This window comes from Molossus molossus, unplaced genomic scaffold (genome assembly GCF_014108415.1).
Source record: "Molossus molossus isolate mMolMol1 unplaced genomic scaffold, mMolMol1.p scaffold_m16_p_3, whole genome shotgun sequence".
NCBI lineage: Eukaryota > Metazoa > Chordata > Mammalia > Chiroptera > Molossidae > Molossus > Molossus molossus.
In genome coordinates, this window is record NW_023425366.1 from 38,284,705 (window position 1) to 38,404,116 (window position 119,412).

General features: G+C 50.2%; 2 protein-coding genes across 2 annotated transcripts; one reads left to right on the top strand and one right to left on the bottom strand.

The window, feature by feature from the left end:
• Positions 1-26,095: 26,095 nt before the first annotated feature.
• Positions 26,096-75,374, top strand: SLC9A3 (solute carrier family 9 member A3). Its single transcript, XM_036280591.1, has 16 exons — positions 26,096-26,333; positions 58,804-59,106; positions 62,956-63,116; positions 64,987-65,065; positions 65,745-65,922; positions 66,588-66,808; positions 67,855-68,057; positions 68,599-68,688; positions 68,811-68,881; positions 70,032-70,161; positions 72,347-72,462; positions 73,161-73,290; positions 73,596-73,772; positions 74,048-74,120; positions 74,372-74,485; positions 74,823-75,374. The coding sequence occupies exons 1-16, from the start codon at positions 26,096-26,098 to the stop codon at positions 75,068-75,070; spliced, it is 2,532 nt and encodes an 843-aa protein (XP_036136484.1). The 3' UTR covers positions 75,071-75,374.
• A 7,561-nt stretch (positions 75,375-82,935) lies between these two features.
• On the bottom strand, positions 82,936-106,835 carry EXOC3 (exocyst complex component 3). Its single transcript, XM_036279904.1, has 13 exons — positions 106,782-106,835; positions 105,008-105,202; positions 102,735-102,954; positions 93,937-94,618; positions 91,971-92,088; positions 91,031-91,156; positions 89,882-89,982; positions 87,643-87,753; positions 87,414-87,564; positions 85,677-85,799; positions 84,647-84,808; positions 84,043-84,170; positions 82,936-83,352 (listed from the first exon to the last, which is right to left on the bottom strand). Exons 2-13 carry the CDS (start codon positions 105,149-105,151, stop codon positions 83,181-83,183), a joined length of 2,238 nt encoding a protein of 745 aa, XP_036135797.1. The 5' UTR covers positions 105,152-105,202; positions 106,782-106,835; the 3' UTR covers positions 82,936-83,180.
• Between the last annotated feature and the right edge of the window lie 12,577 nt (positions 106,836-119,412).

Genomic DNA, 119,412 nt, shown 5'->3' on the forward strand with positions numbered 1-119,412 from the left:
GTAGTTGACCATTTTACCTGGCAGAATTTCAGGAGAGTGGGTACCAGACTGATTCGAAACAGACGAAAAGAGGGAAGTAACGGATTCGTCCACTGAGATTGTGTGAACTCCCTCTAGGCATTTGGAAGCACACGGCTGGGACCATAGCCGTGCCTTCTGCCAGTCGATTGGCGTGGAAAATGAATGAATGGTTTACAACCAAGAGATTGCCAGGTCAACCTTTTCTCTGTCTTCACCTACAAGCCCACCCTCAGGTCTTATCCTAATGTTACCTGCTCCAGAAATTGTCCTATCCCCTGGCTAGGTGCCTTCCCTTTGGGGCTCCCAGGGGCTCCCGCGTTCCTAGCAGATCCTGCACAGAGCTGAAATGTCTCTGGAGCACCTTGAGAGCGGGAACCTAGTTCATCCATCTCACAAGCAGGAGCCTGGCCCTTGCTGACACTCGGCCAGCCCCCTCTCAGGGTCTCGCTCTCTCCAGGGCACACAGTGCACAGGCTTTTGCACAGAGAGCTGCCCATGGGTAATTGTCTCCCTAATACAGATAACAGATGTACCCCTTATAGATAAAGTGACAGGTCTCCTGGCCCCAAAGCTGTTCAAGTTGGCATTCATGATTTTAGGGTCTGTTTGCTGGTTCACTGTAGTCAGACCTGAACTTACTAGGACCATCAGAGTCCTAATTGTAGCAAGGTATCTTGTATAAACTGTACCCAATCCAAAGACAAGATTAAAGTTATCTATCATAATATGGATTATTATTCTTTGGAATAAGTGGAAAACTATTCATAGTTGACTTACCACTAATGAACACAGGTGAGTTGGTGCCTACAGGTTATTTGGTTGGGAGAGTCCCTGTGGTTCTGGTCTTGGTAGGAGGCTGGACACCATGAAGGCTGAAGGAGAAGGCACTTGGCTCCTCATGCAGGTGTGGGCAGAACCGTCTTTCTCCACCTAGTGCCTGAACTTCAGGTGAGTTTGGATTCACCTGGGCTGGCAGCGCCTTGCATGTCAGGCTCCATCCACTGGAAGCCAGCAGCAGGAGCATCGTCCAGACCTGACCACTCGTGGGCCAGGTTGCCCTGAGCCAAGTCCCCTGGGGGCCAGTGGAAGTAATGCTGCTGGCCCCCCCTACTCTGCACATGTCCCACACCCCACCCCAAAGCTGTACCCAGCTGGTACACCAAGACATCATGCCAGTGAGAGTCCTGGATCACTGCCTGCCTTGTCAGCCCCATCCGCAGCTGGGTTCCTCCCCAAGCCACTGACCACCGTACAGCCAGAGTGTCTGAATTCAGACCCTGTGGACTGTACTTGACCTCTGGGCCTCAGACGCCCAGTGGCTGGACCCCAAACTTGCCCTCTTCTCTATGTCGGATTTGAGCAGCCTTGATCTTGGACCCCTTGACACACCCCGAGTAAGAGCGTGGCCCCTCCTGGCCCCTGGGGCTGTGTGAGCTGCTGAACTGAACTGTTGAGCCAGTGCCCCGTGGTATTGTGGCTGAGCCTGGGGACACCGAGGCCACTGAGCGGTGGAGACAACACAGAGGGGCTTCTGCTTCCGTCATTTCAGTGATTCTAATGAAATACTCAAACTCCATTTGAGGGCACAGCTTCCCTACTCTACTGTGTGGGTACAGGGGACTGAGACGAGTGGGTCCTGGGGAGCAGTGGGCCATGGCCGACCTCGCTCTCTCCCAGGCTGCTTGCTCCTCCGGGGCCAGGCCAGGTCAGGGGGAGACCCTTATATGCTCAGGCCCCCCTAGCTCCTTGGAGGCCCCTGGAGTATTTGTTCTACCTCTGGGCCCCACACTTGGTCCTCCCTTCTGCTTGGGGGCTCCAAGTGGATCCTTGGGGGGCCCTCTGCCCCTCCAGAATGATCCTATGAATTTTAAACTCCAAGAGGCAGGAGGCAGCAGCGGATGGGCACCATATTCCTGACCATCCGGGAGGCTCCAGGGCCAACGCTGAGCTATGGAGACAGGATTCCTGCCTCGTTATCAGGAAGCAGGAAGTCAGCACAGCAGGTCTGAGTGGCAGGAGTCATCCAATGGCACAAAGTCCAAGCCTGTATCTCTGTGAACTTTATTGGCGGGAGGGGCCATCTTCCAGGCCCTCTTAGCCCCGTTCTAAAAACAGTTTTGGCACCAAGTATGTGTGTCCCAGTCCACAGCAAGTCCTTTCGGGGCAGAGGACATCTGTGCTCGACCTCCAGCAAAGGGCAGAGGACGTGGGAAACCAGGAGAGCACAAGCTGGGCCCCCGGGGCGGGGCTGGCACTGGGATCGCTGCCGGGCAGGCTAGCTCATCGCCTGACCCCGGCCACACACATGTGGGCAAAGCTCTCGGCTTGGACAAAGGCTCTGGTGGGACCACAAAGTGATAGGCATGCGCAGGTAGACTTTCCTCCTCCTGATAAGTCCCTGGCAACCGCTCCAGACCTTTGTTGGGACAAAGTGACTTTCCTCCACCTCCTTTCCGGAACCTTCCCAAAGCTGCTGGAGGCAGCAGAGGCTGAGGCTGCTGAGGTCTGGAGGAGCACACTGTGGGGTTGTGGAAACATTCTCCTCCTGTGCCCCTCAGGGCCCAGGGCCTGTTCCCAGAAAGGGACCAGCCCGGAGCGGGTCTGCCTCGGGCTGGCCTGAAGTTTGTGGGTTCTTGACTTCATCCCGGAAAGATTGCACCAGACGAGCTCAGGTGATTTTGAGAGTACGTTTATTAAAGCTGGGGACAGTGAAACAAGGAAGAGGTTAGGGTAGAAGAAGCAATAGGAGAGAGCCTAGGTGTGGCTGCTTTGGCTCCACAGAAATGTTTAGGAAAGAAATGAGCCTAGGTGGGGCTGCTCTGGCTCACTGAGAACTAAGTCACAGTCATAGAAGTGAGCCAAGGGGGCCCTGCTGTCAGCTCACTGGACAGTCAGAGAAGAGGGAACCTTGGAGACAGGTTCAAGGGGTCAGCCTGGGACAAGCTGCTGCTGCTGCTGCCCATTGCTCCCCTGGTTGCAAGTCTCCTGGGGTCCCTTAGAGTTTAGGAGATGCACGCCTGTGAGGGAAGAGGAGGGGGAAGGGAAAGGCATGGGGTTGCTCCCAGGAAGAAGGGCGTGCACACTGGGTCCTTGTCTTGAGGGTTTTAAAGGCTGGGGGTGTAGAGGAGATCTTAGGGAGAAGATCTCAAGAGAAGAGGCATCAGCTTTGCGCTGATGTGCTAACATGAGATTATCCCCTTAACTCCATCTGTCCCTGGGTGTGGTTGGCACCGGTGCTATCTGTCTCCCTGAGTAGGTGATTGAAGCTGTTTGCCCTCTGGTTGGGGAGAAGTGCAAGGACGCTCTTAAGCGTCCTTGGTGGGAAGATAGGCTTTTGTGATTTACTAGATGGCTGTAAACTGCTTGGCATTTAACTATCTGTCTTGTTTCCTTATCTCACTGTCCTGGCTTACTAACCTGTCTCAGGCCAATTCTGCAGACTCTGCCACATGGGGTCCTCATGGCCTTGAGAAGCAGTCCCCAAAGCCCCCATCCCCTGTGCCGTCAGCTGCCGGGCTCTGCAGGACCCTGACAGGTGAGGGGTGGGCAGGTCAAAGGCTGCTGTGCTGGGAAAACGGCTGGTGAAAGAAGAGCCTATGCTGGGCAAAGGGAACATGAGAGACTGATCAACAACGTACTTCATACAGGGCCCCCCCCAGCACATCCTGGGTTTTCGAGGAACATCCTGGGACCAACATGCTTGCACATAGAGGCAAGTGCTCCCCTGGGAGCACCCTCCCAACTTGAGAGGAGAGGAAGAGGTGCTCCGGCCCAACCCTCCATGCTGCCTCAACAGAACCCAGCCTTCCCTCCTGCCGGGCTCCAGTGCACACTCAGGTGTGGGGCCCATGGAAGTCGTTAGGTGCCTGATGCCAGCATCTGGCATGTTCTGGACCACCCCGGCGATTACACCCCCAGGGACAGTTCTGGCCAGCAGGGAAGATGACGTTATTTGGCTGATGACCCAGAGGTCACACGCCACCCTGAGATCACCCCACCCACAGCAGGACAGGTCATTAGTGACGTCAGACCTCCAGTCTCTGTCTGCTCACGTGTCCAGCCAAACACTGGATCAGCAATGTCCAGTAGGAAGGAGTTTCTTAATGGCCAAGTGGAAGTGGAAGAGTCTACATGTTGTGAGAACTCCGCAGCTCACCTACTCACGCTCAGGATCAAGTGAGACCTCTTTGGTCATGACTGACTAAGGGTGCACAGCTGACAGTCATACACAGATGGCTCTGGGGGCCGGCCTCTGGGAGATGGGGCTACTCTGAGAAAGATAAGCCCTGTTTATGCCCCTCTAATGGGTTTGGGGAGTTTAAGCACCAGAGAACCTCCAGGGCATATGTCAATACTCTGCCTGAAAGCAGATGGCAGGAGAAGGACACAGTGACCTGACTGGTGAGCACAGGGCAGTGAGGTCCCCATCCAGCTCTGCCCCCAGCATCAGGCCCGTTGGTGAGAGGTGACTTCTCTGGGTGGTCCAAGGAGGCCTAATCTGCCGTTTGGGTTTTGTTCTTCATCAGGCTCATGTGAAACCTCATACCTTGCTGGACAAGCCTAGAGAACAGGAAGTGGTATGGAATGGGTGACGGGCCCGTGGGTGGCGTGGGCCACCTTTAGTCTTGCTGAGAAACAGCCCTGACTCTGCTCAGAGGCCCCTGCAGCAGCTCTTCATCAGTAATAATGAGGAAGCAAGTCGGTGTCACCCGTCCCTAGGGAGAGGGCCACTGTGAATGGCCACTCTGTGCTCACTCTCCAGGGGGCGGATCTGCCAGGCCGAAAACCCCCAGTATCTGATTGTTACAGCTGCAGCACTACCCACCCTCCCTACTCTAATCCCATAATTATAAAGCATGTAAAAATGAAACAAGGTGAGGAAGTAGAAGGCACAGGGACCTGGTTCCTCCCACAGCTCAAGGGCTAGAGCCTTGAGCCTGCACTTGGCAGCATGTTTACTTCCCTGCACTGACCCTTCACCTTCAGAAGAGTGAGGTTGGCTAAAGGTGACTTGATCATAAAACTATTTTTGGATTCTCAGTGCCCACGGCAGGAGCCCTGCCCATCAGAAGCCATCAAAGTGAGACAATCCTATTCTTTGACCAGCTCCTGCCATAGCTGCTTTTTCTTTCTGTTCAAATGACAGACGGCGTCCAGTTTCACTATTTGCTCCTAGCAGTTAATCTTTTCTCTTTTGCTGACTAGGGTGTCATAACTCACACGAAGCTTATGACTGTGCAGAGAAAAGAGACTCCTCTAAGGATCTCCTCTAAGCCTGACCATGACTCAGGCCCAGGTGGGCAATGTTCTTGGGAGTGGTCTTTATCAGCCACCAGTTAGACCCTCCATCCAACCCTCTCTTCTCTCCCCAGGGGCCCCACAAGATCGGTGTTTCCTGCTCAGGGTCCACAGCATGGCATTCATGAGGTCATTGGCCCACCCCATCCCCTGACCACACTCGCTCTGGTGTCTGAAGGTGACAAGGACTAAAAGAGCATCCACAGGGAAGGACACAAGCCCAGGAGCAAAGTCTTCCACCAGGACCCAGAGTCTGTGTGTGTCCAGCTGAGATGCTCACTCAGGCTGCTTTCTGCCTGCAGCCCGAGGCCCCTGCCTCCCCACTGTTGTCCAGCGCCCCATGGGGACTGCCTTGCAGAAATGGCAAAGGTGTGATCTGCCCTGGGCTATCTGAGCAGTCGGCACTGAGTGTCTTACTAACAAACAGTGAAGCAGCCCAGAGGATGTACCCTCAACAACTTTAAGGCAAGAGAAACTGAGCAAAGCCTGCTTTCAACATTGCGCAGGTGACCAGCAGTGTGCCACCCACTTTTGGCCATTTGGGAGGGGAGGGCATCTTGCCTTCCTAGTGCATCCGAGGCACAGGGTGACCCTGATTTGGAGTGAAGCATGGTCGTTCCTGCCGATCTCTGAGAAACCCTATCCCACGGAGCTACGAGTCAGGGGGACAGACTGTACACCAATGAAAGGGAGAACACTTGCTGTGTCCGGAAGTGGGCGTTGGTGCATTGGTGGGGAGAGGGTGCCAAACTGTCACCTGGCCGGTGTGGCTCAGTGGTTGAGCATCAACCCATGCACCAAGGGGTCGCTGATTTGATTCCAGGACAGGGCACATGCCCAGGTTGTGGGCCAAATCCCCAGTGGGGGGCATGCAGGAGGCAGCCAATTGATGTTCTCTCTCATGGATGTTTCTATCCCTCTCTCCTTCTCCCTTCCTCTCTAAAATCAATAAAGAAAAAAAAATTTTTTTTAAAGAGCAACTGCCAAACTGTCTTCCTTTGTGGCTGCACCATGTTGCATTCCCGTCAGTAGTCAGTAGGGTTCTTGTTGGTCCACATCCTCACCGGCACTTGGTGTTGTCAGTGCCCTGGGTTTTGCCCATTCTGATCGGTGTGTAGCTGTATTTCACTGTGGTTCTACTTTTCATTTCCCTGATGACATATGATGTGGACCATCTTTTTCACAAGCTTACTTCCCATCTGTGTATCTTCTTTGGTGGGATGGCTGTGAAGGTCCTTGGCCAATTGTTAAATTGGGCTGTTTGTTTTCTTATAGTTGAGTTTTAAGAATTTATTGTCTCTTTATCAGATTTGTCTTTTGCAAATATTTTCTCCCTGTCTGTGGCTTGTCTTCTAATTCTCTTCAAACTGTCTTTTGAACAGCAGAAGTTTTTAATTTTAATGAATTCCAGCATATCAAGTATGTCTTTTGTGGATCATATCTTTGGTGTTGTGTCTAAAAAGTCATTTTCAGACCCAAGGACATCTAGGTGTTCTCCTGTGCTATCTTGTAGGAGTTTTATAGTTTCGTGTTTTAAAGTTATGTCTGTGATCCATTTTGAGTTAATTTGGTGAAGAATGAATGGTCTGTGTCTAGATTCATTTTTCTGCATTGATTGGAGAGACTTTCTTCTCTCCATTGTCTTGCCTTTGCTCCTTTATCAAAGATCAGTGACTTGATTTATGGGGTCAATTCTGTATCATTGATCTATTTTTCTGCTACTTCACCAACACCACACTATGTTGATTACTGCACCTTTTTTTTCTTTATCTTCATCTGAGGACATTTTTACATTTATCTTCCGATAGAGCAGGAGGGAGAGAGGGAGGAAGAGGGAGAGAGAGACATCAACATGAAAGAGACACATCGACTGGCTGCCACCCACACAACCCCAACCGGGCGGGGACAAACTGCAACCAGGGTACATGCCCTTAGTGGGAACTGAACTCGAGACTCTCTGGTCCGCAGGCCGATGCTCTAACCGCTGAGCAAAACTGCCCACGGCATTACTGCAGCTTTATACCAAGTCTTAAAGTCAGGTTGTATCAGCCTCTAACTTTGTTCTTCTCTTCCAAAATTGTGTTGGCTGTCCTGGGCCTTTTGCTTCCATATAAACTTTAGATCAGTTTGCCCCAATCTGTGGATTGCACCCTGGGTGGTGTTAATGCCCACCTGCCCCAGCCCCGGGCTACACATGCTGCCACCCCTCAGAGTATGATCTCAGAAGGCTGATTCCATCTGAACAGTCCCTGCCAAATTAGTGATTAGCAATGATTTCTCTAGGAGTGAATACAAATTTTTCTTTGAAGCCGAACGTGACTGTTGGATCTCCCTGCCCTAGGCCTCTTGTCCCAAGTAGGGTCACCGGACAAGTCTGCTGCTGCAGAAGGGGGTCTGTGGGGCTGGAGTCCAAGGCCACCAGGGTCTACAAAGGAGGCTGGCTCTTGGGTAGAGCCACACCCTCCTCTTATTCTGGGGTCCTTGAGCTTCAACTTGAAGGCTTGAATGTGACTTGGGGTTTGGTGACGCCTCAAGCTTAGGCTGGAGGGAACAGGGGAGCAGGGAGCTGAGGCCTGGAGAGGTGGCACAAAAGGGTGAGGAGACAAAGGGCCAAAAGGCAGTGCGTGCCCTGGGGGTAAAACTCTAGACAGGCATGCAAGCCAGATCCTGGGGCAGTTTGAGGGCATCAGTGGATCCCCAGTCCTCCCCCACCCCATTCATCCCTACTGATTCTTACCCCTACCTCGCTATTCCCCCATCTGGTCCTATCCACCAGCCCCTCCAGACCCCACTACACATGGGCTCCTGCTGATACAGGGAGGCAGGCCAGGCTCCAGGGTACCACTGAGCACCTTCAACCACCTTTGAATGCCCTAGAAAATGCCCCTCACTTCTTTTTTTTTTTTTTTTTTTTTTTTATCCTCACCCGAGGACATTTTTCCATTTTTTGTTCAGATAGAGCAGGAGGGAGAGAGAGAGAGAGAGAAACATCGACGTGAAGGGACACATCGAGTGGCTGCCACCCGCACGACCAACCAGGGCCGGGGACAAACTGCAACCGAGGTATGCGCCCTTAGCGGAAACCGAACCCGGGTCTCTCTGTACCACAGAATGCCCCTCACTTCTCACTTGTCCCAGGTCCAGTGTGGATGTCACCCTGCCCTGCAGCTCCCCCTCCTCCCCGCACCTGCTCCCTGATGGGCACGTTGCCTGCACACACATGGCTCAGGACAGAGCACTCCTCTGACCAGGTGCTCCTCAAAGCAGCCAGGCACAGCCCTGCAGAGCTGGAGGGTCAATCCTTCCCAAGAGAAAGACCTCCAACAGCCCAACACCACTCCCAGAAGGCTTGTCTCCTACTCACCATGCCCCATGTGGTTACAGATGTTATTGTTCTTGATTATTATTATCATTATCATTACTATCATTACTGTAGATGAAGTGATAGTGTATCTGGGATGTCTCTAAACCACCTAAGGGAAGCCGGAGAGGAGGTAACTCTGGCAGAGCCCATTCGGGGGCAGCAGGTCAAGGAGAAAGGAAGATGTGCCCATGGAGGGGGAAGGGCTTGCAACGGGAGCTGCAGGAGAGAAGACTAAGGACCCAGGGAAAGGATCAGGGCCCAGGCCTCAGCTGGGCTTCAGAGATGGGCAGGGGCTTCTTCTGCTGTCACCGAAGGGGAGACAGTTCTTTGAGGTTGAGACCATGGACAGGCTCAGAGGGGGACAGTCACCCCAGTTGCTCCTGTTGCTCTCAGAGGGGAGGCTCAGGAGGTGTTTTAGACAGCTCCCCAAGTCAGGACAGGGAACACAACAGCGGGCCTGGCCAGCCTGGGGAGCCGGGGCAAGCAGTTGACTAGCCCTGAGGCCTGAGACCAGATTGTCAGGCAACCACTCTCTGTGGAAGCTGCTGTTGTGGATGGTGGTCCAAGGCACCATCTACCACAAGCGGCTACATAAACATTAATTAGCACAAGTTAATATATAATTCTGCTCGGGAACGTGCGCGCGCGTGCACACACACATACACATACGCACACGCACACACACTGGTATCTCGCCAGTGCCAGTACTATTGTCTGATAAGGATTTAATGAGAAGTAGGAAGGGAAGGCGCCTGATAAGAGCCTTCTCTCATTGTGAACAGCACCAAGGTCACAGGGTGGGGGGGCAGATGTCCCAGGGGAGGGCCCAGACCCTGCACCTTTGCCACCCACTTAGGACCCTGCCACAGGGAGCCCCCCACTCACATCGTCCAGGCCCTGGTGCCCCACTGATGTCAGCACTCATCCTGGGAGGGCTTTGGGGTGACGCCTGAGCACATGCCGTCACTGAAAGTTTTAGGAGGGTATTTTACTATTGTTTTGTGTTAATGTTCACCACAGGCTGCAGCTTTGCTGGGAGGCTTGTCCGCACAGGTCACCCACGGGCACCCAAGCCACCCTGTCTCCGTGTGCTTTTCCTCTTGGCGCACAGACAGCGATCCTGGGAGGACAAGGTCGGAGCGGGTGATTTGCAGAGTCACGCGTTCTCGGACAGGCAGTTCCCTTCCTGCGAGCAGGTTGAGGTGGCAGGCAGGGCAGAGCACAAGCATTTGGGGTTTAAGGCAAGAATATGGCATGTCATAAACTGGGCTCACCTCCCAGCCCATCCTGCGTCTGGGGGGTGCCAGGACACTGCCCCATTATGGGCCAGCTGCCAGCGGCCAATAGGAATGGTGACTAAGTGCTGACACTTGCTGTTCCCCAGAATATTCTGCGAGGGCACACACACACACACACACACACACACACACACACACACCCCTTGGTTTCAAACATCTGGCCCTGGTCTCAAGGACAGCTTTCTGTACAAATGCGGCTGGTGAGTCAGTCCCCTTTGTCCCTTTGTCTCTGCACTGTGGGTAGGTGGACAGTGCCAGCATAGGAGACATATTTGGGGCTGGGCAGGTGGGAAAGAATGTCTGCACCTAATTCCTGCTCTGGTCCTGGCCTCCTTGTCTCTGCCAGCTGACCGGAGCCAGTCCTGTGGGCTGTGGGCTAGGCTCTGGAAAATGCTGGACAAAACCCCAGGAGAAAACCTTCAAGTGCTTGTGCATTCTCTCTCTCTCTCTCTTTTTTTTATCCTCACCCAAGAACGTTCCTCCATTTTTGTTCAGATAGAGTAGGAGGGAGAGCGAGAGAAACATTGACATGAAAGGAATATATCGAGTGGCTGTCTCCTGCATGACCCCAACCAGGGCTGGGGACAAATTGCAACCCAGGTACGTGCCCTTGACCAGAACCGAAGCCACAGCTCATTGGTCTGCAGGCTGACGCTCTAACCACTGAGAAAACCAGCCAGGGCACTGGTGCATTCTCTAGCTTGCCAAAACCATGGCTGTCACACATGCTGACACATCAGACCACACCTCTGGAGCATTTGTGGCATTAATAAAAAGTCAGCTGTGATCTTCAGCAAATATTTAAGTGGTCACTCAGCCAGCCCGATGCTGGAACAGAGTCAGGAGAGGCATTTCCCCAACAGAGCCACTCTGGTGCCTGTGGGCATCTGGGCATCCTGAGGTGACCTCATCCACAGACATGGGGAACATGAACAAGGCTGAGTGCGGTCCCAGATGCTGTTCTCTGCATGTCTCTCACCTGCCATGTGATGAGCTTTAGCTGTTGGGCAAGGACTCATTGGGCTTTTCCCTCCCTGACCCCCTGCTGCTCGCCAAGTCCCTGCCCACCTCACCATCCAAGCCTTCCCTTTCAGTCCTCTTGCTCCTCCAGCTGGGGATTCCAGGCTTTGGAGAGAAACCCGGGTGCCCCTTTTGCAATGGTGCCATGAAGAGAGAGGGAGCTCACACTGGGCCTGCAAGTGCCTTGTGCCTGGGATGGGATACGGGCACGACACCTGCTACAGAACACCTGTTGCCCAGGGCTGCCTGGACAAGATAGTAAATAGTTCATTATTAGTACCATTTCTTTTGCTGTTAATCCTCACCTGAGGATATTTTTTGCATTGATTTTTAGAGAGTGGAAGGGAGAGAGAAACATCAATGTGAGAGAGACATATCAATTGGTTGCCTCCCATGGGGCCCTGTCTGGGGCTGGGGACAACCCAGATACTTGCCCTTGACTGAAATCGAGCCTGCAACCCTTCAGTCCTCGGGCCAACGCTCTAACCACTGAGCAAAACCAGCCAGGGCAGCACCATCATTCTTAAAATAAACCAGCCAGCCCCCAATGGGGGTATATTCATTCTGGCTAATCTTTGTGCTATCCCCATGCCTGGGCCATGGCTTCACTGGGACCGTCACGAGTGGCCTTCAGCACACACAGAGTTCCCTTCTTCTGCACCAGATGGACACAAGCTCACACCTGCACTTAATGACCCCAGGTGCCGGACCCTTATGTGGAGCTGGCGAGCAGGGTGCTGTTGCCATCAGTCTGACAAATGAGGTAGTTAGGCACAGAGAGGTTAAGTAATTCCCCAAAGACAACACTGCTGGCCCGCAACGGGGCCAGCATTCCCCCAGGCCCTCGGGCTGGTACAGGCCCACCCATCACATGTGCCGCCTCTCAGAGAGAAAGTCCATGGTCAGGGCCATCGAGGGACAGGGGCCTGGTGCTGTGACCTCGTGATCTTGGACAAATCACTGAGATTTTTCTGCTTCCTTGCTTTAAAATGGGATCCGGAGGTGTGGGCAGAGAGTGTCAGTTGGACCTGCTGTGTGGGGTTCCCAGGGGTATCAGATGAAACTTGGGGTGGGGACCGGTGCGGGGTAAGCAGCCACTTACTGTTGTTATTTTTCTGTGTAGCTCATACCCGATCTCTAAATAGGGAAGTTCAGAGACAGAACAAAGGATATATTCATTTGCAGATGAGCGTGAAAGATGGTTCCCATACTGAGTTGAGAACCCATGGCAGCCAGTGCGGCCTGAACATGGTGGGCGCAGGGTCTCTGCCACACCGTGGAACATATTCTTTCTTGGTACCTTTTCATAAATGCCAAAGGCTATGTTAAATAAAGGAGACCTTGTTCCCAACCCACATACAGAAATCAGCGGGATTAATGAATTCCTGTGGCAATAACCTGTCCAGGTGAGCGGGTGCCAGTCATGAGCAGAGCATTATACCTTCGATACCATGGCAGAATGGCAGAATGACTGAAATAAAACACACAGGCGTTTTTACGTGAGGGAAATGGTGAGCAAGCTACCACTCATCTTATTTATTAGGTTAGTGACATCTGTCCTCCTGGGCAGGTGAGCCGGCAGGGACAGGCCAGCAAGGGGTGGGGGGGTCTGATGATGGTGGCTGTTCGGCAGGAGGACCCTGTCCACATCCAAGGAAAACACCCTTGTTTTCACAAGCTGAGTCAGCAGATGCAGGAGAGGTTGATTTTTGAAAATATTATTCCTGAAATCTAAACTTGCCGCTACTGTTTCTTGGCAGCTTGGCTCTTTGGGCATCTTGGTCTCAGGACACCAGTGTCCACCCTGGGGTTTGGCTGAAGCTGGACAATGAAGTATATTGGAACTGGGGAGGAAACACTTGAATTTACATATTGTCCCCCCCGGGGGGTTGGAGGCAGGGGAGTGGCTCTCACACCTCCCTCACCTTGCACACCCTGTCCTGGGCCACTAAACAGTGACTCAGATTGTGATGGCTTTCCATTTTTTCCTCAGAATTACACTCAATAAACTCAGTGACTCCTGTTTCTGGAGAGAAGTCCTGGTTTATGTTCAGCACAATGACATCTCCTTAACAGCCCAGTTGACCTCGGCCCAGCCTGTGCTCGGGTGCCACGCTGCCAGGCCCAGGGCAGATGCTCAGGGCCAGCTGAGAGTCCGTCCCGTAAGACCCAAGGATGGGGCTGCAGGACAAATCCAGTATGTAAGAAGTCCTCTCTGGCAGGGATGGAGGCAAAGGGGGCCTTAGCTGGACTCAGAAGGGGCTCCCTGGGCTCCAGTAGGAGCTGCCTGAACCCAGGGGGGCCAGGAGGGCCACACCCTAATGCCTCAAGCTGCAGAGAGGAGGCCAGTGGTCCCCCAGGACTACCTCTTGGGATGATGGGCGCAGGGTCCCTCTCTCTTCCCTTTTTGAGCTGGGTGGACTTGGCATGGGAAAGTCCCAACCCACATGGTGTTGGTTACCACCCCCAGGGTCCCCACTGAACCTGGGGACAGCATGGTTCACCACACACAGGTCAGGGTAAGGAAGGGCAGTGTGGGGCTGCAAGGATGGGCTCTTGTGGACAGGCCACCATTAGTGCCCTGGCCTGGGGCAAAATCTGCCTTCTCTGTGCCTCAGTTTCCCCATCTACTCAAAGGGAGATGCAGTCTCTGGTTCTGCTCCCCTTCAATCCTTTCACACTCATTTTACAGATGGGAAAACTGAGGCACAGAATGGCTGAGTGCTCAGCCAAGTTCCATGACCTAAATGAAGGCCCCTTGTCTGATGAGCTCGGTGTGCAGTGAACACCCAGCAGGCCTCAGTGCCGCCGCAGATAACCGGGAGTGCAGGCCAAATCCACCAGGTGGAGCAGATGCTGCAGAGCACCCATCACAGGCCCGTGACAACACCCACGGCCAGAGGGTGGACACTCGGACTCACTGCCCTTAGAGACAGTCTCGGTCACAGTGGCTCTGAGGCCCAGTCCTGGTGTCCCCTGACTGTGGGGCTCAGCTGGGAAGAAGTGTCCTGGAGAGGCCCTGGTCAGGGTGCCATGCGAATCAGGGTGTGGAAATCAGATGCCTGGCTCCACGGGGTCTCAGGGCCCTGAGGGGGTGGAGCAGAGAAGGGGCTGGAGGCAGGTGGGGAGTGTCTGTGCACACAGCCCCCGCTGGGTCCCCCTGGTCTGTGCAGGCCCCGTCCTCCCGCCTGCTGCCCTGGTCAGAACAGCTGGGTGTTGCACTGCAAGGACCAGGGCATATCCACTGGGCTGCCCTCGCAACCTGGCTGATGCCCATCCTTGGTCTCCTCATGCCCTGGAATCCAACACACCCCAGAGGGCAGGGTCCCTGCCAGGCCAAGGCTGAGGTTCTTCAGGGACCAGGAGGCCTTTCTTGAATCCTCTTCTTCCAGTGAGGACAGCTTCCTCGAGAGCCCTTATTTCTGTTTTCGTGGTGTTACTCATGGAAATCTGAACAGACAGGTGTGCTTGGCAAGTCTGAGTCAGCACAGGGTGGCCCCTGGATGGGTGTGCTGCACATGTCGTGAGACTGGGTTACAGAGACCAGGCCAGAAGAGACCTCCCAGCCCCGCATCCCATAGCATGTAGACAGCTGGCCTCCCTCTCCCAGCCACTCAGGCGGCCCAGGGCCGAGAGGGTCTACAGGGCCCAGGCACCTTCCCAGGGAGTAGCGGTGAAAGGAACAGCATAGGACAGTGGTGTGCTGGGCTGGAGTCTGTCTCCTGCCTGGACATCCATGAGTCCCCCGCTGGGCCAGCCCCACCTACAAGACTATAAAGGATTGTGTGGGGGGCTCCGGGGGCAGCGCTCCATGTTCTCGCTGAGCTAAGAGTGAGCCCCTCTACTCTAAAAGCACCAGCAGAAGGGTCGAGCCAGAGAGTAAAGGCAGGCACAGTCAGCTCCCATCCTAACAGCCTCAACGTCAACGTGAGCAGGTGACCCGAGGTCTTTTGTCTTCCCTGTGGTCCTCCTGAAGAAGGCAGTCAGCTATGCCCAGCGGCGTGGAGGGAAGAGGCCATGTGGGGGCAGGGGAAGCCAGCCCCATGCAGGGACCTTGACTCTGCGCCCAGGACGCAGAGTCCCCCCCAGAGCTGTTCTGTGCCGGTCAGGTCTTGCATGAGCAACATTCCCATCTAAAAGGCTAATTTGTGCAAATGAGTGTTCTGCTCACCTCTACCTAGGAATTCCCGTCCCCACCACGCAAGCCGCAGACATTCCTCTCTCTGAAAACTTTCCACTGTCAGGTGAGCCCAGCTGGTCCCACAGGAGGGACCACATGCTTGTTGTCTGGGGAGGCCAGCTCCCATGTGTCTGCTCCCGCTTCCAGCGCTGTCTTTGGGTTTAGGCAATACTTTAGGAGGCCAGAGCCTTTGATAGAGCTGTCCTGACCACAGGGCCTGGGGTCACCAGCTGGGGCCCTTGGTCCTCTGCTCTCAGGCTCAGCAAAGCAGGGGAGGAGGGGGCTGTATCTTCTCAATCAGTGGGTTTGGGGCCTTAGACATCAGTCACTAATTCTGCCTGTGAGTCCCACCAGAGCACCTATGGGGCCTGACTCTGGTGGGATGCCCGCAAACAGGACCCCAAAGCAGGGGTGTATGGCATTCATGGCATGCTTCCAAAGGGGGAGGGTCCCTCTGGTGACAGTGACAGGCCCCCAGAGGCAACTGTGGCAAACCAGCCGACCCATCCTCTCACTTGCTGACCACGGTGAGGGCTCTTTGGGCGCTGCTGCTGGGTGATCATGTTCTGATTTTGCCAGCATGGTTCTTGGCAATCCACGGTGGAACCCAAACAGGTGGAGGTAGAGATGAAACTTGAAAGGGCCCGCGGGACCCCCTGCAGCTCACCCCACTCCTCTGTGCACAGTCCCCACTTGAGCCACGACAGAGGGGCTGGGGTTCATCCCTGCTCCCCACTGGCCTGTCTCCCCGACCAAAGCAGGTCCTCCAGCAGCCGAAGGCGGGGGTCCAGAGGAGTGGGCTGCGACCCTCTCCTACTGCAGGAGCAAATGTCCCACCACGGTCCCTCCGCCTCTGTGCACACCCTGCAACCTCAACACTTTTGGGGATGATTGAACCCAACACTTACTCTGAGGCCTCCAATTCTCTGGAAATCTGGAGGTGGCCAATCAGACTTTGGCCTTTTCTTACACTTAAAAATATAAATAGAAGGACAAATGCACAAAAAAGTTAATAGTTTTCATAGCACATTAGTAGGAGTTCTAAAGGTATTCCCATCAACAAAATTGCCATTTCTTGGAGAAATACCTCTGGATTCTTTTCAGAAGAAATGCTATCAGGAGCAGATATGATAACAAAGCTTATCTACCTCTGTGAACAGGGCCACCGGTCTCTTCGGGAGCACTGTATGTCCCCGGGATGGCAGCCTCAGAGGCTCCTAAATCCTCTGGCACATACTTTGCAGCCTCAGACAAAGCCCAGCTGCCCCACTCTCCCTGTCAAGCTATTGTCACCAGTGTTTCGGGAGTGTTTGTTCTGTACCTGGTCTGATACTATTGATCAACAGGCCAGACAAGGCCCATGGCAGTTTTCAGGCTCAAGGGGACCAGGCCCACCTCCAGCAGCCTCTGCGAGGGCTCGAGGGCTCTGCAGGCTTCTCACGCTGACGTGTTAGCTGTGTGTCTCTCCCCACCTGGGAGGTCCAGGAAGCAAGGGCCAGGCTGGCACTCCTGCCCCGGGTCATACCCAGTTTCCCTTTCTTCCTTTTCTTTCTTCCTCTTCTTTCTTCCTTTTCTTTCTTCCTGTTCTTTCTTCCTCTTCTTTCTTTCTTCCTCTTCTTTCTTCCTCTTCTTTCTTTCTTTCTTTCTTTCTTTCTTTCTTTCTTTCTTTCTTTCTTTCTTTCCTTCCTTCCTTCCTTCCTTCCTTCCTTCCTTCCTTCCTTCCTTCCTTCCTCTCTCTCTCTCTCTTTCTTTCTTTCTTTCTTTCTTTCATTCTTTCTTTCTTTATCAACAGTGCCTAAATCTTTATTTTTCATAGCCTACATTTTTTTCAAATTAAATGTTTTACACTGAATGACACAAAAGGAAACTTAAATGACCAATAGTTACATGTAAGCTTGATTCCAGTCTTAATGAAAAGAATAGAACAAAAACAAAAACTGTCCAGACAGCTTCCCCATTACACTCCTATTTTGTGACTGGGCAGCTGTTGGAAGCTGCTGGGCATCTCCATCAGCCTTCGATGTCTGCTGCTTTCTGTGTAACCCCTACCGAGAGCTCGTCCTCCACCTCTGACCTCGTGGGAAACATGACTGCACTATTCCTGACTACAGCTAGTGATGCTGGTGATGAGGCTACAGGAGGGCCTGAGCAGGAACATCATGACACTAACTCTTTAAGAAGCAACCACAATACTTGAAATTCATGTCTGGAGAAACGGGGCCAGATTATCATTTTTCTAAAGTATCATCATCACACAACTGTACAAGTTAAAATGTCATTTGTGATCACTGTATCTCTGATTCTACACCTCAAAATATTGCTGGGGAAAACGAAGAGTTACAGTTTTTAAAAATGTACAAGCCAGTTCCTGGCCGGTTTGGCTCAGTGGTTGGAGCATTGGAACTGCGGACCAGAGAGTCCTGGGTTCGGTTCCCGCTAGGGGCACGTACCAAAAAACAAAAGTACAAGCCATGTACTACTAGCTGTGTGACAGCTGCCACCTGCATCACAGCTTCCTGCTGTGACAAATTCCCGTTCTTCTCTGTGAGTAGGGAATCTCAAGGAGAGTATCGGAGAGGTGGTTTGGGGCATTATACATACAGCTATTTGACGTATCACCTTCGTGTAATTAAAAAGGATGTTCCAGGTCATACCCAGTTTCAGGATGGGAAGCCACCATGGTGCACCACAGTGGGTGGCCACTCGGGGGAAACTGAGGCTCTTTAATATAAACAAGATATCCCAAGGCAGGTGGGAGTTTGGGCCCAGGGTCTCCAGAGCTTCTGTCTCCGATATCAGGTTCTGGTCAGAAATGCCTGGTTGCTTCCTGGCACTTTCAGCTCAAAAGAAAACCATGGGAAACAGAGGAGTGGGGAGATCGGAGCTCTCCTGGGGAGGAGGAAGTTTCCCCATCGAGGGGTGAGTTAGGATCAAGTGAACGAACGCTGATTAATCAATTCCTTCCTTCTTCAGTAATGTTCATTGAGCCAGAGTGCAAGGGCCCCAGAGGGCAGATGCAGCCCCTGCCTCCGTGGTGACAGACGGGTTCCACCCGCAGACAGCGCACGTGAGTGTCACTGCACGCGGCCCACCACATGCTCGCTCTGAGTGCAGGTTAGCATTCTGAATGACACTTTGCTCCTAGTGGGCACAGCCGAGTGGTCCAGACTCCCAGCCTACCGAGGGGGATAGGAACACAGGCTGCTCACAGTGACAGGTGGGCCAGCACTGGGCCACTCCCTCCTGAGTATCTGCTCCCCGCTGCTTCACAAGACTCCAGATGATTCTAGGGGTCGAAGGACCTGAGTGGGCACCAGGGTCCTCAGCCAGCATGAAGCCTAGGGTCAGCTGAGATGGCTGCTATATTGTCTCTGTGGGTGACGGTGGGCCTTGCAGGACTGGGGAGGGTGCTAACAGCAAGTCTCCAGAAAATGGGAAAACCCACAGGTGAGCCAGATCAAGAAGCTCAGTCCAGCAAACCTGAATGTATTCAGCTAGGAACACACCCTGGAGCCTTTGGGCCTGGGAGGAAGCCGAGGAGGAGACCTGGATGACCACTCAAGTATGAGAAGCCTCTGGGATACCAACAAAAGCTGAATTCTGCATGAGCAAGGACTGGGAATGCAGCTGTGCAAAGCGGCGGGCAGGCCTGGCTCTCCGGGATGTGGGTGAGATGCCAGTTGTGGTGTTGCCTCCTGGATCTCTCCCCCTCTGTGTCTCCAGGCTCACAACCCTTTGTGCTGTCTTCCAACTTTTACACGCAAGGGTCCCCTTTCAGTAAGTTGACTGAGGCCATGTCTGTGCTATGCGCAGAACCTAGCAGTCCAAACCAAGCTGGCTGAACGGAAGTGAATATAACAAGAGAGCTTAGGGAAACTAACAAGGCTCAAAGGAAGAAGAAAACATCTGAGGACAGACATGCAGAGCAAACTCACTTTTCTTTAAGCTGAGTCTGAGTGAATGATGGACCAAACAGAGCTGAGTCTAAATTAGTGATAAACCAAAAGGAGCTGAGTCTCAGTGAGCGGTGAACCAAAAAGAGCTGATTCTGAGTGAGTAATGGAACAGATGGAGCTATGTCTCTGGCAGAGAAGTGTAAGTGATAAGAAAGACAAATGTCTGCCACTCATGTAAAGAGCAAGAGGTTAATAGCAACATCCAGACCTTAAATATACAGATCAGCCAGTTATGGGTTATTAGTTAAGAACAGATGCATGAAGATGAATCTTGTCAGGCTTGATGAGAAAACTAAAAACTCACTTTAAATATAAGAACACCAGTAGGTTGCAAGCAAAAGAGTGAAAAGAAAATGGTGTTTCTGTAAGAACATCCCAATAGGCGTTAGGTAAGAAGTATTAGGAAAGAAACAGAGGGCCCTCATGATGATAAGGAGCCAATTCAATCTGAAAACATAGCAACGCTATTTCTTAGCTTAAATTATAGAAGGCAGAAACTAATAGAACTAAAATGACTAACAAAGCCACCATCGTAGGTGACAATTTTAACATGTCTCTCTCAGTTACCAAAATTAGTAAGAATACAGAGAATTTGAATAATTTAATTGACCCATTTTACCAAATGGACAAACATAGCACCCTATCTCCAACAAGCGCAGAATACACACTTTTGCAGGAGTACGTGGGATACTTACCAAAGTTGCCCAGATTCTAAATCACAAAGAATTGAAATATTTTATTTTTTATTTTTTATCCTCACCCGAGGATAAGTTCATTGACCTTTTTTTTTTTTTTTTTTTGAGAGAGAAACAAAACACATCGATGTGAGAGAGAAACCTCTGTTGGCTGCCCTCCACACGTGCCCTGACTGAGGATTGAACTCACAACCTCGGTATGTGGCCTGACTGGGAATCAAACTTGTGACTTTTTTGTTATTGTTGTTGGTGTATGAGACAACTGCTTCAATCAACTGAGCCACCCAGCTGGGGCAGGATTGAAATCATACAGTGCGTGTTCTCTGGCCACGGTGGGATTATATTATATCTCAGTGACAGAAAGACAGAAAACACTCCAAATGTTCTAACTAACTGCCATCTGAGTAACCTATGTCAAGGAAAAGCCACAACAGAACCTAGATGATATTTTGAACTGAGTAGGAAAATACAACATATTATAACTGCTGGAATGCACAAAAGCAGTTATCAGAGGGAATTTCATAGCTTACTGAAAATGTCACATACTAAAAAAAGAGAAACACTGAAAATCAAAGACCTAGGCTTCCAGCTAAAGAAGCTAGGAAAAGAACATCAAAATAAAAGCCAAGAAAGTAGAAAGAAATAAGCATTTAAAAGTCAGTGAAAGAGAAGACAAAAACACAGTGGAGAAAATCAACAAGACCAGAATCTGATTCTGTGAAAAGATGAATCAAATTGGTAAACTTCTAGAAATAGTGATCATTAAAAAGAGAGAATACAAAAATAACCAACATGAGCAATAAAAAGGAAACCATAACAGCATAGTTTTATAGACATAAAAAGGTAATAATGGACTCTATATCAATAAACATGATTTAAAATTTTTTTTTCCTTCATTGATTTTTAGAGAGAGAGAGAAGAAAGGAGAGGGAGAGAAAGGGGGAAATATCAATGACAGAGAACATCGATGGGCTGCCTCCTGCATGCCCCCCCACTGGGGATCGGGCCCACAACCTGGGCATGTGCCCTGACCAGGAATCGAACTAGCGACCTCTTGGTGCATGGGTCGACGCTAAACCACTGAGCCACACCAGTTGAGCTAAACATGACATTTTTGATGAAATGGGCAAATTCTTTGAAAATACAATTTACCAAAATGAACCCAAAAAGAAACAGAAAATCTGAGTGTCTTATATTTATTAAATAAATTAAGTCCCTACTTTAAAACTTTTCCACCTAGAAAACTGCCGAGCCAGCTGGAGGATTAGAGAGAATCCTCCCATAAGCATCTTGCACATTTTTTGTTAGACTTTTTCTCCAGGTGTTTTATAGTTTTTGATGCTACATAGATAACATGGTCAAATTAACTTATATTTTCTAAAACTTCTGTTGCAGTGTATAGAAATTAATTTTGTAGCCAGCAACCTTGCTGACCTAACTCTCCTTAATTCTAATAATTGGTAAGTCTTTTGGGGGTATGACATATAGACGACATCTCACATGCTAAGAACAACTTTGTTCCTTCTAATCCCGTTCTTACAGCTTCTCCTTCTGCTCGTGTGTGTGGAGAACAGCAGTGAGGGAGGCATCTAGACGGCTCCTTACTTCCAGGTGTCAGGTCCCAGTTTCATCAGCACTGTGCTCACTGTGGGGTTTGTAGACCCAATTTGTCAGGTTAAGGAAACTTGCTTCTCTTCTAAGTTTGCTGAGAGTTTTCCTTCTTGCATGTTTTGTCATGAGTGGATTTATAATTCTCCCAAAGGTTCTTTCTGCTTCTGTTGACACATCATTGAGCTTTCTCCTTTAATCTGTGGAGGTGATGACTCATAAGCATCTCCTCTAATATTAAGCCAGCTTCTTGGCCTGGCACCTTCTCTGCACTTTGCAGGATCCAGCTGCTCCCTCATGTTTAGGATGCTTCCAGTGGTTGATGACTGGGCTGGTTTCTGGGCCAGGTGGCAGGCAGGGGGTGGGGGGGTAGAGGGAAGTGGTTGGTCACCAGCCCCGGGGCTTTTGTGGGGCCTCGGTAAGGAACTGGGTTCAGGGATCCTTGCTGACCATGTACAGGGGTGGGGAACACTGTGCAGGCAGGTTGAAGGGTGTTTCTGGGGAAGGGGTCCCAGCCAGAGAATGTCAGGGGACATGGCCTATGGTAGGGGTTCCCTCTCAGGATGAGGTCTTGCCTCCAGAATGGAGGGGGATGTCAACATTCCTTAGAGGAGAGGGCGAGGCCCGGAGAGCAGGGCTTCCACCAAGGGGTGTGGTGGGGTTGACAGAACATCACAAGAGACATGAGGTGGGAGCAGGGAGTGATCAAAGTGGTTGAAGGAGGGGCTTCCTTGGGAGTTCAGTGGAGCCAGGAAGTCCCTGTTTTGAATGAGTCCCCCCTGTCCCCACGGGTGGATGGCGTGCCAAGCCCGGGGTGCAGGTGTCAAGACAGACCCAAGATCCTCAGAACCTCAACCCCACCCCAGACTGCCATACCCACCTGCTGCCAAGCCGCCCACCAGCAGGGTAGTGGGAGGATATGGAGTATGACTACAATCCCAGGCCTGAGACCACAACCTGGGGACCCCAGGGCCTCGGGACACTGTGGCCAAGGTGGCAATGTTGGAGCTGCTGCTTGGCTCAAGACCCTGCTGCCCTGGATGCCCCTCACCTGTGTGCTGGTCACTGGCCATGAGCTGGAAAGACTCCAGGCTCACCTGGGGCCCCAGGGCCACCACAGGCTGACCACAGAAGAGCCCCTGCTGGTGGATTAGATTACTGTTCTTTGGGGTCTGGTTATTTGCATTATTTTAACATTTTTGAGTCGGTAATGTGGCGTCTCACATGTGCTATGGTTCAATGTTTGTTTGTCCCTCAATCATTCTGTTGACGCTGGAGCACCCACTGTTGCTGTATTTGGCAATGGGGCCTTTGGGAGATAATTAAAGTTAAATGTGTTCATAAGGTTGGGGCCTTAATCCAATAGGGCCTTTATAAGAAGAGGAAGAAAGCTATCCCTCCTCTCTCCCCTCATGCCTGAGGAAAGGCCATGTGAGGACACAGCGGTTGTCACCAAGGCAGGAAGAGGCTCTTACCAGAACCAAAGCCTGGTCAAAACCTGATCTTGAACTACGACAACATACGTGCAAACAAGCCCACAGGTGATCCTCACCACTGGGGAGGGTGGTGGGGCAGCTCTGCAATGCCGCTCTCGGGGCCTGCCTGATGTTGGTGGTGAGTAGGGCAGTTATCAGATCGTCACACACCAGCAGGGCACTGAGGACACCTCCCAACACACACACACACACACACACACACACAGGCCTCTGGCTACATCTGGCCACATGGCCCTTTGGATTGTGCACTGCACAACTCTGGGGCACCGTTAGCCCTGGAGAGGTGGGCTGCCCACCCACCATGTGGCCCCAGTCCTTGTTGGAGGGGCACTGTGGTCAGTGGGTAGATGTACATCAGGGGGAATGTAGCAGCACACACTCTCCTCCTCCTCTAACCTGACTTCTGCTTGTAAAGGAGGCTGGTATTCTCACCACCACACCATTGTCCTGCAGCCTTCTAGCAACCTGGAGTGCAAATGCATTCATCCTACACTTGCTCATAGATCCTGCAAACAGTCGGCTTCTCCCCGGAGCTTGTTTGCCCTGTGTGGTCACACCACGCTCCCACTGTAATGTTGCAGGGGCTTGCTTTTTATCAACTCTCCTTTGTCCTTGGGCATCCTGTGGCCACCTCTACGGCACACCATCCGATGGCCAATAACTGGCATCAACCTTCACTCTGATCGGAAAGTCTGCACAGTAATGCTGTGCTCCTCTGCCCTTTGAACTGCCTCCGGAGTCTCAGAAGCAGCTGCTCCCAGAAGAAATGCCCTGAGCTCTTGGGACAGGGCCTGGTAAAAAACAAAAACAAAAAAAACCAAGGGTAGCATGACCGGAGGGTCACTGGGCATCATAGTACATGCCGTTCTGGTGGGCATTTGGCCTTCATGTGGAATGCAAGGGCGCCATCTTCAAAGAGGATGTCCTGGTAAAGGCTTCAGCCAGAAACCACGAGAAAGGAACAAGGAGGGTGTCTAGGTTGCAGATAATCTGATCATGTCCAACTGGCTCTACCTCTGGGACAGGAGACCGAGAATAGAGCTGGGAACAGAAGCAGGTACAGCATGCACAGGCTTGAGGTGGGAGTGACCACCACCACCATGGCCCACCAAGCAGCTCGTCACATACTCCCTGTGTTCAGCTCTGTCCAGCCTCCACCCTATGCTCACAATAATCCTTCATTCTGGCCTTCCTTCCCCACCAAGAATCCCTGGGCTACCACAGAGGTCCTTACAGCAGGCAAGTCCTCCCAGGACCCCCAGGGAAGGCTGACGCCCTCTGGAGCATCCTTCCAGTGGTCACCCAGCTTTATTCGCCATTTAGCACCCAGCCACCCAGTCAAGTATGATTTGAACTTACTCTTTCTCCACTACACGACTGATGGCCAACTCTCATCATAAGAAACTAGGGAGATAATTCAAGGAATAAAGTCATCTAGCTCAGCACTGCCCTCCAGATCTGTGACACTGACATATACTCAGATATTAGATGTGTCCACCTGCCCTCTCATCTACTTGTCCATCCATCTGACCAACATCTCCTGATGCTCCTGTGTGTCAGGCTTTCAGGCACTGAGGATGCAGCCGTGAGCCTGGCTGGCTCTATGCAGCCCCTCACTCAGGGAACAGGTGTTCCCATGGAGAGGGCAGACAGTCAACAAGCAAATAGAGCAGACAGCATGTTAGGGGCCCAGAAAGCATGGAGGGACACAAGTGGGGGAGGGGAGGAGGGAGTTGAGAGATCAGCAGATGGGACAAAGAGGTGATATTGGAGCAAAGACCTTACAGAGCCAAGGGAACCTGAGAACAGAGGTCCCCAGAAGGGGGGAGCATCTGGCAGAGGGAGGCTTCAAGATTAGGGAGGGACCTGAGTCTTGAGAGTTCCTCTGAGCTGGAGGATCTAATAGGAGGGCCAGACCAGGCCAATGAAGGGGGAGCCAGAGGTAAGAGCAGTGGCTGGTTCCGTTTGTATTTCACAAGTAGAGCAGACAGGTTTTCTGAGATGGAAACAGCAGGAGCTGAAGGAGAACTCTGGTATGCCTGCTAGGTTTGGGGCTGAGAGGAAGATAGGGCTGCCCCTGCTGAGGCTGCAGGGTGGGTTTAGGGAGGAAATATAAGGTGCATTTGCATTTTGCAGTCAGATGTCCAGATGAGCCCAACTACAGACGCAGTGCAGACCGCAGAGGCTTGAGGGCACAGCCCCATCTCCCCCCAACCACCATATCAATCCGAAGCCCACCCTGCAGTAAAATGGGCATTTCAGTTCTGATGCTAGAGGTCTAAGCAGTGCCCTTGGGCTCTGAGGTTGGGGGAGGGAGGAGAGGGTCCCGCATAGAAGGAACAGCAGCCATGGGGGGGGGGGGCGACTTGGATTCTGCATCACCCGAGGTTGATGAGGAGTACTCCCTGTTTTCTGACAAGTCATTGAATCCTGTAATGTGGAAGAAAGCACGAAGCTGGCGGCCTGGCCACCTCTGGGTCCAGCGGCCTCTAGTGAGGTCTGCATAGCCCCAGGTTCTGCGTTTGTGGAGAAGGAGTGGCTTGGGGCCAGTGTGCCCACGGGCGGCCTCAGGCAACTCAGAAGCTGAGTGAACGCCACTGAAGGGCGCCCACAGCACCAAGTGCCCACCACCCGGCAGCTGAGCCCATAAGGACCCACAGTCCCCCGTGCTGCGCTCCTTCCCAAGGGAGACGGTCCTCGAAGGACCAGCGACCGCTCGGACCTCCCGGCCTGCGCCCTGTAGCCCAGGGCTCCAGGAGAGGGCGGGAGTGGGTAGCGCGCAGAGCCAAGAATGTGCGGGTCAGTGAGGGAGGGGGACAAAGGGGAGCGTGTGCGCAGAGGTGGGAAGGTGAGGTCAAGGGGCCGGTCAGGCCTGGGGTGGGCGTGCCGAGAACGCGCGAGGGTGTTTGCGCTCGCGAGTGCGCAGCGGGGGCAGGAAGGCCCCGCCCCGGGGAGGGAGGGGGCCGCCGGATTAAAGGCCACCCCGGCGGGCGGGGACCAGGACAGGAGCCCGCACCCAGAGCGCTCTCGGCTCTGCGCCGCCCAACACGCGCGTCTCGCCGGCCGGCGCGTACAGTGGCCCCAGCGCAGCGCGTCCTCAGAGCGCAGCTGGACTCGCGCGACATGAGCTTCGGGACAGGGCAGTGAGCGGCGCTGACGATGTCGCGGCGCAGGGCCGTGGGGCCCGGTTGGGGGCTTCTGCTAGCGCTGCTGCTGGCACTGGGAGAGCTGCCCCAGGCGCGAGACATCGAACTTCAGCCTGTCGTCGAGCAGGAGCCTGGCGGCGACGAGCACGACACAAGCCAGGGTTTTCAGGTGGTCACCTTCAAATGGCACCACGTCCAGGACCCGTACATCATTGCCCTCTGGATCCTTGTGGCCAGCGTGGCCAAGATCGGTAAGAGACACTGGGCTCAAAGGGTCTGGGGGTTCTGATCCCGCAGCAACTCTCCCTCCACCGACCCTGCCTGAGCTCCAGGGGACAGAACTAAGCGTCTGCCTTTCTCTGGGTCTGTGCGGGGCCCACGGTCTTTCCTGTGGAAGGGGCGCGTCCAGCCCCGTGGTCGGTCTGAGAGCACCGCACCCAGCCCCGGGGAGTCAGCCCTTGGGTCAGACAGGGCGAGGCTCAGGGGCCGCGAGCCCGGCCGGGCCCGGAGCGGCCGTGCTGGTCCCTGAGAGTCACCGGATCTGGCCAGAGGGCTGCAGTTTGGGAAGCCCGCGCGCTCCGGGCTCCCTGGTCCCACGTTTGGGCTCCAGCATGCCCATCCAGGCCTGCGGTACCGCGCCGCTCCACTCTGGCGCACCTGCGCTGGGTTTTCTGTCTGGTTTGTGGGGCTTTTTAATGCCCTGAGAGAGGGAATGTCCTTGCTGTCAAGCACTGAAGTGATACATTGTTCCCAGAGTAGAAGGGAAACGGTGCCACTTAAAATTAAACCCAGTAAAATCCTATTTATAGGAGCGATTTTCCCACTGAGAGTGTTTCTCTTTCTAAAATCCCTCCTTGTTGGATTTCTCTTCTCTTAACTTGCTCCAGTGAACCCGCAAAGTGGGATTGCCACGACTCTGAGGGAGGTGATGGAAAGGTCAGTTTCTCTAATAGCTAATGAGGACTAAATTTCTAAGTGTTGGTCAACACCAGGGAGGGTCTTATTTGAAGTGGTGGAAGTGTAATGGCATTTGTAGCTAAGTAGGGGGAGCCTGAGAGAGGGCCCACTGAAAGCAAGGTCTGAGGACATCCCCCAGCCCCCCAAGAACTGTAGGTGGCTAGGACAGATCACGGATAGCTTTGTAATGGGGAGGGGTAAGACAAAAAGAAGAGGGGCGGGGGGGGGGCACTGACATCCTCCGCTTGACGTGAAGGACAGGTTTGGGGCAAGACCTTAGAGGGCTTTGGACGTGGAATTGGGGGTACCTGGCAGAAGCTGGTTGCAGCTTGTTTTCCCTTCACTTCCTGCTTCACCAGCGGCCTCCGTTGAAGTCCCTCTTTTATGCTTTCTTTTTCTTAGACGCTCTCTGGATCCCTCTGCCTCCTCCCTTCTTTTTTCTGGTACCTGTGTAGCCCCTTGGCCCTACCTGCCTGATCACCTTGCTCACTTTGTCCCCCACAGGGCTTTCCAGTGGGGGTTGTGATGTCAGGAGTGAACTGTGAGCACCAAGAGGGGTCTCATGTGCTGTGTCTCTGCCAGATGCCTCTGCCATGGGGAGATCACTGACAGGCCACGTCCACTGTGACATTTACTGGGCAGGTCCAGCCTCAACCTGTGGCTCTGGGTGCCCCCCGTGCTGATGTTCACACTACTTACCTAAATACGGACCTGTTTCTGGGATAGAGTTGGGGGGTTGTCTTTCCTCTGCCACCTTCTCTCCTCTATGAAATCACCATGAGGATGATGACGTGTAGGGTAGGCCCAAGACACTCTAGGAGGTGCAGCACCTCTGTTGTGTCATCAAACATGCATTTTCTGTCTAGCCCGGTGTCTATACAGGTGTAGAGCCTGGCGTATGAGAGTCCAGTGACAGCATCAGGCACCAGCTGCTCAGCCTTGGGTGGGTGTGGGGGCACTGACCCAAGTATTTGCCTGGTCCAGATTTTGTTACTGACCCAGGAAGAGCCATGGCCCGCATGTCCCTGAGCACTCTAACTGTCCCCAGAGGGCCTTCTCCAGGGTGGGGCCACCCACTCCAGCAGCTCCAGCTCTGTCTCATGGACAGGGCAGAGTGTGTTTTCCTGCGGGCGCTCACCCTGTATAAAAGGCTCACCTTAACACACCACACCCTGTATGCTGTCATCCTGGGAGACTGGAGGTGGGGGCTCCTGGGACAATATGAAGAGAATCCCAGGGAGAAGACCCGTGGGGCTGCCCAGGCATCCCCTGGAGTATCCTCTTGCTCTGGGTCAGGCCTTGCCCTGTCCCTGCCCATACAGTTCTTCTGTGTTTGGGGCCTCCCACTGTGATGGCATTGGGGCCTTGCCTGTGAGTAGGCAGCACTGAGACACCCAGTCTCCCCATCTTAAGAAGTAAGCTGGGACTCTACCCATACCCAGCCCTCTCCCAGCCGTGCTCCCTCCCTGTGCCCCTCCCCTCCGTAATCCTGTCCTCTGGAATCCTCTGCACTGACCCTGCCCAGGTCCCCAAGACCCTCTTCATGGCTCAGCATGGGCCTCACAGGACCCCACCTCTTTTTCTTGCCCTCTGGAGTCCCCCACCCCTTACTGTCTTGTCCTGTCCCCATTGTCTGTTACTTCTTCATCCACGTTGGGGCCCTGCCCTGGGCCTGGGCCTGAGGCCTCGCCCCAGTCCACTTTCCCTGCACTACCCCACACACAGCACCTCCAGGTACTGGCTTGGTGCCCGGGCCCCCATCTCCAGCTCAGGGTTCCCTGAAAGTGCAGCTGGTCACCAGAGATTCTCACACAGACATCTCACACCTCGGATAGAACCCCACACACCCACTTCTCAGCCTCCAGGCTCAAAACCAAAGCTTAGCAAATAAGTTGGACCCACCGCTCATACTTAGCCCCACAAACCAGGAGTCACCTTGAGCCAGTCACCTCATCTCAGTGGTCCCTACTCATTCCAGACCAGACCTGACTGTGCTCTGTGCACTCCAAGGCTCTGGTCCCACCCTCCACAATCCACAGTGCTCTGCAGTGAAAATCAGAGCTCTGGCCTGGTTTCTGCTGGACTAAGCCAGGCATTTCCTACTGCCCCGCCCTCCTCCCTGCTCAGCTCTCTGCATTTGGGTCCCCCTGCCCCCAGCCTGAGAACTCTGGACTTACACTTAGGTCCTGACTCAGGGACCAGGCCCCCTCAGATATCTCCCTCTCTAGGAAGCCAACCCTAGTGCCCCATCACTCAAACTCCTAAAGACCACTCACGCACACACCTTTACCTGACTGGGCCTGGAGGCCGCGTGGCCGTGGGTCCAGCCTGTGCACAGATGAGGGACGCGTTTGGATCACAGTACACTTCCTCCTGCCCCACAGTCCAGGGTTCACGCTTGTTAAGCTACTTGGCCCCTTTCATCATTTAAAATGGTCAGGGATCATCCAGACTATTTGAGTCTCAAGTTACAGGAACAGAAGAACTGGATTGATAATGATTTTCAAACATTTGTTGAGTGTCTCACACGTGGTTCTAAGTTCTTAGCCACATATGCACCTTGTATTGGCGAGGTCAGATTTTTCCAGCCATTTGTGACTTTGTTGGGGAAACAAGGTACAGGAGACCCAGAGACACAGGCAACAAATTCATGCCCATGTTTCAAGGCAGCTTCTCTGCTCAGCAGCAGGGGTCAGAGAGCTGTGGAGAACAACAGGGTCACAGCGCTGTCTCGGTGGCCCAGGACTGGATTCTGACACTTTGCAAGATGTGGCTGCTGTGCCCACAGATGCCCGAGACCCCGTGTCTGCAAGCTTCCCACATGTATACATTTGGGCCGTTATTGCATCTTTAGGAAATTCAGGGGAGAAGGCGGGTCACTGAGGCCAGAGCCATCCACAGCTCAGGGCCAGGTGGAGAATGAGGTTGAGGACCCTTATGCAGTAGGATGGTGTCTGCCCTTGGTGGGGGGCTTCCTCTTTACCAGCCTGGAGCCCTGGACATGTGCTTCTCTGGGGGGTCCTGAGTCTGCAGCCACCCACACCAGGGTCACTTTGGACCTTGGACCAGGCCAGGCTTTCTCTCCCTGGTAGTGTTCTCAGTCCTGAGGCCTCCCCTGGCTCTGTGACTTCTGTCTAGACCCATTGCCTAATGGTGGATTTCTCTGAGGTACAGCTATTGGGCACTGGTTGTCTGCCCTGAACTAGGCTCTGGGGGAAGCCCTGGGGTGGTGTTTACCTCCTGAGGTTAATTTCACGTTCTCTGGTTATAGACCAGAAGCCCCTGGTGCTGCACTCGACCCTTGTTCCAGTCTTTCCTGTGGGCTCCTCGGTACCCTCTACCGTGCTCTCCTCCCTGCACCCACCGAATGTTCCTTGCTCCCCTGGAGGGAACACATGAGAGAATCTGGAGGACAAGGATGGCTTAGAAGTGCAGAGCGACCAGCGAGAGTTCCCAGTGGACCCTTTCCTCCCAAGAATAGGCAAAGTCAGTGGGCCCTAGTGGACCCCAGTCCTGACAGGACAGATGGAGTCGGTAGGCTTGCAGTGAAGACCCATTATCCAAGTCCTGGAACCAAGGACTCGCCCAGGAGTCTCTATGGGAGGGAGGGTTCCATGCTGAAGGTGTAAAGTCTCCTTTTTCAGGAACTGCCCATGGAAGAATTAGCCCTCAGCTATAAAACAATCCATGGACATTTGGAGCTAAGGTATTTTGCTGGAACAATCTCAGGAAGAGGGCAAAGGTCAGGAAGTGCAATAGCACCCAGTCCTGCCTGCTCCATAGACGGGACTCCCCAGGGCGGCTTCCACCTGGGCCAGCTTCCCATAAGAGTCCAGGAGAGAATCATTACCTATTCCCAGGACTCCAGGCTTTCTTCGGAGTCTGGGCCCCGGTCATCGTTGGCTCGCACAGGCTCTGTGAATGCTGGAGTTTGATGAAACTGATCTCTGAGCTCTCTGATCTGGCCTTTAATCGCCTCACATTTTATTTCTTCAAACATGTCAGCCCCACCCCCACCCCCAGCTCTGCCCCAGTAGGACGGAGGTGGGTTTCCCTGCCACTTGTGCCAGGCCCTTCTCCATGTGCTCCCCAGGAGCGAGGGAGTGTTTAAAGTTGGGGTTTCCAGTCACACATCTTCTTCCCAGCGTCTCCCCACTCCCTTTCTGTAGCGAGTTTTACCAGGAGCTGTGCTCCCAAAGGGGTTGAGGGTGCTCAGTGACTGATGAAGGAGGCCAGCCAGCGTCAGGGCCGGCCAAGGTTAGGACTGGCCAAGGTCAGGGCCAGCTCTCCCCAGCTCTTCCACCTGCCCTGCCCTGGCAGGAGCTCTGTTTCGTTCAGAGAAGGCGTCTCTCTGGCTCTGTCCCTGCTGCGGTGCTGGAACAGGCCTGCTCCCAGGAGCACGGTGCCCACAGCTCGGAGCATGACAGCTCTCTGATCTTGGGTCTCAGACACCAAGCCTTGGGGTGCTGAGTATTGGGGTGCTAGATCTCAAATACCAGGTGTTAGGGTACCTGGCTTCAGGGATCATGTCTTGGGGTACCAGGTGTTTGGGGGGTCTAAGCAGAGCCCACTCCCCACACCTCAGCACTGGAGCCCAGAGTAGGTGGTTTCCTGCCTGAGCCGTGCTGGGCACAGTGGAGTCCCTGTCACCTGCGCCTAGTAAGCTTCAAGGTGGTTGAGTGTTTTCCTATGAGGATCTAAGCTGTCTGAGTTTTGCTCACCTGGGGCAGGTCTCTGCCCCAACCCGTACCTGTACCTTGTTCACATCCTGCCCCCACCCTTTGACCTCCAGCCCTTCTTCTGACCTGACCTCATGTACTTATTTGCAGTCCTTCTCCATTTCTTCAAAACTGTGTCTTCTGTCTCCTCCCGTCTCTGTTCAGGGCTGGGAGAGAGCCGCGAGAGTGAGTGCAGGGCCTGCAGTGCCCCTCTCCACCCAGCCCTGCCTGCAGACCCCATCAGACCAGGGGCTGGTGAGCTCAGGGGGCATGTGGGCTGGGGGTGGGCGAGTTCGGGACAGCCTCTTATTCACCCCTCTGTGGCCCTGCTATGCAGTGATTTTTCTTGGCTTCACATGAAGCCCAGACTAGACACCCACACCTCTCCACACCCTACACACACACACACACACACACCCCAACTCAGGCAGGTCTCCAGGCTGCTGAGCCCCACCTACCCAGCATCTCTCTTGCCTCATCTCTTTTGAGCTCGGAACCCTCCAGTCCCCCAATCTCAGCTCCTGAGTATGCCTCCACAGCCAGCTCACCGCTGCAAAGGCAGGGTCTGTGCCTTTCTGTTCTGCTGTGTCCCCAAAGCCCGGAGCCCTGCCCCTGAAGATCAAGCAGAATGAATGAGTGAAAGAATGAATGTGCTGATGAATGTCAGCTTCTAGCCTGTCTGTAAGCTTCCTGCAAACCGTACAGTTGCTGGGTTTGGGAAGCGGGTCCCTAAGCTCCTGGGCTGCATTTCTCCCCCAAATTGCCACCCAGACTCTGGTGAGCTGAGTGGCACACCCTATGACAACACCCTCCAGGCAGGCAGGCCATTGACAAGCGACATGAGCACTAGCTCAGAGCATGGGCGTGCTGGGTTTCAGATTAGGGAGCACCATCACCCACATAGAGCTAGCCTGGGTGGGCCAGGTTCCCAGGAGACAGCACGCTCACCCATGTGATCTAAAGTGCCCTCCTCCACAAGCTGAAATCTACTGCCCTGTTTGCCACCGTTCAACTTTTTGGAACAAGACAGAATGAATCTGGCCTGGCTGGTTTAGCTCAGCGGTTGGAGCATTGGCCCATGGACCAAAGAGTCGAGGGTTCAATTCCGGTCAAGAGCACGTACCTCGGTTGTGGTTCGTCCCCAGCCCTGGTCAAGGTTGTGCAGGAGGCAGCCAGTTGATGTTTCTCTCTCTCTCTTCCTCTCTTCCTCTCTCTCCCTCCGTCCCACTCTATCTGAACAAAAATGGAAAAGTATCCTTGGGTAAGGATTCAAAAAGAAAAAAAGGCAGAATGAATCTGCCAGGTCCTGACATGCTGGCCTCTGGAGACACAGATACCTGCATAGGTCCTGGCTCATGCACCTTCCTGGTACAGAGCCTGGAACTTGGGTCTCAGGCAGGTCAATACCCTCAGCACCATAATGACTTTTTTTGGGCTTGAAAGGTTTGATTCATCAATGCAGTCCAAAAGACTGATTTTTTTTAGCAGCCACAGTTCTGGGCACTAGATGAGCTCTGACCAGTGTAATATTCATTTAACAAATGTTAGTGCTGCCACATGACTGGCACTGCTGTAGGCCAGGAGGCCGCTTTGAACCAAACAGACCCAGCTTCGGAGGGGAGCGTTTGTGTAGGGACAGACAGATGCAATCGTGCCGTGGGATAATGGCATTAAGTGAAATAGTGAACAATGATGGGAGGAGTGAGCCCTTAGGTGAGAGGGAAAGCATTTTTAGTGGTGAGACAGCCAGTGCAAAGGCCCTGTGGTGGGCATGTGAGGAGCAGCTGGGAGAGCCACCAAGGAGGGGGGAGGTGAGGTCAGAGAGGCCAGGGAAGTGGAGCCATGCGGGCTTCTGAACTGAAGCAAACTTGACCCCACTGGGAGGAACAAGACACCAGGGAGGGACGAGGGCTGCCCAGACCCATCACCCCTGACGCTGAGCTGCCCCAGGGTGACTTGTGATATGGCAAAACCCCTCTGATTTCATAAGATTCTTCCCAATAACATGTTCAGAATAAACAAGTCAGAAAACTGGCGCATATGTGCACTAGGGTCTGATTCGAGATGCAGGCTCTTCCCTCCGCAGCTGCTGACAGCCTTGGTGAGACATGGCCTCTGAGAGTGAAGGGCCCACCAGGCTGTTCTGGCCAACTCTGTGCCTGCAGCATCCCAGGAGGGCACAGGCCTGGGAGGTACGGAGGGTGCGTGGTGCCCAGTTCTATCGGACCTGAACCATGTGCTGAGGTGTCACCCTCACAGGATGACCACGGACAGCATCAGAGCTGTGGGTCCCGGTGGCAAAGACCTGGGTAGCACCTGAGCAGGGTGAGTGCTGATGTGGCCATTCTTCAGGTGAGGCAAGGTGCCTCGGCTGGGCCCGGGGTCCTTCTTTAGAGGTGGCTATGTCTCAAAGCTACATCTATAACCCAGGTGTTCACTGAAGTCTCGAAAGAGGTGAGAGCTTCATGGTTTACTGGGTGAGGGGTCAGAGTCCAGGTAGAGGGGTCAGAAGGAGGCTACATGGAGGCTTCCCATTTGGCGGGTAGTCAAGATGGGCCTCAGAGAAAGAGAGGGGACTTGGGCTGGGTGAGAGAGGCTGAGGGGAGAATGTTCAAGCAGAAGCACCAGCCCAGGGGGCTCCAGTGGGTGGGGGCCAGAGCCATTTGGGCTGCAGTGGTGGGTGGTTAGGTCCTGAGGATGGAGATCGGGGATTGGAAGAGGTTGAACCAAGTTGTCTCCCAGGCACCCTAACCCCCTCCCCCCTTAGAATGCTCTGCTTCAGGCACAGACATGACCCCTGCAGACAGACAAGTGTCAGCCCCAGGAAGGTGTCCTGTGAACCATCCCCAACCTCCAGCCTCTGGGGGCAGAGGTAGATCAGCTCTTTTCAGGGCCAAACCAGTGCTGGGGGAGGGGGGAAGCAGGGCTGCTGGGGGAGAGTCGGACTCTGTTTCTTCCCTTCCGCGAATTTACCACATGCCGAGCTGTCATGCCAAAGTCCAACCGGGTTTGAGTTCTCAGCTGGAAGAGGGTTTCTTGCAAAGGCAGGATAGGAAAGCAGGAAATGCATTTCTAACAGCTTTTGGAAAAATGCAAAGGGTGGAAACCACCAGATCATGGGAGCTCTGTTTCTCCTTGGATTCAGCTAGCCCTAGTTTTGGGGTACGATAAGCATAGTGCTGCAGCCCCCCCCTTTGTGCTTTCCCTGAGAACTTGGCCCCCATGTGCTAGGCACTCGGCACAGTTCCCCCTCACCCCCACTGCTTGCTAGCTGGACATGGATGTGAATAGGGCAGGGCCACCAGGGATGCCCACGTCTGTGCATTTCCATGTGCATGTCCATGTGTGCACATGTATGTGTGTGCACTGGTTCCCGTGGGGTTGAGGGCTTCAGCCTGTGGCACTAAGATCTATTCCCCATGTGGCCACGGATGCTGGGCCTGGGTTTGAATACCGGCTCTGTCATTGCCCCAGGCTCCTCAATTACCTCGGTGGCACCAACACTCTCTATGAGGGGTCAGTAAGGAGTAGATGAAATTCGGGCCAGGACAGATGGTGGCAGGTGCTTAGGAAATATCCAGTTAACTATCAAGTTATTGTCACTCTCATACACATCTGATGGTGTGTTGGCATGAAGGCTGTTGAACCCTGGACCCGGAGTCACCAGGGAGGCTCCCTGGACCCACCCCAATGGGAAAAGCTGGGCTCCCAGGGGAATGGGCTAGGGAGGAGCCTGAAGCCACCCCTTGGCTGTACCCATTGGCAACTTGGCCCAGTGAAAGTGTGTTGGGGTCACAGAGGCCTTTCCAGTTTGAGAGGTCAACAGGCACCCCTAGGGCAAGGCCCAGAGCAGAAAGGTGTCTAAACACCAGTACACCAGAAGAGACTCAGTCTCCTGCTACTTCCCAAAGCCAACTCATAGGCCAGACTCCCTGAAGACAGATGTCATCCCTGTGCGGTGACAGCAGTAACTCAATTACTGAGCAGAATGTGCTACAAAAGTGTACATTATAAAACAAAACCACACCCCCCACGTGTGGAATTGCTGCCCACTTCCATGTCCTGCTCCTTCAGCCAAGAATCTCGATGAGGGACCAGCTGCCTACGTCGCCTGGGGCAGCAGCTGAGCAGCCTGGTGAGCCCTGCGGTGCTCATCCTGTTTGGTTCCCTGGGGGTGGCCTCAGCCATCTCAAATTAGAGCTTCTAGGATGAGGCTGTGGCCAGGACCCCAGCTCATGGATCTCCTGGAGGGAAGGAGGGAAGAGGCTGGTCACGGTCCCCGAGCAGATACCACCCCACCTGCAACTTCATGGAATTTGAGGACTCTACAGAGCCTCCCACACCCTGGCCCCTGCCTGGTCAGTTGCTGCCTCTGAGAGGACACTGAGGACAAGCTGCTGTCCCTCTGAGCCTCGACCTCCACAGCAGGGACATGGCCAGCAGCGACATCTCTCTCAGGTGTGGCTGTGAGGGTGGACTCAAGCAGGTGAATGAGGGCATGGAAAGTAAAAGGTGCCTGGTGGACTTTCTGTGAACATTGTAATTACCCTGCATAGTGCCCCGCACATAATAAGAGATCAACAAACAATAGTTGAATAAAAACGAAAATGCCAAGACAGTTACACAGTGGCTGCAGACACCTATATCTGAGCCACGGAGCTGTGGATCTCACAGCACCCAGTGAGGGCAGGGGCCAGTGTCCTTTGATGATGGTAAGAGGGGTACACACAGTCCCACCCCCACTCACCTGTAACCTGCAGCCTCTTGGTCCTCACTTATCCTTGAGTCAGGAATAATTTTGCGGTCCCATCCTGGTGGGTATTGGCTTCCACCCACTGAGTCCCCAGCCACAGGGTTACTTTATGGAGCTGGCCGGGCTTGTGAGGAGTGGACCACCCTGTGACAGTATCGGCCCCATGCAGGTGTACCTCCCACCACAACCACTAAATTACCTTTTCTTCTTCTGCTGTATAACAGTGCTGGGGTTGGATGGTGATCTCCAGTACAATGTGGCTAAGATTTGGCGGGGGTCATCATAACCGCCATTTAAAAATGCAATTAGTTGTCCGGCCAGAGTGGCTCAGTGGTTGAGCATTGACCCATGCACCAAGAGGTCACCCATTTCATTCCCAGTCAGGGCACGTGCCCAGGTTGTGGGCCCGATCCCCAGTGGGGGGCATGCAACAGGCAGCCAGTCGATGTTCTCTCTCATGGATGTTTCTATCTCTTTCTCACTCTCCCTTCTCTCTCTAAAAATCAATAAAGCAAAAAATATTTTTTAATAAAAAATATAGTTAGTGAACAGAGCAAGGGTCAGGGGTTAGGGTCAGGTGTAGGTTGGGGCCTCTGGACATTGTCACCATATGCAGGTGTTATCAAGTCTAAGCACAGCACCATCCCCCCCCCCCCCAACTAAAGCTTAATTTTCTGGAGATAAACTGGAAAAGGAAGGCAGTGTTAAGTTTCTGAGAAGACCCTGGGGTTGTCAAAAATCCTTTATTGATTAACTCAATAATACTGAGAACATTAGGATGGCCCAGACGCCCTCGGCCTAGGCTGGCATGAGCCTTGCCCCACACCCTGCATTTCGGGGCCTTGGGGCCTGAGAGGAGCATGTCCTGGCCTAGCACCCCCTCTGACTTCTGGTGTGTCCCTCACAGGAGACACTGGCAGGTGCAGGATGGGCACACATGGTCAGCCCCCCAGGGTCAGGATGGGCTGTTTTCTCCAGACCAGAGGAGCCACTCCAACCTCCTGACCACCAGCTCAAGGTCAGGAATCCCCCACCCCCAGCCAGGTGCTCTAGGCCCCTCTCCCCAGCCCTCTGGCATTCTCCAGCTGGTGCAGGGGGAGGAAAACAAGGGGATTTGTCTTTGCACTCATCCTCCCTTGAGACCCCCTCCAGGCTGCCCATGTGAGGGGCACCTCCAGTGGGCTTTCCATTTATGTTCCTGGTTTTCTCATGATCTGAAAATGTGTCTGTGTCAGTGAACTGAATGGGAATCTACTGCCTTGGCTAACACAGAACCGAGTAGAATTTCTCAGGTAGACCTGATGTGGCACAGTTGTGTTTGCTCCCAGGAGGGGAGCAGGAAGGATGCTGCTGCCCTAGAAGCTCTGTCCTTGGTGCGGGCCTGGCCCTGACCCACATCTCTGGTGGCCACCAGCAGGGCGGAGTTGCTGAGGGTAGGCAGCCCTTGAGTTGATGCGTCCATCCTACCAGCCCAGCAGCCTGCAAGAACCTGAGGGGCTGTGTTTAGCTCTTTTCCCCTTAAATCATGTTACCGGGCCTCAGTGCCCGACTGTAGGGAGTTAAACAAGACACTCTCCCCAGGAAGAAGGTTTTCCTGCTTCATACTATACCCCTCAGGGTTGCACCCCATGCCTCCATCAAGGGGACAGGGGAGGGTCTGTGCTCTCTGGGCAGTCTGGCCCTGAACTCACCCCCTGCCATGAGAGCCACTCAGGTAGCCCATGGCTGGGCCCAGGAAGGACGCCTGTGCACACCATGGTGAAGGCGTGTGCATGCCATGTTGAGGGCATGTGGGATCGAAAAGGAAAACGAAAACTAAAGAAAATAAATAATAGCTTTTCCCTTTTGCTTTCATCGGGCTTGGGGAAGAATCACTCAATGCACCTTCCTTGCAGGAATCTGATGTTCATCTTTACAACAGCCTGGAAAAGTCTAAACTATCATTATAACAATAAGAAAACCAGGTTTAAAAGAGATAAAATACTAATAACTTGTAGCAAGTGGCAAGACAGGTCTCTCCTACAGAAAGCTGTCCAATGTGCAGGAATGTGACTCTGACACACACACACACACACACACACACACACACACACACACACACTGTAGTTGTGGCTCCATGAGCTGGGGGCAGGGGCAGCTCCTAGCCAGGCCATTCAGCAGGGCCTGCAGCCCTTGGCCCTTGACTCTGCTGCCTTTGGGGCACACCGTGGGATGTGGGGTACAAAAGTTGTGCCCATGAGAGTGTCTTTGCTCTGTGTTTGCCTTCAGGAGCTTTTGCCTGCATTTGCCTCAGTTGAGATTTCTAGAGACTCTGCACCCCTGCAGGACCTCCGGGCTGGTGGTGTCTCTTGGTCCTCCCCCCTTGGGGAGCCCTTTGCCCTCTCACTGTGCTGCACCGGTACCAACAATCACCGTGCCATCGCTTCCTGCTGCTCTGTGCCCTGTGAGAAAGTCCTGGCCTCTGCAGGTGGTGCTCGGAGCACCCTATAGTGGTACTGTGGGGACACGGTGGCCGTGTGAGCAGGCACAGCCTTGTTTATGATGCCATAGGACGTCGCCCACACTTTGTGCCTGAAGGAAGATGTCCTCGGGGAAGTGGCCTTGCTGAGATTTTTTTACATGAAACTAAAAGCTAATGAGATCCAAACTCACTCCCCTTCAGAGCATTTGCCAAATTCTTTTTTTTTCTTTTAATCCTCACCTTAGGACATCTTTTTGTTTTTTGTTCAGATAGAGTGGAAGGGAGAGAGAGGAAGAGACAGAGAAAGAAACATCGACGTGAAAGGGACACATTGAGTGGTTGCCACCCACATGACCCAACCAGGGCCGGGGACAAACTGCAACCGAGGTACGTGCCCTTAGCGGGAACCAAACCCGGGTCTCTCCAGACCACAGGCCAACACTCCAACTGCTGAGCCAAACCGGCCAGGGCTGTTTGCCAAATTCTTGTAGCCTTTTCGAGGTCCCTCTCGTTCCCCAGCCCCACACCAAAGTGAAGTGTCTGCAACTTCGCCTCAGTGGACTTTAAAATGAATTTGATGGTTAGAGACCATCTCCAGATCTCCAGTCAACATGACCCCAATTGAGGGTGAGATTTTTCTCCTCTTACAATGGTTTCCCATGATATAATGAATCTTTTATGCTCTTGAAACCGAAAGCCTTGATGAAAAACGCCCCTTGCACTTGCCCAGCCAAGCAGGCCTTCGGCTTCCATGAGGGGGGCCGGCGCACGTGCTCTTCCCTGGCCCTTTCTCAGTCTTGTGCAGGGACAGGGAACTCGTGTGGTGCTGGCCCAGATCTGAGCTACTCTGGTGGGACACCCTCACTTCTACCAGATTCTCTGCTTTTTATCTATTTTTTCCTCACCTGAGGATATTTTTCTATTTATCATTAACTAGAGTGAGAGGGCGGGAGAGAGAGAGACAGAGAGAAACATCAATGTGATAGAGCCACATCGACTGGTTGCCTCCTGTGTGACCTGACCAGGGCCAGGTCAAACTGCAACTGAGGTACGTGCCCTTGACTGGAATCGAACCAGTGACTCATTGGTTGGCGGGCCAATGCTCTAAATGCTGAGCCAAACCCGTCAAATCTGTCTTCTCTGCTTTTTTTTTTTTTTATCCTCACCCAAGGACATTTTTGCATTTATCTTCACATAGAGCAGGAGGGAGAGAGGGAGGAAGAGAGAGAGAGAAACATTGACATGAGAGAGACACATTGACTGGTTGCCATCCACACGACCCCAACCAGGGCAGGGGACAAACTGCAACTGAGGTACATGCCCTTAGTGGAAACCGAACCTGGGTCTCTCCGGTCCGCGGGCTGATGCTCTAACCGCTGAGCAAACCAGCCAGGGCGTGTCTTCTCTGCTTTTGCCAGGGCGCCTGCCACCCTGGGGCTCAATGAGTCATTTGTTGAACAAAGTCTCATTGACCCGATCACGGGATACCTATCGAAGTTGTGCCCCATGTGTCATTCAGTCGTCAGCTTGATTGGTGTGTGGGCTCTGCCTTGGCTGATCCAGCCCCCACCGCCACCCAGCTCACCCCCAACACCAAGTGCCGCTTTTAGAACCTATCACCCCCTCCACCCAAATTTAACTGCCCTGGACCTTCAGCTTATCTCACAACTATTCCAGCTTCACTTATAGATAGATCAATAGAAATCATTCCAATCTGAAGAACTTCTATAATCTGTAAATTTGTATATTTCACTAAACTGAGGGCATTTGGCCATTATTTCTTCAGATTTCTTTTCTACCCCATCCTTTCTCTCCTCCCCTTCTGGGACACCAGTTTCTCATAGATAGACCTTCACTATTGTCCCACAGGCCGCGGAGGCTCTTCATTTTGTAATCTTCCTTCTTTTTGTTCTTCAGATTGGATAATTTTTATTGATTGACCTCCAAGTACACCATCTCTTCTGTCATCTCTGCTGTTAAATAAGCCTACTCGTTGGATTTTTCATTTAGATATTGAGTTCTTTAATTCTAGAACTTCTATTTGGTTCTTTTAGATATCTTCTGTTTCAGGGTTTAGTTGACTACAACTACGGGTGGTTGGTCACCTGTTTTTGTAAATACAGTTATATTAGAACACAGTTGTGCCCATTTGTTTGTGGGTGTTATGGCTGTTTTTGTGCTAAATAGTGGAGTTGAGGAGTTGCGAAAAAGGCTGTATAGTGCACAAGCCTAAGTGATTTACCATCTGGTGTTTTTTTGCCTTTTATTTCACCCATGCCCCACTCCTCTACCTTTTGGTAACCATCACCTTATTCTCTATACCAATAGTTCTGTTTCTGTTTTGTTTATTCATTGTTGTTTTTTTAAGAGTCTGCATATAAATGAAACCATATGACATTGGTCTTTCTCTGTCTCATTATTTCATTTAGCACAATACCCTCTAGGTTCACTCAGATTGTTGCAAATGGCAAGAAGATTTCACTTTGTGTACAGCTGATGAACATTTCGTTGTATATGTATATACCACATCTTCTTTATTTACTTATCTATTGATGGACATGTAGGTTGCTTCTATATCTTGGCTATTACTAGTAAAGTTGCAATGAACATAGGGGTGCATATATCTTTTCGAATTAGTATTTCTGTTTTCTTTGGATAAATACCCAGAAGTGGGATTGCTGGGTCAGATGGAAGCCCTATTTTTAATTTTTTTGAGGAGCCTACATACTATTTTCCATAGTGGCTGCACCAATTTACAATCCCACCAATAGTGCCTGAGGGTTCCCTCTTCTTCATATCCTTGATATCACTTGTTTGTTGATATATTGATAGCCATTCTGACAGATGTGAAGTTATTTCACTGTGGTTTTGATTTGCATTTCCCTGATGATTAGTGACTTTGAGTATCTTTTCATATGTCTATTGGTTATCTCTATGTCTTTGGAGAAATGTCTATTCAGGTTCTCTGCCCATTTTCTAATCAGATTTGTGTGTGTGTGTGTGTTGTGTTGTGTTAAGTTGTATGAGTTCTTTATATATTTTGGATAGCAACCCTTTATTGGATATATCATTGGCGAATATCTTCTCCCATTCAGCAGGTTGTCTTTTTATTTTGTTGATGGGTTCCTTCACTGTGCAGAACTCTTTAGTGTGATTAAGTCCCATGTTTAATTTTTTCTTTTGTTTCCCTTGCCTGAGGAGACATATTCAAGAAAATATATATTGCCAAGAGAGATGTCAAAGAGTTTACTGCCTTTGTTTTCTTCTAGGAGTTTTATGATTTTAGGTCTTGCATTTAAATATTTAATCCATTTGAGTTTATTTTTGTGTATGATAAAGAACATGGTTCAATTTCATTTTTTTTGCATGTATTTATCTAGTTTTCCTAACACCACTTATTGAAGAAACTGTCTTTACTTCATTGTATATCCTTGCCTACTTTGTCATAGATTAATTGATCATATAAGTGAGGATTTATTTCTGGGCTCTTTATTCTGTTCCATTGATTTACATATCTGTTTTTATGCCAGTACCACATTGCTTTACTTATTGTAGGCTTGTAATATAGTTTGAAATCTGGGAGCTTGATACCTCCCACTTTGTTCTTTTTCAATGTTTCTTTGACTATGCAGGGTCTTTTGTGATTTCGTATAAATTTTAGGATTACTTGTTCTAGTTCTGAGAGAATGCCATTATGTGTGTGTGTGTGTGTGTGTGTGTGTGTGTGTGCACGCGCATGTGTATTTTTAAATCCTCACCTGAGGATATGTTTATTAATTTTTTTTTTTTTTGAGAGAGAAAGAGAAACATTGATGTGAGAGAAACATGGATTGATTGCTTCCCTTATGCGCTCCAACCAGGGATCGAACCCAAAACCTACGTATGAGCCCTGACTGGGAATCAAACCCACAACCGTTTTGGTGTATAGGACGATGCTCCAACCAACTGAGACATCTAGTCTGGGCACCATTGGTATTTTAACAGAGATTGCATTGAATCTGTATATGCTTTAGGTAGTTAGGACATTTTAACAATATAAATCCTATCTATCAATGAGCAAGGTCTTCCATTAATTTGCATCCCTTCAATTTTTTTCTTCAATGTCTTATAATTTTCAGAGTATAGGTCTTTCACCTATTCAGTTAAATTTATTCCTAGGTAGTCATGCTTTTTGATGCAATTATAAATGGGATTGTTTTCTTGATTTCTCCTTTTGATTCTTTATTATGATACATAGAAATGCAACAAACAGATTTCTATATTTTTATTTTTTATTCTGCAATTTTAATGAATTCATCCATTTGTGCTAATAGTTCTTGGTGGAGTCTTTAGGGTTTTCTATATATATCATGTAATTTGCAAATAATGAGAGTTTTACTTCTTCCTTTCCAATTTGGATGCCTATTACTTCTTTTTCTTGTTTGATTGCTCTGGCTAGGACTTCTAGTACTGTATTGAATTTAAGTGGTGAGAGTGGGTATCCTTGTCGTGTTCCTGAACTAAGAGGAAAACTTTCAGCTTTTCACCATTGAGTATGTTATTAGCTGTGGATTTGTCATATGACCTTTATTATGTTGAAAAGTATTTCTTCTGTATTCAGTTTGTTGAGAGTTTTTATCATAATTTGAATTCTGTCAAATGTCTGCAATTATTGGGATGATAATGTGATTTTTATCATTCACTTTGTTAATGAAGTGTATCATGTTGATTGATTTACTGAATCATCTTTGCATCCCTGGGATAAATTCTGCTTGGTCTTGGTGTATGATTGTTTTAATGTATTATTGAATCAGTTTGCTGATATTTTCTTGAGGACTTTTGTCTCTGTGTTCATCAAGGATATTGGCCTGTTCTTTTCTTTTTTTGTAATTGTCTTTACCTGGTTTTGGTGTCAGGGTAATTCTGTCTTCACAAAATGACTTTGGAAGAATTCCTCTCTCTTTGATGTTTTTGAAATAGTTTAAGAAGGATAGGTATTAAGTCTTCTTTAATTTTGAGTAGAATTCATCTGTGAAGCTGTCTGGTCCTGGACTTTTATTTGTTGGGAGTTTTTATTTTTTATTACTGCTTCAACATTATTACTAGTAATCAGTCTTTTTAGATGTTTAGTTCTTTTTGGTTCAGTTCTTTATCTTCTATAAGTTATTCATTTCTTCTAGATTGTCAGATTTGTTGGCATATAATGGTAATATTCTTTAATTATCTTTTGCATTTCTGTGGTGTCAGTTGTCATTTCTCTTTCACCTATGATTTTATTTATTTGGGCTCTCTCTCTCTCTTTTATTCTTGATGATTTTGGCTATGGGTTTGTCAATTTTGTTTATCTTTTCAAAGAACCAGCTCTTAGTTTCATTGATCTTTTCTTTTTTTAAAAGAAAATTTCCATTTCATTTATTTCTGCTCTGATTTTAATTATTTCCTTCCTTCTAATTACTTTGGGCTTTGTTTGTTCTTCTTTTTCTAGTTCCTTCAGGTGTAATGTTAGATTAAAAAAAAAAAAATTGTCCTGCTTCTTTTTTGTTGTTGTTTTTTGTTAATCCTCACCTGAGGATATTTTTCTCATTGAGTTTTACTCTTTTTTTTGTTGTTGTTGTTAATCCTCACCTGAGGATATTTTTTATTTATCATCAGATAGAATAGGAGGGAGAGAGAGAAACATTGACGTGAGAGAGACATCGATTGGTTGCCTGCCGCATGACCTGACCAGGGCCTAGGATGAACTGCAACTGAGGTACGTGCCCTTGACCGAGGTATGTGCCCTTGACAGGAATCAAACCTGCGACTCATCAGCCCACTGAACCAAACTGGCCAAGGCTTCCCATTGATTTGTAGATAGAGTAGAAGGGAGGGAAGAAGGGACACACACACACACACACACACACACACACACACACACCCCACACACATACCCAGCCAGTGTGGCTTAGTGGTTGAGCGTCAACCCATGCACCAAGAGGTCGCCGGTTTGATTCCAGGACAGGGCACATGCCCAGGTTGTGGGCCAAATCCCCAGTGGGGGGCATTTAGGAGGTGGCCAATTGATGTTCTCTCTCATCGATGTTTCTCTCTCTCTCTCTCCCTCAAATCAATAAAGAAAAAAAAAGTTAAAAAAAGAGAGAGGCACACACACACATTGAGGTGAGAGACACATCAGTTGGTTGCCTCTAACATGACCCTGACTGGGGCCAGGGATTGGACCTGCAACACAGGTATGAGCACTTGACTGGGAATTGAACCAGCCACCCTTTAGTGTGTGATCTAACTCTAACCACTGAGCCAAACCATCCAGGGCTGTCCTGCGTCTTGAGGTAGACCTGTACAGCATTAACTTCCTTCTTGGAACTACTTACACTGCATTTCATAAAATTTGGAAATAGGTGTTTTCATTTTCATTTGTCTGAAAGTAGCTTCAATTTCTCTTTTGCTTTCTTTTTTGATCCACTGATTGTTAGTAGCATGTTGTTTGGCCTTCTTGTATTTGTTTTTTTCTTGTTTTCTTCCTGTAGTTAATTTCCAGTTTCATGCGATTGTGATAAAAAAAAAAAAAAAGATGCTTGATATGATTTCAGTCTTCTTGAATTCATCGAGGCTCATTTGTGGCCTAATATATGATCTGTCCTGGAGAATATTCCATGTGCACTTAAAAAATGTATATTCTGCAGTTTTTGAATGAAATGGTTTATAAATGTCTTTTAAGTTAATGTAGTGTAATATGACATTTTAAGGCCATTATTTTCTTATTAATTTTCTGTCTGGATGATCTGTCCATTGATGTGAGTGGGTTATTAAAATCCCCTACTATTTTTTTATTACTGTGAATTTCTCCCTTTATGTCTATTAGTATTTGCGTTATATATTTATTTATTTATTTATTTATTTTTTTTTTTTTTTTTTTTTTTTATTTTTTTTTATCCTCACCTGAGGATATTTTTCCATTTTTTGTACAGATAGAGTGGGAGGGAGAGAGAGAGAGAGAAACATCGATGTGAAGGGACACATCGAGTGGCTGCCACCCACATGACCAACCAGGGCCAGGGACAAACTGCAACCGAAGTACGCGCCCTTAGCGGGAACCGAACCCGGGTCTCTCCGGACCACAGGCCGACGCTCTAACCGCTGAGCCAAACTGGCCAGGGCTGCGTTATATATTTAGATGCTTCTCTGTTGAGTGCATAGATATCTATGATTGTTATTTCCTCTACTTGGATTGACCCCTTTATAATTAGGTAATGTCCTTCTTTGTCATTTTTTTACATTTTTGTTTTAAAGTCTATTTTGTCCAATATGAGTATTGCTGCTCCAGCTTTCTTTTTGCTTCTATTTGCATGCTATATCTTTTTCCATCCCTTTATTTCAGTGTGTGTGACTTTCCATTCGAAGTGAGTATCTTATAGGCAGCTTGTAGATGGGTCATGATTTTATTTATTTATTTATTTATTTATTTATTTATTTATTTATTATTTTTTATCCTCACTTGAGGACATTTTTGCATTTATCTTCAGATAGAGTGGATGGGAGAGAGGGAGGAAGAGAGAGAGTGAAAAAAATCAATGTAAAAGAGACATCGAGTGGTTGCCACCCATACGACCCCAACCGGGGCCGGAGACAAACTGCAACCAAGGTACGTGCCCTTAGCGGGAACCAAACCCGGTCTCTCTGGTCCGTGGGCCGGCACTCTAACCACTGAGCCAAACCAGCCAGGGCTGGGTCATGATTTTAAATTCATTCAGCCTGTCTATTTCTTTTACTTGGAGCACTTAATCCATCTACATGTAAAGTAATTGTTAAGTAATGTACTTATTGCCATTTTGTTCATTGTTTTGGGCTGTTTTTGTAGTTCTTCTCTGTTCTTTTCCTCTTCTCTTCATCTCTTCCCCATGATCTGCTGGTTTTCTTTAGTGTTTTGTTTGGGTTTCTTTCTTTTTATTCTTTCTAGGTTATTTCTGTGGTTACCATGAGGTTTATGTATATCATCCTATATCTACAGCAGTATATTTTAAGCTGATAGGCATTTAGTTTTGATATATTCTGGCAGGCAGGCCCGGTGCATGTGGTAGTAACCTACTACGTTTTTACTTCCCCATCTATGCTTTATGTTTTTGACATCATATTTTAGATCTTTTGTTTTGTGAATCTCCTAACTACTTATTATAGTTTGAGTTGATTTTGGTACCTTTGTCTTTGGACCTTTATAATAGGTATTTTAATGTCTGATTCACTGTATTTATTAAATATTTGGCTTTACCTGTGAGAATTTTTTCCTTCTCATATATTCTTATTTCTGATTATGGCCTTTCCTTTTCTGCTTAAATTATACCCTTTACCATTTCTTGTAAAGCTGGTTTAGTGGTAAGGAACTCCTTTAGTTTTTGTTTGTCCGGGAAACTCTTTATCTCTCCTTCAGTTCTGAATGATAACCTTGCTGGGTAAATTATTCTAGGTTGTAGGTTCCTTTCATGTCATTCCCTTCAGAGAAATCAGCTGATAGCGTCATGTGGTTTCCTTTGCATATAACTAATTGTTTTTATCTTGCTGCCTTCAAAATGATCTCTTTAACTTTTGCCATTTTTATTACACTATATCTTGGTGTGGGACTGCTGTGCGTTCTGGACCTGGGTTTCTGTTTCTTTCCCCGAGTTATGAAAGTTTTCAGCCATTTATTTCTTCAAACAAAGTTTCTGTTTCTTTCTTCTCCTGGGGTCCCTATAACGCAAATGTTTGTGCACTTGTTGGTATCCCAGAGGTCCCTTAAACTATCCTCATTTTTGAAAATTCTTTTTTCTTGTTGCTGTTCTGATTGGTTGAGTCCACTACTCTGTCTTCCAGATTGTTGATTTTTTTCTTCTGTTAGAGTATTTTTCACTTCAGTTATTGTATTCCTCATCTCTGCTTGGCTCTTCGTTATACTTTCTGACTCTTTGTTGAAGTGTTCCCTAAGTTCCTATATTCCGCTCTCAATTTTGGTGAGAATCCTTATGACCACTTCTTTAAATTCTTTATCTGGCAATTTACTTGTCTCCATTTGCTTAGGATTTTTTCCCTGGGGATTTTCCTTGTTCCTTCATTTGAGAGATATTTTTCTGTATTTTCATTTTGTTTGTTCAATTTCATTATGTTCAATTATATGGATTAGACAAAATAGCTCTCTTCCAGTCTTAAAAAAGTGGTCTTGTGTAGAGTGACCTGTGTAGGCTGTGTGCTGGGTGGTTTTGGCAGGCTGGTTGGAGCCTGACAGGTGCCTGCAGAGCCTGGGGCACTGGCCTGTGGGGCTGGGGCAGCTCTGGGCAGGGAGGCCAGGTGCATGTGGTAACACCTTGTGGTCCTGCTTACTCCCTTTAGTCAGAGCAGGCACGGGCTCTGAGCATGTGGCTGGGAATATGCTGCAGTGATCATGCAGGTAGGCTAACGGACCCAAGGAGAGCTCCCACCCACCTACCAAGGTGGAGAGGGCCAGAAACAACGGTGCTTGTTGTCACCTCTGACAGTGGAGAATTCCTGCAGCTCACAGAGAGCTTCCCCAGTTTCCAAGTCTTTTCTATTTGGTCTCTCTCGCTCTCATTTGTTGTTCAGAATCTGTTCATTCATCCCTCAGAAGGAATTTCCCTCTATATACATGTGTTTTCATTTCCATGTGCTTGTGGGAGGGGGTGAATTCAGTGTCCTCATATGCTGCCATCATCTTGAACCCCACTGTCTAGCCCTTTTAGGAAAAATTTGCCAATCCCTGTTCTATTACACTACTAAGGTTTACTATTTATAATTTAGTATATTTTTCTTAACATCCTTAAGCATAGTTGTAATAGGTGTTTGGAAATCCTTGTCTGATAATTCCAACATCTATGTCATCTTGAGTTCTCCATTGATTTATGGATCCCACTTTCCTGGTTCTTCAGATGTCTAGTGATTTGGGATTGTATTCAGGACATTGTTATCGATACATTGTAGATACCATTGTTCTATTAGGTTCTTCTGAAGAACGCTGAATTTTTTGTGGTAGTTGTTGCTGCATTGTTGTTTTACTAGGACTAGACTGAAATGCCGAATATGTCTCCCCTGTGGTGACAGCAGCTGAAATGTCTGTCCAGTTATTTTCGCTTCCGTTGGTGCTTGGGCCCGCCTCTCTTGTGTGTAATGCAAGGATCAGCCGGAGACCTGGAAAGAATTCATACACAGACTCTGGGGTTTGGCCTCTCCAGTCCTTCCTTTCCTGGGATTCCCCCCTCACTTATCAGCTCCTGTGCTTCCACTGATCTTTGTCCTCTGATTTTTCAATTCAGAAAGACTGCAGGTTGCTCTGCATGGTGCTCTGACTCCTGGGATCTGTTCTCTGGCAAAAAGCCATTTAAAAAAAGAAATAGGGAAATCACTCAGTGCGTGTTCCTTTCTCAAAGTTTACAATCCCCTCCAGTTTTGACTTTTTTTGGTCTCTCTTCAGTGTGTTCAGTAATTTTATATGTGGGTTTTCTTTTTCAGAGTTCACACTTGTTACTTGAGGGAGAGTTGGTACAGTAGGAGCTACTCCACCAATTTCCAGCCATAAAGATGTACAGGTGCCTCCACAGTCCAGAAATAGAACATTTCTGTGAAAACTTTCTTAAGCCAAAATGATATAAAGGAGAGAAGCAGTTACCATTCATTTATATGGAAAAATTTTTGAGTGTTCCCAGACTGAAAAACTACCCTACCAAATCATACCAACCAACACATAAGACCTAGAATGACACCGTAATAAAAGCGCCGCCACTCTCCCTGCTTGGGGTGCCACTGCCTCTCCAACGGCTGCTGCAAAACAAACGCCCAGTGCTTTTTACGCGTTTTGTCTTTTTCCATAACAACAAAAATCCGCTTTGAATTTCTTCCAGTTTGCAAAAGCAGGTTCTAAAGTAGGTCTTTCCTAAAAGTGGAGTGGCATAGCGCCAACTTTGGAAAAGCAGTAGAGACCTGTAATTGTTACTAATCTGCTCTCAAATCTTTAAGTTAAAATGTATAACCTCTCGTATGTGGAGCACTTTGGGAGCACACGGACACAGAGGAGGGCCGAGGAGAAGGCACTCGGCTGTGCAGGTGTGGCTGGTGCTCTGACTCCTGAGGGTCACACCAAGGCCACAGGCCATTCACTCATAGCTTCACCTGACAACACTTCCCATGTATTACTATTAATGTATGTGACCACACGATAATCAGTAACGCCTGGTGGGTGGTTGCTACCTGCCCTACAAGAGACAGCCTTGGGGTGGATTCCTCTGAATACCGGATGAGGGTTATTTTATTTATTTATTTAAATTGCTATGAATATTCTATTTTATTATTATTATTTTTACTCCTCACCTGAGGATATTTTTCCAATGATTTTTTTTTTTAGATAGAGCGAGAGGGAGAAAGAGAGAGAGAAAAACATTAATGTGAGAGAGACACAGCAATTGATTACCTCCCACATGACCCCAACTGGGGCCAGGGATCAAACCCACAACCAAAGTATGTACCTTTGCCCGTGAATCAAACCCATGACTCTTTGGTCTATGGACTGACACTCTAATCACTGAACCAAATTGGCCAGGGCTGAGGGTTATTTTACTTTATTTAAAAAAATTTTAAAAATATTTTTTCTTTATTGATTTTAGAGAGAGAGGAAGGGAGGAGGGGGAGAGAGAGAAACATCGATGAGAGAGAACACCGATTGGCCACCTCCTGCATGCCCCCCACTGAAGATTTGGCCCATAACCTGGGCATGTGCCCTGACTGGGAATCGAACCCGCAACCTCTTGGTGCATGGGTTGATGCTCAACCAGTGAGCCACACTGGCCGAGCGAGGCTTATTTTGAATAAAAATGGTCCTCTAGGTCTCTTTCTAGTGCTCGAAGATGAATCTAAAACCCTGTCCTTTCGTTTCACCACTTCTCCTGAAAGCCCTGCCTGGACCCCAGTCCTCAGGAGCCACAGTGTGAGCACCACCGACCACCAGCCTCCAGCTCCCTGCTGGGCGCCAGGGAAGCAGTCCACAGAGTTCTCCGCACTGTGGCTTCTGAGCCGACCCCACAGGACACGTTTACTAGTGACCTGGGTCCCAGGAAAGCAGTGGGGGCTCTCATCAAAGCTGCACCCAGCCTGTTTGAGGAGCAGCTTCTACAAAGATGTTTATGGGAGATGGTGTCGCAGATAGAGGTAAAGGTCTTCATTTGGCTCAGCAGTTTGGGTCAGTGGTTAGAGCATCGGCCTGTGGACCAAAGTGTCGAGGGTTCAATTTCGGTCAAGGGCACGTGCCTGGGCCACAGGGTGGATCCCTGGCCCCGGATGGGGCTATGCAGGAGGCATCCAATGAATGTGTCTCTCTCACATTGATGTTTCTCTCCCTCCCTCTCTCCCGCTCTCTCAAAAAATCAATGGAAAAATATCCTCGGGTGAAGGTTAACAAAAAAGGTCAATAATGAGGATAATGAAATAACTCAAAGCAGCGATGTCTGTGGTTCAAATGCATTCTCCAAAGAGGACAGTCACAGGGGGGACCTCGGTGCTTCAGGACTCGGGCGTCACCTTAAAATGTAGGCCCGAAGGACTCTGTGAGTGCGTCATTGTTGGCGACCAGGGGATGCAGGGTCTGTCTCCCTGTCCACTGGACATGAGGGACACAAGGTAGACCAAAGATCGTAGCCACCCCAGAGAGGCCAGCCTTCCTTCTGTTCTCATGTCTGTTGCTCACAATGGCTCAGCATTGAAGAATCCACTGCTGTCTTAGGAAGCCACTAACAATTTTCATTTTTCAATTTAAAAGTTGACGAAGTTTGCTTGAGTTTTGTAAACATATGGTGTTTAAACACTTTGTAGACTGTGAGCAGAAAGGCCAGTCCTCCGAGCCCTATGCATGTGGTGCAGGAAGCAGTCACCTCCCTGCCGAGCGGGGTGCACCTACCGGGGCGCGGGGCTCCCTGCACAGCTCTCCCCAGGGACAGGCCAGGGTCTTACTCTGCTTTGTCTGATGGTGGCCTCAGAGCATTCATCTGGAACATCCTTGCAGGCAGGAGGTGTGGGGTCAGTTAGATAATATTTGCGGACACTATAAATATCGTTGCCTCCTGCCCTGGACTTGGCTGACACATTTACTGTAACTCCTCACAGGGTGCCCCGTGAGCTCAGCCAGTGCATGGAGGTCAGAGAGGAGCAAACTAGTGTGGAGTGGGTACACAGAACCGGCCCCTGTCCTGGAGGAGTGCTGGGGGCACCCTGCACCTTGTCTGTAGAGAATGCTGAAGAGTTAATGCTGGGGACTCATGTGCATGTGTGTCTGTGTATATGAGTGTGTCTGTGTATATATCTGTATCTGCGTGTGTCTGTGTATTCATGTGTGTATTTGTGTGTGTGTGTGTGAGTACCTGAATGTGTGACATTTCAGGTCTAACACTTGCCTGCTCCTCCTACAAGCGTCATGGGTCCCAAGTGTTTCCCGTCCCTCCTGGAAAGGTGTTACCATTTGCTCTGGTTATTTTGTCCACAAGGTTAATTTACCAGGCTTGCACATGTTAAAATAAAACCAAAGGATTTACTGTGCTGCTGCATTTGCGTGGACTCAGCTGAATCTTGTGGAAAGATCCTTGGAGGCGGCAACCATGCAGAGCCTGACCCCAGGTCGAGGGCCCGGCTGCATCTTGAAGGGTGTGACACATATCAGCAATGACCTTCCTGAGCCCCTTGGTGCCAGCTTTGTTCAGGGCCTGCTCCAGAAACGGCTGGCTGGCTGGCCAGAGCCTTCCGACCTTTAACATTGGTCAGCGCTGTAATTAAAACTAAAAGTGTGTGTCCCCTGTCGTTACCACCCTATGGCTATGCTGTTTGAGCTTATTAGTGGTAACTCTCCTGTCTCAGTTACCTGTGGGGTTGGAAGTCCCTTAGTGGAAGTTCCTTGCTGGAGGACACCTGCCACAGCAGCGGAGCTTCAGACCCAGCCGGCCTTACTCTGCTGTTCAGTGGTCTCGTATCCTTGGCGCACTTTGATTTTGTCCTGTACAGAGACTCCCATGCCACCTCCCACTGTCATTATCACTCAGTGCTATCGGCCCGGGGAGTGCCTGTCAGTGTTTGCTGAGCTAAAGTTTATACCGGTGTGTTGCTGCTAAGGAAGGGTTTGAGGTGTGCAAAGCCTTGGCGGTGTTCTGGATCTGTCTGCAGCTGCAGTGTCGACACCCAGAGCTGATGGACAGCTGGATGGCGCTCTGCCCATTGCATACCACGAGGCACACAAAGTACAGCTCTTCTGCCCTTCCTACAGGAAGGGTCTGGCTTCTCCCGAGCCAACATGGAATTTTGATGCACAAGGTTACACCATGTGCTCGTGTCCAATCAAGGCCACTCTGGTAGTGCGTGCACGTAGGATACTAGGCCCTTCTTTGTGTTTGTGGCTCAGGCCTTGGAAAGGCCAGACGTGGAGCCCGGAGCTGTGGGTCCAGAGGAGGTGACCAGGTTACTGCTCACACGTGCCTGCTGGTCCCTTGTCTCTTTGGCGGTAAAGAGAATAAAGGCTGGGAGGGAGCTAAGGATCCGCCCACTGCCATGGTGTCCAGGTAGCCAAGCCCACCTGAGCACAAGTTTCCTACAGCGTGGACTGAGGTGCTGGGTCTTCTGGTGACAAGGACAGTGGTGAGGAGCAGGGCAAGAGCCTGGAGCCCCTGTCCTGACCGCTCTGTGTCCTGTTCCCGCCACCCTGGTGCTGTCCTTGCATCCCCCCCACAAGACCAAGCTGCCCCTGGTGGTGACTGTGACGAAGTTGGTAGACGGGAGGTTGCTACACAAGCACTGGGTGGGTGTTCTCCCTACCTCTGCTCCCACGGGCTGCGGGCTGTGCAGGGAACAAGGAAAGGCCCCGTGCGTGGTGCTAGCAGTTGCTTCCACCTCATTAGCTGGGTACATCTTCACAATAACCCTGAGACTTGAGTATTAGCACCCCGGCCTGGGAATGTGCAGGCAAGAAAACGGGTGTGGCCTGCAGTGACTCGGGCCCTGGCCAAGCGCGGAGCTCCTGCCTGTGTCCGCGGGCCGGGCCCCCCGGCGGGCCGGTCCTGGCCGGAGAGCAGCAGGAGCGGTGCCGCAGGCACTTGGAGTCAGAACCTGGCTTTCCGACTCCTGAAATGCCCATTATGTACTTAATTGCTAAACCACTAGCAAATTGCCACTTTAAACTTATCAAGTCTGCAGTTTAATTAACTCATTACAATGCAGCCTGCCGTCCGAGGGTGGTCACGGGAGATGAGGGTGGCTGCCCGTGGGCCTGACTTGTCCCATGCTGGCAGGACACGCTCCAGAAAGCCCATCGACCAGAGACCCCGCGCTGTGGGTGGAACTGGAGAACCCGGACAGTCTCAGACTGCCAGCCTCCTCTCGTTCCCCAGCCGCAAAGACAAACCGGGAACAGGGCCGATCACTGCAGTGGAGGGAGGCCAGAAACTGCAGCTGGGAAGATGTCCCCAGTATTAGGGGAAAGAAGGAAAATCGGCACTGAGAGCTTTCCTTGCTGCAGGGATGTTCTCAAGGATGAGAACATTTCTGATAACCAGTCCAAAAGAAACAGGCCAACGGGGGATTCGCACAGGTGAAGTAAGTCAGTAAAAGCAGCTGGCCTGCCTCCTCCTCACGCCGCTCAGCCTGAAGGTGATGGGCAGCCGTGCAGCCCAGGACACAATCCTGCAACACAGGCATCGGGAAGGTGTCTGCAGACGTGAGCAGGTGGAACCCAGCCACTGGGACACAGCAACAGAGTGTGGTTGAAGGGAGAGACCACGATGTCGCAGCTGGCTGGGCCCCAGCCACAGGGGCAGTGACTTGTCCACGGACACTCAGGCTCCAGGGAAGACTCTCTTTGGGACTGGGCAGGCCCTTCAGTTTCACAACCATTTTTAAATATTTTCTTTGTTAAATCGAATATTAAACATTTAGTAGAAATCAGAGGGGTAGGGATGGCTTTTTGAAGCATAACACAAAACTCAGAAGCCGTGAAACAAAAGATCAACCGACTTACCCAAAGAGAAGACGTCTGTATATAGCAAAACAACACAAACAAAGTAAAAATATAAGTGGCCATACCTTTGACAGTGAAGATATCCCTGGACCAATCAATACACGAAGAGCAACGTGTCGATAAGAAAACGTGAAGTTGTGATAAAATGCTGTGAAGAAACAGGTCACAGAAAAGGAAAAAATGTCCCCCAAATGTGAAGAGAAGTTAGATTAAATCTACGGAGGTAGGGGGTGCTGTTTCTCACCTGCCTGGGATGAGGACAGGGCCCCCACCCCTCACCACGGGCAGGTGTAACAAGCACTTCCACTCAGGAGAAAGCAGGTGAGCCTTCAACTTGAAAATGTGCCCCCTCCCAGGATGCCACCCCCAGAGCGTGCCCAGCGTTGACGGCAGAACTTCAGAAACAGGTGCCCGTGCAATGCACTGTGTGGACATGTGTTTCTTTCTCAGTGAGGGAAAAAAATGCAAATTACTTTTTTCTGTGGATTTTCAGGGCTTACCTCTGAGCAGGAGCATCTGTCCTGAACTTGGCCTGTCCCTCATCCTCTCATTTCCCAAATTAATACGGTTTTGTAGTAACCAGCTGCCATACAGGAATGCAGCCAAGGATTAGCTGATGGTGCCAGCGAGGACTTCCAGTTCCTAAAGTGCAAAGTTTGTTGTTGTTTTTGAGGATAAGCCTGGTCCCTCAGCACCTTCCCACCCCGCTGGCCCTTCAGTTGTCCAAGGTAAATTCACAATGCTCATGGTCCGTGGTGAATCTCTACGTTTGGAGAGATTGTGACTAAACACTAAGTCCTGACCACACACCCTGAGCCAGCTCTGGGGATCCCTTGCTGCCTTCCAGAGTTGCCCCCAAGCCTGACCCTGGGTCCTCGGTGCTGTGTCTTTTGGTCACTGGATTCCATCTTCCAAGAGGCCTACAGACCAGTGGGCACCAAGGACCCTGGCCTCCCAGCTACTGTGGCAGCTTTGCTGGCCCTTCAATGCAGGAGGAACAAGGGAGGAGGTTTACCACAACAGTCTCTGCTAGAGCCTGGCCAGCACACGGAGGACAGAAAACCTGCATTTTACAGAAAACAGCAACTTCTATGAATGGCGAATGGGACTAAAGCCTCCAGGAGGGTGGCCCCCAACGTGGCTGGCTTGGAGCTCCTGGGAACCCATGGGGGCGGAGAGGATGGCACCCCCACCCCAGAGAAAGGCATTCCCTCCCCAGTGGCCCAGCCAAGGACAGAGAAGCGGGGCTCGCCAGGAGCAGGGACCTCTGGCCTTCTAAACCCAGCTCCTGGACACCAAGTCCGTTAGGAAAGAAGAGAAGACCATCAGCTTGGCTCTCTCTGGACATTAATAAACAATTAGGGAGAGTCTGGATGGAAGGACATGTGCCCCAATCCTTTCCAGCGTCCACCAGGGAGGGGCCTTTCGACCCGTCAAAATGCAGATTCCTGGGATGGCCCAGGACTCGCTGAGCCGGTGTCTGGAGTGGGGCTCTGGGACCTGCAGGGTTCTTGCGCTGTCCTGTGTGCTGGGATGCTGGGGCCACAAGACACAGGGAGGGCAAGGCCTCCCGGGTCTCTTCCTAAAGCCCAGGGCAGCCCCCAGTGTCCCAGGGCCCAGGGCAGTTGGAGCATGCGACCAGGAAGAGCCGATTCTGTGCCCTCGCCACGGCCAGCCTGTGCCAGGACTGGGAGGCCGGTTGCTGCCAAGGGAGGATGGGGGCTCTCAGATGCCGTCATGTGGGAGCAGAGCTGGGCCCAAGGGAGGCCGTGCGGGGTGCCTGTCCTCTCTTACCGCATCATGGCCCCTCCCGAGCTCAGGGAGAACTCCCTCCAGGGAGTGTGAGCCGGAAATCTGGTGAGGTCAGGATGTTTTCCTGCGGAGCAGCCAGGCCGGACCTGAGCATCCCCAAAACCGGCCCTCCCTGTTCAGAAATAACCTCCCTCCTTTCAGGTGGTCACCCTCTGGGGCCACTTGTCACCTGTCCTCAGGCATGACCCAGAAGCACTACCCATCCTGCCTCTCTTAGCTGAAACCTGATCCTTACCAAGCGAGTAGGGCCCTTGTAAGTCACTGACCACAGGCCCGAGGCCACGGCACCTAGAAGGGCCTGAGCTAGGCCTGTCACTCGGCTTCTCAGCCAGGTCGGAGAGGGCTGTCCGTGGGAAAGAAGCCGCAGCGAGCCCAGGAGACCTCCATCGCGGGAGCCCCCACGTTGACTGGGAATGACAAGTGAGCAAGCAGGCCAGGGAGGGGCGAAGCAACCTGACAGCCAGGGTGGGGCTGGGTCAGAACCAGCAGGACCCAGCCTCCGAGCCGGCCACCTCCTCCCGCCTTGCCCAAGAACTCTTCCTGAGGTGGGACAGGGTCTGCACAGGGCAGGACCCTGGCAGGACAGGACCCTGGGCTCCGCATTCCCCACCCCCTGCTGGGGATTGGGGTCTTGTCAGGAAACAGCTCTCCTCAGAATCTCAAAGACTGCCCCTCAGCAGACGAGAAAGATTATTATGCCACATGTTGCTTAAGCAAGAGTCCGCCGCTTCTGTCAACATCGGACTCAGGCTTAATGTAGGAATGATCACTGTGTGCCTGAGTCTTAATAGAGCAAAAGAGAAAAGCACTTTATTTATTTATTTTTTTTTATGAATTTTATTTATTTTTTTGTTACAGATATTTTACCTTTTTACCCCATTGGCACCCCCCCCCCCACCCCCCCCTCCCCCCTGTCCCCGGCTTAGTTGTCCATGTCCATTGGTCATGCATACATGCATATAAGTTCTGTGGTTTATCTCTTCCCACCCCCCCACCCCCCATCCCCTCTTCTGAAGGATGTCAGTCTGTGCCCTACTTCCATGTGTCTGGGTCTACTGTATTCCTCAGACTTTTATGTTCATTATATTCCGTATATAAGTGAGATCATGTGGTATTTGTCTTTATCTGCTTGGCTTCTTTCACTTAGGATAATACTTTCCAGGTCCCTCCATGTCGTCTCAAAGGATAAGAGATCTTTCTTTCTTACCGCTGCATAGTACTCCATTGTGTATATGTACCACAGCTTTTTTATCCATTCATCTACTGGTGGACACTTGGGCTGTTTCCAGATCTTAGCTATTGTAAATAGTGCAGCTATGAACATGGGGTACATATATTCTTCCTGATTGGTGTTTCAGGCTTCTTAGGGTATATTCCCAGCAGTGGGATCACTGGGTCAAATGGAAGTTCAATTTTTAATTTTTTGAGGTAGCACCATATTGTTTTCCATAGCGGCTGCACCAGTCTGCATTCCCACCAGCAGTGTATTAGAGTCCCCGAGAAAAGCACTTTAACAGGCCTGTGTGGGCAGGGAGTTCACACCCTAAGATCCTGGCAGGCTTGATGGCCCAGGGGGCCAGGGGCCAGCTTCGGCCAGGGAGACCTCTGGAGGTCACGGTCCCCTGAAAGCTAGAATGTGGGCGGTGGAGCTAGTTTCTTTTGGGGCCCTGGAGACCCCGGCCTTAGAAGGCTCTGTTCCTGGGAGGGGGCCATTCTCTGGGCAGGAGATGGGGAGACCCCTGAGGAGGTTATACCCTGGCCAGGTCCCAAGGGGGCACCTGACATCGGACTGGCCAGGCCTCCAGGCTACGTGAGTGGGACAGAAGAAAGCATCCACTGGATGCTTCTGGAGCGCGTATCTGTCCTTGTGCCAGGACATCCTCTCCTATGGGGTCCCCGTCCCCAACACCCTCCCCATGGGGTTCCAGCCACCCACTCTCCTGTTCCCCACTGCTCCCAACCCCACTCCCCTCCCCCCCAAGGGGTCCTGGCCCTCTTGACGCCCCTCTCCCCGCAGGCTTCCACCTGTCCCACAAGGTCACCAGCGTGGTCCCTGAGAGCGCACTGCTCATCGTGGTGGGCCTGGTGCTTGGCGGCATCGTCTGGGCAGCTGACCACATCGCATCCTTCACCCTCACGCCCACTGTCTTCTTCTTCTACTTGCTGCCACCCATTGTGCTGGACGCCGGCTACTTCATGCCCAACCGTCTCTTCTTCGGCAACCTGGGCACCATCCTGCTGTATGCCGTCATTGGCACCGTGTGGAACGCGGCCACCACCGGCCTTTCCCTCTACGGCGTCTTCCTCAGCGGCCTGATGGGTGAGTAGGCACCCCTGTGCCCCAGGCAGGCTCTCTGGACTGCGCTACACCAGGGTGGGTTCTGCCAGTGGGCTCCGAGCAGCCCTCTTTAAGAAAGCTCAAGGTGCAGAACACAAACCAAAAAAGTGGTGTTTCAGGTCAGTGAGAAATGTCCACTTAGCCCTCTTGGTTTGTTTAGAGTAAGGTTCAAGTCATAAACAGCTGGTCCGTGTACAGCCCAGCTTCCCCAGGCCAAGGTGTGTGTCCTGCTTGGAATGAAGTCCTGTTGGACCAGGGAGGCCAGTGGGCTAGACTGGTGGGAACCGCCCTGTTGTTGTCCCTTCCCCTTGGCAAGGAGATGGGGTTCGGCCCCACCCCCTGTCTCTGAGCCCCCAGGGACAGAGAGGAGGAGGCCCCTCTGGCAGAGCCCCACAGTCCACATAAACACCCACCTGAGCCAAACATCGGGGTGTCCTTTCTTCCCAAACCTTGGAGAAAAGGTCACGCCATTTCACATGCACTCGAAGCTACTCCCCTGCTGTGTTTCCTGCAGTTTGGTTACTTAACTCAGCCCTGGCCTGGCGGACCTGTGAGGTGCACCCCACCCACTGGGAGTTGTTCATTATCTACCTGGGAAACTGGAGCAGGTGAGGCCAGGGGCTCACCTGAGGCCTTGTACAGACATGCCTGCGTGGTGCAGCCCTAAACTCTGGCCTGTCTGGGGCTGTTACAGCTGCCCCTGTTGCATCATGGGGTGGCCGGCACCGGGGTAACCAGGGTGGTGAGAGGGCGGATGTCGGCACCCGTGGGTGCCTGTTGAGCACGCAGCCCACCTCACATACTCCCTCCATCGGAGCCAGACTCAGGGGGGTGAGCCCAGATCAGCGATGTCCCATCTGACTGAAGGAAGAGCCCCGCATCACCTGACACGAGGCACCATCTGAACCCCTCTTCTCCTAGTGACAGAGGAGATGCACTGAGAAAGAAGAACAAAAGCTCCCCTGACAAGAATAGTCACCTGGCCTAGCACATTTGTCACCTCAGGACTTTGTCCTTACCCCACGGGGAGCACACACGTTCCCTCAAGCGCCCCCACTGTTGGCACCACCCACCAGTCCCAGCCCAGAGAGACCTACCAAAGGTGACATGAGGTCACACTTGCCTAGAAGCTGCAGGCCCGTGTGGTGCGATTAGTTTACATTTATTTTGATGCTTTTAGGTAGTCAGGACCTACCTGAGGTGACATGGCCATCTCTGGTTGCTGTGCCCAGGGGAAAGTCTCGGGGTTTAGAGCAGGGATACCTGTGACTGGCACCCAGGACACAGCTGGTCAGGCTGGGCGTCAGCCCAGGCCATGGAGCACAGCAGTACCCAGGGGCCAACGTGTCTGTTCTGTTTCCTGGTAAACAGAGCAGGGAGCCAACGGAGCTAGGAGGGCAGGGATCCATCTGGGCAGACCAGTGGCTCAAGGCCCAGTGCACCCCTCCGAGGAAGGTCAGCCTAGGCGTCCGGGGTCACTGTCTGGGTGAGCCAGCGTAGGGACAGGCCCTGCAGAAGCTCCGGGCTGTTGGAGAGGCCCCTGCGGGGGAAGGGGGGGGGGTGTGAAGACACAGGTCTTCTTGTGCAGGGTGGAGAGAGGGGCTAGAACATGAAGCTTGGTGGCCATGAGCCCACAGTCCAGTCCACAGAGCTGTCCTGGCAGGGCCAGTGGGTGGTGGACTCTCCTGCCAGGGAGGAGGGCAGGCTGCTCCCGGCCCCAGATTGTGTCCTGCTTGGAGTGGCTGGCTTCTGGAATGTACCACTGTGTCGGTCAGGGTCCACCACAACTCAAGGCTGACGTTCAGGGCGTCTTTTAAGGATTGATGGGCCCGGGCAGAGTGTGCATCTGGAAGTCCCTGGTGTTTGAACTCAGGGAGAACTGTGTGCACATCTGCACACTGACAGCATCTGGGGTAGAAAAGCAAAACCTATGATCCCCATGCCAGATAGGGCGTTTTAAACTCACTAGAAGCTGCTGTTTCTTCTTCTTTTTTTTTAATCTTCATCGGAGGATATTTTTTTATTTATCTTTAGATAGAGTGGGAGGGAGAGAGAGAGAAGGAGAAAGAAAGAAACATTAATGTGAGAGAGACGCATCAACTGGTTGCCTCTCACACAACCCTGACCAGGGCTGGGGATGAACCGCAACCGAAGTACATGCCCTTGGCTGGGATCGAATCCATGACTCTTTGGTCTGCGGGCTGATGCTCTAACTGGTGAGCCAAACCAGCCAGGGCAGCTGGTTCTTTTACCACCTGTCACTTCTTCAGGAGAGTGGTGCGGCTCCAGGCTGTGGAGCTTTAGGAGCTTCACAGAGTCTCCCTCTGGGAGTCAAACCTCTCCGCAGAGACCACCCTCTCTGAGGGGCCCCCGGGGCACGGCTGGGCCCTGAGAAACAGCTGGGCTCCCCAGATGCCCCCATCTCAGACCTCGGGGGCCCCAGGGGCACGGCTGGGCCCTGAGGAACCGCTGGGCTCCCCAGATGCCCCCATCTCAGACCTCGGGGGCCCCAGGGGCATGGCTGGGCCCTGAGGAACCGCTGGGCTCCCCAGATGCCCCCATCTCAGGCCTTGGGGGCCCCAGGGGCACGGCTGGGCCCTGAGGAACCGCTGGGCTCCCCAGATGCCCCCATCTCAGACCTTGGGCAGCATTCGGCCCTCTGTACTCAGCTCTCCCACCGCCCTCTAGCTCCCTTGCCCTGTAGATGGGCCTCTTCCTGCCCTCAAGGCATGACCGTCTCCTGGGCCCCTGGGGTCCACTCAGGCTGGGGAGGGGACTCACCACCAACAAGGCAGCAGGAAGGTCTACAGCCAGGGTCCTCCTCCAACCGAGCCCATTTGAGAGCAGGCCCGACACCCAGACTGAGCCAGACAGGCACCCGCATGCACCTCCTGAGGTTGTGGGCTCGTCGCTGGGAAATGGGGTTTGCACATGGCTTATTGTGACCTGGGACTTGAGATAACTCTGGGAGGATTGCAAGGGTGAAAGTGCAGCTCAGCGTGACCTCCCCACCCCAGGGCGCCCAGGAACCCCCAGTGCAGCAGCCGTGCAGCAGAGGGAAGCAGGGGCTGGGCTCCGCGCGGGCCCACACCTTCCGGGGCCTCCTTCCTCCCTCTGGCCCCTGCTCCTCACCTCCCAGCACCCCCAGATGTGTCATCCATCTCTCTCCCCTCCTTTCTCCCCTGTCCCCCTGTAGCTGCTCATGTTGGGGGCCCTTGGGGTTTCCCAAGGGCAGGCATGGCCTGTGGGACCTGCCCAACCGCATCACCTCCCTTTAGGCCGGTCCTGGTTACTTACAATCATGGCTGAGACATCATTTTCCTGGGAGGCCTTCTCCCACCCCATCAAGTCCCCCGATGCTTTCCCAGCCCCTATGACCCTGCCTCTGTACTCACCTTGACCGAGGAGCCAACTCCCCAGGGCTGGGGCCTGATTGCCTGTCTCAGAGCCAGGCACCACCTGAGCCCCGCGTCTGCCCGCAGGGGGCTCACTCGGGAGCCAGCCGGGAGGGGTCAGCCAGGCCCAAGGGGAGACGAAGAGAGCGGGGCGGTCAGTCTCCTCCGGATGGGCTGCTGCTCCCTGCCTTTCTTGAAGGACTGGGGGAGCCTCTGAGGGAGGCCAGTGGTCTGATCCAGGCTCCCACACCAGCCAGCCTGAGCCCTCTTTGAGTCGAGTCCCCACTCGGGGGGTTCCCAGCCCAGCACCTGAGGCAGCCCTGGGAAGGCCAGCGAGGGGCCCCTGCCTCCGCTCCCCACAGCCCCTCTTCTCCGCCAGGTCCGGTAGCCAGGGGACGCTGCAGGGACCCTCACTGATGCCCCGCTTGTCTCCCAGGAGACCTGAACATTGGGCTGTTGGATTTCCTCCTGTTCGGCAGCCTGATAGCTGCTGTGGACCCGGTGGCCGTACTGGCGGTGTTTGAGGAGGTTCACGTCAACGAGGTCCTGTTCATCATTGTCTTTGGGGAGTCACTGCTGAATGACGCTGTCACCGTGGTGAGAGAGCGGGGGAGGGTGGCCTTGCCACAGAGTGTTTCAAAGCTGTGGGTGGGGGAAACCCTAATAACTTTGCTGGAAAATGCGGAGCCCACGCTCCCGGGGCCCCCCAGTGTCCCTCGGTGCGGTCAGCACAGGGGAGCCTTGCTGACGTTGCCCACAGAACCTGAGTAGCTCCTGGGCCCCAACGCCCCCCAGGCTTCGTGGTTAGCCGGCTTTCCCTGGGCTTCTTCCACTGGGGGTCCTTTCCTCCGCTTCTTCCTACCTCCGAACCACTGGTTCTTTTAATCAGATTTCTTCATTCTTTCACAGTTCTTAGCAACCCCTCCCACTCCCCCCATCCCCACCACACACACACACACACACACACCCCATTCCTTCACGAGGTGGTGGTTTCACTGTTGAAATCCCGTGGTCTCTGTTCCCAGAGCAGAGGGTCTTTAACTTTGGGTCCACGGTTGGTGCCCTCCTTCCTGATTTTCCGAAGAGAATGAATACATAAACAAACAAAACCTCACTGTAATCAGTGGGGGGGATCAGCTTGAGCTGAAAGTGCGCTCCGGAGGCTGGTTTTCCCTCAAGGAGGAGGTGCCTGGGAGCTTGGCAGGGCCTGAGTGGGCAGGGGCTGGAGGCCCCTATGAGAAGTGAATGCGAGATTCATGACACATGAGGAACTAGCTCAGCATTGTGGCCATCTTGCAGTTTTCCACACCCATCCCCAAACTGGGCCCCAACCTCCCTGCAAGTGATGAGTCTCTGAGCTGGCTCTGGGCCAGGCTGCATGCCCCGCGTCCACCACCTCAGCCCACACCTTGCAGACACGGTGGGACCTAGAATGCCCTGATTGCTCTAAAAGTGCCTGTGGCTTCTCTAAGAAGTTCTTGTCTCTGAAGTCCCTTCAGGATTCAGGAGATTGAAGAGCCTCAGGGCAGATGGCACCAGATTCCTTATGCAGCAGATGAGATAATCTCCGGGGAATTGAAAGTAATTTGAGACATAATCAGAAACACAGGGCAGGCCCCTTCAGGCCTGAGGCTACCCTGTCCTGAGGCTCCGTGCCTCTGGGGGGCGTGATCCCCTGCCGGAGCCAGGGCGCTCTGCACCTACTTCCTGCGGTTGGCCCTCCCTCCTGGGTTGTCAGAAAGAGGCCGGAGAAGCAGTGGTCTGGTCCCAGTGACCTTCATGTGTGTGTCCTGTCCCTGTGCACAGCACCTGTGTGTCTCCCTTGGAGACAGTTTCATATACCCACCCCTTGGGGGTCCTGGAGAGCACAGACTTGGGGGCACAGAGATAAGTTTCCTCCCGAGGGGCCTGCAGCCTACCCCGGGAGCACCTTGGCTTCCTTGGGGTGGAGCAGAAAACACAGCTGTCTCCACAACCCAGGCCTAGGATAAGGTTTCTGGGCGTTTATCTCAGCGTCTTGGTGGGATAAGGTTTAAACATCAACATGCAAAGAAGCCAGGGGGTGTGGCCCACATCAGGGGGCAACATAACAGCGAATTCACTGAAGATGAAACTCTGGGTTTGTCTTGGAAAATGCAATTGAGAATTCAACCCAGTGGGTTAGCTTTGTGGCCACCCCTGTTTTGCCCAGGGTAGGAAAGGGCCAGGTTGCTCCTGAAGGTTCTAGTTCCTTCCAGAATGTTCTGCCTCCTGGTTCTCACCTGCTGGCTCACCTTTGGCCTGCTTCCCATTGACCATTACTGCCCCGTGATGATTTTCCCGCCAGCAGTTTGCAGGTCCAAAATAGACGGCTGCCACAAGTCCTCTCTCCAGCCCTAAGTCCTGAAAGGCCTGGGCCCCAAGACAGGGAGGGGTCAGTGCTGATGGGTGGCTGACCCCATGTCTGCTTTGCCTCTCTGTCCCCCAGGTCCTGTACACCGTGTTTGAATCTTTCGTGGCGCTGGGTGGTGACAAGGTGACTGGCGTGGATTGCGTTAAAGGCATAGGTGTGTGGTTGGTGGGTCCATGTGTCGGGGGAATGCCAGGGTAGCCTCTCTTTCTCCAGGATGCAGGCCGCCTGTTGGCAGAGCCTCTGTGGACTATGGAGCTAGGCTGGGCCAGGCTTTGGCACCAGTCCTGCCCCTGGGACCCGCAGCCTGACAGTCCTTTCTGTCCTCAGTGTGTTTCACAAACACGATTTCTCTGGGTTCCAGCCACCCTGGGAAGCCACAGGGTCAGTGCCCCTTAGACCCACCAGGAATATTAGGTTGGATGATGTGGGTCTTGGTGTCCTGGGGGGTCCTAGGTGTTCCTCTGGGTAGGGATAGTGACAGTCAGTCTGTGCCTGTAGGTTTAGGGCTTGGTCCTTGCTGCTAACCCACACCAGAGGGCCACTTGTCACAGTGCTCTCTCTGTGATGGGGCAGGGAGCTGGGCCCCCTGTGGGCTGCAGGACTGTCCCCTCCCCAGCTTTCCACACTGAGGCTTGAGGAATCCAGGCTTCTTCCAGAGAATGGGCCTCTTGTGTGCTGAGCTGCTGGCACTCCGTGCAGGGGGTTACCAGGCAACTGCCATGAGGAATGGCCTGGAAGGAGGGCCAGCCTGGCCCACGCCACATGGGTCAGGCCACGCCGAGGCCACAAAGGGCCATTTAGGCCACCCAGCGTTACGCCCTTGCCCCTTGCAGTGTCCTTCTTCGTGGTGAGCCTGGGGGGCACGCTGGTGGGGGTCGTGTTCGCCTTCCTGCTCTCACTGGTGACCCGCTTCACCAAGCACGTGCGCATCATTGAGCCTGGTTTCGTGTTCGTCATCTCCTACCTGTCCTACCTCACCTCCGAGATGCTGTCCCTGTCAGCCATCCTGGCGTAAGTCCTCCCTTGCTCATACAGGCCCCAGAGCCCGGAGCACACCCCGGCGGCCTTGCTGAGTGGGGTGGGCTGTGGACGCAGAGAGGTAGAGGGGAGCAGGACCCTCCCAGATCAGGGGGAGGCGGGAGTGGCGCCTGTGCTCCCTTAGCCCTCTGGAAGGCACAGCCTTTCACATTCACAGCCCGTCATCCAGCCTGGCCCGCTGCCCAAGCTGGGTGGAAAGTCACTGTGGGGGCGAAGAATTTGATCTATTTGGCTTTTTAAATAGGGAGTTGGAGTTCTGATGCAATTGTCAGAGCCGTAGCCAGAGGGGAGGGGCTTTGTGTTCCTGCCCCCCACCCCCACCTCCGGGGCCTGCCCTGTGCCTCCCCTCAGAACCAGCCACCCAGCTTGGACAGAAGCAGGCAGCCTGCTCTGCAGCTCAGAGTTTAGTCCCAGACGCTCATAGTCAGATGGCAGTGATGCTGGGGTACTGGAGCTGCACGTGGGCCCAGCTCAGGGTGCTGATCCCCAGTAGGAGCCCCGAGCTCATGGAGAGAAGGGCTGACCGGTGAGGTGGATGCTTCTCTAGGACACAGAGGTCCTGGGGTGCCGCCAGGTAGGGCAAGCGCTGGGTCTTGGGACCGGCCCGCAGCCTCACGGCCTGCTGTCCCGCCCTCCAGCATCACCTTTTGCGGCATCTGCTGTCAGAAGTATGTGAAGGCCAACATCTCGGAGCAGTCGGCCACTACGGTGCGCTACACCATGAAGATGCTGGCGAGCGGGGCCGAGACCATCATCTTCATGTTTCTGGGCATCTCAGCGGTGGACCCCGGCATCTGGAAGTGGAATACGGCCTTCGTGCTCCTGACGCTGGTCTTCATCTCCGTGTACCGAGCCATCGGTGAGGGCATGGTGGGGGTGGTAGAGGGAGGTGGTGGGGGACAGTGTGGCAATGGGGGTACCATGGATGATGAGGGGGTACAGGAGTACCCTAGGGACCATGGGAGATGGTGGGAGACAGTGGGGATGGGGCATGATGGGGGATGATGGAGGGGTGGAGAGATGGGGGGTGGGAGACTGTGAAGGATGATGGGAGATGGCGGGAGGACAGTGTGGGGGACAACCCTGGGGAAGACAATGGCCAGGTGACATAGGCACTGGCTGTGGGGAGTCCATGGGAACCAGGAACTTGGTGTTGGCCCCCAGCCCAGTGAAGGGTGGGTTCAGGAGTCCCTGGGGAGCCTCAGACAGACCATCAGTAGTCCTCAGTGAAGGTCCATGCCTTCCTGTGGCCTCGCCACCGTGAAACAGGTAGGACAGCTGAGGATCAGGATAGAAGGTTCCAGAACCCAGGGAAATCCATGTGGTGTCCCACTGACTCACTCTGGGCGAGGCAGAGTGATTTGGCGACAGTGTAGGAGCCCCTGCTGCCCCCACCCAGGACCTGTCACCATCCCTGGTGTGTGGTGCCTTGGGAGCTTTGATGGGGGCCAGTGGGGGTGAGAGAGGCTCCCAGTGATCACAGCTGCTCACCCTGGTCCCTGGGTTAGGACTAAGGGCTCCAGGCAGCAGATGCCACGTTGGGGTAGGGTCACCCTCTTCCTGCTGCCTGAGGCATCAAGAGGCAAGGCCTTGGCCAGCGCAGCCTCAGCCCAGTGAGACCCGAGAATATCAGAGCTGCCCAGCAGCCCACACCGCAGACTGAAAGTGTTCGGAGTGTCCCCAGAGAGAGGCACAGTTCCAAGGTGGGACAGGGGACAGGGGTGAGTAGGGGCCACACTTAGAGTTTTCACCATCCCCTTGCTAGCTACTGCTGTCACCTGTCACCACCTTCCCTCCTAGGAGGGAATTCCTAAATGTTACCTACCAAGGGCAGCGGCTGCCAGGGAGGGTGACGCGGGGCACACAGCCCTCTGTGGAAGCTGAGCGCATGTCTGGTCCCTGCAGGCGTCGTCCTGCAGACCTGGATTCTGAACCGGTACCGCATGGTGCAGCTGGAGATCATAGACCAGGTGGTCATGTCCTATGGCGGCCTGCGGGGGGCTGTGGCTTTTGCCCTGGTCGTCCTTCTGGATGAGAACAAGGTCAAGGAGAAGAAGCTGTTTGTCAGCACCACCATCGTTGTCATCTACTTCACTGTCATCTTCCAGGTAGCCCCTCAGCCCCGGGCCAGCCACACCTCACTGTCCGCCCGATGGCCCTCCATGCCCGACCCTGCCGGCCGCCAGGGGCAGGCCCTTCCAGCACCATGCTCTCCAAAGAACCTTTCCAAGCTCCAGGCCCTAATTTCATGTTATAATTTTAGTAACTAGGAGCTGTTTTGTAGGTTTTCATGTGGCCCCACAAGGGAGGAAGCACAATTTGGCTTAAAAATGTCCTTCCTTAGCCGTCACTGGATAACGGAGCCCCAGTTACTATCATGCCAGCCCACCTGGCCTTGCTTTAGACTCATCTGAGGAGTAGATTTGGGGATCTCAAGAGGCATCAGTGGACCCGCAGGCGCTGTTGGGGGCTCCGCCCTGCAGGGAAGGTCACAGACCTGCCAGGTCCCTGGATAAGGGTGGCCCACTTCACCCCTCGTGGGTGCGGGTAGATCGGGTGTGGATCCCCACACGGGGGGCCCAGTGGGCTGGAGTGGGGTGCAGTGGGGCCTGCCCCAGCTGTCAGGGTCAGCGTACCCCTGTCTCCCAGGGCCTGACCATCAAGCCCCTGGTGCAGTGGCTGAAGGTGAAGAGGCGCGAGCACCGTGAGCCCAAACTCAACGAGAAGCTGCATGGCCGGGTAGGGGTGGTGAGGAGGGAGGACGGGGCGGGAGGGAGAGAGGACCGGGGGAAGGGGCGGGCATGGGGAGAAGTACAGGGAGGGCTTCCAAGTGACACCAGGCTCCTGTCTGTTCTGCAAAGGCTTTCGACCACATCCTCTCGGCCATCGAGGACATCTCAGGGCAAATCGGACACAACTATCTCAGAGACAAGTAAGTGGCTGGTGTGGCCCCTGATGGGATGAACCAGAAAGCTCGGGAGGCCCTTCTGCCTCAGTTCCTTTCCCTCCCTCCTCCTTTATCCAGTGACCGACCATAGGACCCTCAGGGTAGGGAGAACACTGCCTTTCACCTAACCCTAACCCTGCCAAACCCCAAATATGGAAGAACACTACACTCAAAGGAGCCCCTTCCACCTGGGACCCCTCCTCCCCTTCCTCTCCACGGAGCCCCTCCTGCCCAGGGTGCCCCCTCCCCAGTGCCCTGAGCCTCTTCTCGAGGTTCCTCTTCAAGTCTGTCCCAGCCACCTCCTCTTCTGACCCAAACAGCCGGTCACTGTTCTAACTGCGTTGAATTTAAAAACTCCTAGGAAGCCTGGTTTTCTCCAAGTGTGAGGGCCGCGGTTGGGGGTTGGGGGGAATGTGGTCTCCTCCCCCGCCTGTGCCTCATGCAGGTACAGTGTGCCTCTGTCACTGTAGCCAGAACTCGGTCCCCTGCTCGTACCTGGCCCCACCCTGTCCTCAGCCCACCTTTTTGGAGGGTTATGTAGTGACTTGGAAAACTCTCTGCAATATCAAATTAAATGAGAAAACTGAACCCCCAATTTTATGTACATTCTAATCATAAATGTCATCAGATAGAAAGGTAGGAAGAGCCCTGGCCGGTTTGGCTCAGCGGTTGGAGCGTCGGTCTGCGGTCCCGAGAGACCCGGGTTCGGTTCCCGCTAGGGGCATGTACCTCGGTTGCAGTTTGTCCCCGGCCCTGGTTGGTCGTGCGGGTGGCAACCATTCGATGTGTTCCTTTCACATCGATGTTTCTCTCTCTCTTCCTCTCTCCCCCTCCCACTCTACCTGAACAAAAAATAGAAAAATGTCCTCAGGTGAGGATAAAAAAAAAAAGGTAGGAAGAAAGTATAGAATTGTGAAATAGGCCTGATGGTGGTTTGTTTATTAATTTTATTTTAAAACTCACCTTTGTGGTTATTATAAATATACATAAAAACCAGGGAGAGAGAAGGGTCCACCCGCTCTGGGAGACCACAGTCAGCGAGTCTGGGTGGTGGGTGGGGAACACCCTGCCTTGTCCTGCCCGGGCCTCAGCCACAGCCCACCAGGTGCTGACACCTTCTGGTTCCATCCCCCAGGTGGTCCAATTTTGATAGAAAATTCCTCAGCAAAATCCTCATGAGAAGGTCAGCCCAGAAGTCACGAGATCGAATCCTCAATGTTTTCCATGAGCTCAACTTGAAGGATGCCATCAGCTATGTGGCCGAGGTACCAGACACTCCACATGTTCTCTATGTTGGAGGTGGGGGCTGATGCAGGACTCAGCCATGGGATGTGGACCGCCCCTGGGGTCTTCCTGCACCCGACAACATGGGTGGGGGAGTAGTTGAGGGTGGTACCATGCTATTGCTGATGGCCCAGCCACAAGTCTATCTGAGGCTCATGGGTCCTCCAGCACCCTGGGAAGGGGTCATGTCACAGTTCCTTCTCATGCATGGGAAGCTGAGGCATAGAACCTTCCCCATTACTCTGTAGGACACTCTATGGTGCTGGTGGGTCTGACCTCTGAGGCCAGGTAGGGAGTTATGGGGCCATGGCTCCCAACATACATGTATACACAGACATGCATGCTCATGCATGCACACATATACACATGCATACACACATGTGGGCACACAGGCACACACAGGGGGAAGCAGCAAGGATGTCTTCTCAAGTCCTGTGGGGTAAGTAAGGAACACACCCGTGGACAGGCTGTGGTTCTGAAGTGATCTCAACATCTCCACGTCCGTCCAGGTGAGCAGGACTCTCCTGCATTCACAGAGCTCCCTGCCTTCTCCAGGTAAATGGGTCCACCCCAGGTCTCTGGAAAGGCTCTCCACCCCCATGCGTCCAGGGTGTGTTATCAATGAGCAGGGCTCAGCGAGCACTGAGTGCCCAAGGGATGAGCATGCTGTGCGGCTGCATGGTGACACGTGCATCTTGCTGTTTCTGACACCACTGCCCTAGCAGCAGCCTCCAGCCACTCACAGTTGGGACTCAGGGTGTGTCAAATGGCACATAAGTCATGACGGGTCTCAGGTCTAACTCCACTCCTCATGGGACATGCAGTCCCACTGGCCTCTTCCCCGTGGCCACACACCTGGCTGCGCTTCCGGGCTTCTCAGTGCAGTCGTGTGGCCTCCGTGGCTATTACATCGATCCTCAGACCACCTCTGCAATGCGCACGTCTCATACACGCCCTGTGGGCTCCGAGGCCACCCGCACCTTGCACAGGCCTGGGTCTAGGCAGGTCTCAGGCTGGCTTCTCCCTGTGCCCAGTGTGAGACTGTAACGGACCTCCGGGCTGTCCTATACAGCCCTCTGAGCACTGCGGCCCACGGCACTCCCAGTGGCACAGTCACTTTAGACCCCTGCCCAGGCCTCCTCCGAGGGGCTCTGACGGGCAGTCCCTGCCTTCCCTCTGATCCCTCGGAGCCTGCAGGTTTCATGCCTTCCCTCTGTCCTTCCCCGTGCCAGCCGGGGTCTGCACAGAGCCTGGTGAGCTGGGGGTCTCAGCAAACCCGGTGGCCTCCCCAAAGAGATGCGGTTAGAGGACTGGAAGCATCTGTTTGTTCAGAGAGGAAGTGACTGCTGCCCCTGCAGGGCTGCTCTACCCGACACGTGCAAGACACCCCAATTCCCGGTTGCTCAGAGGGACCGGCTGGTTCTGGCAGAGGAGCTGGGGGCCATTGGGGGATAAGGACAGGGGCCCCTACGGCATCCACTCAGCCAGTGCTACCCAACCCTGCTCCATGGAAACCCCAACCCACATGCTCCAGACCCCAGACCCCACTGGGTGACACAGGCTCCTGGCAAGGCCCCCAGTCTCACCTCTACCTGTTGCTCCCCTACATCCAGTGCCTTAAACCCTGGCTGTGTCTGTGGGCTCCTCCCCTGGTATGACCTGCTCAGAAGGCCTGTGCACCTTGCTGTCTGCCCTCAGCAGTAGCCAAACTTGGCCGCCCTCCCCAGCTCCAAGCCCTCCCCTAAGTGGTGCCCCAGCCCCACCAACAGGAGCCAGGCTGTGGCTTTTGTTCCTGTCAGGCTTTTCTCTGTGTGGTCTCAATCTGAAGGTTCAATTCCCGAGGGTTCCCTTCTTAGAGAAACGAGGACAGCTGGTTTGGACCCCTAGTGGGGACAGGGCTCACCTTCCTAATCCCATGGGGATCTGTCGTGCTTTCCCAACACGCCCCACGGTGCCCACAGAGGTGCTGTGTCCTCCACACAGTTGTGCCTTCACTTTCCTCTTAACACAATGGCTAACTAACTGCTCAGCTCAAACATGGCCTTGGATGTGGCTTCTGAAATCTCAGCTATCCAGGCTGAGAGGTGACATGGGCCGGTGCGGTGGGCTTCCCTGACCCAGCTGGGTGCTCCCTGTCCTCGCTTATGTAGGCACATCCTCTTGCAGGGAGAGCGCCGCGGGTCCCTGGCCTTCATCCGCTCCCCCAGCACCGACAACATGGTCAACGTGGACTTCAACACGCCACGCCCCTCCACTGTGGAGGCCTCCGTCTCCTACCTGCTGTATGTGCCCCAGTTCACCCAGGCTTCCCCCCAGGAGAGGCTACCCCCACCAGGACACCTCTTACCGTGACCCTGGAGACTGCTGTGGGCATGAGGCTTGGGGGGATGTTCCCTGCCCAGCACTTCCCAAGTCTTACTGATCACAGCCACACCAGGGGCCCCTCTGTACAGACAGCAGCCAGTGGGCATCTTGGGGCAACTGAGAGGTATAAAAAGGGCAAGTGAAGCCTCCCAGCTTGAACACCATGGGGAATGGCACAGAGTGTGGGGAGGGATATGGAAGCAGGTGGGTGCCAGGTATTTCGCCTTCACAGACAAACTCACCTTTATTACCCAGTGAACACGTTGGCGTTGGCAGAGAGGGAGGGAAGGAAAGCCAGGCAGCAGATTTGGGACCAGGCCTCTTGCCTTTGCTTGGCTGGGGCTTGTAGGTAGCAGAAGACTGTTCTTGGCCTCGTCAGCCAGTGCCTGGGTGCTGGGGAGAGGCAGTGGGTGCCTGGGCGCACAGCTGGGGCTTTAGAGGGGCTGTGGGAACTGCACAGGAGGCCTTGTGGGGTCAGTCTGACAAAACCTCCAGAGAGAGGACTCCCTGGATCAGCCTTCTTGGCAGTGGCTGGTGCCCAGGCCAGAAGGCGTGGGGGCAGGAGGGGCAGACGGGAGAGCAATGGAACTTGGACACTCCACATGGTCCCATGTAGGAGGGAAAATGTCAGTGCGGTGTGCCTGGACATGCAGTCTCTGGAGCAGAGGAGGAGGAGCATCCGTGACACGGAGGACATGGTCACTCACCACACGCTGCAGCAGTACCTGTACAAGCCCCGACAGGAGGTGGGCTTGCCAGCAAGTGGGGGCTCCTGCCCAGAGGCCCCCCTCCCTGGGTCCTGACCAGGGAGAGCCCGAGGTGGGGAGGGGCACAGGTCCTCCTCTCTCGGGCAGACACCACTCAGGCTGGAGGGTCAGGGCTCAGCCTAGCAGCCGGCTGGTCCCGGGGCTCTGTAGTCCTCAGGGGTCTGTCTGGCCAACTTCACAGGGAGCTTCCCTGGGGCCGCACTGGGACGGTGCGGTTGGAGTGCCTCCAGCTCTTCAGGTCACTGCCAGCTATGACTGTCCCTGTCACCTCCCCCCCTCCCCAGTACAAACATCTCTACAGTCGACATGAGTTGACTCCGGAGGAAGATGAGAAGCAGGACAAGGAGATCTTCCACAGAACCATGAGGAAGCGCCTGGAGTCCTTCAAGTCGACCAAGCTGGGCATCAACCAGAACAAGAAGGCGGCCAAACTGTATAAGCGAGAGCGTGCCCAGAAGCGGGTGAGTGTGCTGAGCGAGCGACTACGGGCAAGGGGCACCATGGGTGGGGCTGACGGGGGGAGGGCACCATGCAGGGGGAGGCATGTGGGGGTGAGGCCACCAGGGGACCATGCTGGTCAGTGATGGAACCACCAAGCATACCCTTCAGGGACAGGTCTGGGCAGGGAGGGGATCTGGGCTGGGGGACCAGTGGGGTCTCCCAGGGACAGTCTGCAGTCAGGGGACTCCCTGGCCACTGTACCAATACCTATAAGCGGTTTCATTCTGTTTTTCAGAGAAACAGCAGTATTCCTAATGGGAAACTGCCAATGGAGAGTCCCATACACAACTTCACCATTAAGGAAAAAGGTACCAATTGGGGCCATGGCAGAAATGCTTCTCAGCGGGAACTCAGGGTTGCGTGCAAGGGGCCAGGCAGGGTGCAGAGGGCTGTCCTTGGAGGGAGATCTTTGCTCAGCACCCAGGACCCTCCTATGTAGGCTGCTGCCCTGCTTCTCAGAGTGGCAGTGAGGACAACTCTCGGGGTGCTCTAGGAGACTGGACCAGGGCCTTCTTGTTTCCAGCCCGTTTCCCTTGTGCTGCCCTTTCTTTGTCACCAGATTTGGAACTTTCAGACCCAGAAGAGATCCCCAACTATGATGCTGAGGAGATGAGTGGGGGCATCGAGTTCCTGGCAAATGTCACGAGGGATACAGCGACAGACTCCCCATCAGGTGAGAGGATAGGGGTGGCTCACTGTTGCCTCAGAAGTGAACGCAGACATTGGACAGGGACAGTAGGACAGGACTGTGGCTATGTAACTGCACGTTGCAGGCTGGGAGTCTGCTCTGGGCATCAACCAGAGGGGGTTGTCACCTATCCTGCACATGGTGTGGGGAGGGAGAGCGTGGGTGGAGGGCCTGAAACCCCAAGGCACATGACCTTGCCCTTCCAGGTGACCTCCAGGTGATGGCTGCAGGGCGTGCTGGTGTCTGATCCCCAGGCAGCACCCTCCCTCCTGCCATTCTGGGTACACCTGGGAAGCTGATAGGCCACTGCCCTTTCTCCTAGGAATTGACAACCCTGTATTCTCCCCGGATGAGGACCCAAGCATCCTGTCCAGGGTGCCGCCCTGGCTGTCTCCCGGGGAGACAGTGGTGCCCTCCCAGAGGGCCCGTATGCAGATCCCCCACTCTCCTGGCAACTTCCACCGCCTGGCTCCCTTCCGCCTCAGCAACAAGTCTGTGGACTCTGTCCTGCTGGCCGAGGACACCAAGGAGCAGCCCCACACCACTCTGCCTGAGTCCACGCACATGTAACTGGTTCCTCACCCTTCCTAAGCCCCTAACACCTGTTCTTTCTTCAGCTCTTCTCCCCAGACAACTGCCTCTCTCTTGGCCCTGGACCTGAACCTCTGCAGACTTTCTCTAGCAGCTGCTCTTCCTCCTGCTAAGCCTGTTCCCACAAGCCTCTTGTTCTGGCCGAACATTTCTTAGGAGACTATCTGAGTCTGCTTCTCCAGCTGGGATGTTGGGATCCAGAGCTGTTTGGGGATTTAACTGTTTCAGCTTTTCATTTATTTATTAGAATTTACTCAGATTGTCAGTTTGATCACTAACCACTCTGAGATAAGTGTTTAATCCATGCGGTCAGCCCATGAATCTAAGTCATGAACTCAGAGGGGACTGGGCATGGGCTGGGCTGGGGTACTGTTTGGACAAGGAATATCTATTTTATTCTCTGAAGGCCCTCCTGGGGCCCTGGGAAAAGCCCACATGACAGAAGTGAGTCCAGGAGAGATGCAGCAGGTCCCTTTTACCCTCAGACAGAGAGGAGTGCAGCTGGTGTGCCCACATCCTTGCTGCAGGCCCTGTGGTGGGGTGCCCTCCTGGATCAGAAGAGGAGGGGAGAAGGCAAGGAGAGGGTGGTGGGCAAAGATGGTGGGTGAAGGATGAGGCCCCCATTCAGTCGGTGCTGCAGAGATGCTATTGCTGGGTCCCAGAAGGTGCTGTCTGCAGGGAAGGGGGTTCAGCCCCCTTGGGCAGGATTTCAAGCTTATCTCAGTGTACCTTGAGTGTCCGGGCAAATGTGAGGAAACCGAAAACAAGACTTCCCCGAGCACGGCTTGGGTAGCCTCGCTCATGGGGGTTTCACGTTGGGAAGCAGTAACACTTGTTTTTCGCTCCTGTGGACACTTGGAGAGGGGTGATTATTAGTCCTGCTGGGGGACGCGAAGTGGTTTCTTGGTACACGAGCTGGCCTTTCTCCCTGATGTTTCTGGGATCAGAAGTGAGGTGCACAGGGACGAGTCTCGGCCCATCCTGGCAAGGAGCTTGTGGGCAGGACCCCGCGGTGCTTCACCCCGTGGTGCTTCTGTGCTCCTTCTGCCTCCCCCTGGCCTCCTCCTTCCTGGGGCCTCTTCCGGGAACACCCTGGGTCTTCGTGCTGGGTGCTGTACGTTGGTGGGCAGAGGGCCCTTGTTGGTCTGCATAGGCAGAGCCTCAGCTGACTGTCACGGGGGACCCTGGTGGTCACATGGCCAGGGCGTGGCCTGCACAGGTCCTAGAACACTGCAGGCAGTGAGGGTGGACCCCAAGTTCCATCTGTGGGGGCCCTCCTGTGTTCCCAGGTACCCACGCTTACGCTGGTTTCTCCCGCAGGTGACACGGGATCTGACGTGCCGCTGACCGGACGCACGTCCCCGCGCGTGGCACCGCTCGCTGCCGAGCCCCCTCCGCGTCCGCTCGCTCCGCCACCACCCACCACGCCCCCGGCCTTGCCCGCTGCCCAGAATCCGGGGTCCTCCGCACCGCCAGACCTCGAGCTGGGGGCGGGGCCTATGTCGGAGGCGGGGTCTGCGTCCGAGGCGGGTTACGTGCCGGGGGCCTGGCTGGAACGTCGCGGGCTGCCGGGCGCGCACGCACGGTCTGCGGCTGCACGCCGCGTGCACAGCCGGCGGTCCTTCCAAAGGCCCCGCGCACGCCGTCGCCCTGCGCTGCTCAAGCTCGCGTCGCTGCAGCCGTCGTGCCACACGCCGCCGCATTCGCTGGAGCAGGAGGAGACGCCGCTGTGATGGCCGCTACTGCCCATGTGTCCTGTCCATGGTCTTGACCCTGGGGTCTTGTCCACCTGGGGTCTTCCCGCTATGGCCTGGGGCAGTCTTGGGCTCCCTCCACCCCCACCCAGGGTGTGGGATTTGCAGCAGAAGGACCAAATGTCTGCAAGTCATGAACCTCAAAATTCCTTGGCACTACCTGCAGAGGAGACCCTGTGGGGCAGGAAGTGGACAGTGGCCAAGCCTTCAGCTCTGGGAGGTCTTGGCAGGTGCCCTTGGAAGGAAGCTAGCTGCCTCATGGATCCTTCTGCACACCTGTCCTGGTTTTGAACTGATCCTGCACTTGTGACTATTCCTGTTGTCACTCTACTCAGGAACTGGAAAGCCCTGGGACTCCAGAGGCCAGGCTCCGTGTTTGAGTTCTTGCCCCTTTGTGTCCATTCTCTCCCTCATCAGCACTGCCAGGGAAACTGAGACCCAAGCAAAATAAGATTTGCCCATGACACCAACCTGATTCTAGGCCCAGGCTGGCCTCTCTCAGGGCCCTAGGAGTTCAGAAGCCCTGACTCCAGGATCAATTCACAGGCAGAGGAGTTGGGGCCTTGCTCATCCTAGGCCCTGTGTGATGTCATGTCCACTTACTAGTTCTGTGAACCACCTGTCATCACCTTATGGGCTGGATACAATTGCAGAAACATGTTTGTTCATCTTTTTTGTGTTGAGATTCCCAGAGCCCAGCATTTGTCCTGTTTGGGTCTCAGTGTGGCAGCCTCTGGGTACCAGGTGCTGCCCCATGCCCACAAACCTGCCCTCTGATCTGAGCTGCCTGCCTTCCTGACACTGGCAGATGGCCCAGGCTGGGTTCGAGGTTGCACTAGCCTCATGGACACATGCACATAGCGCCAGCTAAGTCAAGTGGGGCCTTCGTTATCAAGCAACTTTTATTCAGAATTACAGCCAGTCCTTAAGTGGACCAGGGCCAGGTGGTTGCTCTGGTTTCTTCTAGCCGCAGCAGGGGGAAGCTGATGGAAGCCCTGCCCTTGGGAGCTGCTGTTTCATCAAGAGCTAAGGGGACTTGGAGGGGGCTCAGACCCTCATAGAACCCCTGGCCCTGCCCTGAGGCTGTTGTAGCACAGACCTCCTGCCACCTGCTTCAAGGTTTCAGGGACATGGCCTTAGAGCTGCCCTGGGATGCCCCCCAACCCCACCCCACCAGGTCTCTGGATGGAGACTACTAAATGGTCCTGGGGGGAGCAGTGAACCAGCAAAGGGGCCATGGAGTTGGCCCTCATCTGCCCACCCATTCCTCAGAGGTAGGATTTTGTGTGAAAACAAGGTAGTGAAGGATTAAAGGGACAGTGGACTTCAGGACACTCCTAGAGGCTTTTCTAAAGAAACCAGACTCGCCTTGGCCTGTGTGGCTTAGTGGTTAGAGTGTCAGCTCAGGCACTGAACGGTTGTAGGTCTGATCTCCAGCCTCAGCCTTGGTTGGGACATGTGCAGGAGGCAATCAATTGATGTCTCTCTCACACATTGATGTTTATCTCCCCCCCCCCCCCCCGTCCCCTTCCCTCTTCCTTTCATTCTCAATGGAAAAAAATATCCTCAGGTGAGGATGAACAACAAAAAAAGCCAGGGTCAGCTCTGTCCAGGAAAGGAGACTTAGTGCTATGCTTAAGTGCTCACAGCCATCACAGGTGAGGATTACTAGTCTAGTGTTTTCATGGTACACATTGAGTCCTGATGGGAAAGTCTCTACAATTTGCTGTTCATAGCTTTGCTGTTGAGAAAAACAAGTGACAGCAAAAGGAACATTCAGTGTGATGTTTGTTCACCAATACAGAGAACCTTTATCCAGAGGGGAGCAGAGCTGCTCATTGAATTGAATCATTAGCTCAGCCATCACAGATAAAGGCTTGACAGTTGGTTTTCAGTAGTTGTTCCCACACTTTGCAACCATTTTAATCAATTCTGGGAGCACAAAACCCAGCCATGATCTGCACAACAAAACCTGCCCATTAGTGATCCCAGGCCAGCAGGCACTGAGCCACAGCCACCATCAACTTAAGGAAAGCAATGCTTTGTCCACTCCCTGCAGAGGTGGCTTATCCAGAGCAGGCTGGGTCCCAGGCACAGATGGTCATCCAGGGTCCACAGCCCAGCCAGTCCAGCATCTCCAGCTGCCTTAACAACTCCCCTGGACCACAGGACCCAGATCCAATTTCCAGCTGCAGGCTGAGTTGGGTAAAGCAGCTCATAGGCAGTTGCTGGACACCCTACTTGACCCACTCAACACACGAAACTGCCAGGTGGTAAATCCATTTGACAAATATCTCCTGGACAAACCCTCTAGCCCTGTTTCTTTCTTTCTTTCATTTTTTGGTACGTGCTCCTAACAGGAACCGAACCCGGAACTCTCTGGTCCGCAGACCAACGCTCCAATTGCTGAGCCAAACCAGCCAGGGCTAGCCTGTGTTTCTGCGGTGGGTGGGCAGATTTTCTGTTTGTTGAACTGCACAGTCTAAGCACAGCCATAATGGAACCGAAGTTCCAGATATGAAACCTCACAGAACCCCAAACCGCACATTTCAGTGATCGAGAGACAGCTCCGTCTGTCGACACAGTGTTATAAACCCTAGTACTGTGGATACATTTCATAAATGAGAATCCTAGCTGTTCTTGTCACTGTAAAACAGAATGTAAACAATGTCTTATGAATGTATTTCCTTAGGAAAACTGTTGTAAAATTTTTTATTAGGAAAGAATTCCTATTTATTTAATACTGAACTTTGGCCTACTTTGTGGTAGACTATAAAGCACACAAATTTAGGAGTTGCTGTTTCTCACTTCTGTATCCTCTTGAAAATAATTTTGTCAGTGCTCACATGCTGCGTACTACTGATCTATTATGAAAGATTTTTAAAGCAAGAATTTCATTGAAACTGGAATTGAAATGTACTATAAGTGGTGAAATTGTGAATTTTGTGAAAATGATCTTAGCCAAACTTTGTGTAACCCTAATCACAATCAATGTGCCTTAAAGTGCTCCCCAATGTGCTGTTGGTGGTGTCTGGGTCCATCATATACCCTGCCACAACTGCCTGATCAAATCTATTAAAAACATTTCAAGGCATTTGTGTGTGTGTGTGTGTGTGTGTGTGTGTGTGTGTGTGCGTGTGTGTGTGTGCTAACTGTATCAATGAGAAAGCACATCAAGGAGAGTTAAGGAGCAGTCTCCTGAAGGCAGACATTGCTCTGGTGCTGGCATAATGTTGACATGTATGTGCATGTGTGTGTGTGTGTGAGAGAGAGAGAGAGAGAGAGAGAGAGAGAGAGAGAGAGAGAGAGAGAGAGGGGATGGCCCTTCTGGCTGATACGAGGTCGTTGGACACACAGCTGTAGGCAGAGCCTGGGCCCTGGAAACTGGCTCTTCCCCAGTAGAGACAGGCAGACACCACCACTCACTCACTCAGATTCATCACTGCACAGAGAGAGCAGGGCCCAGGAAGTCTGGGAGCAGTGCCCACCCAGCCTAAGTGGGAGAATGAAGCACCTGAAACATCAAGGAGGGTGAGTCTGTGGCTGAAACAAGAGCTGGGCGGGGACAATGGGGTTCAGAGCCTAGGTGAACAAGGAGGGTCTCTGCAGGATCGAGGTAAGGTTAGTCGGGGAGGCACAAATGTGGGTGGACCCAAGAGACAGAGCCATGTGCAGTTCCAATGGATCCCATCCCCAGATGGAGCCACACAAGCGGCCTCGGCAATCTTCAGGTCATCCTTGAGGTGTTGGTGTCACAGACACACCTTTTAATAGTTAAAATGTTGAATATTTATTATAAAAGAAAATAGTGCATCAAAGTCGAGTCCATAGATACTGTTTATGAAGAGTCTGACTTGCCATTTCAGTTGACAGAAAGGAGTTTCCTGGAGCTGCTGCAGGAATCACCTTAGACTGGTGGCTTGAAACACAATTTTATGGCCATAAGTCAGAAATCAGGGTGTGGGCAGGGCCCTGCTCCCTCTGCACCCCATAGGGTCCTCCCAGTTTTGCAATCTTTGCTATTTCTAGGTTGGTAGAAGCATCACCGCTACAGTCTTCAACTGGTGTCACCTTATAAGGACACAGTAATATCAGATTAGGGCTCCACCTCCTCTCCCAGGGTGGCTACCAGAAAGAGCCATTTCCCAGCCTCTCCTTGCTCTGTGTCCCATTTCTGCACCCAGGTGGCACCTGCTGTCCGGTGCCATTCTGGCCAAGGCATGCCCTGCACAGGAGGGTGAGGCAGAGCAGCCCTGGTTGCCCACCAGGTATCACTAGTTTCCTCTGGATAGAAACCCCATGCTCTCAGGTGGTGTCTTGGAGTGTCCTCATTACAGCAGCCTGAATGGCACGTTAGCAGATATAAGGGGAGAGTATACCAGGTGAGCTACTTGGCAAGAGCTACACGCACTCTCATCAGTTAGACGGTTAGTCCTTTCTCCCCTCTTCTCTTCAAACACACCAAATAAAATGAGGAAATTTCCTAAAGATGTTCTTTCTCCCGAACAGCCCTGAGACTCAGTGAGTAGACAGAGACCCAACGAGACAGGAAGAAGCTGGCTCCCAGTATAGGCTGCAGGCTGCCTGTCCTGTTAAACCCAGGGCACTTGGCAGGCACTTGCCTTCAGCATGGGTGCTGCTGGCCTCTTGCCAGGTAGCCTGGGTGTGACCCTCCCGTGGGTGTTGACATGAAGACCCACTGCCCACCCACGAGGACATGGCATTCCACCATGGGCCCCCCATACCTCCCAGCACATCCTGGCCAATGCTTAGCCATGACTGTGGGTGTCCCCGAAGTGGACATAGCCAGTGACCATCATATAACCAGAGCAGGACACTAGCTAGAACATGTACCACTTGGGTCTGTTATTTTCTTTCTTTCTTTTTTTCCTATATTGATTTTAGAGAGAGCGGAAGGGAGAAGGAGATAGAAGCATTGATGAAAGAGAACATGGATTGGCCACCTCCTGCATGCCCCCCCACTGGGGATTGGGCCCACACCTGGGAATCGAACCGGCGACCTCTTGATGCATGGGTCGACTCTCAACCACTGAACCACACCGGCCGGGCAGGGTCTGTTATTTTTTAAATAGTCAACCTGGACATTTATTCCAGGAATAACATGGAGTGAAAGTAAATGGATTTTTATTATTATAAGGGGCAATAATTAATGATTAACAATTCATTTAAAAACATTTATTGAACATTGCCAGGTGCTGTTTAAAGCATACTGTAAGTAGGGAACTAGATTAATATGAATATTGAGAGATCACACATTAGCTAGATGTCTTTAGGAAGATTACATCTCTTCTGAGTCAATAATACTAATAAGAACTATATTTAATTTTTAGTCAATTACTTAATTCCACTTCAGTTTTGACTCTTTCAAGAAAAAGTCCTATTTGTAAATTTTTCATGTCTTATGAGGATGAAAGTGCAGTATCAATCAACTTTGCCATCTGGCACATATCCTAAGACGAACAAGCCTGCTGGATACACTCGAATGCTCCAAGCAGCCCGATACCCCATGCACCAGCCGTCCTACAGGGAACAGCACAGGCATCTCCCTGAGGGACAACCCTCCTGCCTGGTTTGGCCAGTCCCTGGGACCCTGAACCAAGGATGGAAGACATCTGCAACAGAGGAACGGGCATGTGCTCCCACTTCCCATTTCAGTCAGCACTGTACAGCTAAACCAGAGCACCGCCCATCTAAGAAATCATGCTCACTGGAATGGCAGTGTGAGGGTTTGGGGAGGCATGTACAGGGGCTCACTGTTTATCCTGGATGGACCTTTCCATGAGCCTGGTATGAAGATCAATGTGTGAAACAAAGCTACCACTGAAGGCACCCATGGAGAGACAGCTGAATGACAGAAAGAGGGTCTCAGGGACCCCGTGTCAAGAATAAGCAGGGCCCACAAATTTGAAACGCCCAAGGCTGCTGCCTGTGTGGGTGCAGAGCAGCAGGCTGGAGGGACACCAGTGGGATGCCCCAGGCAGATGAGGGCAGAGGCAGCCTTCATATGCTGTGTCTGGGCCCCCTGCAGTCACTGCTAATAAGAAACAGCTGAGAAACTCATTTCTCCGCAGCGTTTACTTTTATTGAACAGCAGCATCAGAAGAGCTAATACTATAGAAGGGAGTGAACCAAGAGGCGAACGAGAACAGCCAACCAGGACCCTGCTCACAAAGCTTGTCCACAAGATGAGAGGGCCAGCACCCACCACCAGAGCACCTGTATCTCAGGCAGCCTTGTGCTCAGCACCATGAGTCACTGGCTGTCACACATGGGGTACAGATCTCGGGACCACATTCAGGCAGGACACTGAAAGGCTACTTGAGGAGTTTGGCCACGTTCAGACTGGGAACTATGATTTCCCTGAAGATGGGCACGTAGTTTGGATTCACCTGTGTGGGGCCCTGCTCCAGGGTCTCGATGATGGTCTGCTTCATGTCCCGGCTGGCATCCCCTCGCACAGCCAGCAGTGCGCCGATGTGGTCGTCCCTGGGAAAGAGAGGGGGAATGGGAGAATACACCACGTCCCCCACCTGTGGCTCAGCAGACACTGAGGACCCCAAAATGGGGTCAACAACTACAGGTGAAAGGCATGTCACCCTTGTCACGTCAGAGGGAGAAAAGCCCAAGTTTTCATATTATAATGCAGTCTTTTTTTTCAACCTATAATTGCAAAGTTTTTAAAGGTTGCTTTTCTGAATTTTTGTTTAATCAAGTGTTTAACTAGTGCACTAGGGCCCTGGAGAGCACAGGACCACTGGTTCTTCCTACGCAAAGCAAGCTCAGAACAGCAGGACAAGAAACAGACCGCTTTCTGCATGAAGGCTGGAAGGTGTCCTGGCCAAGCATGGCACATAAGTTCCCTTCTCTGAATCCACCATGAGCACAACACAAGCTACTTTCCCACACGCAGTGAGCCCCCACCCAGCCCCTCACACTGACCTCTGGGAGGTACATGAACCATGGCAGGGCTGGCAGGAAGGCACATACGACACAGGCATGTCCACTACCATTCTCAGAAACTCACTCTGCCTGCAACTGTTGTATGCACAGCTGGTCCTCGAAACAGCCCAGACCTGCCGCACTGTCACCCCTCAGGGTCATGCCTAAAGCCCAGGACTTCAGGAATGATCCTGCTGCTCTGCGCCCCGAGTTCTAGCTGAGAAAGTAGGCCGTTACCTGATGTCTGGGTATTTGCTAACCAGAGTTGAGACTTCCAGGTAGAGCAGGGACGGGTCTGTCAGCTTAATCACTTCTGCAACGGCGATGATCGTGTCACAGTACCCGTCAGCGTCTTCACCAAATCCCTAGAAGTAAGGTGGAGGCCATGAGCGGCATGCAGCACCACCATGCCTCGAGCCAGACGCAGGCTGCAGTCTGTCCAACCCTCTCTCTGGTTAAGGATGCCTGGCTGGCCAGCGCACTCCCTCCTCTCACATCAACACCAAGACTGGTTGTGGGAGCACTCAGCACAGAGACAGGGTTAGGGATCTCGGTGGGTCGTGCGTCAGCTCAGCTACTCATGGGGGAGAGGACATGTGAGCATTGTGTCTCAAAGCTCAAGTCTGGCTGCATGCTGCCACCAGAAGAGTCTAGAAGCGACTGCCCTGAGTGCCTGTGCCCCAACCACAGGTCAGACACAAAGGAAACAAGAATCAGACGGTCACTTGGTTCCTGAAGTGACTGATCCTGTCCAACTGTCCTAAAAGTCCTAGGGGTGGAAACAAAAAGAAGCCCCGGCGACACTTAGTGACAGTAAAGGGCATGAGGCGGTGGCACTCACAGATGCCAGCTTGCGGAACAGGAAGCGCAGCTGCTCGGCCTCACGGACCATCCTTTCGGCACCCTCCTTGCGTTCCTCGGGGCTGCGGAAGGAGATGCGCTTCTGCATGACAGCCCGCAGGTACTCCACCACCACACGACGGTGTGCCTCTGCCGTCATCCGCTGAGGAGCAGAGACATGTCAGCTACGCAAACACGCAGGCTTCGTTTTAAATCTAGGTCAACATGTGAACAGAGCACATTCCTTCCCATTTTCCATCAATACAAATGGCAGAACATCAGAGTAAATATATTACATAAATAAGCACATCTATGACTTTAGACTATACATTTTACTTAGAAAATCACAGCAGTATTCAGTTTCCCTAAAATCCAACGGTGAAAGGCAATTACACAGGCAGGGCGTAGCACGAGAGAGAGCTGTGCAAATGGGCGCCCACAGAGTTGACCCTGTACCTCAGATGCTGATGGTCCCTCCAGAAGGCAAACAAAATAAAGGTCCCCAAATGAAGCCTGCCTGCAGTCTCATGTGACATGTCCTTCTAGCAGCAGATGTCACTGCAGGACAGCTTCCCACTAGATGCACCATCATAGTACCTGCTTTCCCCAGACCCCTTCACAGGGTCTCACAACCTCCCCTCTGGGTAACACTGGTCAACTCCTCCAGCTGCCCCGTCCTGCACGCACCTCAGAGCACTGCCCTTTCTCCCCATCCTCTCTTCAGAGCCACGGCCACTACCCCCACCACCCGCAGGGTTCCAGGTCTGCGGCCATGTGCCAGTGTGGGTTTGGTGGGGTGTCAGGAAGCAATAAAGTCAAATGAATGGTCTAAATCTTCACTCAGAGGCCCCATCACCTCCGCCTCTATCTTATCTTTAGGCACTGATATCTCCTACTTGCCTTAGGTTAATACAACTACCTGAGAACTTCCACTCATAGAACTAATTTGACACTGAATTCCACACAAAATGCCACGTGGGCTCCAGCATGCAGGTGAGCTCACACCACACAACTGTGCCCCAGACTCTTACCTTTTTATATGGCTTTTTAATTTTGGCAAAATCATTGAAATAGTCTTCCACAGTGACACAGATGATGTCTACAGCTTTTGATCCCAAAAGCCACTTTCTTGTCATCAGCTCACAGAGATGTTGCTAAAAAGCACAGACCACAGAAAACATCACCTTAACACTGGCCCCAAGGCACGTGCATTGGGAGGGAGGCGCTGCACATCTGCCTGATGTGATATGACAGCACCCAGTAATCACAAGCACTACTGGTGTGTGACCTGCAAGTATGTACTTTACCACATGGGACTCAGACCATACACACCTGGGAGGTATGCAGGTATCTGTGTGTATACATTTCACCTTTAATGACTACATATACAGAGTTTGGCAAAAGTAAGTTTACAGTTAGGAGTACGTGGAAGTTTATTCTTGTATTATTACTTATTAATTATTGTATTATTTTCCATACAAACAACTATAAACATACTTTTGCCCCATCCTGTATTTATTATATGAATACTCTGTAATTTACCTAATTCTGACATTTAAAATTTTTCACATTTTGAAATTAAAACTAATGCTGCAGTGAATTTATACATACACTTCTGTAGGTGAAACTCCTAAAAGTAGAATTGCTCAAGTACACAAATTAAAACCTTAATTAACTTTTTTCAAACTGTCCATCAAAAACTGCACAATGCACATTCTACACAGAACACAAGACTGTCCCTTTGGCCCCAGTTGGGTGGATCAGTTGGTTGGAGTGTAGTCCCAATCACCAAAAAGGCGTCAGGTTCAATTCCAAATCAGGGCACATACCTAGGTTGTGGGTTTAATCCCTGGTCGGGGGATGTAAGGGAAGCAACTGATCAATATTTCTCTCACATCTATGTTTTTCTCTCTCTCCCTTCCTCTCTAAAATCAATAAACATATCCTCGGGTGAGGATTAAAAAAAAAGACTGTCCCTTTGCTCATGCCCCAGACAACAATGAGTATCAATGTTTGCAATCCTTGTCATCTTGATAAGCAACATATAATGTTTTTTAAATGTGCATTTCTTTGAAGATCAGTAAGACTGGGTACTTTGTTTCATATTTAGGATATTTGCAATCCTTTTACTATGAAATGGTTATTCATGTCCTTTATCTTCTTTTCAATTATATTGTCTTTTTTCATATTTTGAAATAATTTCAAAATTCATACATTTCATTTGTTTTATAAACCATTTTCAAGATAGTTATATACATCATGAAATTATCCCACCAATCATCCAAGGAGCTCCTTTTCAGGGGACCTAAGATAATCATGGTTTTACTTTTAAAATATATTCTGGTTTCTGCTAATACATCTATATAATGTTGAACCATCTTTGTATTTCGGAAATAAATCTTGTTCATGGTGTATTTATGCCTCTGATATGAAGCTAAATGCATTTTGTTAATGACTTTGTTTTGTATCTATTCAAAACTGAGACTGGTCTGTATAACGAGTATTCACCATGCATGTGTTCTCAGGGTGGTTTGGCATCAAGACTCTGTTAACGAATATAAGTCTTCCTGTGACATACTTGCTTCTAGTTTGTAATCCACTGATATTTATTGGGACTCTCTATTCAGTTGTATAGCAGAAAGACCAAAAGTCAGGCCTATGCCACATAGAGAACACCATGTCACAAAAAAGCCACAGCACTTTAACTGTGACTGAGAATGAATGAAGGCAAGTGCACACTCAGCTCAAATATAGTCAGAGTGCCCTACCTCCAGGTCCAGGAAGACCTCCTCCAGCAAGCTGCTGCAGCCCTCCTTCGCGATGGCGTCCAGAATCCCATCCATGCTTGGCTGGCTCAGAGACACTCCTTCTTCCACTTCATTCTTTAAATACTTCCTCTTTAAACTGACTATGGATTCCCTGCAAGGGAACAGCTGAGGCTCAGTGAAGCAGCTGCGTGTCCTCACATGCCTGTCTTCATCCCTAAATGTCACTTACTTGAAAGTCTGGCAGTTGTTGATGATGGCGATCATGTACTGGACGTAGCAGTGTGGGTGCTGCCGGTTCCTCAGGTGCTCCTCTTTATACAACTGAGCTTCGTCTTTGTATCTGAGAATAGGCAACCCACATCAAATACTATCAGAGGGTAACCTGCAGGTGTTTCAAACACTATGCTGACACCACACCTAATAGATGTTTCATAGCACTAACACTTAACCAAATGAGTCTTTATTAAAAAATTTTTTTTTCTTTATTGATTTTAGAGAGGGAGGGAGAGGGAGAGAAACATTGATGAGAGAGAACATCTACTGGTCACCTCTTGCATGCCCCCCACTGAGGATCGGGCCCACAACCTGGATATGTGCCCTGACCAGGAATCTAACCAGCCACCTCTTGGTGCATGGATTGACGCTCAACCACTAAGCCACACTGGCCGGGCAACCAGATGAGTACTTAAAAAATTTTTTTTGGATGCTATATACTAATAGAAGAACAGAAAAGCTGGTCATTTAAAATAAATTATTAAAAACTAATTTCATATCAACTCTTTGAAATAGGGTTCAGTATTTTGATTATACAAATATTTAAAAATATTTTATTATGAATAATTGGGAAAATATTATTTTATCTGATATAATTCATCTAGAAACTTATATAATGAGAACAATACCATTAAGTATTAGACAAAATGCCCCTTTCTGAAACTCTCCCTGAAGAAATCAAATTAAAAATAAATTAGATTCTTTAGATGTCACGAAAACAAACAACTGAGATGGCTACATTCTTTATGTTTTAACTTACTATGGAGATTCTCAAACATGAGCAGGAGTAAAACAATACAATGTACCACAGATCTTAAGAAAGGACCAAATTATTCAGTATTTTTTCTACCTTTCTGTCAAAAGTTCAGGTAATCAAACGGCCAAGGTAAATGAGAAAAACTTTCTCTTTACAGAAGAATCCCACCTCATTCCTCAAACAAAATGACTAACTCAAGGGCATGTTCCCCAGGTGGACAGACGATGGGGACTCGAAGGGGCCTGGCTGTTGGCACTGAGCCACCAGAGCAGGATGGAGGGACATGAATTTCCTGATGTGCTGCCTTGTGGAAAACACACACCACCGATGCAAGGTTCTTGCAGAATAATAAGTAATAAGGGGGTGGGCCGGGTCCATGGGGGAAAAGGAGAAACATCTGTAACAAAAATAAATTAATAAAAATTCATTCATCAAAAACTGGTCACTAGATGGTAAATTCTATTCCTGTTAAATGTCATTCTAAAAAAAAATAAAATAAGTAATGAAGGGGAATCCTACAAGCTTTTAGGGAAAGCCTGTGGTTTGTGGGCAGACAGGGACTGGAGGATACTGATCACTCTAGAGGACAATGTGTGCATCTCCACAAGCCAATGGCTTAAAGATGGGAAGAGACTGTGCTCTTGTACCAGAGACCTTAGAACCCCCAAAAACCACACGTTGTAGTATACATAACTATAAAGAAATATGTCTGCGACCCCTGGGAAAATCCAAATTCAAACCTGGTATCAGATGGTCCCATGGAGTGATTGTGCAAGTTTTATGTGGGTTGATAGCACTGCAGTTAGGGTAGAGAACGTAGGGGAAATGCCACAATGGGATTTTCTTTCAAGTTATTTCAGCAGAGAAAGAGAGGGGGGGAGAGGAGAAGGAGAAAGAAACCAGAGATGGCTTTAAAGGGACAACTTTTGAACCTGGATGATAGGTAAAGTTCTTTATGTCATTCTTTCTACTTCTGCACAGGTTTGGAAATCTTCATGAACAATTCAAAGGGAGAGAGGTGCCCTGGAAACACAGTCCCTCTGAGCCCCCTACCCAGGGCTGGCTCTGCTGGGGGATGCCTCCCAGTGGTGGGAATTCAGAGGTGACTACTGCACCTGGAGCTGTCATCCCTGCCCCAGAATTCAAGACTACAGGAAGGATAAGTGTTTCGGGAGAAGCTCTAACTCCAGTCCTGTGGCACACTGACTACACTGCTAGGGCTGTCACAGACTGGATCTGGGCTCTCAGGGGATTGGTGAAATACATTCAGGAGGAGGTAACAAGAAAAGGCTGCCTTCCTAAATAACAAAAGAAGGTGACTACAGTCAACCCAGGCTTAAGTTCTTTTTTAATATCAAGCATATCAGGATCAACACATTCATGCTTTTAATTTTTAAGAACATATTTTCTAAATTAGTACACTGACAAAAATACATACCTACTTAAGAAAGAATTCATTTGCTGAAGACACAAAACTAGTACCTTTATTTTCAAATCTTCACTTATCTGAGCAGCAACTTGAAGATTCTGTTCGAACATCTAAAAATTAGAGAACTTATGAATTTTGACATAAACTCACAAGAGCATAGGTTTCCCTGTTATATAAAACCCCCATCTGCTAACTGGTAGATACAAATTCAGAGAAAAAAAGTGAAAAATAAAGTTAGTTAAACAAACAACTTTGTCACCAGGTAAAACGCCAAGTGAATTATTTCCCAATTACTTGCAAACGGGCAGGTCTCCTTGAAGGGGGAAGCTGACAGGGAGGTGGGGGCCCAAAGACACGGTATGGGTGCCAGGTGCTGCCCTATGACTAGTGATGTGGATTTCTTAAGAAGAATTAGGACATATGTTGGAGCTAAGGGGAAACGGACTTGGAAAGACAGAGAAGGGCCAGCAGGCAGAGCTCACTCCAGGTCCTTGTTGCAAATGGGCTGTCATGTTAGATTTTCCAAAAAACAGAAAGGGTGAGGACCAATCTGTGGCTAATGATATCACCTACAGAAAAACACCACCAGCACTCACTCTGCTGGCTAGAGTCCCAGCACTGTCAGCAGACAGAGCACCATACAAATATCCCAATAGGACTCAGCCCTCCTATTGTCAGCAACCCACTCAAAGGGAAAAATTTCCATGGGCCAAAGACACTGGGGGACACCAGCAGGTGACTGAGTATTAAAAAGTAAATTAACTGTAAGAACATATGATTATCGTTAAAATCTAAAGGACTCTTTCCCAAATCCATCAGGTTAGACTCAATTCGGTGGCATTCATGGAGATATGTCTTGGCATTTATAACATCAGGAAACTCCAAACAAGCAAACTCAAATATGAGTGTTACACACAAATAACACAGAATTTGGTTCTAGTTCAACTCCAAAAGGATTAGGAAAACTAAAATGACCGTGGGCAGAACTACATGGCAGATACACTCTCAGTTTCTTCAGCTCCAGAGAGGGAAGGACCTAAGGAACTACACAGGGTTCTTTCTATTTTCACTGTGAAATGAGGCACTTTGTGTTCACTTGTAAAACCTACATAAGCTCATAAATACCCAGAAATGAAGCTCAGAATTGGCAGATGGTACCTGGAAGACGATGGCCGGGAGTGTAGTCTGGTAGTACCCATCTTGGTCAGCTTCAGGCTCAGTCTCTTTTATCCAGTCTTTCTTGTCTGTTTCTAGAGCTTTCCGAAGCCAGGCAATGATGTTTGACTAAGGAAGTTTAGCATCAGAGGAAGGGAGAAAAGAATAGGCCCTCTGAGCCAAGAACACAGTGGTTCGGCTGCCAAAGCCAAACACACACCCTAGGAATTCCTGTTCCCAAACAAGGAATCACCAGAAAAGCCATCCCAAGAGCCAGCTCCACAGTCGGCAGTGCCCGTCAGCCTCAACTTAACCTTTTGGAGGACAGGCTGGGTTTGTTACAAGTACACAGATCAAGGACAACCTGTCTGTGGAAGACCAGACCCCAGCACCGCCACCTCAGGTGCACAAAGCCCCTCCCTGCTTCCCAGGTATGGGCCTCCACATGTCAGAACGCTGATGAGCAGGTGCACCATCCCAGGAAGCAGACTCTGACCTCCTCATCTTACTGAGACCACCTGGAGGTCACTGGGCAGCATCCGGTGCCCTAAGTGCCACTTCTCATTCCCAGGCTCAATGCTAAGTGGCTGGCAGGTGCCACCACCACACATCAGCAGGACATCCTGAGGTCTTGCCAGTCTAGCAGGGACAGGACAGGCTCACTCCTTCAACCAGAGACAGTTTCCATACCTGTGGAATGTACACCCACCCTAGACACTCTCCAGATCCAGGGCCAGAGACTGGGCCACTCTCTTCCTCTAACTGGCAAATGTATGTTTCAAGACCCAGTTTCCCAGAAAGAAGGTCTGAGCATCCTTATGAGGCCAATGTCAAGGCAGGGTCCCACCCCCTGCTTTTGCCCACTGGCATTGGTTCCAGGCCGACATGCAGTGTCTGGGTACTAGACATAGACCGTTTTGGGACAACACCCTGCTCTACTCACAGTTAGAGTTGACATGTATGTGTCCAGCAGCTCAGAGACCACATTTGGAGAAAGCAAAGGCTCTAGGATGCTGACATCCACTTCTGGGGCCAGCTCCACATTTCCCATCATCTCTGTGCTACAGGGAAACCCAGGAATGAAAAGAATTAAGAACGAGGAAAACAGAAAATTCTTAGGTTTGTGCTGCAATTTCTTTTCACACATAAATACCCAACCACCCTCAAGGCAGTCAAGAGGGAAGGTGGGGCCTAGGGAAGAGCCTGGCCAAGGAGTCCCTGTGCCCATGTCACAGGGTACTGGAGGCCAACTTAGCAAAGACGCTCAGTAAGGGCGAGATGTTTGTTCCATCCACAGTGCCTCCCATGGAAGACGAGGGGCAAATAGGAGGTACTACAAGACACATTCTATGAAACAAGAGAATAATCTCTAACGCAGAGGACACATGACATCCATAATGAAACTCAAGTCAGCAAGGAAAATGTCAGTGTATCCAGTCTACCATGCTCAAGAAGGCAGGGATGTAGACTACGTTTCAGAAAAAAGTTTTCCTATAAAACAGTTAATACCTGTGTATGTGGCTGGGCTCTTTAAAGTCCAAGGTTCAACTGCTCAGAAAATTCATATGCCTTATATGCTGTATTCACTAAATATACATTTAAATGACACTATCCATCCTCTATAAGAAACCCAATGTCTACCTGACTAAAATAGCACTTCATAAAATCATGCCAATGGCCAAAGACTGTTTACTTAACCCACATTATTTTCACCCCAAGAACCTTAATTCAACATGAAAATATTTGCAGTATGAAAGCAGTTCAACTCTTTCCATGATAAAGCCCAATATGATAGAACGGGATGACAACAGGAAGCTGCCCAAGAGTTCCCAAGGACAGAAAAGTGCTTACAATGTAGTGAGTGAAAAAATAAAATCAACACACAAAACTGCGCACATCACATAAATGCACACTCAATGGTCAGGTGGCTGGAGCACAGGTGAGGGCCCAGGGTCCCAATTTGAATCCTGTTCCCCACTCAACTCGCTGGCCATGTGAATTAGACACATTTACGCCCCGTGCCTCAGTTCCCTCGGGTCAAAGGAAGCTAATCATCACAGGGAACATGTGTAGGCCAAGGCTGCATGGAGATGACTGACAGGTGGGGCAATCATGGCAGCTGCAGACTCCCGGGCTGTGTGGGGGCAGCACAGGAGGCGACAAAAGCTGCACCCACAAAGATTATCATTAAAAAGATATTTCCTCTCTCTATATATTTTTCTGCGTTGAAATATACACATTCCCTACTATGTCATTACCAAAAACAAACACAAACAAATCCCAAAACCTTACTGCTAAAACAAGTTTAATTTTCACACAGTAGCAATAAGACTAACAACAAGAAACCTCCAATGCAGTACTTAATACACTAAAGCCACGCAAGATTAAAATGTGTTTTCCTCTTAGCTAGCTGATCTTTAAAAATTTCAGAATATGCCACCATTGCCTTGTTTTCCAGACCCTACCTCAAACTAATACATGAATGAAATGGCTCGTGTCCCTTTTGTAAAATGATAAAGCCCAAGGCTGAAATGCAAAAAGGATAACTAATTTTCCCAGAATATTGGTGAGAAGAAACCAAACCTAGGGAAGGAGTGAGTTGATGTCTCCTCACCAACATGTGATTTTAAAGGACCTCCCTCCTGGGCCCAGGAAAATCCAACCTGAACTACTCAATATGGATTAGATGTCAAGGGCAGAGGCACCGCCCACAAGAGCATTCACACAACTAGAGGCTGGGCCCTGACCTCAAGGACAAGCCCCCACAGATGGACCAGAAAGAAGACTTTCATTAACCAGAAGATAATGCCTGTGGGTGCTGAGAACCCAAGAAGAGCAAAACAGTAGCTGTCCAGGGCTGGTCAGTACATTTTTGTATAGTTTCTATGTAAATGAAAAGTTAGGGTTACCTCGTGTAGGTGTTTAAGACCCAAGTCAACAGGCTCACAATCTCATTTGCTTCGAGGTCTTCCGATGCAAGCTCCTGCATCCGTGTGGTCAGGGCCTGGTGGTACATCCTCAAGAGATTCCTGAAAATCTCATAATGGGGAGGAAAACACTGAACCATCAGGTTTTTGGCAACAAGGAGGTCATCTAGGACGTATTTCCTTATGATTTCTAGGTGGCGAACGAGCCACATCTTGTCGGACTCCCTGGTGTCTGCCTGTGTACCCTCAATTCTGGTAGTTACAGTTCTGTCCAAGATAGCAAACATCTTCTCCTTCCAATTCTTGGGCCTTCCTGGAGGAACAAAGCTAGTTTGCTTTTTCCGGTCAAGTATGCGCCTGTCAATCTTTTCTTCTCTTTCGATGATCCTGACAACTGACACCAGCAAGGTGGGGTCACGACGCACAGTGACCAGTGACCTCTGCAGTACCATCCATAGCTGCTTGGCCAGCTCATCAGAAAGCCCCTGTGTACTCCCAAAGTAGCTGTGGATTAGGGTCATGTCACGAGTGTTCCCACTGTCCATGCGATACTGCTCATACATCAGCCCGTCACGGGAGCACTCCAGGTCCATCAACTTCCGGTGGGCCTGCAGGAGCGCCCCTTGCTCTATGAGGTCCTGGGTTTCCCTCACAATCTCGGGCACTAGGGAAAAAGGCACAAGATGGCACTGTAAAAGACCATATACGGCTGTGCGGGATTCTGGGAAGATGGCAGAGAAGGAAGCACTAGAAATCTGTCTCCCCCCATATGGAAAAGAATTGCACTGACAGAATCTTTCTGATATAACTATTCCAGCACTGAAGGCTTACAACTTCCATGGGAAGGCTCCAACAGTAAATTGCAACAAATTTTAGTCAATTTCAGCTCTTAGCACAACAGCAACTACTCCTCCACTAGCCCCCACTTCTCCTGCCACATGTTTCTAGATCAGCTTACAAACAGCCTACAGGAGGGAGCCATAGTACCCAAAAAGGTCCTGCCCTCCAAATACTGGAGATCTGTGTTCCCACTGCTGATTGCTGCTTCTGATCACAGAGGTACAGTCAGAGGCAGGTGCGATTGTTGCTGCACCCCCCATTGTTGCAATTCCCCCCCTACTATGTGAAGTGACTTCCAGGACCAGTGCCTTTTTACTCCCTTCATTTTTCTCTTTTTCCCTTTTGGAAGCCATATGTTTAAAGACTAGAACATTCGAAAGCAACCTCATATACAGGGGTTTTTAGAAACTGACCACACAGGCCCAGGAAAAAGCACAGGCTCAGAAAAGACGTGAGAAAGCCGTAAGTTTACATCTCAGGCTGATCCTCAGCAGAGACAGCTTATAACCATAAAAAACAAAAACAAAAAAAACAACAATAAACAAAATTCGGAAGAGGAGAATCCGATTTCCAGCTACCTAGTTATTAGAGTCAAATGCCTAGCATTCAACAACAAAAAATCACAAGGCATACAATGATACAGGAAAGTATGAAGGTTCAAAGTAAAAAATAAACAAACAGAAACTGTCCTTGAGAAAGACTAGATGGTAAATTTATTAAACAAAGATCGTAAAACAAGCCTTAAATATGCTTAAAGAACAAAGAAAGAAATGGAGAAAGTTAAGAAAACAACACATGAACAAAATGAAAATATAAGTCAAGAGACAAAAAAATCTGAAAAAAAAAACAAAAAACTTTCAGGAGCTAAAAAGTATAACTGAAATGAAAAATTTCCTTTAGGGATTCAAAGACAGATTTAAGCAGGCAGAAGAGAGAATTAGCAAACTTGAAGACAGTAAAATAAATTATCGAGTATGAGGAACAGAAAGAAAAATGACTAAAGAAGAGTGAACAGAGCCTAAAAGACCTCTGGAACACCATCAAGCAACATGCAAACTGTGAGAATTCCAGAGGAAGAGAAAAGATAAAAAAGGACAGAGAGAGAAAAATTAACCAAATTTGATGAAATACATGAATATAAATATCCAAAAGTTCAACAAACTCCAAGTAGGAAAAACTCAGATACCCATACTAAGACCTTATAATCAAACTGTTGAAAGTCAAGACAAGAGAATAATGAAAGCAGCAAGAAAGAAACAACTAGTCACATACAAGGGATCTTCAATAAGATTATAAGCAGATTTTGCATCAAAAACTTTGGAGATGGAGGAACTGTAGGCTGGTATATTCAAAATGTTAAAAGAAAAAACCTGTTACCCAAGAATCCTATATGTGGCAAAACTATCCTTAGAAGTGAAGGAGAAATTAAGACATTTCTAGATTAACAAAAATTGAGGGAGTTCATGACGAGACTTGCCCCACCAGAAATAACAAGGTTAAATGGAAGGACATTGGACACTAATTCAAAGCTGTACAGAGAAATGAAGATCTCAGTAAAAATAAATACATGCGTGTCTGGCTGGTGTGGCTCAGTGGTTGAGAATCAATCAACCCAAGCATCAATGGTCGTCAGTTCAATTCCCAGTTAGGACACATGCCCAGATTGTGGGCCCGATCCCCAGTGGGGGACATGCAGGAAGTGGCCAATCGATGTTCTCTCTCATCAATGTTTCTGTCTCTCTTTCCTTCTCACTTCCTCTCTCTTTAAAAATCAATATAAAAAAAAGTTTAATAAATACATGGGTAATTGTGAAAGCTAGCATTTTTGTATATTTGGTTTGTGACTGTTTTTTACTTTACATAATATAACAGACTAATACATTTATAGAAAATAAAAATATTACCCCAAAGATAGTATTGCTATAACTTTGGTTTATAATTCCACATATTGTTTTCTACATAATTTGAGAGACTAATGCATTAAAAATCTATTAGTCTATGATTTTGGACACACAATGTATAAATATGTAATTCTGTGACACCAATAACTGAAAGGAGGAGAGGACAGAGTTGCAGAGGTACTGAGTTTGTATATGTTATTGAAGTTAAACTGGCATAAATTCAAATCATAACTTTAGGATGTTAAATGTAATCCCATGGGAACCACAAAGAAAACAGATATGGAATATACACAAAAGGAAAAGAGAAAATAAAATTAAAATGTTTCAGCACCAAAAAAATCAACTAAACACAAAAGTAGACAATAATGTAGAAAATGAAGGACAAAAAAGCTCTAAGGCGTATAGAAAGCAAATGGGAAAAATGACAGAATTAAGTCCCTCCTTATCAATAATTACTTAAAATGTAAATAGATTAAACTCTCCAAAAGACAGAGATAGCAAGAATTGGTCAAAATCACATAATCTAACTATATGCTGTCTGTCTATAAGAAACTCACCTAAGCCATGGCCGGTTTGGCTCAGCAGTGAGAGCGTCGGGCTGCGGTCCAGAGAGAACCAGGTTCGGTTCCCGCTAAGGGCACATACCTCAGTTGCAGTTTGTCTCCAGCCCTGGTTGGGTCATGCAGGTGGCAACCACTGGATGTGTCCTTTTCACGTCGATGTCTCTCTCTCTCTCTCTCTCTCTCTCTTCCTCTCTGTCCCTCCCACTTTATCTGAACAAAAAATGGAAAAATGTCCTCAGGTGAGGTTTAAAAAAAAAGAAATTCACCTGAGATCCAAAACCACAAAGATTGAAAATGAAAGGATGGAAAGATATTCCATGCAAATAGTAATCAAAATAGAGCAGGGGTGGTTATACTAATATCAGGCAACATAAACCTGAAATTTTTAAAAATTACAAGAGACAAAGAAGAAAGTATATATTAATAAAAGGTTCAATCCAGCAAGACTATACAACAATTATTAACATTTACACACCTAATGACAGACCATCAAAATATACAAAACAAAAATTGACAGAATTGAAGAGAGAAACATAGCTCTATAATAACAGCTGGAGACTTCAACATACCACTCCCAACAATGGCTAAACAATCAGACAGAGGTAAGTAAGAAAACAGAGGGTTTAAACAACACAATAAACCAATAGATCTAACAGACATATACAGAACACTTTATCCAACAACAATGTACATACATTCTTCTTAAGTGCACATGGGACATTTTCTAGGATAGACCATAGGTTAGGCCAATCTCAATAGATTTTAAAAGATAGGAATCATACAAAGTATCTTTTGTGACCATAACAGATAAACTTAGAAAGCTGTAACAGATGAAAAATTCACAAATTTGAGGAAATTAAAGAACATGCTCTTAATCAATGGGTCAAAGGAAAAAAATCACAAGGGAAATTAGAAAAAACTTAGGGACAATGAAAATGAAAACACCTATCAAAACTTACAGGTTGCAAGGAAAGTAGTGCTAAAGGAGAAGTGTATAACTATAAACACTTAAATTGAAAAAGAAGAAAGATTTCAAATCAACAACCTAACTTTCCAACTTAAGGAACTAGGAAAAGAATAACAAGCTAAACCCAAAGCTACAAAAAGAAAGGAAATAATGATAGAGCAGAGATAAACAAATCAAGAGAGTTCCGGTCAAGATGGCATTATAGGTAAACGCAGTATCGCGTCCTCCCACAATCACATCAAAGTTACAACTAAACTACAGAAAAACCATCATTCAAAACCACCTGAAATCAAGCTGAATGGAAGTCCTATAACTACGGAATTAAAGCAGCAGCCACACTGAGAGTGGTAGGAGGAGTGAAGGTGTGACGGGTTGGTCCCACACCCATGTGTGGTGGAAAAAAATTAAAAGGACACCTCGGCTGGGAAGGTCCTCCCTGAGGACTGAGGGGTCTCCGTCCCACACCAGGCGCCGAGCTCAGGGTTCCAGTGCCAGGAAGAGAAGTCCCCATAACTTCTGGCTGGAAAAACCAGTGGGAACTGAGGCTGAGGCGGCTAGAGCCCCAGGCAGCTCCTCTTAAGGGGCCTTACTCGGACAAGCACCCTCCAGGCTCCAGTGTGGGGGAGGCAGCTTGATAGGCACCAAAGACGTATGTGGAAGAACTAAGTTGTTTGACACTGGAGCGAGGGCTGGAGAGGCGGCTTTCTCCTGGACAGACATGCTATCAGAGGCTTTTGTTCCTTTGGTGAGCCCTTCCCTGGGGCGGTGGACAGCTGCCATCTTTGGGACTCCAGCAACTTGGCTGATACTGTTTGCCCCACCCTGGTGATTCCTTGAGGCCCTGCCCCACCCAACTTTCAGGCCCACCCAAACTGTTGCCAGTTGCTTTACCATAGGATTGGCCTGTCTTGGATCCTGCTTCAGGTTATCCTAAATTCTTTCAAACAAGCAGCATCTAGTCTCAGCTAGCCCCATACCTCTCGTTAAGTAATACACAGAAACAAACACAGGGAGGCAGCCAAAATGAGGAGACAAAGAAACAGGTTCCAAATGAAAGAACAAAACAAAACTCCAGGAAAAGAACTAAGCGAAATGGAGATAAGCAACCTAACAGATACAGAGTTCAAAACACTGCTTATGAAGATGCTCAATGAACTTAGTGAGGGCCTCAAGAGCATAAAAAAGGAGCAGTCAGAAATGAAGGATGCAGAGTCAGAAATGAAGGAGGCACTAACTGAAATAAAGAATAATTTATACAGATTCAATAGTAGAGTAGGTAAAGCCAAGAAGCAAACCATCGATTTGGAATTTAAGGAAGCAAAAAACACCCAATCAGAACAGCAAAAAGAAAAAAGAATCCAAAAAATTGAGGATGGTGTAAGGACCTCTGGGACAACTTTAAGTGTACCAACATTCGCATCTTGGGGGTGCCAGAAGGAGAAGAGAAAGAACAAGAAATCAAAAACCTATTCAAAACAATAATAGCAGAAAACTTCCCTAACTTGGTGAAGAAAACAGACATACAAGTCCAGAAAGCACAGAGAGTCCCAAACAAGATGAACCCCAAGAGGCCAACACCAAGACACAACATCATCAAAATGCAAAAGAGAGAATCTTAAAAGCAGCAAGAGAAAATCAGTTAGTTACCTATAAGGGTGTTCCCATAAGACTGTCAGCTGATTTCTCAAAAGAAACTTTGCAGGTCAGAAGGGAGTGGCAAAAAATATTCAGAGTGATGAAAAGCAAAAACCTACAACCAACCAAGATTACTCTATCCTGCAAAGCTGTCATTTAGAATCGATGGCCATACAAAGAGTTTCCCAGACAAGAAAAAGCTAAAGGAGCTCATCACCACCAAACCATAATTATATAAAATGCTGAGGGTCTTCTTATAGAAAAAGATAAAAATATGAACAAACAAAATGTCAATGAATACATATCTATCGACAATTGAATCTACAAACAAAATGAACAGGCAGAACAAAAGCATTCTCATAGATACAAAGAACATTTTGTTGGATGCCAGATGGGAGGGGGGTTGGGGGAATGGGTGAAAAAGGTGAAGGGATTAAGAAGTACAAATTGGCCCTGGCCGGTTTGGCTCAGCGGTTAGAGCATCAGCCTGCGGTCCCGAGAGACCCGGGTTCGGTTCCCGCTAAGGGCATGTACCTTGGCTGCAGTTTGTCCCCGGCCCTGGTTGGGTCGTGTGGGTGGCGGCCACTCGATGTGTCCCTTTCACATCGATGTTTCTCTCTCTTCCTCTCTCTCCTTCCCGCTCTATCTAAGTAAAAAATGGAAAAAAAAAATGTCCTCGGGTGAGGATAAAAAAAAAGAAGTACAAATTGGTTGTTAGACTGACAAACCTCAAAGGGAAGGGGGGATGGAGGGTGGGAAGAGATAAACCAAAGAACTTATATGTATATATGCATAACCAATAGACACAGACAACAGTGTGGGGAAAGGCAGGAGGGGGTCAATAGGGGAAAAATGAGAAACATCTGTAATACATTCAACAATAAGGATAAATTAAAAAAGATAAAATAAGCCCTGGCTGGTTTGGCTCAGAGGCTGGAGTGTTGGCCTGAGGTCCAGAGAGAACCGGGTTCGGTTCCTACAAAGGGCATGTACCTCAGTTGCAGTTTGTCCCTGGCCCTGGTTGGTCGTGCGGGTGGCAGCCACTCGATGTGTCCCTTTCACATCGATGTTTTTCTCTCTCTCTCTCTCTCTCTCTCTCTCTCTCTCTCTCTCTCTCCCTCCCTCCCTCTCTCCCTCCCTCCCTCCCTCCCATTCTATCTGAACAAAAAAATGGAAAAATGTCCTCAGGTGAGGATAATAAAAAATAAAATAAAATAAAAAGAAGAGAAAAATAATAGACAATATCAACAAAACCAAAATATATTCTTTGAAGAGATCAACAATTGACAAATCTAGCTAGATGGACTAAGAAAAAAAGAGAAAAGACTCAAATTCTAAAATCAGAAATGAAAGTGTAGATTTTACTACCAATTTTACAGAAATTAAAAGGATGATAAGAGCCCTGGCCAGTTTGGCTCAGCAGTTAGTGTGAGCATGTGGACCGAAGGGTTCCGGGTTCGATTTCCAGTCAAGGGCACCTACCTGGGTTGCAAGTTTAATCCCTGGCCCCAGTCAGGGTCGTGCAGCAGGCAACCAGTTGATATGTCTCTTTCACACTGATGTTTCTCTCTCTCTCTCTCTCTCTCCTCCCTGCCTCCCTTCCATTCTGTGTAAAAATCAATAGAAAAATATCCTCAGGTGAGGTTTAACAACAACAACAAAAGGATGATAAGAGAATACCATGACCAATTGTAGGCCAACATATTGGATAACCTAGATGAAGTGGCAAATTACTAGAAAGACACAACCTACTGAGACTAAATCAGGAAGAAACAGAACAGAGCATGGCCTCAGGAAGATGAGCATGCATGGGGCAATGGGGCCAGGTATTCAACAGTTACAATCAGACACAGGCATGAGAACAGGACACAGATCACCAAGGTACAATGTGGCAGGGCAAGGCCTCCTGTGCTGTGCATTCACAGCAGTGGGCAGGTAGGAATAACTGTGCTAAGTTACACTCAGAGTGGAGCAGAGTTTGGGGAAAGGCAAAGAACTCGCTGAGACCAGACATGAGATAAAGGATGGAAAGTGGTCAGACCACCCCAAGGATTCTTGCTGGAATGCTGGTGAATCTGACAGGCGCAAAGGGACAAGGAGAGGGACAGGCTCTCAGGGAGGCACATAAGGAGCTCGTCACAGCATTAGGTAAGGAAGCTGTGCTGAACACAACAGGGAGCCCACCAGGTGACAGCTGACACTTTCCTGACTAGTCTATGGAGCACTCTTTCTACCACTATGGAGGTGTGGGGAAGATTACTCTGGTCATTCCCACATTTCCTGCCCTACACCATCCCCACCAGCCCCATAGCCTCCACCAGGTCTGGTTCCAACTAAATCTCCAGAGTGCCCCACCCATGCCCTCCAGGCCCCTGTCCTGTGTACACTCTTCCTCTTCCTGGAAACTGCTGCTCTCCTTAATCACCTCGCCTCTGGGGACTACTCCCTCTGTCCTGTTCACAGGGCTGCTTCTCTCAGACCACAAGTTCCTTTCAAGAATGTGGTGTACCTTTATTCTTCTGCATCCGGCAAAGTTCCAGCTGACCTAACAACAACCGCTGAGGGAATACAACTCACACAGCACTGGTTCAGTTACCCACTTCCAAGCCTCTGTCCCGACAAGCACAGAACTACTGACCTTTACTTGCTCAGTTGATCATTTCTATCCATGTTCATAATAAGCTAACTGTGCAAGGAATCATACCTACTGCCCACTGTGAGATAGGTCTACAAAACACACTGCACAGAAGCTGGACTGCTTCTGCATCACCCACAGAGCAAGGAAAACCAGGCAAGAATCGTGGGCATTAAGCACTGGTGGCACTCTGCCCTGATTCCCATGGTGCCCACTGGCCCTGCTGTCAGCCCAGCTACCTGAGAAAATGTTCTTGAGGTTCTCCACAGCGGCAGCAAGCTGGCTGTGGCGCACCACAGCATCCTTCACGTCCTTGAGGCTCTCAATGGTGTTGATGCCCTGTCTCCAGTCTTTGCTGACATCGGCCAGGGACCGCTGGATGTCCTTCACATCATTCAGTGCATTGTGGAGCTGGCTCAAGCCTGTGCGCACCCCATCTAACTGCGACTGGATAGCTGCCTGGGGGAGACAGGAAGCAGTGAGCAGTGCTGGGCAGTCACAAACAAATCTTCCCAAGTGCAGAAATGCCAATTCAGCAGCAGGGAACAGTCAATACCCAGAGAAAACAGAATAAAACTCAGTAAGTACCTAACTGATTCCCAAGGGAACTTTTTCTTTTTCATTGCTGCCTTGGAACAAAACAACAATGCCTCTTACAGCTTTTTGAGAAAACCTCACAACACTCCTCATCCAGGCCCTCTGCCTGAAGAGAATGGACACCACTGTGGGTGCACCTCAGGGCCCATGGCTACCCCTTAGGTGGTACCTTTAGGAGGACCCCTCCCATGAGCTCCCAGATGCCTCTCAGTATCCTAACAGGACTTATCTCAGTACAGAAAACTGTCAGGACTTGCTCATCAGCTTAAGCAATGAGGGGGTCTCTTGCCATTCAGCCCAAACCAGACTCCGCTCAAGGACAACCAGCCACACTGCACAGAGCTGGTACATATAAGATGTGAACTCATTCTCCGGGAATGCCACCCAGTGAAATGTACAGTCAGAAAGGAGAGGGCATGACAGAGCAGTAGCAGGTGGACAGGAAGGGAAGGGAAAGACCAGGTAGCACAAGAGGCCAGAAATACCTTTAACCCAGGAGTCGTAAGTTGCATTCAGAAATAATTAACAATGACTGTAACAGATCACACAAGATTTCTAAGTCACTATCGGTAACCCTTAGTTAATTCCACAAGTTTCCAGAACAGATTATAATTCTGACTAAAAATGCAGCAGGTCCACACTCATTTTAAAATCATTATGAAACTGCTGTTTCAAATCCATCCTTGGGTTTGGGGATGCCTCCTTGGTACAGATGGCCCCATCATGTCTCACTAAGGCTGCTATGACCTTACCTGAATGCTAGTATTTTCTCAGGGAGAGATGCCCTCACTGCCATAACACTGTGAGGATTAACTTTTGTCAAGGAAAAATCCTCAAGACTGTTCTGCTGCCTGTCAACCACAGCAGCCCAGGGTTTTAACATTTTTATAACTATACTGAATGTGCATATTTAATGAGATCTCTCCTTTTCATGTGAATTAAGTTGGAAGCCAATCCAAACCATAAAATATCTTGAAAAGAATGATTTTCATTCTTGCCCTATTCTCACATCTTCTTTTTAAAATATGTTTTTATTGATTTTTTAGAGAGAGAGGAAGGGAGAGAGAGATAGAAACATCGATGTGAGAGAAAAACATTGATCAGCTGCCTCCTAAACGCCCCCTACTGGGGATCGAGCTGGCAACCGCGGCATGTGCCCTGACTGGGAATTGAACCAGGACCTCTCAGTCCATGGGACAACGTTCAATCCACTGCATTCGGGCTGGGCCACTCTCACACTCTTAATAAATGTGTCTAACCCTCCTCTTCCCTCCTACCCCAGGGCCAGCAGAATACCTGGCACACAGTCAGCCTGCTATACAGCATGTGCTGCAATTATCTAAAGAAAATATTCTGGGGAAGAATTCTGTACAAGAACTTTTAAGAAAAAAGAATAGCCCTGGCCGGTCTGGCTCAGCAGTCAGAATGTCGGCCCAAGGACCAAAGAGTCATGAGTTCGATTCCAGTCAAGGACACGTACCTTGGTTGTGGTTTAGTCTCTGGCCCTGGTTGGGGTCAAGCAGGAGGCAACCAATCAATGTGTCTCTCTCACATCAATGTTTCTCTCTCACTTTCTCTTTCTCTCTCTCTCCCTCCCACTCTGTCTGAAAATAAATGGAAGAATATCCTCGAGTGAGGATTAAAAAAAAACCACAGAATAATTGTTAAAGGTTGTTTCCCTGGTGTTTTCAACATACCCACAATCTTGGTTATAAATTTACTGATTGGTAATATACTGTTGGAAGAAATGTGCTAAGTAAAGATAATGCTCCACTCTGTCTCTTTCCAGATCATCACTAAGTCTGATTTAGGAAAATTACAATAATAAAGCTAAGCAAGAACTTAAAACTCAAGATAAATGACTCTGTCCTGCCTGGGGGTGCAGCAGGGGCCTGTGGCCTCTCTGGCTTCGTACCTTCAATCTGGCCTCCACAGAGGCCTTTTTCCGGGCCTCTCTTCTGCGATACTGCTCCACTTTGTCCAGCTGGTCCGGGCGCTGAAGCATCCCAGCAACCCTTTGGACTGCTGTTGCAACAGCCTCCCGGTCTGTCTCCTTCATGGTTAAAAAGCAGGTAGAATCTCCGAACCTGTCACACTAGAGTTACATACCCTGTGTGCACGGGGGAGAGGGAACAGGAGAGGAAGATGTGTTAGAAAGGTGGAAATGTTAGGTGCAATACCCTCCCCCCAAAAACCAGTTGTTCATAGTGGAACCATAAGGAGAGCATTTGCTTTATCCAGTAAACCTGAAAGCACACTGAAGTAGGATTATCAACGCCTTAATAAGAAATACAAACCTTCAGAACTCAAATATGGAGAAAGTATTACCTTTAAGGAAAGCAGAGGCATTCACAAGTATAAAGTATGAACATATGGAGGATATCTTTGTGTGGACCCCAGACCACTCATCAGATGTCAGTCTCCAAGGCATTTCTCTTGCCCAAACAGGACCAATCCCCCCTCTCCCCTGAGCCTTCACACTATCCCTTGGCCATGCTGATGGGGCAGCTGTGTCAGAATGTCTTAGTGAGGACATGGAGGCACAAGGACAGCACACCTCACCACCAGAGTCGAAGTCCCAGTACACATCCTATGATTCCCTTAAAAAATCACTACTGTCCGTAGCATCCAGGTTTCTGTTTCCTACTATTTAACAGAGCCTAGTAAACAAAGCTGAGAGGACAGAAGTCTCACGTACAATGTAGAGCAGAGATGCTCTGATACCAAGCAAACCTGCCTTCAACCCAGCTCCACCGACATCCTGGTCATGGAGCCAACAGGGAAATTTGGTGAGAGTCTGGCAAATGATAAAACAAGAATTTATTCCCCTTAACTTCAGCCACTGAACTTCCATGTCCGTGCATATTTTCTGTACACAACTTCTCAAAGATATGAAAAAGATCCACCCTGTCCCTAAATTTTCCACTCCCCATTCCTACATGCTCTCAGAAAAACAATGCAATCCATGCGGATTTCCTAAGGGCTCGGTGTTAAATAATTCTTCCGTTTGTACATGATATGCTTTTTCATTTCTCTTTTAAATGGAACTATATTGCAACCACTGTTTCTTTTTTTATTTTTGTGATCATGAAGTTACGGACGCCAAAGCAGACAATCAGAACAGGCCACCCTCCTTAAACCCGCCATCCAGAGACAGGCACTTCTATCAGGGCTCCCGGTTTTCCCTTTGCATTCCGAAGTGACATCCACCTGCGTACATAACCCTGTATTTGCTTGTTTCCTTGTTTCGCTTTGACATGGTTCCAGCATTGCCAGCGACCTGAACACCTGCACGATTTTCACTAAGGGGCGGAGAGTCACACCAGGGGAGGCCTCCAGCTCGCAGGGCGCAAAGCGTCAGTCGGCTCCTGGGGCTGTGGGCGGCCGCAGCTCCCACCGCAGTTCCCGGGGACAGCCGGGCGCCCTCGGAACCGGACAGTCACCTACTCGCGAAAGGACTCCCAGGCGAGGGGTGACACCGCGCCGCTCACGAGGAGGCGGCGATCGACTGCGGCCCAAACACACTTGGGGCGACGGGCCCGCGGTGGCTGCTCCCCGAGCTGCGCCGCCCGCCTCCAAGGTCGCGCCCGCCCATCCGGACTCGGGAAAGACAGCGACTGAGACCCGCGACTACTGCCCAGGAAACCGCGTCCACGGCCAGCCCCCGCCCCCTGCCTGCAACCCCTCACCGTCTGAACTGCCGCCGCCCGCCTTCCAACCGGAACTGAGCGGCTCGCGGCCACTTCCGCTTCCGGCTGCAGACCGGAAGGGCGGGGCTGGTGGCGTGCCTGCCCACGGGCCGCGCCCACCCGCTGAGGCCCGTAGGACCAACGCAGCCGCTCCCTCCAGCGGGGTGACTGCTGGTGGAAGGGGCCCTCCGGCCCTCTCCTGTTAGTGCACCGGCCATCCCCTCCCCGGACTCCGTGCTCAGGGTCACCCTCACCCGCGCCGTCGCCCCGCACATCCTCGGTAGCCCTTGCGGACCTCCCTGTGCGGGACAGCCAGGCCCCGCCTCGTTTCGCGTCTCCACCCCGGCGCCACCTCTCCTGCCCCCTGTCATTGGGCTCTGTGCCGACCAAGGATTGGCCCGCGGCGGATGTCCAGGAAATGCGCGTCACGCGTGACACTGACACCTCCGTGTCCCTCGGCGGCTTCTTTATGAGCTGTCATCATTGCACCCTGGAATCTGACGTGAACGAAGCCCGTCAGGGAGCACAAACAGATCAGAAGCCCACCGGGACTGCGGTCACGGGCGGGCCGAGGGTCTTAGCACGAAGGTGCCGCTGGCCAGGTGCGAGGGGGAGGTCGGGAGGGCGTGCGGGGGGCGGCGGGGGCTGGAAAGGAAGCCCGAAGAGGAAGGTCCGTTACTCCCTGAGGGAGAAACCTGCACTGGTCAAGTGTCAGGGCGTGTCTGTTGTGGTCGGAAGCACTATTGACCTTAACTCCAACGGAAAAGGAACCCATTCACTGTTACCAACTACTAGACTGCCAGTGGGCGCCTCCTGGAAGTCAGGGAGATGGTACAGGCAGGGACTGGGTCTGGAGGACAGGAAGGCGGGTCGGCAGCACAGGAGATGGGCACCTGCACACATGGGAACACACACGTGAGCCCACAGACACAGGCACACCCTGGGTGCACAGCTGGGGGCGGGGCAAAAAGATGGAGGTGTGTGAGCCCCCCACCATTGCCAGGGCAGCTGATTTTGTGCTACAGGTCATAGCTGTGGAGGGGCAGTACCACATTATTTTAACTGATGGCCGATCCCTTTATTATTTCCTCTGTACCTAGTAATTGTAAACAAAAAATTTAAATTACATTTGAAGTTATAACTGTAAAGACATTTGGGAACTAATGAATAAAAAGTGTGCCAAAATGATCAAAGAGTTTTTAGGACTGTCACTTCAAAACATAGCAACATTTAACGTAGGAAATGGAGACTCATGCTGTCAGCATCTGTGCTTGGATGGAGGCTCCCTCATTTCTTCAGTTTACCAGGATGGTTAAAAATGTGTTGTTTTATCTGGCCTCCAGAACTTTAAAAGAATAAATTCCTGTTGTTGTGTTTTTTTAAAGGGGGTGCTTTATTAAATGACTTTTTTTATCCTTAAAAACTAAAAGAACAAAACATTAATTAAAAATCTTTTTTGACTTCTGTTTTTTGGCAAACCAAATAACTGAAACGCCACCTATAAAACATTTCATAAAAATAGCAATCACCCTTTCAAATGCACAGGAAAATTCACAATCAAGCACAGGAAATAACCAGGGTGGAAAAGCAAAGAGGGAGGGGAGAGTGGGGTGAGCAAACACTTCCTGTGTAAGCAGGGGCGGAGGGTGGTCCTGATACCCAGGATGGGGTTTTCACACCTACGTGGGGCCACAGCTCCAGCAGGAGTACTCTGAGGATCCTCTGTAAGGCCAGAATGCTCAAGGGGCTCATCAGTACAAGAGTGGAACAGGGGAAACAACAACCCCCCAAAGCAGTTTCTTCCCGTTACTGGGATCTCCGGGTCAAGAGAGGCGCCCAAGAACTCATAGCTAGAGGGCTGCACTTCACTTGGGTTTATACCCTCCTCAGCCTAGAAGCTCTCACTGAAACTTACCTCTTGGCAGAAGCCAACCAGAAACATTTCTAGAGGGGCCCCTGCAACGTTGCAGAAGTAAGAGGAGTGAAGTGCCTGTTCTGAAGCATCCTGAGACCCTTGTCTGTTCCGGGGGAACGGAGATCCTGATTAGATCCAACTGAGACCTTGTTAAATACACACACATAATAACCACTGAGGAAAAAGAAATAGAGTTGTGTCCTCCAAAAAGATCGGGGAAGGAACGGAGAGAACCCAGTAATCCCACATGGACAGTAGAAAAAAGAGGAAATGTCAAAGGATCATAAGTAACTAGGAACACAAAGTAGGTAGAAATATGTTCAACTAGATCAATGATCAGAACACAAAGAAATGCATTTTAACAGAGCAAAATTGTTATTAATGAGAATAATCTAAAACATGAAACAGGGTTGCCAAGTATGGAGGGAGGTTGCACAACATGGCTGGTTGGGTCCAAGGAAGTTGGTGTCAGACAAAAGGGCCTTATGTCAAAGGCACTGTCAGAATTGTGAAGATACTGAATAGCCATAAAGAAACAGTTTGCTATGCTAACATCTTAAACTCTTGTGTGATTTTCAAAACTCCTTAATTGAAAAAACAAGTTGCAGACAGAGCGATCTATAACTGAGGGGGACTGCTATCCTAAGCAAAGAGAAACACAGATCACCCAGGGAGGGCAAACAAGTGCAGGAGAGCAGGGAAGAAACCAAGCCTGTGCTGTGTCGGGCCTGGTGAGCGTCCTTAAGGAGGCATGAGGGCTTCTCCCATCCTGCAGCCCTCAAGACCTTCAAACCACAGACCAGGGTCATACTCACTTGGAGGCCTGCCATCCCCTCTCACTCAGACCTACCTGTGACCTGAAGGCCTTATAGGACCTTGTCCCATCCTCTCTTCCCCTCCCACACCAGCCCACGGCCACTTCCACCCCCACCCGCCCTAGCTGTTCCTATGCCTGCAAGTCAATTTCAGGTCTTGACTCAAAACAAACATAGCCTCGCAGCATGGCCTTGCCCACGGAACTGCCACATGGGCTGCCCCCTGCCCCATCCCAACTAATCTATTTGTGTGGCACCCATCCCCTTCTGATGCATTACGAAACCTAGTGGTTCTATGGTCAATTCTCCTCTTCTTCCCCCGTGCACACGTGTGCACATACATGGGTGTCAGCTCCAGCCCAGCACTAACGTCTGCATCCTTCCATCTCAGGTGTCTGCAGCCCTGTCACAGGGCCTGACATTCAGCAGGGACTCAACAACTACTGTAGACTGATGGAAGGAAGAAAATACACATAAAACAACTAACTACCATTCACCCTCTGAAGGACAAAACCAAGGCACCTGACAACACCCAGTGTCAGTGGGAACATGAACCTTGGGGCTGCTGGTGGGGGATGACTGTGGTCTGAATGTCTGTGTCCCCCAAACTTCATATGCTGAAACCTAACTCCAAAGGTGATCGTATTAGGAGGTGGACCTTTGGAAGGGGACTAGGCTCTAAGAGTCCTTAAAAAAAGATGCCACAGAAAAAAAGTTACTGCAGCACACAAGAAGATGGCAGCGGGCAGGACCGGAGGGAGGGTGAGCGTGTGAGAGAGTGAGCAAGTGTGTGAGTGTGTGTGAGTGGACATGAAGGTGGATGACCAAACCCCTGCAGTGCAGAGTGAGACGCGGAGCAGAAGGTTCCTGTGCTGTGGATGGGAGCAGCCAGCTACTGCGGTAAGCAGCCCTTCAGGGGCTTCTCCTTGCGCCGTGGGGAGGTCCCACCATTTTGGAAGATCCCAGGTCTTCCCTGGGAGGAGGCAGTGGGAGCGGCTAGGGCCCAAGAACCTGAGCCAACCAGCGCACCTGGCACCATCAGACCAGTGGACACTCTGTGTCAACACAGACCAGTGCACAGTAGTGGAGCTCCCAAGGTGCTGGTCATGAAGACACAGACAGCCAAGAGCTCAGCACCATCCCCCATAGTAGCAGCCCGATCAGAGTCAAGATATACCCCCAGCAACAGATGAGGAGGAGACATTCTTCCCCAGGCAACAGAAGCACAGACCAGCAGCTGAGACCCAAAACCTACAGCAAAATCTGAGCAGAAGTTGAGCCCCATGGAGCAGCAGCTCTCCCCAGCCACCAGCAGCGGGACCTGGGGCTCCACAGAGGCCTGTGCGGTCCAGCAGCTCACAAGAGCAGCGGGAAGCCGGAGCCCAAGAGGAACTGGTGCGATCCAGCTGCCTGCCCATGGGACCTACAGGGTGCAGGGGCACCAGAGAGGCCTGTGTGACCCAGCAGGGACTGTGCGATCCAGTTACTCGAGGAAACTGCAGAGTGCTGAAGCACCAGAGAGGCCTGTGTGACCCAGCAGCCATAAGATAGGCATAGAGCTGGGTCCCCAAAGGGACTGTGCGATCAAGGTACCCACAGGACCTGAAGGATACGGGGGCACCAGAGAGGCCTGTGTGACCCAGCTGCACACAAAATAGGCATAGAGGATGTGAAATGGAGGCGGAGTGAATGGAAGCTACACAGACGATCTCCCAGGACCAAATGGGAATTACAAGTAAAATGAAGACAAATCTTCAGAAAAAAGCAACAGAAAAGCAGCAGGACAGGACCATATAACCAGGGACACTGGTAGGATCTACAGAGGTGCGAGAGGGTGGCAGGCTGGGAGCCCACGACAGCAGCAGTCTTAGCTGTGAGCAGCACCCTTGGGGAATAAAGACCAAGTCCGCTCCACAGTGCAGAGAACCTGGACAGAGTGCTAAAATAACCACAGCCACTCACCTGGAGGCTACCGCAGAGGGTGGGCAGACTGGGCTGGAACTCTTTAGGGACACCTGGGATTTGGAGGGCACTCAGAGTTTTTGCTGAGTTGCGGACACAAAGGCCAGTGGCCAGTGTGCTCCTTCCCAGAGCTGTGGGGAAAAGCAGCAGCCCCCCCCCTCCCTCAGAGATTCAGCTTTTCCCAGGTGAGGCAAAGAAATGCAAATTGAGGCTCATTAACAACCAGCATCTATTCCACCCTCTGGAAATCCTCTTATGCAAAACACCAGGGCTACATTCCAAGGCACTGAGTAACTGAGACTACTAGCCTCCAGGCAAAAATCTAGAGGATAACCGAACCTTTCCTGGGCTTGCAAATCTACCCAGGAAAATAAGACTTGACAGTGGTGTTTAACATGGGCCCACCCAGGCTCATCCAAACCCAGTAGAGGGAGCCACAAAGAGCAAAACACCAACACCCACAGGGAAAATTTGGCAGGCTCCAAAACCCACTGAGATAGCCCAAATGGTGAAACAAAGAAACAAATCCCAAATGAAAGAACAAGAGAACTCTATTGAAGATGAGATAAATGAAATGCAGTTAAGCAAATGATCAGAGGTAGAGTTCAGAGCCATGATCTTGAGAAAGCTCAACAGCATGAGTAAGGACATCAGCACCATAAGTAAAGATATAGAAACATTGAAAACCAACCAAGTGGAAATGAAGAATGACATACCAGAAATAAAGAACACATTGGAGGGACTAACCAGCAGAGTACAGGAAGCTGAGGACCAGATCAGTGAATTAGAAGACAGTGTAGAAAAATCAACCAATCAGAAAACCAAAAGGAAAAAACAATTAAAAAACAGGAAGATAGCTTAAGAGAACTGTTGGACAACTGGAAACCTAATAATATTTGCATCATAGGGGTCCCCAAAGAGGAAGAAAATGGGCAAGGGTTAGAGAATATATTTGAAGAAATAGTGACAGAAAACTTCCCTAACTTGGTGAAGGAAGAAGGCATTCAAGTTCAAGAAGCACAGAGAGCCCCAAGTAAGAAGAACCCAAACAGGCCCACACCAAGACACCTAGTAAATAAAATGCCAAAAATTAAAGACAAAAAGAGAATCCTAAAGGCAGCAAGAGATAACAGGTTACCTACAAAGGAAACCCCATAAGACTCTCAGCTGACTTCTCAAAAGACACACTACAGGCCAGAAGGGAATGGCATGAAGCAATCAACGCCATGAAAAACAAGGATCTGAATCCAAGACTACTTTATCCAGCAAGGCTGTCATTCAAAATAGAAGGTCAAATAAAGAGCTTCCCAGACAAAAAAAGGCTAAGGGAATATATTAACACCAAACCAGCACTGCAAGATATGCTAAAAGGACTGCTATAATTAGTAGAAGAAATAGGAAGAAAAATAGAACTACACTGAACAAAAATGACAATAAATAAGTACATATCAATTATCACCTTAAATGTGAATGGTTTGAATGCTCCAATAAAAAGACACAGAGTAGCTGACAGGATAAGAAACTCATATATATGTTGTTTACAAGAGACCCACCTCACAACAAAAGACTCACGTAGGTTTAAAGTGAAGGGATGGAAAAATATCTTTCAAGCAAATGGAAAGGAAAAGAAAGCAGGGGTAGCAATACTCATATCTGATAAAGCAGATTTCAAAATGAAGGCCATAACTAGAGACAAAGAAAGCCATTACATAATACTGAAAGGATCTATCCAACACGAAGATATAACCTTGGTAAACATATATGCACCCAATATAGGAGCACCAACATATATTAAAAATGTTCTGGAGAACTTCAAAGGAGAAATCAACAGCAGGGCAATCATAGCAGGGGACTTCAACACCCTGCTGACATCACTGGATAGATCATCTAAACAAAAAACACAGACTCTAAATGAAGCACTAGATCAAATGGATTTAATAGATATCTACATAAAATTAAATTCCAAAACTGCAGAATTCACATTCTTCTCAAGTGCACGTGGGACATTCTCAAAGACAGACCATATTTAGGACACAAACTAAGTCTCTACAAATTCAAGAAGATTGAAATAATATCAAGAATCTTCTCAGATCACAATGGCATGCAACTAGAAATCAGTTGCAACAAGAACATGCAAAGACATTTGAACACATGGAGGCTAAAAAGCATGTTATTGAACAATGAATGGGTTACATGGAGATCAAGAAAGAAATTAAAAACTTCCTGGAAACCAATGAAAATGAACACACAACAACACAAAATCTATGGGATGCAGCAAAAGCAGTTCTGAGAGGGAAGTTCATAGCACTACAGGCCTACCTCAAGAAACAAGAAAAATTTCTAATCGACTGTCTAACCTCACAACTTAAAGAACTAGAAAGCAAACAGAAAGAAAACCCCAGAGCAAGTAGAAAGAAGAAAATAGTAAAGATCAGAGCAGAAATAAATAACATGGACACCAAAAAATCAATCCAAAGGATCAATGAAACAAATAGCTGGTTCTTTGAAAAGATAAACAAGATTGATGGACCCTTAGCTAGACTCACCAAGAAACAAAGAGAACCCAAATACACAAAATCAGAAATGAAAGAGAAAAAATAATTGACACCACAAAAAACACAAAGTATTGTTAACAAATATTATGAACAATTATACGGCAACAAATTCGACAATCTAAGCAAAATGGACAAATTTCTAGAAACACATAGTCTCCCAAAACTGAACGGGGAAGAGATGGAAAACTTGAACAGACCAATAACAACAGAAGAAATTGAAGATGTAATCAAGACTCTCCCAGCAAACAAAAGCCCAGACCTGGCCGGCTTCACGGGGGAACTTTATCAAACGTTCAAAGAAGAACTAATATCCATTCTCCTCAAACTATTTCAAAAAATTCAAGAAGAAGGAAGACTTCCAAACTCGTTTTATGAGGCCAGCATAATTCTAATTCCAAAATCAGAAAAAGACACTACAAAGAAAGAAAGCTACAGGCCAATATCCCTGATGAACATAGATGCCAAAATCCTGAACAAAATACTAGCAAATTGAGTCCAGCAATACATCAAAAAGATTATTCAACATGACCAAGTGGGATTCATCCCAGGGATGCAGGGCTGGTACAATATATGCAAATCAATAAATGTGATACACCACATATATGAAATGAAGAATAAAAACCACATAATCATATCAATAAATGCTGAAAAACATTTGACAAAATCCAGCACTCATTTCTGATAAAAACGCTCAGCAATCTATGAATAGAGGGATCATATCTCGACATAATAAAGGCCATATATGAAAGACCTACAGCCAACGTCATACTCAATGGGCAAAAACTAAAAGCACTTCCCTTAAGAACAGGAACAAGACAAGGATGCCCACTTTCGCCACTCTTATTTAACATAGTACTGGAAGTCTTAGCCACAGCAATCAGACAGAAAGAAAAAATAAAAGGGATCCAAATTGGAAAGGAGGAAGTGAAAGTGTCATTATTCGCAGATGACATGATACTATACATAGAAAACCCCAAAGACTCCAGCAAAAATTTACTAGACTTAATAAATGAATTTGGCCAAAGTAGCAGGATACAAAATTAACATCAAGAAATCGATCACATTCTTATACACCAATGATGAACTCACAGAAAGAGAAACTTAAAAAAAAAAATCCCATTTACCATTGCAGCAAAAAAATTAAGATACCTAGGAATAAACTTAACCAAAGAAATAAAGGACCCATTCTCAGAAAACTACAGGTCATTGAAAAAAGAAATAGAGGAAGACAGAAAAAAGTGGAAGCGCATACCTTGTTCATGGATTGGAAGAATTAACATCATTAAAATGTCCATACTATCTAAAGCAATCTATAGATTCAATGCAATCCCCATCAAAATACCAATGGCATACTTCACAGAACTAGAACAAATACTTCAAAAGTTCATATAGAACCAAAAAAAAAAAAAAAAAAAGACCCCGAATAGCCACAGCAATCTTGAAAAAGAAAAATAAAGTTGGAGGGATCACATTACCAGATTTCAGGTTATACTACAAAGCCACTGTAATCAAAACAGCCTGGTACTGGCACAAGAACAGGCACATAGATCTATGAAACAGAATAAAGAACCCAGAAATGGACCAAAGACAGTATGGTCAATTAATATTTGACAAAGGTGGCAAGAGCATACAGTGGAGTAAGGACAGCCTCTTTAATAAATGGTGTTGGGAACATTGGACAGCTACATGCAAAAAAATGAAACTAGACCATCACGTTGCACCATACACAAGAATAAATTCAAAATGGATAAAAGACTAAAATGTGACTCATGCATCCATAAAAATCCTAGAAAAATGTAGGCAACAAAATTTCAGATATCATACACAGCAGAATTTTCACTGATACATCACCTAAGGCAACAGAAACAAAGGAAAAAATGAACACATGGGACTACATCAAACTCAAAAGCTTCTGCACAGCAAAAGAAACAACCACCAAAATGGAAAGGCAACCCACTCCATGGGAGAGCATAATTGCCAACGATACATCAGATAAGGCGTTAATTTCCAAAATATATAGAGTGCTCATACAACTCAACAAAAGGAAGACAAAGAACCCAATTAAAACATGGGCAGAGGAACTAAATAGACACCTCTCCAAACAGGACATAAAAATGGCCAAGAGACATGCTCAACATCACTAATGCTCATGAAGAAATGCTCAACATCACTAATCATCAGAGAGATGCAAATTAAAACAACAATGAAGTATCACCTCACACCTGCCAGAATGGTTGCCATCAACAAATCATCAAACAACAAGTGTTGGCGAGGGTGTGGAGAAAAGGGGACTCTAGTACTCTGCTGGTGGGAATGCAGACTAGTGCAGTCACTATGGAAAACAATATGGTGTTACCTCAAAAAATTAAAAATTGAACTGCCATTTGACCCAGTGATCCCACTTCTAGGAATATACTCTAAGAAGCCTGAGACACCAATCAGAATGAATATATGTACCCCCATGTTTGTAGCAGCACTGTTTACAATAACTAACGTCTGGAAACAGCCCAAGTGTCCATCAGTGGACGAATGGATAAAAAAGCTGTGGTACACATACACAGTGGAGTATTATGCAGCTGTAAGAAAGAAAGATCTCTTATCCTTTGAGATGACATGGAGGCACCTGGAAAGTATTATCCTAAGTGAAACAAGCCAAACAGAGAAAGAAAGTATCGCATGATCTCACTTATTTGTGGAATATAATGAACATAACAGTCTGAGGAATGGGGTAGTCCCAGAGACGTGGAAGTGGGGTACAGACTGACAATCCCCAGAAGAGGGTGTGGGGGGAAGAGATAAACCACAGAACTTATATGCATGTGTGCATGAACAATGGTCATGGACAACAAAGCTGGGGATGGTGGGGAGGGAGGGAGGGAATCAGTGGGGGGAAAAGGAGAAACATCTGTAACAAAAATAAATAATTTTTTTTTTAAAAGTATGCCACGGAGCTGGCCCCTCCCACCAGTGAGGACACAGTGAGGAGTTGGCTGAGCCCTTACCACTGTCCAGCACTACAATTTCAGAGTGCAGCCTCCAGAATATGATAAATAATTGTCTGTTGTTGATGAGCCCCTGTCTGTGGTGGTGCTGTTGTAGCAGCCTGGGGAGACTAAGGCACACAAATAGCAGGGCCCTTTGGAGGACCATGGGCTGCACTCTTGAGAGGTCTTCAGTCCCAAGGAGCACACTGAGGAGTCTGGAATTGACCCCCATGCCCATCTGTCCCCACAGGAACGGGGTAGTCATGTGACAGAGTGAAAGTGAGTGACCTCCATCTCAGGTCTCAACACAGGTGAGTGTGAAGAACAAGGGCAAGACAGGGAGAGGGCATGGGGTCACGAGGAAGGACAGGAGGCCACTACAGAGGGAGCAACTGGGTTTGGCCCAGCAAATGGGGGCTGGCTGGCCTGCTCTCCCCCGGGAAGGACACAGGAGTCTCAGGACCCCAAGGGAGGCCTGGCCAGTGCTTGACCTGCTACAGGCAGGGGCAGATCTGTGCTCTGTCCAGAGCACCTGAAGTGTGTTCAGTTTGGGGGGGGGGGGGGCACTTTTTGACCAATTGAAGGAAATAAAACCACCACTCTCTGGGCCTTGGAAGGGGTCTCTGCCTGGGTCTGCTGACCCTTGTCCCTTCCCACACACCTATCACCAGTTCCTGGGCCAGGTAAGGCTGACCCCACAAGGGCCCCACACACATGTGGTGGTGGGGCATCTGCTCTCACAGGAAAGGTCAAATCTTGGGTGTTTTGAAGGCACCTGCGGGGTTCCCCAACCCTCAGGGATGGGCAAGAGGGGCTGGCAGGAGAAGGGAGGAACTACTGCAAGGCCACAGCAAGAATGCTGCCCGGGTATTCGGTCTCCCTCCTCCTTGTGACTTTGGCTCCACCATGTTTTTTTTTTTTTACTTTTATTACTGCCTTGTATCTATAGTGAAGGATTGTCTTAGGATGTAATTTAACCAATACACACTTTGAAGGAAATAAAGTGACTTCATTTGAAAAATCAAATAGATGTTTCCATTTATGCTAAACACATAGTCCCATGATTTATTGAACATCAATATTGCAAACATAATGAAACCACAGTATCAGAAATACATTTGAAAGCTCCTTCTAAAGGCACCAAGAAAACTACAAAAAGTTACATTATAGTGATCCACTTATAAAATTCAACAAATCGGTCTAGATATCAAAAACTTTTTCTTCCAATAGAAACTGTAAAAATATAATATATAATTTGTGTTTGTCTTCGCCACCTTCTATCCCATCCCCACCTTTTCAATATAGGCAAAAGCTACAGACAACAGAAGAACATAGCATGTAATTAGTTCTGCTACTGACAATGCAGAGCAGAAATGCCACAGCTGCACCTTCTGCTTCCCGTCATCACCTTCCCCACACAATTTTTAGGACAGAAAAGCATGTAAAATAATAAAAGTGCTGACTCAGGGAAATTTTGTTGCTGCTGACCCAGCAGAGGAAGGGACCTGGGCCCAAGCACAGCTGAGGTCTCAAGGACAGAAAACCTGCAGAGTTGAGGTCCAGGTGCTGAATTCTACATCAACAAGCATGACCTGTCCGCCCAACGGCGACCAGTTTGATGCTCATGATCCAAGGAGAAGGCAGACAGATGGGTCCATCTGAACGTTAGGGAGGAGGTAGGGCAGCACAGGCACTGATGTTGGCAGGATGAGGCAGCTCAGGCATCTCAACCCTCATGGGCAGAGACCACTGTGTGTGTTCGGAAAGGCCTCTCCTCGCGTGAGGTTCATGCCTGCAGCTCTCCTTTGGTTACAATGGGATCTGGCTACAGTGTGCAAACATGCAGTGATGTCTCTGAATTCCATCGTTTTGGTCCCATGTTCTCCCGGTTACATATTATACGTGTGCAGTAGTGCCTGTCTGCTGCACTCTGAGATGGGGAGGGCAGTGGCCTGCAGCCCCTCAGTTGAATGAAGTGAGAGGAGGAGCTGAGGGAGAGCGCTCCCAGAAGGGAGCACAGAGAGTGGATGGCTACTTCTGAGCGACGCCGGGGCTTCTGGTGATGAGCATGATTAGCAGCCGGCACTCGGTTTGAATAGGGAGGAAGAAGGAAAATTCTGAAACTCCACTCCTTGTCTTTGGGATAAATCTATAGCTACCCGGAGAGCAGAGGAGTGATATGCTCAGTGTGACAACTGGGTAGACAGGTGACACTGGGCCAGGGTAAGGCGAGAGGGGGAAGTAGGTGGTCCTCGGAGTGGCTCGTCCTTACAGGTGGCTGGTTCTCAGGGTGGCATTTACCAATGTCAGCATTAACCCAGGAACTGCACACTGACACCCCAAAGCCACCAATGACAGAGAGAAAGCCCTGTGCCGAAGAGCAGAATCTCCAGATGGTGG

Bases quoted from the DNA above. Each gene is read 5' to 3' on its own strand.
- SLC9A3 (XM_036280591.1), top strand. From the start codon at position 26,096: ATGTCGCGGCGCAGGGCCGTGGGGCCCGGTTGGGGGCTTCTGCTAGCG. The intron at 66,809-67,854 runs GTGAGGGCATGG...TGGTCCCTGCAG, and splicing joins CTCCGTGTACCGAGCCATCG to GCGTCGTCCTGCAGACCTGG. The intron at 73,773-74,047 runs GTGAGTGTGCTG...TCTGTTTTTCAG, and splicing joins GAGAGCGTGCCCAGAAGCGG to AGAAACAGCAGTATTCCTAA.
- EXOC3 (XM_036279904.1), bottom strand. From the start codon at position 105,151: ATGAAGGAGACAGACCGGGAGGCTGTTGCAACAGCAGTCCAAAGGGTT. The intron at 94,619-102,734 runs GTAGCTGGGCTG...CTTTTTCCCTAG, and splicing joins CCTCAAGAACATTTTCTCAG to TGCCCGAGATTGTGAGGGAA. The intron at 87,754-89,881 runs GTATGTATTTTT...GCCTATTCTCAG, and splicing joins ATGAATTCTTTCTTAAGTAG to ATACAAAGACGAAGCTCAGT.